We start from the raw sequence: 144179 nt of genomic DNA on the forward strand, positions 1-144179 counted from the left end.
TTTGTTAGCACTTTTTTTTACAGAGCATCTTTTATCACAAACTGAGTACATTAATGTTTTTTCTTCAGTGTGCATTATTTTGGTCATCAAGTTTTTTCACAAAGACTATTTTATTACAAACTGAGCACAATAATGTTTTTACTTCTGTGTGTATTTTTTAAATCTGTTATCAATAGATTATTCGCAGAGAATCCTTGTTTACAAACTGAGCTTTTGAATGTTTATTCTCCAATCCGCATACTTTTGTTTATCAAGTTTTTCACAGAAAATATTTTATTACAAACCGAGCACATTAATTGTTTTTCTTCATTGTGCATTATTTTGTTCGAGTTTTTCACAGAACATCTTTAAAGGCCTACTGAAAGCCACTACTACCGACCACACAGTCTGATAGTTTATATATCAATGATGAAATATTAACATTGCAACACATGCCAATACGGCCTTTTTAGTTTACTAAATTGCAATTTTAAATTTCCCGCGGAGTTAAAACGTGGCGGAATGATGACGTTTATGATTACGCGTGCGCGTGACGTCACAAATTGTTGGGGACATCTTGGCTCACGTCCACACACGGCTAATAGTCGTCTCTGTTCAACGCGTAATTACAGAGTATTTTGGACATCTGTGTTGCTGAATCTTTTGCAACTTGTTCAATTAATAATGGAGACTACGAAGAAGAAAGTTGTTGGTGGAAAGCAGTGGATTGAAAGATAATAATTAGTATGTGATCCTAGTTCAAATTTAACAGATTATATAAAACAACTTGTGTTTTATTTTATTGCTAGGACAGCAGGTGACCCCAGAGATCCTCGAGAGGGTTAGAGCTGGGCCAGCCAGGGTTAGTGAAGTCCCATCGTCAAGTGCAGCAGCCCCGAGATGCAGCCCAACATAGCATCTCCAGGTGTGTCTGGAATGCAAGCCAAGCTACGACCACCTCCTGCATTGTTTGATGAAGGACCAGCATCAAGTCCTTCTGATAGTGGTTCTTCCGATGTCAGCTACGTGCCGAGTGGGTCATCGACGTCGGATCCGTGTCAATCTGACGGGCCGCCAGATCCCACACGTACTCCCAAGATGCGGGAAGAGGGCGCCCACAAGGTACCGAAGTACATCATCTTTGAGTCGTGCCTCCAGAGTCTCGTCAAGTGGTGTCACTGTCCAGCCTGTGGCAGCCAGGACATAAGCCCTTCTTGGGATTGGAACGGTACACAGCTGATCATGACCATACAATGTACATCATGTGACCGGAGGAGTAGGTGGAGCAGCCAGCCAAACATTGGCCCTTATGCCGCGGGCAACATCCTGCTATCTGCTGGCATTCTCTTGGCTGGCGGATCTTCTGGCAAGGTATTGCAAGTGCTGAACAGCATGGGAGTGCAGCGTCTACACCGCCTGGAGAGGGGGAACTTCTGGTTGCCTAGTGGAAGTCACATTCAGAACATCCACAAGGACCATGGCCACCTCTTCCCAATTTGTGCTCTTGGACAACTGCACGGTAGAAGTATGCAAAAGAAATGTCTCAAACCAAGTAAGTAGGCAAATAAGTTGCCCGAAAGCAGTGAGGGAATAGCAATATTTTACTGCACATCTTTTGAAAGTGCCCTGCGTTGAGGTGGCGACTTGTACAGGCTGTACGCCGCCTTCCGCCCGATTGTAGCTGAGGTAGGCACCAGCTCCCCCCGCAAACCCAAAGGGAATAAGCGGTAGCAAAATGGATGGATGGATCTTTTGAAAGTCAAAAAATTCAGATAAACTTGTGAATAGATAACCAGTTTTCAAGTTGACTGGAACATTTTGTATAAACATTGTTCTATTTTAAATGTATGTTTAGTCTCACGCTCAGCAGTGAAACTGGAGGAGGTTGTCAACAACAAGTCCCTGCTGAAAGATATCGCCATGCTGTCGAGTAAACACCAGACTTCCAAGGTAGAGGCGTTCCATAGCCTTATCATACAGGTAAGAATTAGGCTGATTGCCTGTCGGTGGTTAGCACCTGCCACTAGGACTTTGGGGGCCAGGGAGCAAATTACTACAACAGTGGTTCTCAACCTTTTTTCAGTGATGTACCCCCTGGGAACATTTTTTTAATTCAAGTAAATCAGAGCAAAGCATTTTTGGTTGAAAAAAAGATAAAGAAGTAAAATACAGCGCTATGTCATCAGTTTCTGATTTATTCAATTGTACAGTATAACATGTACAATAATATGTTTTGGACACTCGGGTGAAGAGAGGGGCGGAGCTTTCTACCGATCACCACCTGGTGGTGAGTTGGCTGCGATGGTGGGGGAGGATGCCGGACAGACCTGGGAGGCCCAAACGCATTGTGAGGGTCTGCTGGGAACGTCTGGCAGAGTCTCCTGTCAGACAAAGTTTCAATCCCCACCTCCGGAAGAACTTTGAACATGTCACGAGGGAGGTGCTGGACATTGAGTCCGAGTGGACCATGTTCCGCACCTCTATTGTCGAGGCGGCAGATCAGAGCTGTGGCTGCAAGGTTGTTGGTGCCTGTCGGGGCGGTAATCCTAAAACCCCTTGGTGGACACCAGCGGTGAGGGATGCCCTCAAGCTGAAGAAGGAGTCCTATCGGGTTTTTTTGGCTCATAGGACTCCGGAGGCAGTGGACAAGTACCGACAGGCCAAGCGGTGTGCAGCTTCAGCGGAAGCGGAGGCAAAAACTCGGACATGGGAGGAGTTCGGGGAAGCCATGGAAAACGACTTCCGGACGGCTTCGAAGCGATTCTGGACCACCGTCCGCCGCCTCAGGAAGGGGAAGCAGTGCACTATCAACACCGGGTATGGTGCGGATGGTGTTCTGCTGACCTCGACTGCGGATGTTGTGGATAGGTGGAAGGAATACTTCGAAGACCTCCTCAATCCCACCAACACGTCTTCCTATGAGGAAGCAGTGCCTGGGGAATCTGTGGTGGACTCTCATATTTCTGGGGCTGAGGTAGTTAAAAAGCTCCTTGGTGGCAAGGCCCCAGGGGTGGACGAGATCCGCCCGGAGTTCCTTAAGGCTCTGGATGCTGTGGGGCTGTCTTGGTTGACAAGACTCTGCAGTATCACGTCGACATCGGGGGCGGTACCTCTGGATTGGCAGACCGGGGTGGTGGTCCCTCTCTTTAAGAAAGGGGACCGGAGGGTGTGTTCCAACTATCGTGGGATCACACTCCTCAGCCTTCCCGGTAAGGTTTATTCTGGTGTACTGGAGAGGAGGCTTCGCCGGATAGTCGAACCTCGGATTCAGGAGGAACAGTGTGGTTTTTGTCCTGGTCGTGGAACTGTGGACCAGCTCTATACTCTCGGCAGGGTTCTTGAGGGTGCATGGGAGTTTACCCAACCAGTCTACATGTGCTTTGTGGACTTGGAGAAGGCATTGGACCGTGTCCCTCGGGAAGTCCTGTGGGGAGTGCTCAGAGAGTATGGGGTATCGGACTGTCTGATTGTGGCGGTCCGTTCCCTGTGCGATCAGTGTCAGAGCTTGGTCCGCATTGCCGGCAGTAAGTCGAACACATTTCCAGTGAGGGTTGGACTCCGCCAAGGCTGTCCTTTGTCACCGATTCTGTTCATTCATAACTTTTATGGACATAATTTGTAGGTGCAGTCAAGGCGCTGAGGGGTTCCTGTTTGGTGAACACAGGATTAGGTCTCTGCTTTTTGCAGATGATGTGGTCCTGATGGCTTCATCTGACCGGGATCTTCAGCTCTCACTGGATCGGTTTGCAGCCGAGTGTGAAGTGACCGGAATGAGAATCAGCACCTCCAAGTCCGAGTCCATGGTCCTCGCCCGGAAAAGGGTGGAGTTCCATCTCCGGGTTGGGGAGGAGACCCTGCCCCAAGTGGAGGAGTTCAAGTACCTAGGAGTCTTGTTCACGAGTGAGGGAAGAGTGGATCGTGAGATCGACAGGCGGATCGGTGCGGCGTCTTCAGTAATGCGGACGTTGTATCGATCCGTTGTGGTGAAGAAGGAGCTGAGCCGGAAGGCAAAGCTCTCAATTTACCGGTCGATCTACATTCCCATCCTCACCTATGGTCATGAGCTTTGGGTCATGACCAAAAGGATAAGATCACGGGTACAAGCGGCCGAAAGGAGTTTCCTCCGCCGTGTGGCGGGTCTCTCCCTTAGAGATAGGGTGAGAAGATCTGCCATCTGGGAGGAACTCAAAGTAAAGCCGCTGCTCCTCCACATGGAGAGGAGCCAGATGAGGTGGTTCGGGCATCTGGTCAGGATGCCACCCGAACGCCTCCCTAGGGATGTGTTTAGGGCACGTCCAACCGGTAGGAGGCCAAGGGGAAGACCCAGGACACGTTGGGAAGACTATGTCTCTCGGCTGGCCTGGGAACGCCTCGGGATCCCCCGGGAAGAGCTAGACGAAGTGGCTGGGGAAAGGGAAGTCTGGGTTTCCCTGCTTAGGCTGTTGCCCCCGCGACCCGACCTCGGATAAGCGGAAGAAGATGGATGGATGGATGGATGGTGATGTTTTTTTTTATATTGCTGTGTAAAATATTGATAAAACATTGACTCATTGTCACACCTATGGATCATGTTTTGTTTTGTCATGTTATGTTTTTGATTTTGGACAATCAGTCACGTTTTGCACTTCCTGGTTTTGTTTGTTTCCATGCCAACCTCATGAGTTTTCACCTGTCACATCCCTGTTCTCAGCCTCACACCTGTTTTCACTAATAGTCACAGCTATTTAAGTCACTCTTTTTCTTGTCTTCGTCCTGGGATCTTCACACTCACACGCACCCTACCCATGCTGTCCAAACCTTTACGCCCTGTCCACAGTTCCATGCCGAGTAAGTTTATATATTTATGCCACAGTGCACTCTTTTGTTTCATGTCTTTAGTCTTGCCATCGTGCTGTTTAAGTTTATAGTTACATTTTCTTTCATGCCCTTGAGCAGGTGTTTTTGTTTCACGTTTGTACTGTTTAGCCAAGTTTCTTCCTCTTTGTGAGCGCCCTTAGTTTGATTATTTTTGATTAGAGTGTTTAAATAAAAACATGTACCTGAATTCACGCCTGGCTCGTCCTGTAATCCCGCTGCGTCGAAGGAGCACACTCAATCCATGTCAAGGCCTGACACTCATATTGTATTGAAAGTACCTTAATGTGTCTAAACATTGTTTATGTGTGTTGAATTGTTCAATAAGAAAATAAAATAAATACTCAGAAGTAGAACTGGTTAGCAAATAAACTCATATGTTAACATAAGAAGTGTTGAATTCATATTACATGACATTATATAAATATGTATATTAAATATAATTTGAATAGTTGGCAAGTAAACAAAATGCATTTGCCATACCTAATTGTATTATATCAATTATAACTCAACCCCACACTTTATAACATGTATTCACACTTTGCTGTGTGAAAATATTTTAATCAGTGCATACATGTGCACATATATGTCCTTTAATAGAGTAAACATCAAAAATAATTGTTTGTATCTGAATGCACTTTGTATTTAACGCCACCATTCTTAAATATGTTGTTTGTAAGAATGTGGGTGTTGTTGAGAAGATGATGCAGGTGTTCTGTCCAATTTAGCTTCCTGTAAAAATGTGTTATTTATTCTAGTTTATTTGTAAAAATAAATTGTTTTCCTATATTATAGTCTCCTCACTTTATCCAGACAGTCATTAGGACAAAAGACCCTGCAAGGACTTTGCCCTTTCACAGGGAAACCTATTCACTGTGGCAGGACAGCATCTAGATGAATTGATCACATTTGTATAATCGGCTATGAGGCATTTTATTCTCATTGTACAGCACTTATCTTTGGGCTGATACTGATACTGATACTGATACTGTGTTGACCAGTTTGATGATTGAATGTCCAGTACTGTAGAAATGTGTTTGGATATGACAATCCCTTTATTCCAAGCTATCAAAATGAAATGAAAAGTAGGTTCTAGAACATTATGTATGCTGACCTTGAATGGCACATTGTCACAGCAGTGAGACCTGACCACACACCACACCACACGCTCCAAAACTGTTTGTCCTCCATGCAATCACCCCCCAGTGTTCCCAGCTGAACACAATTAAAGGAGGCTACCATGGCAACCACACCATAGCAACAGTCCCAACCCTGTCAACACTTCCTGGTTCTCAACAGGAAGTGGGCGGAGCAATCTGCAGAAAGGGAAATTCAGCATGAACTGAAGCCAGCTATCAATCAGAGAAAGCAAAATAAAAACAATACAAGCAAATAAGGAAATTTGGCTCCAACAGTCAGTTTTCGTCTTTTGGTGCAGTTGACCTTGTTCTTACATTTCTCCTTCCTCCTAGAGTTCCTGTGTTGCCTTTGTGGGCGGAGTTGTGGGACGTGCACAGCTGCTTCCAATTGACCCTGGTGCTACTTAAGCAGCACCTTGACAGCTGGATGGCACTCGGCGATTCCACTACACGCCAGTTGATTCCATGCTTTGAGTATTTTGCTACCTTGGCCATTCCCAGTGCCATCCATCTTGGTGTTGTTTTGTAGTGTGCACGTCTTGTAACTCCAAACCAAGTTGACTTTATTTGTGTATAGAAGTAGCTTTTGTTATTTTTTCCAAAATGCACATTTAGTCTTCTCTTTTTCGCACCATCGTTTTTTGTTTCCTACTGTTTGGATTGTTTTTGTGAGTAGATTTCCGCAGTAAAAGAAGTGTGAACAGCACTCTGACAGAAGGAGTTCCTCCAAAACGCAACACCCTTTGGCGGACAAGTATGTGATTAAATGCTATACATACGAAATGAAAGAGACAAGTGGTAGAACAAATGGATGGATGTACAGTAAAGCTCTGTGGGATGATGTACATAATTAACTTTTCCCAAACATTCCAAACGTTCCCATGTTTTCTGAAATTGATAATGTTTGAGGAATTCTAAAAAAGGGGGATAAATCATGAACAACTTTAAAAAACACTTGTCATGTGTAGTACTTGACTGAAAAAAGGCAATAATCTAAAATACCTCATCTATAAATCTTAGAAACTATGTGCTGATGTTTTTAGAAGGTCAAAGTTAAAGTCTTGACAGTTTATTTCAAATCCTGCAGTTTCATTTGCTGCTGCTGTTCTCACCAGCACACTTGTGTTTCTTACACTGGTACTTAGAAGACAATCTTTCACCACACACACTGCAACTCAACACTTTCTCTCCTGGGTGTCTTCTCATGTGTCTTTTCAAATGCTGACTTTGTAAAAAACTTTTACAACATACTGAACATGTAAAAGGTTTTTCTCCAGTGTGTGTTCTCACGTGTACTTTCAAATGTGGCCTCTGAGTAAAATCTTTACCACTGATAGAACATGAAAAAGGTTTTTCTCCAGTGTGTGTTCTCATGTGTACTTTTAAATCTGGCCTCTGAGTAAAATGTTTACCGCAGTTTGAACATGAAAAAAGTTTTTCTCCAGTGTGTATTCTCATGTGTGTTTTCAGACGACAATGGTATTTAAAAGTTTTGTGAGAGTGAGAAGATGTGAAGTGAGTGTTGTCAGTGTGACATGTCTTATCATCTTTAGAGTCTTCATCATCAGTGTCAGGAGAGTGTGACGTTGTGTCCTCACTATCTGATAGTGGAGCTAAGAGCTTGTCTGCTTGTGATCCTCCACAGTGGTCTCCATCAGCTTCTGTTGTCATGTGTTGTGTTGAGCTGCTGCTTGGAGGCTCCCCCCCTCCCCTCTCCTCACTTTCACCTTTCACCTCATCATCTTCACTCTTCACAGGGACACCAGTCACTGGGAACTCCTCCAACCATTTAGGCTCACTGATGCCCTCTTCCTCCTCTTCCTCTCTAATGTGAGGGCTCAGTGGATCCACCGCTTCCTTTTTAAAATGGGGTGTCAGTGGGTCCCCCTCTTCCTCTTTAAAATGGGTTATTAGTGGCTTCTCCTCTTCCTTTTTAAAATTGGGGGTCAATGAGTCCTCCTCTTCCTCTTTGATGTGAGTGGTCAGTGGGTCATCCTCTTCCGCTTTAAAATGGGGGATCAGTGGGTGTTTCTTTTCCTTTTTAATGTGGGAGGGCTGTGGCTCCATCCTGAAGCTCCACTTCTGTTGCTCAGGGAGAAGATGTTCTTCACAGACGTCTGCAGGCCACAAGAAGACAAACACGTTTTAGAAACATCCATCTGTGCTCAGTCACACAATGCATTCAGTACTTTTACATGCACTTAGGAAAAACAAGTTATCGTATGAACTGTCTTGAAATCTCAGTGACGCACAAACACGCTGCTCTTTACAACATTATTCACAGGAAGGAAAAACAAACCAGCACAACAGGACTTTCTACAATGGATAGACGGTTGATGGTTTAAAATTGATTCTGTCATATATTATTTCTTATAGAATTATTAATAGAACCGTTTTAAAACAGGCTACACAGGCTCCTAATTTAGTTGATGAAATATGCAGTAAAATATTTCATCATTTCCAGTATTATTTTCTCAAATAAAGCAACCAGATATTAACAGTAAATAAACAAGTACATTAATAATAATTGTTTCGCCAAATTAATACAATTAGAAATGACACAATATGTTACTGCATATGTCAGCTGCCAAATTAGGAGCCTTTGTAACCCATTTTGAAATTCTTCTATTAGCAATCATATACCAAATGATATATCGTGACATATATTGTTATTAAGATATAGATTTTAAGTCATATGGCCCATACCAAACATTGTTTCCCCGAGTCATTTTGTTTGGCCCACCAAATATATTTATTTTTATATTCTTTAGATGTGTGTGTATGTTTAAAATGTGGTACTACTGTTCTACATCACGTGGAAGTGTACATTTAAACCAATGTGGGTGGCACTGGAAGCAGGTGGGTAAAGTGTCTTGCCCAAGGACACAATGGCTCAGATGGCAGAAGCTGGGATTGAACCTGGAACCCTCAAGTTGCTGGCATGGCCGCTCTACCAACCGAGCTATACTGCCAGGCCACCTTAACAACATCAACACATTACCCACCGCCTAAACTAAAGTTTTAAAAAAAAAAAAACATTTTTTGTTTTTTTGTCCTGTCTGGCTTCTCAGGCAAATCATATAGTCGATGTAGATGCCCGTATCGCATGTTCACATTTACTTTACAAAAGAGAAGTGTAGGATACTTCTCTTGTTGCCTTATTTGTATTTGACTTCATTAGACGTATTGATATTATCATTTTGTGCTAAACTAAAGTCTTAACAAGCTGGTACGCTTCGTACTGCCTCTGTCTCTGTCACTATGTCTCTGCAGCCCCCAGCATTGTCCCACCCACACAACCATCTGATTGGTTACAGGCAAAGCGGTAAGAGCCAATCAGCAGTGCGTATTCAGAGTGCATGGAATCAGGGCTCACGGCAGAGGCAGGCAGAGAGGAGAGACGGTGCATGTTAGCAGAAAGGTGTTCAGCAGGTGAGCATAATGCAGCGGACGATCCCCATATCATAATAAACACCTCCCAGTCAACTACTTGTAACATCACTATGAGCCCGTTGACGATCTGGAGGTATAGGCGGTAGCTCAGCTCGCTCACAGTCCTTGAGGTGAAGGCTGATTAGCTTTTAGCGTAACGTTAGCTCATTTTGCGATGTGTGCGTGCGTGTGTGCGTGCGTGTGTGTGTTACGGACAGTAAAGCCCTGTCTGTCTGAGAGAAAGACAAGCATTATTGACCGATAGTTAACATCTAAGTTATTTCACTTAACCTTTTTCTGTGTTGACGCAGCAAAAAGTCAGTGAGTCCTACTCTTCCTCTTTATTGTGAGTAGAGCTGTGACTCCTCTTTCTCTGTAAGGTAAGGGAGGGCTGTGATTCATTTGTCTCCTTAATGTGAGAGCTATCTGGCTCCTCCTTCCCTTTAATGTGGGGTTGCTTTGAATCCTCTTCCTCTTTAATCTTGGGGTACTGCAGAACCTCCATTTCCTTTTTAATACAAGGGGTTGTGACTGATTCTGCTCCATCCTTGAGGTCCGCTCTTGCTGCTCAGGGAAATGTTCTTCAATACACAAGTTAGACGAACAAATGCTTTAGAAAAGTCCAGATTTACCAGTCACATGACACTTTGTCCTGCATATATTCTGATAATGTCTCTGAGGATCTCATCAGTCCCCACGTTGACATTCAAGATGTCAAAACCATACGGTACATCAGGGAAGCAATACAAAAACTCATGAAAAAAATAAACACAGCAGTAAAACACTTACATACAAACAAGACAGCTGCTTGTACACCCGAAAGAGAACAAAGAACAGTGTCTAAGAGGAGCATCAACATTTGCATTTAAACTGTAAAATCCTGTTTATGATTTATTTACTCTACTTATTTAAATATGAACATTTTCCTTTAGGAAACTTTTACGATTTCTGTGTTGTTGTAGCTTGTATGCTGCAATTCCCCCCCCAAGATGGCGACCCTGTAGTGGCTGCTGTTGGCAGGAGCTCTGTGCTCTTGTGTCATCCTTTAGTGTTTCCATCTTCTTTTCATGTGTTTATATACATATGCATATGCATATATATATATATATACATATACATATATATATATATATATATACATATACATATACATATATATATATATATACATATACATATATATATATATATATATACATATACATATACATATATATATATATATACATATATATATATATATATATATATATATAAAAATATATATATATATACATATATATATACATATATATATATATACATATATATATACATATATATATATATATACATATATATATACATATATATATATATATATATATATATATATATATATATATATATATATATATATATATATATATATATATATATATATATATATATATTCATGCCTTTTGGTCCGGACCCTTTGGGACTGTGTGACAAGGGGTGGTACTTTCGTGACTTCTGCGGTGCTTTTTTTGGACTTCTGGATCTGCCTCCCGAGAGCCTTGTGGCCATGGAGACCGGCTGCTGGGTCTCTGCCACACCAGAATCCGTTTGGAGAGACTGGAGGAGATGCAGATGAAGAGACAGGACTGCGGAGCTAGCACTGAGCGCCGGGACGGAAAAGCTTCACAGTGTCTTGGCTGAATGAGCAGGTATCGGACACCTCGGTCTCCTTGGACGTATCCTCACTCATCCATGCGGACTGGACACTGGCCGAGACTTGGTCGGCGGCCGAGGGTGGAGTCGGCTCTCTTGGTTGCTTTGTTGGGTCTGCTCCCGTCTCTGGCCAAGCTCCCTTCACCCCAACAGACAATGGCGTGGAACACCGCAAAAGCCACCACAGTGTATTTGTTTCTTTTACTTTTTATTCATGTATGTATGTAGAAGTGTCTGGTTGCATCAGCTCTGCTCTTTTAATGTCCTTTGTCTTCTTTGATGTTTCCCTCTTACACATGAAAGAGGGATGTATGCTAGGGCTATAAGTTGTTTTTTTCCCTTGGCCTCAGTCTGGACCCCCTCTCCAAGGGCCCAGGCTGAGACCGATTTTAAATTTTTTCTCACATTCCCCCCACTTGTTTACCTGTATGTATCTCACCTTTTTTGCAAGGGGCGCCGCAAGTTGGCAGACCCGTCAGCGATCCTGTTCTGTCTCCCTGGAATGTTTGTCTGACCTTGAATGGGATTCTGCTGAAAATGTTTATTTCCCCTCAGGGATTAATAAAGTATGTTTGATTCTGATGTTTGATATCAACAAAACATAGCTAATTAGTAGAAATGAACTAGATTAAATCATCTCTCAAAGGTGTTGAGACATTGATGGACAGCGGAGAAGTAACTAAATCCAAATAAAAAAATGATTTTATTTTTTATAAGATATTTAGACTTAGACTTCCTTTTTATTGTCATTCAAAGTTGAACTTTACAGTACAAATAAGAACGCAATTTCGTTGCATTATCTCTTGGTAGTGCAGGATAAAAAGAAAACAATAAGGTGCAGATATACAGTTGTGATCCAAATTATTAAACCGCCACACAATTTTGGTGTTTTAGCAAGTTGGACATTTATTCCGTATTTTGTTTATACTCATATCAAATAAAGATGTTTCAAATTGACAAATGCAACTCAAATCGTAACACTGTATTTTACAAAATACCAAAAAAGGACATTTTTCTTAATATCTCATTGACAAAATTATTCAACCTCTTGCAGATCATAACTCTTAAGAACAGAATTTGAATAAGGTCTTTTCAATCAGGTGTTGAACACACCTGTAGATGTGATTAGAACCATAACGAGCAACAATTAAAGTGATTGAAAAAGACTGACGCTCAGCTTCTTGTAGATAGTCAATGGTGTATTTGCAACATGGTGAAGTCCAGGGAGTGGTCAAAGAAGTCAAGAGAGGAGGTAATTTCTCTTCATAAGAAAGGATATGGATATAAGAAAATAGCAAAGACATTACACATTCCAAGAGACACAGTTGGGAGCATAATTGGCAAGTTTAAAGCTAAAGGCACAGTGGAAACACTACCTGGGCGTGGTAGAAAGAGGATGCTGTGTGTGTACAGTGGTGAAAAACCCCCGGGTAACAACTGAGGAACTACAACAGGACATTGCAGAGGGGGGAACGCAGGTTTCGTCCCAGACAATAAGGTGCGCACTACGAGATGAAGGCCTCCATGCCAAAACTCCCAGGCGCACCCCACTTCTGACTACCAGGCACAAGGAAAATAGACTCCAGTATGCCAAAAAATCATCTGGACAAACCCCAAATGTTTTGGGAAACTGTTCTATGGAGTGATGAGACAAAACTGGAACTCTTTGGGCCTATGAATCAACGTTATGTCTGGAGGAGAAAAAAATGAAGCTTACAAAGAGAAGAACACCATCCCTACTGTTAAGCATGGTGGGGGGTCAATCATGCTCTGGGGCTGTTGCTCTGCCTCAGGTACCTGATAATCTTTTCCGTCGTCCTCACCACTCTCTGGAGAGACTTCCAGTCTGAGCCATTGCAGGCTCCAGTCCAGACAGAGATGCTGTTGGTCAGCAGGCTCTCTATAGTTCCTCTGTAGAATGTGGTGAGAATGGGGGGAGGGAGCTGTGCTCTTTACATCCGACGCAAAAAGTGCATGCGCTGCTGAGCTCTTTTTACAAGATCTCCGGTGTGTAGGGACAAGGTTATATTGTCAGTAATCTGCACCCCCAGGAACTTGGTGCTGCTTACCATCTCCACCGCTGTGCCGTTGATGAAGAGTGAAGTGTGGCTGGACCGGTGCTTCCTGAAGTCAACGATGACCTCCTTGGTCTTGTCGACGTTCAGGACCAGGTTGTTGGTTCTGCACCAGTCAACCAGATGTTTCACCACCTCCCTGCGAGATGTTGAAGATGTCTGTGAGAACCCCCGCCAACTGGTCTGCACATCCCTGAAGCACCTGGCCCGGAATGTCATCAGGTCCGGGGGTTCACTTTCCTCAGGGTTTTCAGGACATCCGCTGTGTCCAAGTTGAGCGGCTGCTCATCAGAGCGAGGGGTGTTTTTTCTCGCCGGAGTGATGGATGTTCTCGCCGGAGGGGTGTTAAGTGCCTCAAACCTTTCAAAGTAGTTGTTTAGGTCATTTAGGAAGCTGATACTGTTGTCACAGGGACGGGGGGCAGCTTTATAGTCCGTGATGACCTGTATGCCCTGCCACATTTGTCGAGTGTTCGTGGGGTTCTGGAAGAAGTCCTGCACTTTCTGACTGTGAGCACCTTTGCAACCTTAATGGCACGGTTCAGGTTAGCTCTGGCTGTTTTTACTGCTACCATGTCGCTAGACTTAAACGCCTTGTTCCGAGCCTTCAGCATTGCACGCAGTACCTCACTGTTCATCCATCCAGAGTTTCTCGTTGGCCCGTGTGGGGATGTTCTTGATAATAATAATAATAATAATGGATTCGATTTATATCGCGCTTTTCTATTGTTAGATACTCAAAGCGCTCACAGAGAAGTGGGAAGCCATCATTCATTCACACCTGGTGGTGGTAAGCTACATCTGTAGCTGCCCTGGGGTAGACCAACGGAAGCGTGGCTGCCAATTTGCGCCTACGGCCCCTCCTACCACCACCAATCATTCATTCATCATTCATTCACCAGTGTGAGCGGCACCACGGGCAAGGGTGAAGTGTCCTGCCCAAGGACACAACGGCAGCGATTTGGATGTTAATAGGTGGGAAGCGAACCTGCAACCCCCCGGTTTCTGGCACGGCCGCTCTACCCACTACGCCATGCCGCCCCTAATCTGATCACACTGACATCCTCCATGCACTTCTGAATGTATGCGGACACAGACTTTGCATACTCCTCCACACATGTGTTATGATTATCGGTGACGGCTGCCTTGAACATGTCCCAGTCTGTGGTTCCGAAGCAGTCTTGTAATGCTTCCATTGCTCCCTCTGGCCAGGTCCTCACCTGCTTCACTGTAGCTTGCTTTCTGATCAGCAGGGGCTTGTATGCAGGAATTAGCATCACATATAGATGGTCTGAGGAGCCCAGGTGGGGGCGTGGTGCAGCTTTATACGCCTGTTTAATATTACTATAAACCAAGTCCAGCTTGCTTCCATCCCTGGTTGCAAAATTCACATATTGATGGAAATGAGGGAAAACTGTTTTCATGTAAGCTTGATTAAAATCCCCTGCAACGATGAAAACTTCCTCTGGATGTGTAGTTTGCAGTTCATTGATGGAGCAGCACAAAGCATTCAAAGCTTCTTTGGTGTGAGCACTGGGGGGAATGTACACTGTTGTGAAGATCATAGCACTGAATTCCCGAGGTAAATAAAATGGCCTGCATTTTATAGTTAATATTTCTACATCGGGAGAGCAGTGACATGAGACGTTCTTCCCGTTGTTGCACCAGTTGTTATTGATGTATATACAAACACCACCGCCTCGGGATTTACCAGTGAGAGTGCTGCTCCTATCCGACCCAAACATAGTTAGCTCCTCGATGCTAACTGCCTCGCCCGGGACGAATGGTTTCAGCCACGTTTCTGTGAGAAATATGGCGCAGCAGTCTCTCATCTAGATAGATAAATAGATAGATAGATAGTACTTTATTGATTCCTACAATTCCAGCAGCAGTGTATTGCATATGAATCCAGCTTCAGGTAGTCCAGTTTGTTCTCCAGTGAGCGGACATTTGAGAGCAGGATGGAAGGAAGCGGCGTTCTGTGAGGATTAGCCTTTAGCTTTGTTGTTAGCCCCGCTCGGCATCTCCGTTTCTGTTTCTGATCACACCGCTTATGTCTCCTCTGTCTGCGGTCCCCTCTGGTACTAGGCTCCGCTGCCTCACAGGCCGCTGGATGTAGCCGGCGTAGTATTCCCAGGATAGCGAGGAGGTCCAACGTATACGCATCTTTCGGTCTAATACTGCCCGATCCATCCACATCCAAAATTGTCTGGCGGTCCTACGTTACTACGGAGTGTCCACGCTGGAAGCCAGCCATGAAATTCACAGAAATTACTGGTAGAATTGCCAAAATGTTCTATTACTACCAAGAGCCTCTGCAGCCGCAGCCGAGCAGGGCGCCGCCATCTTGAGACCAATATCTGGCTTGTATCTTCAGTAGGGATGTACATTTATAGATTTATGGATATGATACCCTAATCAATATTCCTTATCGATACCAGTATTTATCGGTACTCTTGTCGGTACTACATGTCATTTGTGGAAATAAAAAAGTGGAAAAGAGGCATTTTAAATAGCATTCCTATTTGCAGAAGAGGTTGAAGTCTTAAAGAAGTCAACTATGTGTGCAGTGCAAGGTGAAATGCAGTTATGTCATCTTCTTCTCAATAACACACACATCACACTTTTGTTGCTTCCTTATTTGTCATTATTCAAAGCTGATTGTAATGTGTAGCAGCGGCAGCTGAACTCAATGTGACAACGTGTCATAGTTACCTCAGTCAGCTGGAATTAAAAATACAAATAGTTGTATCGTTAGTCCAGAATCTTCACGGTCCTCATGGACCACATAATTAAAGGCCTACTGAAATGAGATGTTCTTATTTAAACGGGGATAGCAGGTCCATTCTATGTGTCATACTTCATCATTTCGCGATATTGCCATATTTTTGCTGAAAGGATTTAGTAGAGAACATCCACGATAAAGTTTGCAACTTTCGGTGCTAAGAGAAAAGCCCTGACTCTACCGGAAGTCGCAGACAATGACGTCACAAGTGTGGGGGCTCCTCACATATTCACATTGATTTTAATGGGAGCCTCCAACAAAAAGTGCTATTCGGACAGGAGAAAACGACAATTTCCCCTTTAATTTGAGTGAGGATGAAAGATTTGTGGTTGAAGATATTGATAGCGACGGACTAGAAAAAAAAAAAAACGCGATTGCATTGGGACGGATTCTGATGTTTTTAGACACATTTACTAGGATAATTCTGGGAAATCCCTTATCTTTCTATTGTGTTGCTATTGTTTTAGTGAGTTAAATAGTACCTGATAGTCGGAGGTGTGTCTCCACGGGTGTCTTGACGCCAGTGTCTCAGAGGAGTTGACGGCAGCTTTATGGATGGCACAAGCTCAGCTTTTCTCCGGTAAGAAGCGACGTTTTAACCACAATTATCTCACCGAAACCTGCTGGTTGACGTGTGGTCGTGATTCATGTTCTCGTGACCGCGCTCTGATCCATAGGAAAGTTTCACCTCCGGGAATTTTAAACAAGGAATCACCGTGTGTTTGTGTGGCTAAAGGCTAAAGTTTCCCAACTCCATCTTTCTACTGTGACTTCTCCAATATTAATTGAACAAATTGCAAAAGATTCAGCAACACAGATCTCCAAAATACTGTGTAATTATGCCGTTAAAGCAGACGACTTTTAGCTGTGTGTGTGTGCAGCGCTCATACTTCCTAAAAACCCGTGACGTCTTGCGTACACGTCATCGTAACACAACGTTTTCAAGACGAAACTCCCTGGAAATGTAAAATTTCAATTTAGTAAACTAAAAAGGCCGTATTGGCATGTGTTGCAATGTTAATATTTCATCATTGATATATAAACTATCAGACTGCGTGGTGGCTAGTAGTGGCTTTCAGTAGGCCTTTAGGAACCAGTACTAAAAAAAAATGGTACTTGGTATACAGCTCTTATCTTCACCACTAAACCTTTGAAATATGCTGACATATGTGCTGCTAAAGGTAAATAAACAGAAGCCATATTGAATGTTTGCCTTCATTTGACCACGTGAGGTAAGGAGGACGGCCTCTAGGTCACATGGTTACACCCCAGCAATTACACTGTTGATGATTGATGAGCATTCATTTTTAAATGGTGGTGTTAAAAAGCAAATATATCTCCATCTTTAGTGATAAATGTGTCCCCCGGATGAACATGTGTCACAAACATTGTATTAGATGATATGTGGATGTTGTGCTTACTTGGACTGTGATGAAGCTGTGAGGACTCAGGTGGTTTGTCTTCATGCTCTTCAGTCTTCACAGAGACAACAGTCAGTGGAAACTTGCTGACATCAGCCTCCTCCTGCCCTACAGGACACTCTCCCTCCTGACTGATCCACACTTCCTCCTCTTCCTCTTTAATGTGGGGGGGCTGTGGATCCTCCTGCTGCTGAAGGGGACGTTCTTCTTGACGAGCGTTCATCTGTTGGACGTCCGCAAGACAACACAAACAAACTTCAGCTCAGATGTGTCAAATATTTTTTAGTCTATCAAATATAATATTTTCCAAGTGGACTGACACCACTTTGTAGTGATGTTCTTCTACACATGGAATAATCATCAGTTATTGATTATTATGAATTGTGTTATTGATCCTGTTTTCTGCATTTACATTAATTATTGATTAAAAAGTAACAACTTATAGAAAACCTCCTGCTGGGATTTTAATACCGTCATGACTGCATGAAGTCAGTCTGCACGTATAAAAGTGTCATTGTGCTGCAGCATCAAGTGACGCCAACTGGCTCCTCCCACTACCAACCTACCAGCCAACCTTGACGTGCACCTCCAAAATAGTCCCACCTCACGTCAACGGTGACCAGGACTACAGAGCTGTGGTCGGTTGGCTTTACTTTTACGCACAATATCCTCTCCTTGTTTTTCCTTCTGCAAAAGCAACATTTTTTGCCCAACAGACAAGAAACAGAAGTACAGCGAAGCACGTGGAACAAGTGCCAGCGAGTGTGGCCGTGTGATAGTATGTTGCTTGAACCTCACTCACACCATGCCAAGAAATGTGCTGGCGTGAGAATATATATATATATATATATATATATATATATATATATATATATATATATATATATATATATATATATATATATATTTATTAGGAGTGGGCAAATTAATGCGTTAATTACGAGTTAATTCATCACTCTATTAATGCCGACAATTATTTGATCGCACATTTGCGTATGTTGTTTACATGCTTTTATTTTGTTAACGCCTTTTCTTAACAAGATGGCGACGCCCGGACGGGCTTCGGCGTGGAGGAGCTCTTGCTAAAGATGGAACATTTGGCAAAAATACCGGACAATTCTGCAAATTTCATGGCTGGCTTACAGCGTGGTCACTCCGGGATCACTTACGACCGCCAGACAATTCTGAATGTGGATAGATCGGGCCGTTTTGGACTGAATGAGGCGTGCTTGCTAGACCGGCTAGCTAGCATGGGAATACTTTGCCGGCTACATCCAGCGGCCTGTGAAGCAGCGGAGTATATGTGTTGTCTGTCTATTTATGAATAATGCAGACCAGGAGTGTTGGCTGAGTTCTTAACGTTTGCTTTCAGAGTCTGCATATCACAACATACAAGATGCTGTCATGGCGACACACAACCTATACCGGGCTACCGCGCATGCTCGTCAGTCCTGTTGCATGCTGGGTAGGGTAGTTCTTTTTTTCCCTGGCTCATAACATCACAATATAGTACCATGTATATGATGCGTTCAGTTAATTAAAGTACCAAGCAAACAATCGGAAAATTCGCATCATATCAATTCCTAGATAAATGATAAATAAATAAATAAATGGGTTGTACTTGTATAGCGCTTTTCTACCTTCAAGGTACTCAAAGCGCTTTGACACTACTTCCACATTTACCCATTCACACACACATTCACACACTGATGGAGGGAGCTGCCATGCAAGGCGCCAACCAGCAACCATCAGGAGCAAGGGTGAAGTGCCTTGCTCAGGACACAACGGACGTGACGAGGTTGGTTCTAGGTGGGATTTGAACTAGTGACCCTCGGGTTGCGCACGGCCACTCTGCCACTGCGCCACGCCGTCCTATGGTCATAATTATTTTAAGTGCACTACGCAGAATAAACACAACATTATTAATATTGCTACTACGGATAATTTGATCAAACATTCCCTAAAAGAGCCCACTACCTATAATATAGTTTTTTAAACATAAGATCCCTGATTAAAAAAATGTTTCTGCTGTTACCTCAGAAATTGCCTGTTCAGATGTTATGATTGTGGCTCAGAGATTTGTATGTAGATTATATTTATTTTCCATAACAAACAGGATAACTTAAATACCCTGGCAGTGGCAATTACCTTAAATGTTTGTATTTACATTTTTTGAGTTGATTTTCATAAAATATGCTATTTAACTGCTACTGTTTAACAAGGACTGATTTAAATTGTTTGCACAACAAATGTTTTGGCGCTTTTGTTCATGTGAGAGAATATTCCAATAAAGGTGCACTACACACTACTTTTGAATTCATTATTGGGCTTTGTGTATACAATGCAGTTAATCGCGATTAATCGGAGAAATAGTGCGATTAACTTCGATTACAATGTTTAATCGTTGCCCAGCCCTAATATATATATATATATATATATATATATATATATATATATATATATATATATTAGAATATTTGGGTACCTCATGATTTGATTACAAACAAAATATTGATGCATATTCAATTTGTGGCCAGTATATTAAAGCCATTTTTCATATTTAACATTTATTTCATTAAATATTTATTTTAGTCTGACTGAATAAGCATTAATCACTTACAATTGTGCAAATAGTGTTTTCGTAATAACAAACACCAGCTGATTTAATTTCCATGATATGTCCACCCAATGCAGCTGAGATAGGCTCCAACACCCCCTGTCCCCCCTCGCAACCCCAAATAGGGACAAGCGGTAGAAAATGGATGGATGTTATCAAAGGAATAGAAGTGCATGCAAACATCATTTATATCTATTGTTAATAAAGTTGACACCAACACAAAATAGACCACTGCAATAATATTCTACTGTCATTATAATAATAATATTTGTAATTATTTTTTCATCCTGTAAAGCATCTTTGAGTACACTGAAAAGCGCTATACCAAATAAAATGTATTATTATTATTATACCATGTGACTTATTCCAGACTTAAATTACAAGACGTTCGTTTCTTTCTAGTAACAAATATTTAATGATGTTAAGCGTGACTGTAATATACAACAAAAAACAGTTAAAGTATTAAATAAGTCAATATAATTCTCATAGAGAACATATAAAATACACTCAAGAAAAACGCTCGCATTTGCTACAAAGGCCTGCTAGCGGGCTAAAGCTAGCACGTTAGCTTCGAACAACATATGAGGTAAATAAGATAAATAATATGAAAATATATCATGTATATTACCTCATAAGCCGCGTGTACAAGAGAGGAGTGGAATATATTCTTCCTATTGTTACACCAGCAACTCTTTTTTGTCTTCTGTGGCCGGGCGAAGGAAGTGTGCACCACTCACTATTGTCCCAGTGAAACACGTGTTTGAAGGAAGTGTGCACCACTCACTATTGTCCCAGTGAAACACGTATTTGGCCAACATTTGTTCTGCGGTTGAGAACACCTCGATGACGTCACACAGGAGGTAGAACAAAACAAGACGTTGTTTTGGTTATTATGGTTTCTAGGTCTTAATTACAACGTACATGTGCACATGTGTGTCGTTTAACAGAGTAAACGTCGTTATTAATTGTTTGTATGCGGATACATTAGTCTGAGTGCACTTTGACGTGCTAGCCTAGCCTGCTGGTTAGCTTAGCTTGTTAGCTGCTAACAAAGAGAGGCGGAAGTGATCGACACATCAAAGCAGAGATCCAATGTAAGTGTAAAGTGTTTTTATTGTGTGAACATGTCTACATTACAAATGATGTGAGTGTTGCTGAATCAGCGACTAACTGCTGCTGTTGAAGAAAAATGTGTGATGTTAGAAAAAAAACGATAGCAGAGTACAAGGAGGAACTTTGTTCAACAAAAGAGGAGAAGGAGCGACAACATCAACTACTGGACGCTGTTTTCAGGAAACATCAAGTTGTGTTACACATCCTTCCATCCATCCAACCATCCGTCCATCTTCTTCTGCTTATCTGAGGTCGGATTGCGGGGGCAGCAGCCTAAGAAGAGATGCCCAGCCTTTCTTTTCCCCAGCCGCTTCGTACAGCTCTTCCCGGGGGATCCCAAAGCGTTCCCAGGCCAGCCAGTTTCTAACATAATAGTGAGAGTCCAATCCATAGTGGGGCCAGCCGGAGACCATCCCGAGCAGGGACAGGTCAGCAACGCAGAGATGCCCCCAACCGATGCACAGACCACCCTGGGTCCCGACTCTAGGCAGATATATATATATATATATATATATATATATATATATATATATATATATATATATATATATATATATATATATATATATACACACACAATAAAAACTAAATAAGATAAGGCTCAGAATTGGTTTCTTAACCAAACCTTTTGTTGTGTACCAGAGAAGGGAAGGAGGCAACAACCAGGGCAGGACTGCGGTTTACAAGGTTTATTTAAAACCTTTGATGAATGCGTGGCGTGTGTATGCTACTCAAAGTGAATGAGTACCCACCTGCTCCCAGTGCCACCCACACTGGTTTAACTGTAACTTAAATATTGGGTTTCACTATGTTAAGCGCTTTGAGTCACTAGAGAAAAGCGCTATATAAATATAATTCACTTCACTTCACTATGTGTAATATTAAATATGTAAATGTTACCAAGGGTTGTTGTCTGTAAATGTTGGTTGTATCTTTCGTCGTAATCCAAGAGGGCAAGGCGAAGAGGCAGGTCGTGGACATGCAAGAGGTCATGGGCAAGAGCAGGGCAGCGTGGTCTGGGTCCGAGCAGGGAGGTCGTGGATCGAGGAGAGCAGTCAGGAATCCGGATGCGAGTTGAGTGACAAGGCACAAATAAGGAAGGATAGCGTAGTCACTGAGGAAATACAAAAGGACATGAACCAGGGGAAAACAGAGAGAGAGAGCAAAACAAGGGCAAGAAATTCACTGGGAAAACAGGGAATGTCAGACGTGATGCTTACTGGAAGGTTAGCGACGTTCTGGCAAAGGGTCCTCGGGTCTGCTGGTCTTTATGCTGCTCCCTCTCATCAAGTCCAGGTGTGTTGATTATTGATAGCGTGTAGGCTCGTTGCTGCGTGGGCGTGGTGCCCTCAGCACGAGCGAGGGCGCTTCTTGGTGCGCTGTCAGCAGAGGCGCCTCTTGGCTCACTGTCAGCAGAGGCACACGCAGCTCCAGCCGCTGAGGTAACGCGGGTTCGACTCCGCGTCATGACACCTTTCTACATATAAAGTGCAACATTCTCACATATAAAGTGCAACATTAAACTGCTTCAAGTTGTTGCTCAGATTAAATAAAATGACAAAACTTTTCTTCTACATACAAAAAGTGCAGCATTAAACAATTTCAAGTCAACTCAGCCTCATATTAACTTTTCTTTTTCCCACCCTCCAGCCTTTAACCCTGGTGACTTTCAATCAATTTTCATGTTTTCTGCCAGAAAAATCAGTTTATCCACCTTGTCTGCAGAAAGAGCAGACCTGCTTGCAGTTACAATATCCCCAGCTGTGAAAAATACCCTTTCGCTGGACACAGAGGTAGCAGGTATGGTGAGGTAGTGCCTGGCTAACTTGGCAGTAAGAGGATATGTGGGCTCATTGTTCTTCCACCATAGAAGTGGGTCAAAATCGAGTTTTTAATGCACTATGGTCTTAAATCTGCTGTTGTAAAAACACCAACAGCATTTGTTATTGCTTTAGCCCTGCCTGAGTCGCAGAGTAGAAGCTGCTTGAATGCGATCGGAGCTGTGTTTGTTCGTCTTTCTCTTTGTTGAAGCCATGTTACCCATTGTTGTATCGCACTGCAAAGCCGAAGTGTTCCCAAACGGGAGATCTTAACGATGCAGGAGGGTCTTCCAGCTCTGGCTTTTACACTTTGTAGTAGCCCGGTCGTTGTTAGCATGCTGTGTGTTGTGCCTCAGTGTACATTGTTGACACAACGTGTGGTGCTCTACTTAATATGTCCGTGTGGAAACTTGTTCGATACACCTCCGAACCAGAACCCCCGTACCGAAACGGTTCAATACAAATACACGTACCGTTACACCCTTAATACACACACATCTGAAGATTATAAAAAAATAAATATATTTGGTGGGCCAAACAAAATGACTCGGCAAACCAATGTTTGGTATGAGTGATATGACCTCAAATCTATATCCTAATAACAATATATGTCACGATACATCATTTGATATATGATTGATGATAGAAAAAATTCAAAGCGGGTTACAAAAGCTCCTAATTTGGCAGTTGACATATGCAGTAACATATTGTGTCTTTTCTAATTGTATTATTTTGTCGAAACGATTATTATTAATGTACTTGTTTATTTACTATTAATATCTGGTTTATTTATTTGACAAAATAATTCTGGAAATTATGTAATATTTGACTGCATATTTCAGCAACTAAATTAGGAGCCTGTGTAGTGTCAGAATAATTGTTTCTAAGTTATCACAAAAACTTTGTGTTGCATTGAGTGACTGGTGAGAAGCAAAAGCTGTCTTTGAAACCTACCAAGAGTAAGGCTCGTAAAACTCCACTGTGTTGGGGAAAGCAAGATGAAGGTGTTCCTGTTTTCTTTCATGTATTATAATCAAACATAAAGATATTGTCTGACCCAAGTACTACAAAAGCAAAGAGGAAGCAGAACCAGTGTCCCCTCCAGGGGACCTCTTTTTGAACCTCCTTTTTCAACTGTTTTACGAACCTCTTTTTGAACTGTTTTACGAACCTCTTTTTGAACTCATTTACGACCTTTTCTTTTGAACTGTTCCGTAACCAAAGGCAACGCTGTTTACGACACACTTCCCTCTCGAAGTAGCTGTGGTCATGTGGTCGAAGAAAGTAAAATAAAGAAGGGGGAGTACAATCTTTCGCCAGAGCGTGGGTGACACTGTAAAAAGTTAGAGGTCGACACGTTTCTCCTCAATTGAATCCAAATTGAATTATGTCTCTGTTTGATTCTTTGCATCTTGTCTTGTTTAATTGATGTCATCAGTGTTTGAACCTGACATGTAGCCTGTTTTAAAATGGTTTTATTACTAATTGTATATGAAATAATGTATCGTAAAATACATTTTAAACCATATCGTCTATCCATAGTAGAAAGTCCTGTCGTCCTGGTTTGTTTTTCTATTCCTGTAAATAATGTTGTAAAGAGCAGCGTGTTTGTGCGTCACTGAGATTTCAAGACACTTCATACGATAACTTGTTTTTCCTAAGTGCATGTAAAAGTACTGAATGCATTGTGTGACTGAGCAGACATGGTGTGTGTTTGTCTTGCAGACATCTGTGAAGAACATCTTCACCCTGAGCAACAGAAGTGGAGCTTCAGGATGCGGACGGAGGAGCCACAGCCCTCCCACATTAAGAAGGAAGAGAAATACCTACTGATGCCCCATTTTAAAAAGGAAGAGGAGGACCCACTGACACCCCGATTTAAAGAGGAAGAGGTGGATCCACTGACCCCTCACATTCAAGAGGAAGAGGAAGAGCACAGCATCAGTCAGCAGAGAGAGCATCTTGAAGGACTGGAGGAGGTTGATGTCACCAAGATGCCAGTGACTGGTGTCCCTGTGAAGAGTGAAGATGATGAGGTGAAAGGTGAAAGTGAGGAGAGGGGAGGGGGGGAGCCTCCAAGCAGCAGCTCAACACAACACATGACAACAGAAGCTGATGGAGACCACTGTGGAGGATCACAAGCAGACAAGCTCTTAGCTCCACTATCAGATAGTGAGGACACAACGTCACACTCTCCTGACACTGATGATGAAGACTCTAAAGATGATAAGACATGTCACACTGACAACACTCACTTCACATCTTCTCACTCTCACAAAACTTTTAAATACCAAAGTCGTCTGAAAAGACACATGAGAACACACACTGGAGAAAAACCTTTTCATGTTTTATCTGTAGTAAAGATTTTACTAAAAGACAAAATTTGAAAAGACACATGAGAACACACACTGGAGAAAAACCTTTTTCATGTTCAATCTGCAGTAAAGATTTTACGCATTGGCACAATTTGAAAACACACATGAGAATACATACTGGTGAAAAACCTTTTTCCTGCTCAGAATGTGGCAAAAGTTTTGTAATAAATCAAAGGTTAAAAGTACACATGAGAATACACACTAGAGAAAAAACTTTTTCCTGCTCAGAATGTGGTAAAAGTTTTGTAACAAATCAAACCTTAAAAGCACACATGAGAACACACACTGGTGAAAAACCTTTTCCGGGTTCAATCTGCGGTAAAGATTTTACTCTAAAGACCCTTTTAAAAACACACATGAGAACACACTCTGGTGAAAAACCCTACTCCTGTTCAAGATGCAACAAAAGCTTTCGTCACTGACAATCTTTCACAGTACACATGAGAAGACACCCAGGAGACAAAGTGTTGAGTTGCAGTGTGTGTGGTGAAAGATTGTCTTCTAAGTAGCAGTGTAAGAAACACAAGTGTGCTGGTGAGAACAGCAGCAGCAAATGAAACTGCAGGATTTGAAATAAACTGTCCAGACTTTCATTTTGACTTTCTAACAACATCAGCACATATAACATGTGTGACATCATTGTTGTGTGTGTACAATAATGTTATTATGAATCTAACATTTATAGATTAGACATTTCAGATTAGTGCTTTTATTTCAGTCAAGTACATGAGTTATTATACACATTTGTGTACTTTAAAATGAACAGATTTTTGACTGAAAAGGTGAGAATAAACAGTATATAAAATATGTTACTTACAGTAAACATTTTAAGTGTAGATATCCATAATTTACTTTTATACTTATTCATAATATTGTTTCATATGTTTTATGTAATAATGAAGAGTTGCATTTTTTTTTCAAATTGTAGATGATTGCATAGATGAACTCCTTTATATGATGTACATATTTGTTTTACATGTGTTCATACCTTTGCTTTTGAGTACACATAAATCCCTCTTAGTTCATATTTACTGGTTCACATCTGAAACATCTTCTGGACCACTTCTGGAAGCATATTATTATTTACTTTATACATCATTTGAACAATTGTTTTTATACAAGATCATTTACTTTTAAAATGTGTGACTTTATGAATTATTTCTTGGGTCTCTATAATCCATTTTATTAATTATCTTTTTTACTCTCTTGCGTAATATGATGATTGTTTTGTGATTGTTTTATATGTATGTCCCCAGACTTTTATGCAATGAACAATGTATGCTTCAACTAAAGTTGGGTACAATAATTATAGTTAATATTCATAAGTATTTATTTTATTCTCTTTAGTATTGCACACCATTGTTTTATTGTTTTCTTTATATGACTTACATGTAGTGTCCAGCTTACTTCATCATCTATATTAACTCATAAAAATGTGATGACCTTTATTCCTTTCATTTCAATATTATCCATCATAATTTGTGTTTTACATTTTTACAATCTCCAAATATGATGTATTTAGTTTTATTGAAGTTTAGTGACGGTTTATTGATGTGCAGCCATTTTTTTATGGTCAAGTTCTCTATGGATAAAATAAGATGAGAGTTAAATCAAGCGGTAATGAAGGTGAAGAATGGAAGATTATTATATACATAATTATATATAGATAGTAGTGACAATTAAAGACACTTTCATCCTGTTCATTTGAGCAAAAAAAGAGAGTTAAGTGTAATATTGTAAACAGTAGAAGAATATTAATATCAGCAGTCAATATTCCAGCATTGTGAAGCTGAGCTATGGTAAAAAATATATTCAGCTTTAAATGCTTTTTGAGAGTGATTTAATTATCAGAATCAGAAATACTTTAATAATCCCTGAGTGGAAATACACATTTTCATTAACATGTGAATATTAAATGTAATAATGTATGATATTAATAAAATAGTAAAATGTTACTTTTGGGGATGTGTAACATCCTGAATGTTTTCATGCTGGAATAGTTTTAATTAGTAGAGAGTGAAACAAATGAGGAAGTAATGATAATGATGGTTTGTTTTTAGTCTGTTTATGAATAATTAAAGATAATTAAAATAGCAAAATGTAGCTTACATCCTCAGTGAGCTGATCTCCAGCAGTAAAGATGAGAGAAATAATGTGGAAAGGTCAGAAGTCAAAATGTTTCTTCAGGTAATACATGGAGCCTCTGCTGCCAACTATTTAGTAAAAAAAAACTATATATATATATATATATATATATATATATATATATATATATATATATATATATATATGTATGTGTATATATATATATATGTATATATATATATATATAGAGAGAGAGAGAGAGAGCGAGAGAGGGAGAGAGAGAGAGAGAGAGAGAGGTAGATATATAGATATATAGATTGATGGATATAATATAAATAACGACAAAGGAAATTTTAAAAGAACATGAAAACCTCCCACATTCTAAAATACATTATAAAAACGATTACCATCAAAAACAAAAATAATATGAGTGTAATATTAATTTTGTTTCTTGTTTTTCTTTCCTTATGCTACTTTTGTTTCAAAACATTTTTAAATATTTGAATATTTTCACGGAAATAAGTATTATGTGTTCTGTTTTTTGGGGGGAAAATTTGAAATGGACGAGTTTACTTTTATTTTCACAAGAAGTAAATAGTATATAATAAAATAGTTTTACCGGGGGTGGAAAGCTGGTTGTACTTATTCCTCTCGCGAGATTTGGAAAAGAGCTGGTTACTTGTTTCTCTCGCGAGATCTGACAACACCGAGCGCGAACCAAACACGGCGAGGATAAAGCAAGATGGCGTCTGACGGTGAAGACGTTATTGCAGTCGTCACAGTTCAGTGTTCTTAATCTGTGCCTCCATGTACACATATATGTCCTTTATTACACTCTAGTAAATAGAGTAAACATCGTTAATAACTGTTTGCATCCGGTTATATTAGTCTGAGCGCACTTTGATGCTTCTCGAGCTAGCTTAGCCTGCTAGTTAGCTTAGCTTGTTAGCTGCTAACAAAGAGAGGCGGAAGTGATCAAAACACATCACTAAGTAGAGATCAAGTGTGAGTGTAAAGTGTTGTGATTGTGTGAAAATGTGCCAAAGAACCACAGCAGAGTACGAGGAGGAACTTTGTCCAACAAAAGAGGAGAAGGAGCGACAACATGAAAAACATCAAGTTGTGTTACACAGAACAGGTTTGTTTACTTCTTACTCTCACATCTTTACTAACTTTATATTTATTAATAACACTGTTCTTCAATAAGTTGTCTGTAGGAAGATGAATTGTCATGTGAGGATGATGCACTGATTGTTTTACATTGTTGATAAGAAGGAGACTGTTTCAGACACACAATATTTATGAGAGGTTGATGTTTGTAACAATGTGTATCAACATGTTTACACAAAACTCACACAGTCACCGGGGGAATATTCCAGAGAGCGGGTTAAGTGCAAAGTCCTGAGTATGGAAAGCTCGAGAGTTTTACCTCCAAAAATAAGAGAGGTAAGACAAATTCAGAGTCAGTTACCATGGTTACTGATGCTGTAAACCTAGCCTGCTAGCTGGCAGGTTTGACAAGTTATATATGTGTGTCAAAGCTATACTGACCTGCTATTTCCTTCATGTCGGTGTTCGTTGATGCAGCCATTAATGTTGCATTGATTATTGAAAAAACAGCCTGCTCTAAAGATGACATCTTGATCTCATACCATCTCAAACCAATTGACTGTTCATTATTAAGTGAAGTGTCTTATAGTCGCTTAAGTTCGTCTTTTACCAAGCAACACTATGTTTTATCCAGTTACTCAATTAATCGGAAACATTTCCCGTAGAACACTTGATTAATAACATTTTCAATAGCTAGAGCCCATTATTTCATGTACGATTTAATACTTAGCATGTATGAGCTAAAATGTGTTTTGTTTGTGTCCTGTAGACATCCATCAGCCGATTGAACACCAAGAAGAATGTCTCCCTCATCTGCAGGGGGACAGTTTCACTTTAGAATATCCACAGCCCTCACATTTTAAAGGGGACAAGGGGGATTCACAGCCCTTTTATTTTAAAGAGGAAGAGGAGGGAGAGTGTCCTGTAGGGCAGGAGGAGGCTGATGTCAGCAAGTTTCCACTGACTGTTGTCTCTGTGAAGACTGAAGAGCATGAAGACAAACCACCTGAGTCCTCACAGCTTCATCACAGTCCAAGTAAGCACAACATCCACATATCATCTAATACAATGTTTGTGACACATGTTCATCCGGGGGACACATTTATCACTAAAGATGGAGATATATTTGCTTTTTAACACCACCATTTAAAAATGATTGCTCATCAATCATCAACAGTGTAATTGCTGGGGTGTAACCATGTGACCTAGAGGCCGTCCTCCTTACCTCACGTGGTCAAATGAAGGCAAACATTCAATATGGCTACTGTTTATTTACCTTAGCAGCACATATGTCAGCATATTTCAAAGGTTTAGTGATGAAGATTAGGGATGTATTTGTGTATACGTGTATTTGTATTGAACCGTTTCGGTACGGGGGTTTCGGTTTGGTTCGGAGGTGTACCGAATGAGTTTCCACACGAACATATTAACCTAAAGCCTTAACAAGCTGCTCCGCTTCGTTATGCCTGTCCCTGTCAGTACTCTACACAGCACCCAGCATTGTCCCACCCACAAAACCATCTGATTGGTTACAGAAAGAGCGGTAACAGCCAATCAGCAGTGCATATTCAGAGCAGTAACAGCCAATCAGCAGTGTGTATTCAGAGCGCAAGGAGTCAGTGGTCCACCGTCGTCATAAGCAGGTAGGTGTTTAGCAGGTAAGCATCAGGCAGCGGACTCTCCCCAAATTATAATAAACACCTCCCAGTCAACTACAAACCATGTTTCCATATGAGTTGGGAAATTGTGTTAGATGTAAATATAAACAGAATACAATGATTTGCAAATCCTTTTCAACCCATATTCAGTTGAATATGCTACAAAGACAACATATTTGATGTTCAAACTGATAAACTTTTTTTTCCCGCAAATAATCATTAACTTTAGAATTTAATGCCAGCAACACGTGACAAAGAAGTTGAGAAAGGTGGCAATACCTACTGATAAAGTTGAGGAATGCTCATCAAACACTTATATGGAACATCCCACAGGTGTGCAGGCTCATTGGGAACAGGTGGGTGCCATGATTGGGTATAAAAGCAGATTCCATGAAATGCTAAGTAATTCACAAACAAGGATGAGGGTCACCACTTTGTAAGCAAATTGTCGAACAGTTTTAGAACAACATTTCTCAACAAGCTATTGCAAGTAATTTAGGGATTTTACCATCTACGGTCCGTAAAATCATCAAAAGTTCAGAGAATCTGGAGAAATCACTGCACGTAAGCAATGATATTACGGACCTTTGAGCCCTCAGGCAGTACCGCATCAAAAACCGACATCAGTGTGTAAATGATATCACCACATGGGCTCAGGAACACTTCATAAAACCACTGTCAGTAACTATAGTTGGGCGCTACATGTGTAAGTGCAAGTTAAAACTCTACTATGCAAAGCCAAACCCATTTATCAACAATATCCTGAAACGCCGCCGGCTTGGCTGGGCCCGAGCTCACCTAAGATGGACTGATGCAAAGTGGAAAGGTGTTCTGTGGTCTGGAAACAGACGACGTGGTGTCCTCCAGAACAAAGAGGAAAATAACCATCCGGATTGTTGTAGGCGCAAAGTTCAAAAGGCAGCATCTGTGATGGTATGGGGGTGTATTAGTGCCCAAGGCATGGGTAACTTACACATGTGTGATGGTATGGGGGTGTATTAGTGCCCAAGACATGGGTAACTTACACATGTGTGATGGTATGGGGGTGTATTAGTGCCCAAGGCATAGGTAACTTACACATCTGTGAAGGCACCATTAATGCTGAATGGTCCATACAGGTTTTGGAGCACCATATGTTGCCATCCAAGCAACGTTATCAGGGACGCCCCCTGCTTATTTCAGCAAGACAAGTGTTACAACAGCGTGGCTTCGTTGTAAAAGAGTGCGGGTACTTTCCTGGCCCGCCTGCAGTCCATACCTGTCTCCCATTGAAAATGTGTGACACATTATGAAGCATAAAATACAACAGCGGAGACCCCGGACTGTTGAAGGACTGAAGCTCTACATAAAACAAGAATGGGAAAGAATTCCACTTTCAAAGCTTCAACAATTAGTTTCCTCAGTTCCCAAACGTTTATTGAGTGTTGTTAAAAGAAAAGGTGATGTAACACAGTGGTGAACATGCCCTTTCCCAACTACTTTGGCATGGGTTGCAGCCACGAAATTTTAAGTTAATTATTATTTGCAAAAAAAATAAAGTTTATGAGTTTGAACATCAAATATGTTGTCTTTGTAGTGCATTCAATTGAATATGGGTTGAAAAGGATTTGCAAATCATTTTATTCCGTTTATGTTTACATCTAACACAATTTCCCAACTCATATGGAAACAAGGTTTGTACTAGTAACATCACTATGAGCCCGTTGACGTTCTAGAAACAAACAGCAGCTCAGCTCGCTTGCAGTCCTGGCTTGAGGTGAAGGCTAATTAGCTTTTAACATTAGCGCATTTTGCTGTGTGTGTGTGTGTGTTACAAACAGCAAAGCCCTGTCCGTCTGTTATTTCACTTTTCCTTTTTATGTGTTAATTGAGCTGTTTTGAAGCATCAAACAAGGACATTATGTTAAATGAAGAGTTTCTGTCTCTGATCGTTGATATAATAATGAGTTTTAGGTATTTCAAAGATGGCGCTAGTATGTGCTTTGGCCTGCTGTGTCTCGCTGTCAGCTCTGTTCGTTTTTGTGTTGTTTGCGTCTATTTTCGTCTCTGTCAGCTCACTGCTTGTGTATGACGAAGAAGGCCCAACAAAGGATGTACTTCCTGCGGCAGCTGAGGTAACTTAAGGTGCCGACCAAGATGCTGGTGCAGTTTTATTCAGCCATCATCGAGTCCATCCTCACCTCCTCCATCACTGTGTGGTTCCCCGGCACCACAGTCCAGGACAAGCATCGACTGTGTAATTGCTGGGGTCCAAGTCAGCTTTTTCACCTGCATGGATTCCTGCCTTCCTTTCCCGCCCCCTGGTTCCTCTCCCCCAGCGGCAGTGTCTCCGGCGCCGTGGTAAACGTGGCGGCCAGCTGGTGAAATTTAGGGCACTCCTGGCCCGGCTTCCAATGGCTTCCCGAAGGAGGAATGGTCTACTCCTGCACGCTCGCTGGATCCCATCGGTTCCTGGCTTGTTCCTATATCGTTGGTTTGGAGGATGAGACTTGCCGCCGTTGCTCCTGCTGTCCCCGCCCCCGGAGGCGCGGGGTGGATTCCCGCCACCTGCGGGCTGTCTGTCGGGCCCCACCTGGAATAGCTGCGGCCTTGGACGTGGTGGCCCCTGCCAGGTTCAGTCTTGTGAACGCAAAATCTTTGACAAACAAAACGATTATCCTGAACTTCCCGCAGACTTGACCAATTCTGTGTGACGGAAACATGGCTGAGAGCCGGTGAGTCCGCCCCTCTTAATGAACTTCTGCTTCCAGAGTGTTCCTACGTTTATTCTCCGCGGTCGTCTGGTCGAAAAGGAGGAGGATTAGCAGTGGTTTTTAAAAATGAATTTAAATGCCGTCTGATACGCCTGCAATCCTCCTTTTCAAGCTTGGAACTGTGCATGTTTGAACTGGGTCTTTCTGATGTCGTCCTGTGTGCCGTCGTCCATCAACCACCCAAGTACCACAAAGACTTTATAACTGACTTTTCTGAAATTTGGGCTGAAATCCTGCCTAAATATAATCTTGTCCTTATTGCTGGTGATTTTAATATTCACACCTAAGCCCAGACGAGTCGCTTTCCAGGAGCTTCCTGACTCATTTAACTTTGTACAGTCTGTGTGTGGTTCCACACATGAACGCAGGCATAAACTCCATTTAGTGCTCTCGTATGGTTTGCGACGCTGTGTTCTCTGATCATATGCCGATCCTGTTTGATATTCCCACTCAGTGTCCGTTACATTGTGCGCTCCGCCTCAACGCTCTCGCATGTTTAATTCTTGGTCTCCTGCTCTGTTTTCTCTTCCATTTTTTAGAATCTTTGTGATGATAATTCTGCAGCCTCTGTGTGTCTGAATACTGAAGAGTTGGTTTCTGGGTTCAACTCTATTTGTTTACAAACACTGGATACTATCCCTCCTTTCAAGTTCCGCCGCGCCAAACCCACACCTGAGCCCTGGTTGAATGACATCACTCGTGCGGCCAGGCGCGAATGTAGGAGAGCAGAGAGAACAATGGAAAAAAGACAGGCTGCATGTGTCTTTTGCCATTTTTAAAGAGAGCATGTTGTCCTCCAGCAAAGATGAATAAATATCTATCTGAGATTATAGCTTCTAACTGTAACAACCCCAGAGTTCTGTTCAAGACCATTAGCATTGTCATTGACGCTCCCAAATCTGTTGGTTTTGATGCTTCTTCAGAATTCTGTGAAAATTCTGTCCACTTTTTCACTGACTAAATTGTATCAACTAGAGCCAGTTTATCTCAGCTTTCCTAGGACCTTTCTATTCCTCTGCACTTTTCTTCTGTTTTCCATCAGTTTGAGCCGGTGTCCTTTTCCTTTCTAAAGGACACGGTTAGTCATTTGAAGCCCTCTGGTTCTCCTGCAGATGCCCTCCCACCTTACCTGTTTAAGGAGGTACTTGCTACTATTGGATCAAGCGTCCTTAACATTATCAATAGTAGCCTCTCTTCTGGAATAGTACCAGCAGAGTTTACAGGATGGAAGAGGGGTTAGTGCGTCTGCCTCACAATATGAAGGCCCTGAGTAGTCAGGGTTCAATCCCGGGCTCGGGATCTTTCTGTGTGGAGTGTGCATGTCCTCCCCGTGAATGTGTGGGTTCCCTCCGGGTACTCCGGCTTCCTCCCACTTCCAAAGAAATGCACCTGGGGATAGGTTGATTGGCAACACTAAATTGGCCCTAGTGTGTGAATGTGAGTGTGAATGTTGTCTGTTTATCAGTGTTGGCCCTGTGATTTTATGTTGTTTAGTCCAAGTCGCTCTCCCTCCCCTCGGCACTTATAACTACTGTACGTAGGGATTTATCTCGACTCGTCTTGACGACTGCAACGCTCTGTATGTAGGCATTAGCCGGGCCTCCCTCGCCTGCCTGCAGCTCGTGCAGAACTCTGCTGCTCGTCTGCTAACACAGACCCACAGGCGTGAGCACATCACCCCCATACTAGCGTCCCTTCACTGGCTCCCTGGGCTCTACCGAATCAATTAGTAGAACTACTATTTGTTTTCAAATGTCTAAACAACATCGCTCCAACATACATCTCCGACCTCCTTCGGCCTTGCTGAACACGCCCCCCACCCCCACCTGATCCCTTAGATAATGGGGGGGGGGGCAGTAACGTCAGCTGCTGTTGACGGTCTCTTACACAAGGCTGAAGCTAAGCGGTGACAGAGCTTTCGCCGCTGCTACTCGCAAGCTCTGGAACAACTTAACTTTGAGTGTTAGACAGGCCTCCTCTCTTCCTGTTTTTAAATCACTCTTAAAAACACACTTTTATTCCATGGCCTTTAACATTCTGTGATCTCCATTTTGCTATGGCAGCCCATTATGCACCTGCTGTGAACCTGTTTCTATGTTTTATTTATTATCTATCGGGCTTTGTTTGTGTTGTGGTGTGTTTGCTAGTTTCCCTTGTGTTATCTTTTAACCTGTCTATTGTACAGCACTTTGTGGTAAATATTAAATGTGCTTTATAAGTAAAGTTGATTTGGTTTGATTTGAGCAAAGCTGGACTTTTCTAAAGAATGTTTGTTTTCTCCTGTCCCGCAGACGTTGAAGAAGAACCTCTACCCCATGAGCAGGAGAAGGAACCACAGTCCCCCAACATACGCGAGAAAAAAGAGGTACCACATTCCCAGCACAGCAAAGAGGGAGGAGAGGAGCCACATCCCCCCCACATTAAAGAGGAAGGCGAGACGCCACAGACCCATAATGTTAAACTGACCCTTCACATTAAAGGGCAAGCGGAGGACCCACTGATCTTACACATCAAAAGGAAGAGGAGGACCCACTGACCCCTCACTTTAAGGAGCAAGAGAACCTGCTGACCCCTCACATTAAAAAGGAAGAGGAGGACCCACTGACACCCTACTTTAAAGAGGAAGAGGAGGACCAAGAGCCGCCGCACATTAAAGAGGAAGAGGAGGAAGAGGGCATCAGTCAGCCTAAATGGTTGGAGGAGTTCCCAGTGACTGGTGTCCCTGTGAAGAGTGAAGATGATGAGGTGAAAGGTGAAAGTGAGGAGAGGGGAGGGGGGGAGCCTCCAAGCAGCAGCTCAACACAACACATGACAACAGAAGCTGATGGAGACCACTGTGGAGGATCACAAGCAGACAAGCTCTTAGCTCCACTATCAGATAGTGAGGACACAACGTCACACTCTCCTGACACTGATGATGAAGACTCTAAAGATGATAAGACATGTCACACTGACAACACTCACTTCACATCTTCTCACTGTCACAAAACCCTTAAATACCATTGTAGTCTGAAAACACACATGAGAACACACACTGGAGAAAAACCTTTTTCTTGTTCACTCTGCAGTAAAGGTTTTAGACAAAGTATCAATTTGAAAGTACACATGAGAACACACACTGGTGAAAAACCTTTTTCCTGTTCAACCTGTGGTAAAGGTTTTGCACAAAGTCAGGATGTGAAAAGACACATGAGAACACACACTGGTGAAAAAGCTTTTTCCTGTTCAATCTGTGGTAAAGGTTTTACAAGAAGTACAGATGTGAAAAGACACATGAGAACACACACTGGGAAAAAATCGCATTCCTGTTCAATCTGCAACAGAAGCTTTTGTGACCGATCAAACTTTGTAGCACACATGAGAAGACACCCAGGAGAGAAAGTGTTGAGTTGCAGTGTGTGTGGTGAAAGATTGTCTTCTAAGTAGCAGTGTAAGAAACACAAGTGTGCTGGTGAGAACAGCAGCAGCAAATGAAACTGCAGGATTTGAAATAAACTGTCCAGACTTTCATTTTGACTTTCTAACAACATCAGCACATATAACATGTGTGACATTGTTGTTTGTCTAACAATCTGTTTAATATGATCTTTACATTTATAGATTACATAGTTTGAAATATAAAATTATTACTTATTTGTACTTCTAATTGTTAATAATCCCATAGATTATCACCTTTATATGATATACATATGTACTGGTTCACATCTGAAACATCTTCTGGACCACTTCAGGAAGCATATTATTATTTACTTTATACATCATTTAAACAGTTGTCTTTTATACAATTTTAAAATGTGTGATTTTATGAATCATTTGTTGGGAATCTGTAATCCATTTTATTATTATCTTTATTACTCTCTTTTGTATTATGATAATTGTGTTGTGATTATTTTAAATGTATGTCCCCAGACCTCTATGCAATAAAAAGTGAGAGAAAATGTCTGAATTGTTTGTGGAAGGATGGTTTTGTTTTTCAAACATACATTTGTGAATTAAAAACATCCATCCATCCATTTTCTACCACTTTTCCCTTTGGGGTCACGGGGGGCGCTGGTGCCTATCTCAGCTACAATCAGGCGGAAGGCAGTGTACAACCTGGATAAGTCGCCACCTCATCGCAGGGCCAACACAGATAGACAAACAACATTCACACTCACATTCACACATTAGGGACCATTTAGTGTTGCCAATCAACCTATCCCCAGGTGTATGTCTTTGGGGGTGGGAGGGGCCTATCCCCAGGTGCATGTCTTTGGAGGTGGGAGGGGCCTATCCCCAGGTGCATGTCTTTGGAGGTGGGAGGAAGCCGGAGTACCCGGAGGGAACCCACGCAGTCACGGGGAGAACATGCAAACTCCACACAGAAAGATCCCTTATTGTGTTTTAGACATTTTTTTTTTTTCTTTTTCAACATCCCCAAAACAATATTAATATCAATCAAAGTTTGGAATGTCAGGGAAAAGCCGATATTGTACATCGTCTCACAGGGATTTCATTCATTCATTTCATTCATAAAATATAGTGTTTATTTTGTTTCCCTATCGCAGAACGAACAAGTGTTGTCTTCAATTGCAAAACAACATCTTAAAAATTATTTAAAGTTATCAATCCGGGGCTTTTTTTCTTAAATTAACCCTTTGGCGTTTGGAAGAATGGAAACTTTCAAATTATGGGTATTTTCTTTTTTTTTTGTTCCAGAGAAAATACAGTAAAGAAGAAATAGTAAAGAAGTAAAAAAAAAAAAGATTTACAGGAATCACAATATTTTGAACAAAAGCCTTTATAATTGCTTAAAATATTTTGTCTGTTTGCAGGTCGTACTTAATGAAACATTCAAGTAATAAAATATTTTATCAGTCAATAAGTGCATCAGCGACCAAATGCCTTTTTCAAACCATTGCTGTACAAAGATGGATTTGTTTCTCATTTTAATATAAGAACAATTCCACAGTGGAGTATTGTGTGTGATGAAGTTGTGTTTGTAAATTAGTTTCCAGTACAACAACACTTGCTGGTAGGGATGGGTACTGTTCACTTCTAATTCCATGTTTTATGTGTTATATATGTCAATATATTGTGTGTTTGTATTTTGCCAACATGGTAGAATCACATGATAGGCAGGTTGTATCATGTTTTTCTGTCAGAAGAGCAAGGTTTTGTTTGGACGAGCAATATGTAGCTGTATTGACAAGTATGGCAAGTTCCTGTAAGCGTTGTAAGAAAAGCAAAAGGGTGCATTGCCAAAGGCGTAAAGCACATGGTATTCCCGCTCACTCTCCCATCCAAATACTAACCAGGCCTGACCGGGCTTACATTCTCAGAGCTGACCAGATCCGGCATGCTCAGTGTAGTCTGGCCGTAAACTGAGCAAATAACCTCAACATCAGATTGTTAAATGTGACAAGCTGCTTGACAGGACCTTTCTGCAATGAGCAAGGTGCTCTTTTTCTCAGCCTCTCCAACTCTTTGGACGTTTACGCCACTGCTAGCACTGAAGTGCCTTGATGGCACGTGGGTCACTGTTGGTGATACTGCAAACCTTGCAATCAATCTCAAAGCCGGTCCAAAGTAAACAAACATGTATGAGTTGAAAGTGAGAGTAGTAAAGCTGGGCTCAGTGTGACGTGAGGGTGCATCCAACACACTTACAGTCCAAAGTAAACAAACATGTATGAGTTGAAAGTGAGAGTAGTAAAGCTGGGCTCAGTGTGACGTGAGGGTGCATCCAACACACTTACAGTCCAAAGTAAACAAACATGTATGAGTTGAAAGTGAGAGTAGTAAAGCGGGGCTCAGTGTGACGTGAGGGTGCATCCAACACACTTACAGTCCAAAGTAAACAAACATGTATGAGTTGAAAGTGAGAGTAGTAAAGCGGGGCTCAGTGTGACGTGAGGGTGCATCCAACACACTTACAGTCCAAAGTAAACAAACATGTATGAGTTGAAAGTGAGAGTAGTAAAGCGGGGCTCAGTGTGACATGAGGGTGCATCCAACACACTTACAGTCCAAAGTAAACAAACATGTATGAGTTGAAAGTGAGAGTAGTAAAGCGGGGCTCAGTGTGACGTGAGGGTGCATCCAACACACTTACAGTCCAAAGTAAACAAACATGTATGAATTGAAAGTGAGAGTAGTAAAGCTGGGCTCAGTGTGACGTGAGGGTGCATCCAACACACTTACAGTCCAAAGTAAACAAACATGTATGAGTTGAAAGTGAGAGTAGTAAAGCGGGGCTCAGTGTGACGTGAGGGTGCATCCAACACACTTACAGTCCAAAGTAAACAAACATGTATGAGTTGAAAGTGAGAGTAATAAAGCGGGGCTCAGTGTGACGTGAGGGTGCATCCAACACACTTACAGTCCAAAGTAAACAAACATGTATGAGTTGAAAGTGAGAGTAGTAAAGCGGGGCTCAGTGTGACGTGAGGGTGCATCCAACACACTTACAGTCCAAAGTAAACAAACATGTATGAGTTGAAAGTGAGAGTAGTAAAGCGGGGCTCAGTGTGACGTGAGGGTGCATCCAACACACTTACAGTCCAAAGTAAACAAACATGTATGAGTTGAAAGTGAGAGTAGTAAAGCGGGGCTCAGTGTGACGTGAGGGTGCATCCAACACACTTACAGTCCAAAGTAAACAAACATGTATGAGTTGAAAGTGAGAGTAGTAAAGCGGGGCTCAGTGTGACGTGAGGGTGCATCCAACACACTTACAGTCCAAAGTAAACAAACATGTATGAGTTGAAAGTGAGAGTAGTAAAGCGGGGCTCAGTGTGACGTGAGGGTGCATCCAACACACTTACAGTCCAAAGTAAACAAACATGTATGAGTTGAAAGTGAGAGTAATAAAGCGGGGCTCAGTGTGACGTGAGGGTGCATCCAACACACTTACAGTCCAAAGTAAACAAACATGTATGAGTTGAAAGTGAGAGTAGTAAAGCGGGGCTCAGTGTGACGTGAGGGTGCATCCAACACACTTACAGTCCAAAGTAAACAAACATGTATGAGTTGAAAGTGAGAGTAGTAAAGCGGGGCTCAGTGTGACGTGAGGGTGCATCCAACACACTTACAGTCCAAAGTAAACAAACATGTATGAGTTGAAAGTGAGAGTAATAAAGCGGGGCTCAGTGTGACGTGAGGGTGCATCCAACACACTTACAGTCCAAAGTAAACAAACATGTATGAGTTGAAAGGGAGAGTAGTAAAGCGGGGCTCAGTGTGACGTGAGGGTGCATCCAACACACTTACAGTCCAAAGTAAACAAACATGTATGAGTTGAAAGTGAGAGTAGTAAAGCGGGGCTCAGTGTGACGTGAGGGTGCATCCAACACACTTACAGTCCAAAGTAAACAAACATGTATGAGTTGAAAGTGAGAGTAGTAAAGCGGGGCTCAGTGTGACGTGAGGGTGCATCCAACACACTTACAGTCCAAAGTAAACAAACATGTATGAATTGAAAGTGAGAGTAGTAAAGCTGGGCTCAGTGTGACGTGAGGGTGCATCCAACACACTTACAGTCCAAAGTAAACAAACATGTATGAGTTGAAAGTGAGAGTAGTAAAGCGGGGCTCAGTGTGACGTGAGGGTGCATCCAACACACTTACAGTCCAAAGTAAACAAACATGTATGAGTTGAAAGTGAGAGTAGTAAAGCGGGGCTCAGTGTGACGTGAGGGTGCATCCAACACACTTACAGTCCAAAGTAAACAAACATGTATGAGTTGAAAGTGAGAGTAATAAAGCGGGGCTCAGTGTGACGTGAGGGTGCATCCAACACACTTACAGTCCAAAGTAAACAAACATGTATGAGTTGAAAGTGAGAGTAGTAAAGCGGGGCTCAGTGTGACGTGAGGGTGCATCCAACACACTTACAGTCCAAAGTAAACAAACATGTATGAGTTGAAAGTGAGAGTAGTAAAGCTGGGCTCAGTGTGACGTGAGGGTGCATCCAACACACTTACAGTCCAAAGTAAACAAACATGTATGAGTTGAAAGTGAGAGTAGTAAAGCGGGGCTCAGTGTGACGTGAGGGTGCATCCAACACACTTACAGTCCAAAGTAAACAAACATGTAAGAGTTGAAAGTGAGAGTAGTAAAGCGGGGCTCAGTGTGACGTGAGGGTGCATCCAACACACTTACAGTCCAAAGTAAACAAACATGTATGAGTTGAAAGTGAGAGTAGTAAAGCGGGGCTCAGTGTGACGTGAGGGTGCATCCAACACACTTACAGTCCAAAGTAAACAAACATGTATGAGTTGAAAGTGAGAGTAATAAAGCGGGGCTCAGTGTGACGTGAGGGTGCATCCAACACACTTACAGTCCAAAGTAAACAAACATGTATGAGTTGAAAGTGAGAGTAGTAAAGCGGGGCTCAGTGTGACGTGAGGGTGCATCCAACACACTTACAGTCCAAAGTAAACAAACATGTATGAGTTGAAAGTGAGAGTAATAAAGCGGGGCTCAGTGTGACGTGAGGGTGCATCCAACACACTTACAGTCCAAAGTAAACAAACATGTATGAGTTGAAAGTGAGAGTAATAAAGCGGGGCTCAGTGTGACGTGAGGGTGCATCCAACACACTTACAGTCCAAAGTAAACAAACATGTATGAGTTGAAAGTGAGAGTAGTAAAGCGGGGCTCAGTGTGACGTGAGGGTGCATCCAACACACTTACAGTCCAAAGTAAACAAACATGTATGAGTTGAAAGTGAGAGTAGTAAAGCGGGGCTCAGTGTGACGTGAGGGTGCATCCAACACACTTACAGTCCAAAGTAAACAAACATGTATGAGTTGAAAGTGAGAGTAGTAAAGCGGGGCTCAGTGTGACGTGAGGGTGCATCCAACACACTTACAGTCCAAAGTAAACAAACATGTATGAGTTGAAAGTGAGAGTAGTAAAGCGGGGCTCAGTGTGACGTGAGGGTGCATCCAACACACTTACAGTCCAAAGTAAACAAACATGTATGAGTTGAAAGTGAGAGTAGTAAAGCGGGGCTCAGTGTGACGTGAGGGTGCATCCAACACACTTACAGTCCAAAGTAAACAAACATGTATGAGTTGAAAGTGAGAGTAGTAAAGCGGGGCTCAGTGTGACGTGAGGGTGCATCCAACACACTTACAGTCCAAAGTAAACAAACATGTATGAGTTGAAAGTGAGAGTAGTAAAGCTGGGCTCAGTGTGACGTGAGGGTGCATCCAACACACTTACAGTCCAAAGTAAACAAACATGTATGAGTTGAAAGTGAGAGTAGTAAAGCGGGGCTCAGTGTGACGTGAGGGTGCATCCAACACACTTACAGTCCAAAGTAAACAAACATGTATGAGTTGAAAGTGAGAGTAGTAAAGCGGGGCTCAGTGTGACGTGAGGGTGCATCCAACACACTTACAGTCCAAAGTAAACAAACATGTATGAGTTGAAAGTGAGAGTAGTAAAGCGGGGCTCAGTGTGACGTGAGGGTGCATCCAACACACTTACAGTCCAAAGTAAACAAACATGTATGAGTTGAAAGTGAGAGTAGTAAAGCGGGGCTCAGTGTGACGTGAGGGTGCATCCAACACACTTACAGTCCAAAGTAAACAAACATGTATGAGTTGAAAGTGAGAGTAGTAAAGCGGGGCTCAGTGTGACGTGAGGGTGCATCCAACACACTTACAGTCCAAAGTAAACAAACATGTATGAGTTGAAAGTGAGAGTAGTAAAGCGGGGCTCAGTGTGACGTGAGGGTGCATCCAACACACTTACAGTCCAAAGTAAACAAACATGTATGAGTTGAAAGTGAGAGTAGTAAAGCGGGGCTCAGTGTGACGTGAGGGTGCATCCAACACACTTACAGTCCAAAGTAAACAAACATGTATGAGTTGAAAGTGAGAGTAGTAAAGCGGGGCTCAGTGTGACGTGAGGGTGCATCCAACACACTTACAGTCCAAAGTAAACAAACATGTATGAGTTGAAAGTGAGAGTAATAAAGCGGGGCTCAGTGTGACGTGAGGGTGCATCCAACACACTTACAGTCCAAAGTAAACAAACATGTATGAGTTGAAAGGGAGAGTAGTAAAGCGGGGCTCAGTGTGACGTGAGGGTGCATCCAACACACTTACAGTCCAAAGTAAACAAACATGTATGAGTTGAAAGTGAGAGTAATAAAGCGGGGCTCAGTGTGACGTGAGGGTGCATCCAACACACTTACAGTCCAAAGTAAACAAACATGTATGAGTTGAAAGTGAGAGTAGTAAAGCGGGGCTCAGTGTGACGTGAGGGTGTATCCAACACACTTACAGTCCAAAGTAAACAAACATGTATGAGTTGAAAGTGAGAGTAGTAAAGCGGGGCTCAGTGTGACGTGAGGGTGCATCCAACACACTTACAGTCCAAAGTAAACAAACATGTATGAGTTGAAAGTGAGAGTAGTAAAGCTGGGCTCAGTGTGACGTGAGGGTGCATCCAACACACTTACAGTCCAAAGTAAACAAACATGTATGAGTTGAAAGTGAGAGTAGTAAAGCGGGGCTCAGTGTGACGTGAGGGTGCATCCAACACACTTACAGTCCAAAGTAAACAAACATGTATGAGTTGAAAGTGAGAGTAGTAAAGCGGGGCTCAGTGTGACGTGAGGGTGCATCCAACACACTTACAGTCCAAAGTAAACAAACATGTATGAGTTGAAAGTGAGAGTAGTAAAGCGGGGCTCAGTGTGACGTGAGGGTGCATCCAACACACTTACAGTCCAAAGTAAACAAACATGTATGAGTTGAAAGTGAGAGTAATAAAGCGGGGCTCAGTGTGACGTGAGGGTGCATCCAACACACTTACAGTCCAAAGTAAACAAACATGTATGAGTTGAAAGGGAGAGTAGTAAAGCGGGGCTCAGTGTGACGTGAGGGTGCATCCAACACACTTACAGTCCAAAGTAAACAAACATGTATGAGTTGAAAGTGAGAGTAATAAAGCGGGGCTCAGTGTGACGTGAGGGTGCATCCAACACACTTACAGTCCAAAGTAAACAAACATGTATGAGTTGAAAGTGAGAGTAGTAAAGCGGGGCTCAGTGTGACGTGAGGGTGCATCCAACACACTTACAGTCCAAAGTAAACAAACATGTATGAGTTGAAAGTGAGAGTAATAAAGCGGGGCTCAGTGTGACGTGAGGGTGCATCCAACACACTTACAGTCCAAAGTAAACAAACATGTATGAGTTGAAAGGGAGAGTAGTAAAGCGGGGCTCAGTGTGACGTGAGGGTGCATCCAACACACTTACAGTCCAAAGTAAACAAACATGTATGAGTTGAAAGTGAGAGTAATAAAGCGGGGCTCAGTGTGACGTGAGGGTGCATCCAACACACTTACAGTCCAAAGTAAACAAACATGTATGAGTTGAAAGTGAGAGTAGTAAAGCGGGGCTCAGTGTGACGTGAGGGTGCATCCAACACACTTACAGTCCAAAGTAAACAAACATGTATGAGTTGAAAGTGAGAGTAGTAAAGCGGGGCTCAGTGTGACGTGAGGGTGCATCCAACACACTTACAGTCCAAAGTAAACAAACATGTATGAGTTGAAAGTGAGAGTAGTAAAGCTGGGCTCAGTGTGACGTGAGGGTGCATCCAACACACTTACAGTCCAAAGTAAACAAACATGTATGAGTTGAAAGTGAGAGTAGTAAAGCGGGGCTCAGTGTGACGTGAGGGTGCATCCAACACACTTACAGTCCAAAGTAAACAAACATGTATGAGTTGAAAGTGAGAGTAGTAAAGCGGGGCTCAGTGTGACGTGAGGGTGCATCCAACACACTTACAGTCCAAAGTAAACAAACATGTATGAGTTGAAAGTGAGAGTAGTAAAGCGGGGCTCAGTGTGACGTGAGGGTGCATCCAACACACTTACAGTCCAAAGTAAACAAACATGTATGAGTTGAAAGTGAGAGTAATAAAGCGGGGCTCAGTGTGACGTGAGGGTGCATCCAACACACTTACAGTCCAAAGTAAACAAACATGTATGAGTTGAAAGTGAGAGTAGTAAAGCTGGGCTCAGTGTGACGTGAGGGTGCATCCAACACACTTACAGTCCAAAGTAAACAAACATGTATGAGTTGAAAGTGAGAGTAGTAAAGCGGGGCTCAGTGTGACGTGAGGGTGTATCCAACACACTTACAGTCCAAAGTAAACAAACATGTATGAGTTGAAAGTGAGAGTAGTAAAGCGGGGCTCAGTGTGACGTGAGGGTGCATCCAACACACTTACAGTCCAAAGTAAACAAACATGTATGAGTTGAAAGTGAGAGTAGTAAAGCGGGGCTCAGTGTGACGTGAGGGTGCATCCAACACACTTACAGTCCAAAGTAAACAAACATGTATGAGTTGAAAGTGAGAGTAGTAAAGCGGGGCTCAGTGTGACGTGAGGGTGCATCCAACACACTTACAGTCCAAAGTAAACAAACATGTATGAGTTGAAAGTGAGAGTAGTAAAGCGGGGCTCAGTGTGACGTGAGGGTGCATCCAACACACTTACAGTCCAAAGTAAACAAACATGTATGAGTTGAAAGTGAGAGTAGTAAAGCGGGGCTCAGTGTGACGTGAGGGTGCATCCAACACACTTACAGCAAGAGATGAAGCACAACTTTCATACAGTCTAACAACTTCACTTTAACACTTTGCGTCTTAACCTTCAGATGATCAGTTTAATGCTCTGCCACCTGAGCTAAAGTGGTTGTAAGGCCTCTTGTTGGCTGCTTTTGAAAACTACTCAAACTAAATACAGGTTACAGGACTGCTAAGTGAAGTTTTTGCAGAAATGTAAAGAGGCTAGCATCAGTTGCTGGAACAAGGACTTGAACCCTGGACCCTCAGATTAAAAGTGTGATGCTCTGCTGTCTGAGCTACCCAGTCCCTCTTCAAACCTGATTTGCCCAACATCTAAGAGAACAGCCATATTGGCAACCTCAGGTGGACATGAATTAGTTAGGATGTTCAGTGACAAGCTGGGAACTGTCAAAGCTCAACTCACCAATTGCTTGAACACAAACCTCATTAATGACAATTAAGACACTTTTACATCCTCATCAAGTAAGAAGGTTTTGACCAAAAAAGAAGCTACTCTCCCGAAGTTGGAGCCAAATGCCTTGGGGACACAAGTTTAATGGTCAGTTGAGACAAATCTATGGCGTCACATTAGTGCCAAAAATCCAAGCGCATAAAAACTGTTATCGCGCGCTGATTCTCCACTTCGTACACGCGCGCGACACCCATTTGCGCGCGTCTGGTGCCTTTGTGCGCGTGCGTGGCGTCCTTTTTGCTTGCGCCCGGTGTCTTTGTGCGCCGTCTTGGTTTTGGCACTTTGGGGGCGATTATGTTTAGACCGCCCCTCCTTTCTGATTGGTCAGGCGAAAATAGCTGCAGGCCAATCAGACGTATAGCAGGGCGGGTCATGGTCAATATGTATCAAGATGATACAGCTCCTGTTGACAAACACATTAGAAAAGTCCAAATTAGTGGAGTTGTGGAAAATGCCAATTGAATTTGATCCAAAAGTCTTTAAAGAAGGTAATGTCTCATCTGTTGAGAGAACATCACATAGTTAATGAAGAGTCAAGATCAATATCTCTCTTTTCATACAATCAGTCCACACATGTCAGTCAATGATGGAAATTATATTTTCAAATGTGTTTTCTTTCCTCACTTGTCTGTTTAAAAAAATATTGTTATTCATTTAATATTTGTATATGTAAATATTGAATGTATGCCACAATGGGGGACTATTAATTTTCTTTCCTCTATCTACTTTAAGTTTACACCAGAGTCTACCTGAAGCCACTTATCTATGCCTACTTCATATCAGGACCACATGATTAGCATATGGGCCTAATTATTGATGTTATGATTGCAATGACTATTTTAGTAGAATAATGAATGACAGGTTATCACTACAACCAAGTAATATGGTTTTAATATTACTATAAAAAGTATTTACGTTTCTGCAAACAACTCAAACTATGGAAAATGAGATATCAGCTTAGATCAGTATAGATGGCAGAGTTAAAAATATGTATTTAAAAAAACAACAAAAAAAGCTAGCTCCATACATTAGGCAAATTCAATCTGAGAGATAATAGTATTAAAGACTTACTTGTTCAGCCATGAAAACCTGATTTCCTTTCTTTTTAATCCCAGGGAACTGCCATGGACCTTTCATCATAGATATGAATAAACACTCCATGTTTCTCCATCTTACCTCGGACTGCTGGCCCCCATCATTTTATTGATGTCAAAGATACATGTACTATTTCAATATACATATACATACAATACTCAGACATTTATAACAAATCGAACCGTTTGGAAATTAGTTGAAAATTGAGAAAGTTATGGTTATTTAAATAGTACATGTATGGCGTCACATTAGTGCCAAAAATCCAAGCACATAAAAACTGTTGTCCCGCGCTGATTCTCCACTTCAACTCATTTCCAAACAGTTCGATTTGTTATAAATGTCAGAGTATTGTATATTTAAATAGTACATGTACCATTGACACCAATAAAATGATGGGGACCAGCTGTCCGAGGTAAAATGAAGAAACATGGAGTGTTTATTCATATCATATCATTCATTAATTTGCCTAATGTAGGGAGCTAGCTTTTTTGGTTGTTTTTTAAATACATATTTTAAACTCTGCCATCTGTACTGATCTGGGCTGATATCTCATGTTCCATAATTTGAGTTGTTTGCAGAAACGTAAATACTTTTTATAGTAATATTAAAACCATATTCATTAATTGTAGTGATAGCCTGTCATTCATTATTCTACTAAAATAGTCATTGCAATCATAACATGAATAATTAGGCCCATATCAATCAATGTTTATTTATATAGCCCTAAATCACAAATGTCTCAAAGGACTGTACAAACCACTACGACTACGACATCCTCGGAAGAACCCACAGAATGCTAATCATGTGGTCCTGATATGAAGTAGGCATAGATAAGTGGGTTCGGGTAGACTCTGGTGTAAACTTCAAGTAGATAGAGGAAAGAAAATTAATAAATTAATCACATTAACTATGTGATGTTCTCTCAACAGATGAGACATTACCTTCGTCAAAGACTTTTAGATCAAATTCAATTGACATTTTCCACAACTCCACTAAATTTGGATGATTTAGAATGTGTTTGTCGACAGGAGCTGTATTATCTTGATACATATTGACCATGACCCGCCCTGCTATACTTCAGATTGACGCTCAGCTTTTTTGGCCTGACCAATCAGAAAGGAGGGGCCGTCTAAGCATACCCGCGCCCAAAGTGCCAAAACGAAAATGCACCACGCGCACGAAGTGGAGAATCAGCACGCGATAACAGTTTTTATGCGCTTGGATTTTTGGCACTAATGTGACGCCATAAAAATAGTCAGCTACTTTTGTTGAAGTCCAATTGACAGCGAAATGAACAAGGTACACAACAGGGTATTTAAACAGGATGGTTTCAAAGGGTTTCAGGCAGGTTAAATGAAGTTTAATTGTATGCAATATTCCTAACATTCATGGTAGTAAAACATTCTTCAATGACGTGGCCTCATTTTGGTATATTTTTAATTACATCTGCGGTCCCCTCCAAGGTTTCTCATTGTCATCCCATTGGGTTGAGTTTTTTCTTGCCCTGATTTGGGATCTGAGCCAAAGACGTTGTTGGGGCTTGTGCAGCCCTTTGAGACACTTGTGATTTAGGTCAACTAAGTCAACTTAGGTCAACTAAGTCAACTTTGATACTAAAGTGACTCAAACATCAGAGTAAGTATGTGGTGATACTAACCTTCGATAGCTCAGTTGGTAGAGTGGAGGACTGTAGTTGCTCATGCTGGAATCCTTAGGTCGCTGGTTCAAATCCGGCTCGAAGGATTACTCTTTTTTTTAAAATGATTAAATCAAGATAAACAACACAAGATACACTTACAATTAGTGCACCAACCCAAAAACTGTCCCTCCCTCATTCTCACTCATTCATACATTACATTTCTGTGTGATGTGGTTCAAATAAGAATCCAAATAATGTCTTACATCCTGAGGATGTAAACTGTGTGTTGTTTTGGCGTAAGATATTTACGAAACACAACCTGTCCTACAGTAAGATGTTTCTTTCTGTAGGGATAGTGATGCAATGGATTATGTGTCTCACTACGGACTAGAAGATTCTAGGTTCAACTCCTGGCCAGCGTGCTGTTGTTTGTTAACTCAACTGAAACAGTATTCTGTACAATTTTAGGGGGAGTTTATTTTGCTTTTTTTTTTTTTTTTTTTTAAATCTACTAACTGAAACATGTGTTTATTTTCTCTTTATTATTGCGAATGTATAACTGGTAGTTGTATCTGTTCTTATACCATTTAAACTATCTTTCTTCTAAGCAAGGTTCATCTACACTTGAAGAATTAATTATTAGCCTGCTAAGAACTTTTGAACATTTCTGAAAAATCTGCCAAATGTTTGCAATAATCATAACATTCTCGGTAATAAAACATTCTTCAGAAGCATTTTGGTACATTTTTTAGAGAGCCTGACATGCTCAGTCATGGAGCGTAAGACATTCTTTTTGAGCTTCCGGGATTCAAGTACCTGTTCTGCTGACCAATACTAGACTTTGAGACCCCTTGGAAAGACCTCCTTCCACCCCTCAAAAGTCACCAATAGGGCAGACCTTGGTTACATTTGAACATGTAAACCCAAGAAAATGTTTCGTAGCTGAAATAGCTCAGTTGGGAGAGCGTCAGACTGAAGTTCTGAAGGTCCCTGGTTCAATCCTGGGTTTCAGCACAACTCGCTGAGTTTCCAAATCAATTCATTTTACTAATAAGCCTTCTGTGGCTCTTACAATACTGAAATGGTCTCCCTGGCCTGCCAGCCTTGCTGGTGGAATCCTAGTATCAGTTGTTACACACCTTTCCTCTCTTTTTAATTTGGACAACTGTTACGTGGTTTAACAGTGTATCGTTCCTTAAGCCAATGTTTGGTCTTTAACTGAGCCTTACATCGGGCTGTTTCAAACACAAATTTGTTGTCTTGAGGGTTTGTCTTGGACTGTATAACTTGAAACTGAGAGTAATAAAGCTGAGCTCAGTGTGAGGTGAAGGTGCATCTAACACACCTACAGCAAAATATTAACCACAACTTTTTCCATACAGTTACACTGTCTAACAATTTGACTTTAAAGTATTGCGTTTAATCCTTCAGATAATCACATTAACGCTCTCCCACCTGAACTAAAGTGGATGTGAGGGATGTTTTTGAATTTCAGTTTTTCAAATGAAATAGAGAAAAAACAATCATTTTTGAAAACTATTTAAATCAAAAATAGATTCGAAAGACTGCTGCAGGGGGGCAAAGGGACATTTTTTGAGAAATGTATGGAGGTCAGCATCAGCCACTTGAACCCTCAGATTAAAAGTCTGATGCTCTGCCGACTGAGCTACCCAGGACCTTTGATGTGCTGATATGTCCAACATCTGAGATAACATCCATATTGGCAATCTCAGGTGAAAGTGAATTAGTAAGGATGTTCAGTGACAAGCTGGGAACTGTCAAAGTTCAAGCTCCCCAAGTGCTTGAACCCAAAGCTCATTTTTGACAGATAGGCCAGTTTTACATCGTCATCAACAAAGAAGGTTTTGACCAAAAAAGAAGCTCCTCTCCCGAAGTTGCAAACTCTGAGCTGCATTTAACTTGGATGCTCCCCAAAATATTGCCAGAAGCATTTTGTTTTAATTTTTAGTGGAGGTTAGCTGCAACAGGTAGAGCTGGTGAAGGCCCAGGCTGCAACAAATAGAAGGTCACTAGATTTTAAAGTCCAACATAAGCAGTCAGTAAAGCCCTGTTTTGGTAGTAAGCCTCATGTAAACTGTGTGTTCCTTTGGCCTAAGATGTTTACAATATACAACTTGTAAAAAATTACAGGGCACGGAGCTAGTGGTGCAATGGATAACATGTCTGACTACGGATCAGAAGATTCTAGGTTCAACTCCTGACTAGCTCGTTGTTTTTTGTTAATTGAACTGAAACAAAATTCAGTGCTGTTTCTTTGAGAGTGTTTTTTTGCATTTAAAATAAATATCTACTAACTGGAACATGCATTTTTTTTGTCTTGTTATCATTGTGAATAGATAACTGGAAGTTGTATCTGTTGTTATACTCGGGACATTCATTTAGAATAAAGTGGGTGAGGAAAAAGGTGAAACAAAACAAATCTTACCTGAGCACGCCTTCCTCTTGTTAGAGTAAAAATTGTTGGGGCTTGGTCACTAGCATTCAAACTAGATGTGACTATTCTGTCTATGAACATGAACAGGGAAGCAAACACATTATCATTCAGGATGGTTTATTACAGCTGTGATGGTATAGTGGTTAGTACTCTGTGTTGTGGCTGCAGCAACCCTGGTTTGACTCCGGCTCATGGCACCATACCCTTCCTGTACTTTTTTGATGATTTTTGAAAAAAGAGGTATCTTTTTCCCTCTGGTAAGTGGTTGAACAAGATGTGAAACCAACCAGGTACCCTGGTCAAATAAAAAATATCTATTTGATGTCATTACAGTATTGTCCTTGATGCATCATTTAATATGACTGATGTGTGCTTTGTGCTGTTACTTTATCACTTGGTAAAATTGCATTATAAACTCAGTCAATCGATCAAAACTTTCTTTCTTTTATTTCTTTCTTGTGTTTATTCCGAACATGAACATACTTACAACATAATACATCAGACACTTTAATACCATTTCACATTACATCATGTCCGAAAAGGAGTAGGAAGAAGCAAAGCTTATTTAATCCTACACCTTTCCCACTTCAGACCGTTTACAAATATATACATTCATTTACTGACCTTTTTTGTAGTAAAATAGTGAAATGACATCCGTGAATGAGTAATACAACAGTTTTGTAATATGTAATTCATTAATTCAGTCATTATTAGCATACTGAGATGAAGAATATCTTATTTTCAATAAGGTTGAAGTTTTTCCTCTTCTTTGTACTTTATAAGCACTATTAATCTGAACAACATCTTAAACTGGATCATATCAGTACAATGTTTAACTTCATTACTTAATCCATCAATCCACCCATCTTCTTCCACTTAACCGAGGTCAGGTCACGGGGGCAGCAGCCTAAGCAGGGAAACCCAGACTTCCCTCTCCCCAGTCACTTTGTCCAGCTCTTCCCGGGGGAACCCAAGGCGTTCCCAGGCCAGCCGGGAAACATAGTCTTCCCAACGTGTCCTGGGTCTTCCCCGTGGCCTCCTATCGGTTAGGTGTGCCCTAAATCCTGACCAGATGCCCGAACCACCTCATCTGGCTCCTCTCCATGTGGAGTAGCAGCGGCTTTACTTTGAGGTCCCCTCGGATGACAGAGCTTCTCACCCTATCTCTAAGGGAGAGACCCACCACCCAGGCGGAGGAAACTCATTTGTGCCGCTTGTACTCGTGATCTTGTCCTTTCGGTCATAACCCAAAGCTCATGACCATAGGTGAGGATGGGAACGTAGATCGACCGGTAAATTGAGAGCTTTGCCTCTCGGCTCAGCTCCTTCTTCACCACAACGGATCGATACAGCGTCCACATTACGATCCGCCTGTCGATCTCACCATCCACTCTTCCCTCACTCGTGAACAAGACTCCGAGGTACTTGAACTCCTCCACTTGGGGCAGGGTCTCCTCCCCAACGCGCAGATGGCACTCCACCCTTTTCCGGGCAAGAACCATGGACTCACACTTGGAGGTGCTGATTCTCATCCCAGTCGCTTCACATTCGGCTGCGAACCGATCCAGTGAGAACTGAAGATCCTGGCCAGATGAAGCCATCAGGACCACATCATCTGCAAAAAGCAGGAACCTAATCCTGCAGTCACCAAACCCGATCCCCTTAACGCCTTGACTGCGCCTCGAAATTCTGTCCATAAAAGTTATGGACTTGAATCCTGGAAGTCAGAATGAAAGTCTGATGTTCTTATAACAGAGCACTTCAGGGTTTCTTCACAACACGTAACAATAAATAAAAATGAAGCAAGATGCTTCTGGCAACATTTTACTTGCATATTTGACCCCGTTCTTGGAAATACTGGTAGATTTGATTGACATGTGTTGCTTTCTTGACACAGAGCCAGTTCAAAGCAATGTTCTCAAATGTTTAGCAGGGTTAAGGTCCAGTCTCTGGAACGGACATTCCAGAAACCTGCCTGAAACCCTTTGAAAACAGTTTTTATGTGTGTTTAATATTGTTGTCTTGTTGGAAAAGCTGCTTGTGTACAAAGATCAGCCTTTTCACTCTTGATTGGAGGTGAGGCAAAGTCTCATCTGACCTGTAAACTTTTCTCCCAAAACTGCTTTGGGTTCAAGCATTTGGTGGGCTTGAGGTTTGACAGTTTCCACTCTGTCACTAAACATCCATCCATCCATTTTCTACTGTTTATCCCTTAAAACCGGACAATTCAAGGCATGCGCCGACTACAGCAGTGATGAACAAACAATATGAAAGTAGGTTTGAGGTTCTAGGTCACATGACTAAAGCTACTGACAATTGAAATGTTCTTAGTGAGCCAATGACAAGTACTTTATTGACGGTCCCTTAAACTAAAGCACTTGTCAGCAGGGACTGACAGACGTGGCATGAGTTTTCAAACAGTCAGCCTGGCTGGATGTTGAATGTCTGTTGAATATCCAACTTGGAACTCATTTGACCTCTGGTTGGCATTTGGCCATCACTCCAGCAGCACTGAGAGCAGTCTGAGTCAAACTACCTTGAGATAAAGGTTGCAATTGTCAATGCCAACAAAGAAATGGACTCAAAAAACGCTATAGAAGTCATGGTAGCTTGATGCTAATATACATTGGCTTTGCTATTGACATGCTACTGATTAGCATTAGCAATTTCTCATGACGTTAACACCCACCAAATGAGTTAATTAAAACTATAACTAAGATGAATGTTAGAATCAGACAGCTGGTGCATAATAAATCCAATATATTCAGTATTAACACTTTTTTGGGCGCAACAAAAAACCTTATGAATTTACACTACAGCCATCTAGCGTACTGGACTTGCAAATGTAAACAAAGCTACATGTAACTGATGATATGAAAACAAAAAAACAAAAAACAAAGGGTAACGAAAGGACTGCAGTTATCAATAATAATCTTATTTTTAAATTTTGCAATACAAATTTATCACAAACAATCAATATTATTAACACACACAAAAGTACCAAAAAGTCGTACTGTTGAGGACTGGTATTGATTTGGAGGTAGTGGAATGTGTTCCGAATCAGTTGAAATGTGAACAGTACCCATCCCTACCAGCAAGTGTTGTTGTACTGGAAACTAATTTACAAACACAACTTCATCACACACAATACTCCACTATGGAATTGTTCTTATATTAAAATGAGAAACAAATCCATCTTTGAACAGCAATGGTTTGAAAAAGGCATTTGGTCACTGATGCACTTATTGACTGATAAAAATAGTTTATTATTTGAAGATTTCATGAAGTACAACCTGGAACAAGAAAAATACTCATAACTTAAAAGTTTCCATTCTTTCTAAGGCAAAAGAGTTAATGAAAGAAAAAAAGTCGGAATTGACCACTTAAAGTAATATTTTGGATGTTGTTTTGCAATTGAAGACAACACTTGTTCGATCTGTGATAGGAAAACACAATAAACAGTTTATTTTAAGAATGTATGCAAAGTAAATCTCTGTGGGATGATGTACAATATTGGCTTTTGTCTGACACTCCAAACTTTGACTGATATTGATGTTGTTGTGGGCATGTTAAAAAAGAAAAAAAAAACATAAAAAAAATGTTTCAAACACAATACTGGATTTATTTAATATATCGACAAATGTAAGTTTGTAAAAACAAAACCATCCCTTCACAAAAATAATCTGCCATTTTCTCTCACGTTTAGATTACGTAAAGGTCTGGGGACATACATATAAAATAATCACAACACAATCATCATAATACAGAGTAATAACGATAATTAAAGAGACCCAACAAATGATTCATAAGGTCAGACATTTTAAAATTGTATAAAAGACAACTGTTTAAATGATGTATAAAGTAAATAATAATATGCTTCCTGAAGTGGTCCAGAAGATGTTCCAGATGTGAACCAGTACATATGTATATCATATAAAGGTGATAATCTATGGGGTTATCAACAATTACAAATACAAATATGTAATACTTTCATATTTCAAACTATCTTAATCTATAAATGCAGAAGCATATTAACCAGATTGTTAGACAAACAACAATGTCACACATGTTATATGTGCTGATGTTGTTAGAAAGTCAAAATGAAAGTCTGGACAGTTTATTTCAAATCCTGCAGTTTCATTTGCTGCTGCTGTTCTCACCAGCACACTTGTGTTTCTTACACTGGTACTTAGAAGACAATCTTTCACCACACACACTGCAACTCAACACGTTCTCTCCTTGGTGTCTTCTCATGTGTGCTACAAGGCTTGATTTTTCACAAAAGCTTCTGTTGCAGATTGAACAGGAATGTGATTTTTCTCCAGTGTGTGTTCTAGTGTGTCTTTTCAAATGTTGACTTTGTGTAAAACCTTTACCACAGATTGAACAAGAAAAAGGTTTTTCACTAGCGTGTCTTCTCATGTGTACTTTCAAATGTTGACTTTGTGTAAAACCTTTACCACAGAGTGAACAAGAAAAAGGTTTTTCTCCAGTGTGTATTCTCATGTGTCTTTTCAGACTACAATGGTATTTAAAAGTTTTGTGACAGTGAGAAGATGTGAAGTGAGTGTTGTCAGTGTGACATGTCTTATCATCTTTAGAGTCTTCATCATCAGTGTCAGGAGAGTGTGACGTTGTGTCCTCACTATCTGATAGTGGAGCTAAGAGCTTGTCTGCTTGTGATCCTCCACAGTGGTCTCCATCAGCTTCTGTTGTCATGTGTTGTGTTGAGCTGCTGCTTGGAGGCTCCCCCCCTCCCCTCTCCTCACTTTCACCTTTCACCTCATCACCTTCACTCTTCACAGGGACACCAGTCACTGGCATCTTGGTGACATCAACCTCCTCCAGTCCTTCAAGATGCTCTCCCTGCTGATTGATGCTGTGTTCTTCCTCTTCCTCTTTAATGTGAGGGCTCAGTGGATCCACCACTTCCTTTTTAAAATGGGGTGTCTGTGGGTCCTCCTCTTCCTCTTTAAAAATGGGGGTCAGTAGGTATTCCTCTTCCTTCTTAATGTGGAAGGGCTGTGGCTCCTCCGTTCGCATCCTGAAGCTCCACTTCTGTTGCTCAGGGTGAAGATGTTCTTCACAGACGTCTGCAAGACAAACACAGCATCTCTGCTCAGTCACACAACGCATTCAGTACTTTTACATGCACTTAGGAAAAACAAGTTATTGTAAGAACTGTCTTGAAATCTCAGTGACGCACAAACACGCTGCTCTTAACAACATTATTCACAGGAAAAGAAAAACAAACCAGGACAACAGGACTTTTTACTGTGGATAGACGATATGGTTTAAATTAGATTTTGCGATTAAATTATTTCATATAGAATTACTAATAGAACGATCTTAAAACAGGTTACACAGGCTCCTAATTTAGTTGCTGAAATATGCAGTGAAATAATACATAATTTCCAGTATTTTTTTTCCTCGAATAAAGTAACCAGATATGTCTCCCGGCTGGCCTGGGAACGCCTCGGGATCCCCCGGGAAGAGCTAGACGAAGTGGCTGGAGATAGGGAAGTCTGGGCTTCCCTGCTTAGGCTGCTGCCCCCGCGACCCGACCTCGGATAAGCGGAAGATGATGGATAGATGGATGGATGGATGGATGGGTTCGATAAAATAATACAATTAGAAATTACACAATATGTTACTGCATATGTCAGCTGCCAAATTAGGAGCATTTTTTAACCCGCTTTGAAATTATTCTATTATCGATCATATAAAAAAATTATATATTGTGACATATATTGTAATTAGGATATAGATTTGAGGTCATATCGCCCATACCAAACATTGGCTCCCCGAGTCATTTTGTTTGGCCCACCAAATATATGTATTTTTTATATTCTTCAGATGTGTGTGTATGTTTAAAATGTTGTACTCCTGTTCTACATCACGTGGAAGTGTCATGTCATGGGGATGGTGTGCTTTTAACTAAGGGTGTGACGATGAACATGATTCTTACACATATGTGTACATTATGTGTATATGAATGTACTTTCCCTTGTGTGCTTAGTTTGACTGTAACTTCATAGTGGATAATATCTATAAACAACCTCAATTGTTTTACATCTTTAATTTGAAGGACTGTTTACTTATCTGACAAATTCAAAGGAAACTGCACTTTTTTAAAATGTCGCCTGTCATTCATAATCCTTATGTGAGACATATTTTTTAAATATTTATGAATTCTAATTAGTAAATAAACATGAGCAGAAATCAGCTAATATTGGAGTCAATGGGAGCTCCTCTATTAGACCCACAAAGTCCTCCAAAAAACATCCAAAAACTGCCAACTATACTCATTTTACATTTTGTGACCTGAATATTAACCAAGTATTAGTGATATTTTTATTATAAGCGCTAACCCTAAAGACCTACTGAAAGCCACTACTAGCGACCACACAGTCTGATAGTTTATATATCAATGATGAAATATTAACATTGCAACACATGCCAATACGGCCGCTTTAGTTTACTAAATTGCAATTTTAAATTTCCCGCGGAGTTTCCTGTTGAAAACGTCGCGGAATGATGACGCGTGCGCAAGACATCACGGACTGTCAGGAAATATTAGCTTAGCATAACACACAGCTAAAAGTCGTCTCTTTTCATCGCATACTTACACAGTAATTTGGACATCTGTTCTGCTGAATCTTTTGCAATTTGTTCAATTAATAATGGAGACTATAAAGAACAGTGCTGTTGGTGGAAAACAGTGTATTGCACCTTTGTTTTTAACACAGAGCGGTCAAGCGAACATGTTTCTCTACGTCAACCAGCATGTTTTTGGATGGGAAAATTGTGATATATATCTTACCGGAGACATCATTATTCGTCCTCCTGCAGTAGCTGTTTAAAAGGCAGCTGTGAGCTTGGCTCCTCGGCTTTTCTTTAAGACACTGGGTGTTCACCGCAGCCATCCGACCTCAAGGTATGTCTTTACAATCTCACTAAAACACTATTAAAAAATAAGCAGATAAGGGATCTTCCAGAATTATCCTAGTAAATGTGTGTAATTACATCTGAAACGCTCACAATGCCGGAGCCGTCGCTTTTTATTTTATTTTATTTAAAAAAAAAAATTATAGTCTTTCGCTATCAATATCATCATCCACAAATCTTTCATCCTCGCTCAAATTAATGGGGAAATTGTCGTTTTCTAGGTCCGAATAGCTCTTGCCGCTGGAGGTTCCCATTATAAACAATGTGAGGACGTGAGGAGCCCTCACCCTTGTGACGTCATCGTCTGCGACTTCCGGTAAAGACAAGGCTTTTTTATCAGCACCAAAAGTTGCGAACTTTATCGTGGATGTTCTCTACTAAATCCTTTCAGCGAAAATATGGCAATATTGCGAAATGATCAAGTATGACACATAGAATGGACCTACTATCCCCGTTTAAATAACAAAATCTAATTTCAGTAGGCCTTTGAGGACCTACTTTTAGCGGCGCATAGATCACAGAAGTAACTAGCTTATGCTGCTATATTGACATATTGAGCTGCTTTCTCGCCTCTAAGAGGGTGAAAGCTAATTCTAGATTATAAAGCATGCTTCTCACTTATGAAGTAGAAGGTTGTGGACATAAACCGAGAACTTGGTCAACTCTGACATCCAACTTAGACCTGGAGATGGCAAGAAAGATTCAAAAATACGCTATTTTGCACCCACCCTTTTTTAACCATTTGTGAGGATTAATTCTTCATCTAAACGGGAAGATATGAACATACCATCAGTCGGCATCCCACTGAGAGCAGACATTGTATGCTTAAAATGAGAAAGATATGTAAATATGACATGTTATTAAGAATGTGACTACATTACATATATACCTACAGTGTGTATTTAAAGGGGAACATTATCACAATTTCAGAAGGGTTAAAACCAATAAAAATCAGTTCCCAGTGGCTTATTTTATTTTTGGAAGTTTTTTCAAAATTTTACCTATCACGCAATATCCCAAAAAACGGCTTTAAAGTGCCTGATTTTAACCGTCGTTATATCCGCCTGTCCATTTTCCTGTGACGTCACTGCGTGAAGCCAATACAAACAAACATGGCGGATAGAACAGAAAGCGACATTAGCTCGGATTCAGACTCAGATTTCAGCGGTTTAAGCGATTCAACAGATTACGCATGTATTGAAACGGATGGTTGGAGTGTGGAGGCAGATAGCGAAAACGAAATAGAAGAAGAAACTGAAGCTATTGGGCCATATCACGACAGACATCGGCAACGAGGACGAATTCGGCGATTGCCTTCTAACCAACGATTGCATCTTTTGAACACTGAGAAACTTGAATCCGTCAATTGGTATGTATTTGTTTGGCATTAAATGTGGGTGGAGCGAAAGGCTAGATACAAATATAGCTACAAATGAGGCATAATGATGCAATATGTACATACAGCTAGCCTAAATAGCATGTTAGCATCGATTAACTTCCAGTCATACTGTGAGCAAATATTTCTGATTAGCACATAAGTCAATAACATCAACAAAACTCAGCTTTGTGATTTCGTTGACTTTATCATTGTAAATGCATCTGCTTTGAGTGTCGCAGGATATCCACACATCTCTGTGCCATCTCTGTCGTAGCATCGCTATCGTCGGTAAGGTGTGCAGAACAAACGAGGGACTTTCGCATCTTTTGACCACTGGTACAACTTGAATCCGTCCATTGGTATGTGTTTGTTTGGCATTAAATGTGGGTGGAGGGAAAGGCTGGATGCAAATAAAGCTACAAATAAGGCATAATGATGCAATATGTACATACAGCTAGCCTAAAGAGCATGTTAGCATCGATTAGCTTCCAGTAATAGGTCTGATTAGCACACTCCACGTAAGTCAGCTGGTGTTGTTACACCCTCCGACAACACACCGACGAGGCATAATGTCTCCAAGGTACGGAAAACAGTCGCAAAAACGGAAAATAACAGAACTGATTTGACTTGGTGTGTGTAATGTGTTTGAGAAAATGGCTGATTGCTTCCCATTGTGACGTCACAGGTGAAAGGTCATTGCTCCGACAGCGTTTAAATCGCCAAATCCACCCTTTTAGAGTTCGGAAATCGGTTAAAAAAACATATGGTCTTTTTTCTGAAACATCCAGGTATATATTGACGCTTACATAGGTCTGCTGATAATGTTCCCCTTTAAAATGTTAAAAGTGGATTTAAAGGCCTACTGAAAGCCACTACTAGCGACCACACAGTCTGATAGTTTATATATCAATGATGAAATATTAACATTGCAACACATGACAATACGGCCGCTTTAGTTTACTAAATTACAATTTTAAATTTTCCGCGGAGTTTCTTGTTGAAAACGTCGTGGAATGATGACGCGTGCGCGTGACGCCCCGGGTTGGAGGGGACATATTAGCGCAGCACCATTTGCGGGCTGAAAGTTGTCTCTTTTCATCACGCAATTAAACAGTATTGTGGACATCTGTGTTGCTGAATCTTTTGCAATTTGTTCAATTAATAATGGAGAAGTCACAGTAGAAAGATGGAGGTGGGAAGCTTTAGCCTTTAGCCACACAAACACACGGCTTTACTATGGATCAGAACGGTCAAGCGAACATGGTTCCCGACCACTTGTCAACCGGCAGGTTTCGCTGAGAAAATTGTGGTAAAAACTCTCCTCTTACTGTAGATCAGCCGAGCTTGCGCCGTCCATGCAGCTGCCGTCAACTTCCCTCAGAGACTGACGTCAAGACACCCGTGGACACACCCCTCCGACTATCAGGTACTATTAAACTCACTAAAACACTAGCAACATAATAGAAAGATAAGGGATTTCCCAGAATTATCCTAGTAAATGTGTCTAAAAACATCTGAATCGATCCCAATGCAATCGCCTTTTATTTTAAATTATTATTATTTTTTTTTTTCTAGTCCTTCGCTATCAATATCATCATTCACGAATCTTTCATCCTCGCTCAAATTAACAGGGAAATAGTCGTTTTCTCGGTCCGAACTGCTCTTGCTGCTGGAGGCTCCCATTAAAAACAATGTAAGGACGCGAGGAGCCCTCACACTTGTGACATCATCGTCTGCGACTTCCGGTAAAGGCAAGGCTTTTTTGTCAGCACCAAAAGTTGCAAACTTTATCGTGGATGTTCTCTACTAAATCCTTTCAGCAAAAATATGGCAATATCGCGAAATGATCAAGTATGAAACATAGAATGGACCTGCTATCCCCGTTTAAATAAGAACATTTCATTTCAGTAGGCCTTTAAGATGTTATTTAGAGCACTTTGAAAGCAGAATAGAGCGGCTACCAATGACTCAATTGCTCAAGGTTTATTTTCTATTCAGGATGCATTAACCATCGACCTGCTCAGTGGCCTTTTGGTTAGAGTGTCTGCCCTGAGACTGGAAAGTCATGAGTTGAAACCCTGGCCGAGTCATACCAAAGACTATAAAAATGGGACTCATTGCCTCCTTGCTTGGCACTCAGCATCAAGGGTTGGGGGTTAAATCACCAAATGTTTCCTGAGCGCGGCCAACGAGGAGCTTTTAACTACCTCGGCGACCTCGGCCCAAGAAATAGGAGAGCCCACCACAGATTTTCCAGGAACTGCTTCCTCATACGAAGATGTGTTGGTGGGATTGAAGAGGTCTTCTAAGTATTCCCTCCACTGATTAACAACAGCCGCAGTAGAGGTCAGCAGCAAACCATCCTCACCATACAGTGACAGTGTACTGCTTCCCACCCTGAAGCGGCGGATGGTGGACCAGAATTGCTTCGAAGCCGCCCGGAACTCGTTTTCCATGGCTTCCCCAAACTCCTCCCATGTCCGAGTTTTTGCCTCCGCGACCGCTGAAGCCGCACTTCGCTTGGCCAGTCGGTACCTGTCCACTGCTTCTGGAGTCCCATGAACCAAAAGGACCCGATAGGACTCTTTATTCAGCTTGATGGAATCCCTCACTGCTGGTGTACACCAGCGGGTCCTAGGATTACCGCCACGACAGGAACCAACCACCTTGCGGCCACAGCTCCAATCAGCCGCCTCGACAATAGAGGCACGGAATATGGTCCACTCGGACTCAATATCCACTGCCTCCCTCGTGACATGTTCAAAGTTCTTCCAGAGGTGGGAATTGAAACTCTCTCTGACAGGAAACTCTTCTAGGCGTTCCCAGCAGACCCTCACAAGCTCACCACAAGGTGGTGATTGGTAGAAAGCTCTGCCCCTTTCTTCACCAGAGTGTCCAAAACATGAGGCCGCAAATCCGATGACACAACTACAAAGTCAATCATGGAACTGCGGCCTATGGTGTCCTGGTGCCAAGTGCACATATGGACACCCTTATGTTTGAAAATGGTGTTTGTCATGGACAATCCGTGACAATCCGATAACAAAGCACCACTTGGGTTCAGAGCCGGGCGGCCATTTTTCCCAAGCACGCCTCTCCAGGTTTCACTGTCGTTGCCAACATGAGCATTGAAGTTCCCCAGCAGAACAAGGGAATCAGCGAGGGAGCACTCTCCAGTATTCCCTCAAGGGAATCCAAAAAGAGTGGGTACTCTGAGCTGCTGTTTGGTGGCTAAGCACAAACAACAGTCAGGACCCGTCCCCCCACCCGAAGCCATGATGTTGTGTGCCAGGCTTCACTAATATAAGAGTAGCTATCAGCTGGCAACAACCCTTGACTAGATAAGGTGAGTGCATTATCATCACAAAACTGTATTAGGTGTCTTGCATTATCAGAGCTGCCATCAGAAATATCAGCATTCCAGTCACCGACCACATAAATACACGTACAGTGATTATCCTGTATAAAAGAATTAATAAAAGCAAGTTTAAACATGGATTCATCCTCATTGTCTTTACATTCATACGGAGTGTACACATTGAGAACAATAAACTCCCTATTGTCGGACTTATACTGAACAGCAATACACTTCGAGCCTAATAACACTAATAACTGCATCGTGCTTTTTGTGCCAGAGCACAGCAACACCTCCCGCTATCCTCCCTCATACAATTCCCATCATTAAAATAATTCAACAGCCCCAGGTCTAGCTTTGGGAGGAATGTCTCTTGTAAGCCTAACATGTCAAAGTGGAGCAGCAGGTTGTCAACAACTACACGCCGAGCCCGGTCCCCGGCGCTGGATATTAGATTTTTGTTTTCTCTTTGGCCTCAGTCTGGATCCCCTCTCCAGGGTCCCAGGCTTAGACTGATTTTTTTTTCTCACCTCTCCTCCTTTTTACCAGTTTCTCACCTTTTTTTTAAGGGGCGGCGGAAGTTGGCAGACCTGTTCTGTCTCCCTGTAATGTTTGTCTGCTCTTGAATGGGATTGTGCTGAAAATCTTAAATTCTCCTCTGAAATTATTAAAGTGTTTCTGATTCTGATTGTGTTTCTATCAGCCATTTTCAAATATAATTAACTTGCCGGTACAATTTCTTAAATTTTGATTCGCCGAAAGTTTTATCAGTCACAAATACTGCCTCAGTTTGCAATCGGACAACTTTACCGCTAGGAGGCTATTGGAAGAAAGACTTTAGAAAGACAAGACAACTTTGCTAATTAGTACTAATAAACTAGATTGATTGAGACATTGCTGGACAGCAGAGAAGTAACTAAATCCAAACAAACGTTGAAATTATTTTTTTAAGATATCTGGCTTGTATTTTAAGTAGGGATATAAATCGTTAGAAATGTATCGATATGATACCCTAATCGATACCAGTATTTGTCGGTACTTTTTTTGGTACTAAATGTCATTTGTGGAAATAAAAAAGTGGAAAAAGGCATTTTAAATAGCATTCCTACTAGCACAAGAGGTTGAACACCTCCAACATGATGTTCTGTAACATCTCAGAGCAGGGAAGTCTTTTATCAGCAGCTGTTTATTTGAAGTCTTAAAGAAGTCAACTATGTGTGCAGTGCAAGGTGAAATGCAGTTATGTCATCTTCTTCTCAATAACACACACATCAAACTTTGGTTGCTTCCTTATTTGTCATCATTCAAAGCTGATTGTAATGTGTAGCAGCGGCAGCTGAACTCAATGTGACTCAGTCAGCTGGAATTAAAAATACAAATAGTTGTGTCTTTAATCCAAAATTTTCACGGTCCTCATGGACGACATAATTAGGAACCAGTATTAATTAAAAAAATGGTACTTGGTGTACATCCATAATCTTTACCACTAAACCTTTGAAATATGCTGACATATGTGCTGTTAAAGGTAAATAAACAGTAGCCATATTGAATGTTTGCCTTCATTTGACCACGTGAGGTAAGGAGGACGGCCTCTAGGTCACATGGTTACACCCCAGCAATTACACTGTTGATGATTGATGAGCATTCATATTTAAATGGTGGTGTTAAAAAGCAAACATATCTTCATCTTTAGTGATAAATGTGTCCCCCGGATGAACATGTGTCACAAACATTGTATTAGATGATATGTGGATGTTGTGCTTACTTGGACTGTGATGAAGCTGTGAGGACTCAGGTGGTTTGTCTTCATGCTCTTCAGTCTTCACAGAGACAACAGTCAGTGGAAACTTGCTGACATCAGCCTCCTCCTGCCCTACAGGACACTCTCCCTCCTCTTCTTCTTTAAAATAAGAGGGCTGTGGCTCATCTTTGTCCCCTTTAAAATGTGAGGGCTGTGGATACTCTAAAGTGAAACTGTCCCCCTGCAGATGAGGGAGACATTCTTCTTGGTGTCCAATCAGCTGATGGATGTCTACAGGACACAAACAAAACACATTTTAACTCCTACATGCTAAATATTAAATTGTACATGAAATATAGGGCTGTGGCTATTGAAAATGTTATTAATCAAGTGTTCTACTGGAAATGTTTCCGATTAGTTGAGTAACTGAATAAAACAGTGTTGCTTGGTTAAAGACAAATTTAAGCGACTATAAAACATTTCACTTAATAATGAACGGCCAATTGGTTTGAGATGGTATGAGATCAAGATGTCATCTTTAGATCAGGCTTTGTTTTTTTTACAATCACAGCCACGTTAAAAAGTTAAAGTACCAATGATTGTCATACACACACTAGGTGTGGGGAGATTATTTCCTGCATTTGGCCCATCACCCTTGATCACACCCTGGGAGGTGAGGGGAGCAGTGAGCAGCAGCGGTGGCCATGCCTGGGAATAACTTTTATGGTGGTTAAACCCCGATTACAACCCTTGATGCTGAGTGCAAGGCAGAGAAGTAATGGGTCCCATTTGTATAGTATTTGGTATGACTGGGTTGGGGTTTGAACTCACAACCTACCGATCTCAGGGAGGGTGCACCGACATGAAGGAAATAATAGGTCAGTATGCTTTGACGCACATATATAACTTGTCAAACCTGCCAGCTAGCAGGCTAGGTTTACAGCATCAGTAACCATGGTAACTGACTCTGACTTTGTCTTACCTCTCTTATTTTTGGAGGTAAAACTCTCGAGCTTTACATACTCAGGACTTTGCACTTAACCTGCTCTCTGGAATATTCCCCCGGTGACTGTGTGAGTTTTGTGTAAACATGTTGATACACATTGTTACAAACATCAACCTCTCATAAATATTGTGTGTCTGGCACTGTCTCGTTTTTATGAACAATGTAAAACAATCAGTGCATCATCCTCACATGACAATTCATCTTCCTATAGACAATCTATTTAAGAATAGTGTTAATAATGAAATATAAAGTTAGTAAAGATGTGAGAGTAAGAAGTAAACAAACCTGTTCTGTGTAACACAACTTGATGTTTTTCATGTTGTCGCTCCTTCTCCTCTTTTGTTGGACAAAGTTCCTCCTCGTACTCTGCTGTGGTTCTTTGGCACATTTTCACACAATCACAACACTTTACACTCACACTTGATCTTTACTTAGTGATGTGTTTTGATCACTTCCGCCTCTCTTTGTTAGCAGCTAACAAGCTAAACTAACTAGCAGGCTAAGCTAGCTCGAGAAGCATCAAAGTGCGCTCAGACTAATATAACCGGATGCAAACAGTTATTAACGATGTTTACTCTATTTACTAGAGTGTAATAAAGGACATATATGTGTACATGGAGGAACAGATTAAGAACATTGAACTGTGACGACTGCAATAACGTCTTCACCGTCAGACGCCATCTTGCTTTATCCTCGCCGTGTTTGGTTCGCGCGCAGTGTTGTCAGATCTCGCGAGAGAAACAAGTAACCAGCTCTTTTCCAAATCTCGCGAGAGAAATAAGTACAACCAGTTTCCCACAACGGTAAAACTATTTTATTATATACTATTTACTTATTGTGAAAATAAAAGTAAACCTGTCAATTTCAAAATTTCTAAACAAAGACATACAACTTATTTTCGTAAAAATATTCAAATATTTAACAATGTATTGGAATCTAATTTTCCTAGTAGACATAACAGTTTGACAGCATTCTCGAATGGAACATTCTGGAGAACCATCCTGGATTTATTTGGATAGAAATGAATTACAAAGGTAAACTTTTGAATGATTTAACTTCATTTGTGATGATTTATCTCTTATGCTCAGTCCATTTTTTCCCAAATTTAATTTGAGGGAAGTTGTCACCACCTGCTGCCACCTAGTGGTTTGTATTGTCAGTTTTCCTCTTTTAGTGCAGTTGATCTTGTTCTTACATTTCTCCTTCCTCCTAGAGTTCCTGTGTTGCCTTTGTGGGCGGAGTTGTGGGACGTGCACAGCTGCTTCCAATTGACCCTGGTGCTACTTAAGCAGCACCTTGACAGCTGGATGGCACTCAGCGATTCCACATCATGCCAGTTGATTCTATGCTTTGAGTATTTTGCTACCTTGGCCATTCCCAGTGCCATCCATCTTGGTGTTGTTTTGTAGTGTGCACGTCTTGTAACTTCAAACCAAGTTGACTTTATTTGTGTATAGAAGTAGCTTTTGTTATTTTGTCCACAATACACATTTTGTCTTCTCTGTTTCGCACCGTCGCTTTTTGTTTCCTACTGTTTGGATTGTTTTTGTGAGTAGATTTCCGCAGTAAAAAATGTGTTTTACTCAGCGTCCTGCACATCCTTGGGTTCCTCTTTGCAGTGTTGAACAGCACTCTGACAGAAGGAGTTTCTCCAAAACACAACACCCTTTGGCGGACAAGTTTGTGATTAAATGCTATACATAAAAAATGAAAGGGACAAGCGGTAGAAACAATGGATGGATTGACTTTTATTGACTTTTCCCTAACAATCCAAACTTCCCCATGTTTTCTGAAATTGATAATGTTTGAGGGATTCTAAAAAAGGGGGAACAAAATCATAAACAACTTTTTTTTTTAAATTGTCGTGTAGTTTTTAAAAAAAATAAGAAATGTAGATTATTAAAAACAAAAATATCCTTCATAACCTTCCACATATAATGTTGCCATTTTCTGTAATCTACATATTGCATAAAGGGGACATACATATAAAACAATATTCATATTACAAAGGAGAGTAATAAAGATAATTAAAAGAATGGATTATTGAGAGCCAACAAATGATTCATGAAGTCACAGATTTTAAAAGTAAATGATATTGTATAAAAGACAACTGTTTAAATGATGTATAAAGTAAATAATAATATGCTTCCAGAAGTGGTCCAGAAGATGTTTCAAGTGTGAACCACTAAATTTGAATTAAGAGGGATTTATGTGTATTCAAAAGCAAAGGTATGAACACATGTAAAACAAATATGTACATCATTTAAAGGAGTTACTCTACAACATCATTAAAAATCAAACATGATTTCTGAATATCTCTATACACATAAAAAGTATTCGTAACATGTTTTGTCCTGTTTATTCTCACCATTACAGTCAAAGTGTTGTGTTCATTTTTAAATAAAAGTACACAATGTTGTATATTAAAACATGTACTTGACTGAAAAAAGCAATAATCTGAAATATCTAATCTATAAATGTTAGAATCTATGTGCTGATGTTGTTACAAAGTCGAAGTTAAGATTTGACAGTTTATTTCAAATCCTGCAGTTTCATTTGCTGCTGCTGTTCTCACCAGCACACTTGTGTTTCTTACACTGCTACTTAGAAGACAATCTTTCACCACACACACTGCAACTCAACACTTTCTCTCCTGGGTGTCTTCTCATGAGTCTATTCAAAATACGGACTTTGTATACAACTTTTACAACACACTGAACATGTTTAAGGTTTGTCTGCAGTGTGTCTTGTCATGTGTGCTTTGAAATGGTGCATTTGAGTAAAATCTTTACTGCAGATTGAACATGAAAAAGGTTTTTCTCCAGTGTGTATTCTCATGTGTCTTTTCAAATGCATACTTTGTATAAAACTTCTACAACATACTGAACAAGTATAAGGTTTTTCACCAGTGTGTGTACTCATGTGTATTTTCAAGTAGTTCTTTCGAGCAAAATATTTACCGCAGATTGAACATGAAAAAGGTTGTTCTCCAGTGTGTATTCTCATGTGTTTTTTGAAATGGTCCCTTCGAGTAAAATATTTACCGCAGATTGAACATGAAAAAGGTTTTTCTCCAGTGTGTGATCTCATGTGTACATTTAAATGTTCATTTCTTACAAAACTTTTACCACATTCTGAGCAGGAAAACGGTTTTTCTCCTGTGTGTGTTCTCATGTGTACTTTTAAACTTTGATTTTTTCCAAAACTTTTACCACATTCTGAGCAGGAAAAAGGTTTTTCTCCAGTGTGTATTCTCATGTGTATTTTCAAAATGTATCTTTGAGTAAAATCTTTACCGCAGATTGAACACAAAAAATGTCTTTCTCCAGTGTGTCTTCTCATGTGTTCTTTCAGACGACTTTGGTATTTAAAAGTTTTGTGAGAGTGAGAAGATGTGAAGTGAGTGTTGTCAGTGTGACATGTCTTATCATCTTTAGAGTCTTCATCATCAGTGTCAGGAGAGTGTGACGTTGTGTCCTCACTATCTGATAGTGGAGCTAAGAGCTTGTCTGCTTGTGATCCTCCACAGTGGTCTCCATCAGCTTCTGTTGTCATGTGTTGTGTTGAGCTGCTGCTTGGAGGCTCCCCCCCTCCCCTCTCCTCACTTTCACCTTTCACCTCATCATCTTCACTCTTCACAGGGACACCAGTCACTGGCATCTTGGTGACATCAACCTCCTCCAGTCCTTCAAGATGCTCTCCCTGCTGACTGATGCTGTGTTCCTCCTCTTCCTCTTTAATGTGAGGGGTCAGTGGGTCCTCCTCTTCCGCCTTAATGTGAGGGCTCAGTGGATCCACCGCTTCCTTTTTAAAATGTGGTGTCAGTGGTTCCTCCATCTCCTCTTTAAAAAAGGGTAGCCATTGGTGTTCCTCTTCATTTTTGAAATGGGGGATCAGTAGGTATTCCTCTTCCGCCTTAATGTGAGGGGTCTGTGGATCCACTGCTTCCTTTTTAAAATGGGGTGTCAGTGGGTCCTCCTCTTCCTCTTTAAAATGGGGGATTAGTGGGTGTTCCTCTTCATTTTTAAAATGGGGGATCAGTGGGTATTCCTTTTCCTGCTTAATGAGGTTGTGCTGTGGCTCCTCCGTCTGCATCCTGAAGCTCCACTTCTGTTGCTCAGGGTGAAGATGTTCTTCACAGACGTCTGCAAGACAAACACAAGTTTGAGAAACATCCATATCTGCTCAGTCACATAATGCATTAAGTACTTTGACATGCACTTAGGAAAAACAAGTTATTGTATCAACTGTCTTGAAATCTCAGTGATGCACAAACACGTTACTCTTTACAACATTTTTCACAGGAAAATAAAAACCAACTAGAACAACAGGACTTTTTACTATGGATAAACGATTTGGTTTAAAATTGATTTTACGATATATTATTTCATATTGAATTACTAACAGAACCATTTTAAAACAGGCTACACAGGCTCCTAATTTAGTTGTTGAAATATGCAGTAAAATATTACATCATTTCCAGTATTATTTTCTCAAATAAAGTAACCAGATATTAACAGTAAATAAACAAGTACATTAAAAATATTTTTTTCAACAAAATAATACAATTATAAATGATACAATATGTTACTGCATATGTCAGCTGCCAAATTAGGAGCTTTTGTAACCCGCTTTAAAATTCTTCTAGTATCAATTATACACCAAATTATATATCGTGACATATATTGTTATTAGGATATAGATTTGAGGTCATATCGCCCATACCAAACATTAGTTCGTCGAATCATTTTGTTTGGCCCACCAAATATATTTTTTAATATTCTTCAGATGTGTGTGTATGTTTAAAATGTGGGACTACTGTTCTACATCTCGTGGAAGTGTCATGTCATGGGGATGGTGTGTTTTCAACTAAGGGTGTGACGATACGGTCAGCTCACCAAAGGATACTCGATATTGGCTTTAGGAGAACAAGACAATATTTTGGTGGTTAACATGATTCTTACACATGTGTGTACTTCATGTGTATATGAATGTACTTTCCCTTGTGTGCTTAGTTTTACTGTAACTTCATAGTGGATAATATCTATAAACAACCTCAATTGTTTTACATATTTAATTTGAACGACTGTTTACTTATCTGACAAATTCAAAGGAAACTGCACTTTTTTAAATGTTGCCTATCATTCACAATCCTTATGTAAGACATATGTTTTAAACTTTTATAAATTTAATTATTAAATAAACGTGAGCAAAAATCAGCTAACATTGGAGTCAATGGGAGCTCCTCTATTTGACCCACAAAGTCCTCCAAAAAAATTGCCAACAATACACCATTTACATTTTGTGACCTGAATATTAACCAAGTATTAGTGATATTGTTATTATAAGCGCTAACACTAAGGACCTACTTTTAGCGGCGCATTGATCACAGAAGTAACTAGCTTATGCTGCTATATTGACATACTGAGCTGCTTCCTCACCTCTAAGATGGTGAAAGCTAATTCTAGAATATAAATCATGCTTCTCACTTATGTAGTAGAAGGTTGTGGACATAAACCGAGAACTTGGTCAACACTGACATCCAACTTAGACCTGGAGATGGCTAGAAAGATTAAGTAATATGCTCTTTTGCACCCACCCTTTTTAACCGTTTGCGATGATTAATTCTTCATCTAAACGGGAAGATATGAACATCCCATCAGTCGGCATCCCAGTGAAAGCAGACATTGTATGTGTGGAGGGACACAGCCGACGGGCCGACAATGGGCGGAAAGCAGCAGCGCGGGCCCACCTGGAGGCCAGGAGGCGGGGCATGCGGCGGCGAGGAGAGGCATGACACACGCGAAGCGACACTGCAGCGGCAATCTGAGCCAGGTGCGTATATTACACACCTGCTTACAATCTGTCTATCTGCTGCTAGAGTACAAAAAGGGCGAGGGAGGAACGAGCGGGGGAGCAGCACGGAGGAGGAAACAACGGCCAGCAGACAAAGAGCACAACGACCCACACCGAGAGAGCGATGACGCACCCCCGCAGTGGACGCAAGCCCCGGACGCTGTTTAATATAGATTAGAATAGGCCGTGCAACTAATCATATGTCCTGAGTTCCAGTTGAAAGTGGGTGCAAGTTCATGCCCACGCACACACACTCTTATCGCCCACATTCTTCACACTGTTTACGTGGCTTCTTGGCCGAGGTCTGAAGGACAACACCAGATATGAAGTCAGAGTCCAGGGAGAAAAAAAGCACCAGTCAATATCGCAGAGAAGGAACCTTCCTGGTGTTACCTGACGGCACGACCACTGAGCTGCGACACCACTACAAAGGCTCCTCTGTGCTCGTGCTCGTACCACCTGGCTTGGTAGCCTCGTACCCGCCTACCTAGCCAAAGACTTAGGTCCAATGATGAAATAGGGCGTAACTGCCGCTGATTGGACCGACACGCAAATACCACATTTTCAAAACTCCCCGTTGTCAATTAAAAACATAGTTATGGGCTGCACTTTGGACACACCTGCTGTAAGCTACAAGGAGCGAGCAGCTACACAACAGCTAAGCTAAAACAGCACTTTTAAGCATATCAAATAATTATAGTTGCTTAATACGTACACAAAGTCTCCAAAACAGAAGTCTGATAGAAAGTATCCAGTAACAAACAAGTCTGCGTTAGCCAACATTCTGTGCCATGAGCTTGACTTCATGAATTATTGTGGCCACCAGGTGTTGGGAAAGATCAAATAGAACAATTGCAAAAGCATCCGTCACAAGGTTAGTGTTTTTTATATATTTGTGTCAATATGTAGAAGCATCCTCAGCCTTCCCGGGAAGGTCCATTCAGAAGTACTGGAGAGGAGCCTAAGTCAGACAGTCGAACCTCAGATTTAGGAGGAACAGTGTGGTTTTCATCCTGGCCGTGGAACTGTGGACCAGGTCTATACTCTGGGCAGGGTTCTTGAGGGTGCATGGGAGTTTGCCCAACCAGTCTACATGTGTTTTGTGGGCTTGGAGAAGGCATTCAACCGTGTCCCTCGGCAAGTCCTGTGGGGAGTGCTCAGGGAGTATGGGGTATCGGACTGTCTGATTGTGGCGGTCCGCTCCCTGTACAATCAGTGTCAGAACTTGGTCCGCATTGCCGGCAGTAAGTCGGACACTTTTCCAGTGAGGGTTGGACTCCGCCAAAGCGCCGATTCTGTTCATAACTTTTATGGACAGAATTTCTAGGCGCAGTCAAGGCGTTGAGGGGATCCGGTTTGGTGGCTGCACGATTAGGTCTCTTCATCTGGCCAGGAACTTTAGCTCTAACTGGATTGGTTTGCAACAGAGTGTGAAGCGACTGGGATGAGAATCAGCACCTCCAAATCCGAGTTCAAGGTTCTCGTACAGAAAAGGGTGGGGTGTCATCTCCGGGTTGGGGAGGAGACCCTGCCCCAAGTGGAGGAGTTCAAGTACCTTGGAGTCTTGTTCACAAGCGAGGGAAGAGTGGATCGTGAGATCGACAGGCGGATCGGTGCGGCGTCTTCAGTAATGTGGACGCTGTATCGATCCGTTGTGGTGAAGAAGGAGCTGAGCCGGAAGGCAAAGCTCTCAATTTACCGGTCGATCTACGTTCCCATCCTCACCTATGGTCATGAGCTTTGGGTCATGACCGAAAGGATAAGATCACTAGTACAAGTGTCCGAAGCGGTCTGTTTATTTCAAGTGTTAGTTTTCCCTTATTAGCTCTTGTGTTATTTATTTGACCCTATATTTGTTCCCACTACCGCACCTTTAGTTGGAGTCTTTGATCTTGTTATACGCAAATATAATGACAATCAAGTCTATTCTATTTTAAATGAGTTTCCTCTGCCGTGTGGCGGGTCTCTCCCTTAGAGATAGGGTGAGAAGCTCTGTCATCTGGGAGGAACTCAAAGTAAAGCCGCTGCTCCTCCACATCGAGAACAGCCAGATAAGGTGGTTCAGGCATCTGGTCAGGATGCCACCCGAACGCCTCCCTAGGGAGGTGTTTAGGGCACGTCCGACCGGTAGGAGGCAACGGGGAAGACCCAGGACACGTTGAATAGACTATGTCTCCTGGCTGGCCTGGGAACGCCTTGGGATCCCCCGGGAAGAGCTGGATGAAGTGGCTGGGGAGAGGAAAGTCTGGGGTTCCCTGCTTAGGCTGCTGCCCCCGCGACCCGACCTCAGATAAGCAGAAGAAGATGGATGGAAGGCTGGATGTGTAACACAACTTGATGTTTCTTGAAAACAGCGTCCAGTAGTTGATGTTGTCGCTCCTTCTCCTCTTTTGTTGGACAAAATTCCTCCTTGTCCTCTGCTATCGTTTTTTTGTTTTTTTTCTAACATCACAAACATTTCTTCAACAGCAGCATTAGTCGCTGATTCAGCAACACTCACATCATTTGTAATGTAGACATGTTCACACAATAAAAACACTTTACACTTACATTGGATCTCTGCTTTGATGTTTCGATCACTTCCGCCTCTCTTTGTTAGCAGCTAACAAGCTAAGCTAACCAGCAGGCTAGGCTAGCACGTCAAAGTGCACTCAGACTAATGTATCCGCATACAAATAATTAATAAGGACGTTTACTCTGTTAAACGACACACATGTGCACATGTACGTTGTAATTAAGACCTAGAAACCATAATAACCAAAACAACGTATTCTCCGCCAGACGCCATCTTGTTTTGTTCTTCCTCCTGTGTGACGTCATCAAGGGGTTGTCAACGGCGGAACGATTGTTGGCCAAACACGTGTTTCACTGGGACAATAGTGAGTGGTGCACACTTCCTTCAAACACGTGTTTCACTGGGACAATAGTGAGTGGTGCACACTTCCTTCAAACACGTGTTTCACTGGGACAATAGTGAGTGGTGCACACTTCCTTCAAACACGTGTTTCACTGGGACAATAGTGAGTGGTGCACACTTCCTTCAAACACGTGTTTCACTGGGACAATAGTGAGTGGTGCACACTTCCTTCAAACACGTGTTTCACTGGGACAATAGTGAGTGGTGCACACTTCCTTCAAACACGTGTTTCACTGGGACAATAGTGAGTGGTACACACTTCCTTCAAACACGTGTTTCACTGGGACAATAGTGAGTGGTGCACACTTCCTTCAAACACGTGTTTCACTGGGACAATAGTGAGTGGTGCACACTTCCTTCAAACACGTGTTTCACTGGGACACTAGTGAGTGGTGCACACTTCCTTCAAACACGTGTTTCACTGGGACAATAGTGAGTGGTGCACACTTCCTTCAAACACGTGTTTCACTGGGACAATAGTGAGTGGTGCACACTTCCTTCAAACACGTGTTTCACTGGGACAATAGTGAGTGGTGCACACTTCCTTCAAACACGTGTTTCACTGGGACAATAGTGAGTGGTGCACACTTCCTTCAAACACGTGTTTCACTGGGACAATAGTGAGTGGTGCACACTTCCTTCGCCCGGCCACAGAAGACAAAAAAGAGTTGCTGGTGTAACAATAGGAAGAATATATTCCACTCCTCTCTTGTACACGCGGCTTATGAGGTAATATACATGATATATTTTCTTATTATTTATCTTATTTACCTCATATGTTGTTCGAAGCTAACGTGCTAGCTTTAGCCCGCTAGCAGGCCTTTGTAGCAAATGCGAGCGTTTTTTTTTTGAGGAGTGTATTTTATATGTTCTATGTAAGAATTATATTGACTTATTTAATACTTTTAACAGTATTTTTGTTGTATATTACAGTCACGCTTAACATCATTGAATATTTGTTACTAGAAAGAAACGAACGTCTCGAAATTTAAGTCTGGAATAAGTCACATGGTATAATAATAATAATAATACATTTTTTTGGTATAGCGCTTTTCAGTGTACTCAAAGATGCTTTACAGGATGAAAAAAAATATTATTGTTATTGTAATGACAGCGTAATATAATGTATTATTGCAGTGGTCTGCTTTATGTTGGTGTCAACTTTATTAGCAATAAATACAAATGATGTTTGCACGCACTTCTATTACCTTGATAACATCCATCCATCCATTTTTCTACCGCTTGTCCCTATTTGGTGTTGCGGGGGGGTGTTGGAGCCTATCTCAGCTGCATTTGGTGGACATATCATGGAAATTAAATCAACTGATGTTTGTTATTACGAATACACTATTTGCACAATTGTAAGTGATTAATGCTTATTCAGTCAGACTAAAACAAATATTTATTAAATACATGTTAAATATTAAAAAATAGCTTTAATATACTGCACACAAAATGAATTTGCATCAATATTTTGTTTGTAATCGGAACATGAGGTACCCAAATATTCTAAATATTTGTTTATATTTATAAATGTATATATATATATATATACTCGCTGCCACTTGTTCCACGTGCTTCGCTGCACTTCTGTTTGTTTTCTGTTGGGTTAAAAATGTTGCTTTCGCAGAAGAAAGTTAAAGTAGCAATGATTTTCACACACACACTAGGTGTGGTGAAATGTGTCCTCTGCATTTGACCCATCCCCTTGATCACCCCCCGGGAGGTGAGGGGAGCAGTGAGCAGCAGCAGTGCTGCGCCCGGGAATCATTTTTGGTGATTTAACCCCCAATTCCAACCCTTGATGCTGAGTGCCAAGCAGGGAGGTAATGGAGAACAAGGAGAGGATATTGCGTGTAAAAGTAAAGCCAACCGACCACAGCTCTGTAGACCTGGTCACCGTTGACGTGAGGTGGGACTATTTTGGAGGTGCACGTCAAGGTTGGCTGGTAGGTTGGTAGTGGGAGGAGCCAGTTGGCGTCACTTGATGCTGCAGCACAATGAAACTTTTGTACGTGCAGACTGACTCCATGCAGTCATGACGGTATTAAAATCCCAGCAGGAGGTTTTCTTTAAGTTGTTACTTTTTAATCAGTAATTAATGTAAATGCAGAAAATAGGATCAATGACACAATTCATAATAATCAATAACTGATGATTATTCCATGTGTAGAAGAACATCACCACAAAGTGGTGTCAGTCCACTTGGAAAATATTATCTTTGATAGACTAAAAAATATTTGACACATCTGAGCTGAAGTTTGTTTGTGTTGTCTTGCGGACGTCCAACAGATGAACGCTCGTCAAGAAGAACGTCCCCTTCAGCAGCAGGAGGATCCACAGCCCCCCCACATTAAAGAGGAAGAGGAGGAAGTGTGGATCAGTCAGGAGGGAGAGTGTCCTGTAGGGCAGGAGGAGGCTGATGTCAGCAAGTTTCCACTGACTGTTGTCTCTGTGAAGACTGAAGAGCATGAAGACAAACCACCTGAGTCCTCACAGCTTCATCACAGTCCAAGTAAGCACAACATCCACATATCATCTAATACAATGTTTGTGACACATGTTCATCCGGGGGACACATTTATCACTAAAGATGAAGATATATTTGCTTTTTAACACCACCATTTAAAAATGAATGCTCATCAATCATCAACAGTGTAATTGCTGGGGTGTAACCATGTGACCTAGAGGCCGTCCTCCTTACCTCACGTGGTCAAATGAAGGCAAACATTCAATATGGCTACTGTTTATTTACCTTTGGCAGCACATATGTCAGCATATTTCAAAGGTTTAGTGATGAAGATAAGAGCTGTATACCAAGTACCATTTTTTTTTTTTTAGTACTGGTTCCTAAAGGCCTACTGAAAGCCACTACTAGCGACCACGCAGTCTGATAGTTTATATATCAATGATGAAATATTAACATTGCAACACATGCCAATACGGCCGCTTTAGTTTACTAAATTGAAATTTTAAATTTCCAGGGAGTTTCGTCTTGAAAAGGTGGTGTAATGATGACGTGTACGCAAGACGTCACAGGTTTATAGGAAGTATGAGCGCTGCACACACACACAGCTAAAAGTCGTCTGCTTTAACGGCATAATTACACAGTATTTTGGAGATCTGTGTTGCTGAATCTTTTGTAATTTGTTCAATTAATATTGGAGAAGTCAAAGTAGAAAGATGGAGTTGGGAAGCTTTAGCCTTTAGCCACACAAACACACGGTGATTCCTTGTTTAAAATTCCCGGAGGTGAAACTTTCCTATGGATCAGAGCGCGGTCAAGAGAACATGAATCACGACAGAATGTCAACCAGCAGGTTTCGGTGAGATAATTGTGGTTAAAACGTCGCTTCTTACCGGAGAAAAGCTGAGCTTGTGCCGTCCATAAAGCTGCAGTCAACTCCCCTGAGACACTGGCGTCAAGACACCCGTGGAGACACACCTCCGACTATCAGGTACTATTTAACTCACTAAAACAATAGCAACACAATAGAAAGATAAGGGATTTCCCAGAATTATCCTAGTAAATGTGTCTAAAAACATCAGAATCCGTCCCAATGCAATCGCGTTTTTTTTTTTCTAGTCCGTCGCTTTCAATATCTTCAACCACAAATCTTTCATCCGCGCTCAAATTAATGGGGAAATTGTCGTTTTCTCCTGTCCGAATAGCACTTTTTGTTGGAGGCTCCCATTAAAATCAATGTGAATATGTGAGGAGCCCCCACACTTGTGACGTCATCGTCTGCGACTTCCGGTAGAGGCAGGGCTTTTCTCTTAGCACCGAAAGTTGCAAACTTTATCGTGGATGTTCTCTACTAAATCCTTTCAGCAAAAATATGGCAATATCGCGAAATGATCAAGTATGACACATAGAATGGACCTGCTATCGCCGTTTAAATAAGAAAATCTCATTTCAGTAGGCCTTTAAATATGTGGTCCATGAAGACCGTGAAGATTCTGGACTAACGACACAACTATTTGTATTTTTAATTCCAGCTGACTGAGGTAACTATGACACGTTGTCACATTGAGTTCAGCTGCCGCTGCTACACATTACAATCAGCTTTGAATAATGACAAATAAGGAAGCAACCAAAGTTTGATGTGTGTGTTATTGAGAAGAAGATGACATAACTGCATTTCACCTTGCACTGCACACATAGTTGACTTCTTTAAGACTTCAACCTCTTCTGCAAATAGGAATGCTATTTAAAATGCCTCTTTTCCACTTTTTTATTTCCACAAATTACATGTAGTACCGAAAAGAGTACCGATAAATACTGGTATCGATAAGGAATATTGATTAGGGTATCATATCCATAAATCTATAAATGTACATCCCTACTGAAGATACAAGCCAGATATTGGTCTCAAGATGGCGGCGCCCTGCTCGGCTGCGGCTGCAGAGGCTCTTGGTAGTAATAGAACATTTTGGCAAATCTACCAGTAATTTCTGTGAATTTCATGGCTGGCTTCCAGCGTGGACACTCCGTAGTAACGTACGACCGCCGGACAATTTTGGATGTGGATGGATCGGGCAGTATTAGACCGAAAGATGCGTATACGTTGGACCTCCTCGCTATCCTGGGAATACTACGCCGGCTACATCCAGCGGCCTGTGAGGCAGCGGAGCCTAGTACCAGAGGGGACCGCAGACAGAGGAGACATAAGCGGTGGGATCAGAAACAGAAACGGAGATGCCGAGCGGGGCTAACAACAAAGCTAAAGGCTAATCCTCACAGAACGCCGCTTCCTTCCATCCTGCTCTCAAATGTCCGCTCACTGGAGAACAAACTGGACTACCTGAAGCTGGATTCATATGCAATACACTGCTGCTGGAATTTTAATTTTCCTGAAGGAACTCTCCTGAAGGAATCAATAAAGTACTATCTATTTATCTATCTAGATGAGAGACTGCTGCGCCATATTTCTCACAGAAACGTGGCTGAAACCATTCGTCCCGGGCGAGGCAGTTAGCATCGAGGAGCTAACTATGTTTCGGTCGGATAGGAGCAGCACTCTCACTGGTAAATCCCGAGGCGGTGGTGTTTGTATATACATCAATAACAACTGGTGCAACAACGGGAAGAACGTCTCATGTCACTGCTCTCCCGATGTAGAAATATTAACTATAAAATGCAGGCCATTTTATTTACCTCGGGAATTCAGTGCTATGATCTTCACAACAGTGTACATTCCCCCCAGTGCTCACACCAAAGAAGCTTTGAATGCTTTGTGCTGCTCCATCAATGAACTGCAAACTACACATCCAGAGGAAGTTTTCATCGTTGCAGGGGATTTTAATCAAGCTTACATGAAAACAGTTTTCCCTCATTTCCATCAATATGTGAATTTTGCAACCAGGGATGGAAGCAAGCTGGACTTGGTTTATAGTAATATTAAACAGGCGTATAAAGCTGCACCACGCCCCCACCTGGGCTCCTCAGACCATCTATATGTGATGCTAATTCCTGCATACAAGCCCCTGCTGATCAGAAAGCAAGCTACAGTGAAGCAGGTGAGGACCTGGCCAGAGGGAGCAATGGAAGCATTACAAGACTGCTTCGGAACCACAGACTGGGACATGTTCAAGGCAGCCGTCACCGATAATCATAACACATGTGTGGAGGAGTATGCAAAGTCTGTGTCCGCATACATTCAGAAGTGCATGGAGGATGTCAGTGTGATCAGATTAGGGGCGGCATGGCGTAGTGGGTAGAGCGGCCGTGCCAGAAACCGGGGGGTTGCAGGTTCGCTTCCCACCTATTAACATCCAAATCGCTGCCGTTGTGTCCTTGGGCAGGACACTTCACCCTTGCCCGTGGTGCCGCTCACACTGGTGAATGAATGATGAATGAATGATTGGTGGTGGTAGGAGGGGCCGTAGGCGCAAACTGGCAGCCACGCTTCCGTTGGTCTACCCCAGGGCAGCTACAGATGTAGCTTACCACCACCAGGTGTGAATGAATGATGGCTTCCCACTTCTCTGTGAGCGCTTTGAGTATCTAACAATAGAAAAGCGCGATATAAATCGAATCCATTATTATTATTATTATTATTATTATCAAGAACATCCCCACACGGGCCAACGAGAAACTCTGGATGGATGAACAGTGAGGTACTGCGTGCAATGCTGAAGGCTCGGAACAAGGCGTTTAAGTCTAGCGACATGGTAGCAGTAAAAACAGCCAGAGCTAACCTGAACCGTGCCATTAAGGTTGCAAAGGTGCTCACAGTCAGAAAGTGCAGGACTTCTTCCAGAACCCCACGAACACTCGACAAATGTGGCAGGGCATACAGGTCATCACGGACTATAAAGCTGCCCCCCATCCCTGTGACAACAGTATCAGCTTCCTAAATGACCTAAACAACTACTTTGAAAGGTTTGAGGCACTTAACACCCCTCCGGCGAGAAAATCCATCACTCCGGCGAGAAAAAACACCCCTCGCTCTGATGAGCAGCCGCTCAACTTGGACACAGCGGATGTCCTGAATACCCTGAGGAAAGTGAACCCCCGGACCTGATGACATCAAGGGCCAGGTGCTTCAGGGATGTGCAGACCAGTTGGCGGGGGTTCTCACAGACATCTTCAACATCTCGCAGGGAGGTGGTGAAACATCTGGTTGACTGGTGCAGAACCAACAACCTGGTCCTGAACGTCGACAAGACCAAGGAGGTCATCGTTGACTTCAGGAAGCACCGGTCCAGCCACACTTCACTCTTCATCAACGGCACAGCGGTGGAGATGGTAAGCAGCACCAAGTTCCTGGGGGTGCAGATTACTGACAATATAACCTTGTCCCTACACACCGGAGATCTCGTAAAAAGAGCTCAGCAGCGCATGCACTTTTTGCGTCGGATGTAAAGAGCACAGCTCCCTCCCCCCATTCTCAGCACATTCTACAGAGGAACTATAGAGAGCCTGCTGACCAACAGCATCTCTGTCTGGACTGGAGCCTGCAATGGCTCAGACTGGAAGTCTCTCCAGAGAGTGGTGAGGACGACGGAAAAGATTATCAGGTACCTGAGGCAGAGCAACAGTCCCAGAGCATGATTGACCCCCCACCATGCTTAACAGTAGGAATGGTGTTCTTCTCTTTGTAAGCTTCATTTTTTTCTCCTCCAGACATAACGTTGATTCATAGGCCCAAAGATTTCCAGTTTTGTCTCATCACTCCATAGAACAGTTTCCCAAAACATTTGGGGTTTGTCCAGATGATTTTTTGGCATACTGGAGTCTATTTTCCTTGTGCCTGGTAGTCAGAAGTGGGGTGCGCCTGGGAGTTTTGGCATGGAGGCCTTCATCTCGTAGTGCGCGCCTTATTGTCTGGGACGAAACCTGCGTTCCCCCCTCTGCAATGTCCTGTTGTAGTTCCTCAGTTGTTACCCGGGGGTTTTTCATCACTGTACACACACAGCATCCTCTTTCTACCACGCCCAGGTAGTGTTTCCACTGTGCCTTTAGCTTTAAACTTGCCAATTATGCTCCCAACTGTGTCTCTTGGAATGTGTAATGTCTTTGCTATTTTCTTATATCCATATCCTTTCTTATGAAGAGAAATTACCTCCTCTCTTGACTTCTTTGACCACTCCTTGGACTTCACCATGTTGCAAATACACCATTGACCATCTACAAGAAGCTGAGCGTCAGTCTTTTTCAATCACTTTAATTGTTGCTCGTTATGGTTCTAATCACATCTACAGGTGTGTTCAACACCTGATTGAAAAGACCTTATTCAAATTCTGTTCTTAAGAGTTATGATCTGCAAGGGGTTGAATAATTTTGTCAATGAGATATTAAGAAAAATGTCCTTTTTTGGTATTTTGTAAAATACAGTGTTAAGATTTGAGTTGCATTTGTCTATTTGAAACATCTTTATTTGATATGACTATAAACAAAATACGGAATAAATGTCCAACTTGCTAAAACACCAAAATTGTGTGGCGGTTTAATAATTTGGATCACAACTGTATATCTGCACCTTATTGTTTTTTTTTTATCCTGCACTACCAAGAGATAATGCAACGAAATTGCGTTCTTATTTGTACTGTAAAGTTCAACTTTGAATGACAATAAAAAGGAAGTCTAAGTCTAAATATCTTATAAAAAATAAAATCATTTTTTAATTTGGATTTAGTTACTTCTCCGCTGTCCATCAATGTCTCAACACCTTTGAGAGATGATTTAATCTAGTTCATTTCTACTAATTAGCTATGTTTTGTTGATATCAAACATCAGAATCAGACATACTTTATTAATCCCTGAGGGGAAATAAACATTTTCAGCACAATCCCATTCAAGGTCAGACAAACATTCCAGGGAGACAGAACAGGATCGCTGACGGGTCTGCCAACTTGCGGCGCCCCTTGCAAAAAAGGTGAGATACATACAGGTAAACAAGTGGGGGGAATGTGAGAAAAAATTTAAAATCGGTCTCAGCCTGGGCCCTTGGAGAGGGGGTCCAGACTGAGGCCAAGGGAAAAAAACAACTTATAGCCCTAGCATACATCCCTCTTTCATGTGTAAGAGGGAAACTTCAAAGAAGACAAAGGACATTAAAAGAGCAGAGCTGATGCAACCAGACACTTCTACATACATACATGAATAAAAAGTAAAAGAAACAAATACACTGTGGTGGCTTTTGTGGTGTTCCACACCATTGTCTGTTGGGGTGAAGGGAGCTTGGCCAGAGACGGGAGCAGACCCAACAAAGCAACCAAGAGAGCCGACTCCACCCTCGGCCGCCGACCAAGTCTCGGCCAGTGTCCAGTCCGCATGGATGAGTGAGGATATGTCCAAAGAGACCGAGGTGTCCGATACCTGCTCATTCAGCCAAGACACTGTGAAGCTTTTCCGTCCCGGCGCTCAGTGCTAGCTCCGCAGTCCTGTCTCTTCATCTGCATCTCCTCCAGTCTCTCCAAACGGATTCTGGTGTGGCAGAGACCCAGCAGCCGGTCTCCATGGCCAAAAGGCTCTCGGGAGGCAGATCCAGAAGTCCAAAAAAAGCACCGCAGAAGTCACGAAAGTACCACCCCTTGTCACACAGTCCCAAAAGGTCCGGACCAAAAGGCAAAAAAAAAATATATATATATATATATATGTATATATATATATATATATATATATATATATATATATATATATATATATATATATATATATATATATATATGTATATAAACACATGAAAAGAAGATGGAAACACAAAAGGATGACACAAGAGCACAGAGCTCCTGCCAACAGCAGCCACTACAGGGTCACCATCTTGGGGGAAAAAAAAAAAATTGCAGCATACCAGCTACAACAACACAGAAATCGTAAAAGTTTCCTAAAGGAAAATGTTCATATTTAAATAAGTAGAGTAAATAAATCATAAACAGGATTTTACAATTTAAATGCAAATGTTGATGCTCCTCTTAGACACTGTTCTTTGTTCTCTTTCGGGTGTACAAGCAGCTGTCTTGTTTGTATGTAAGTGTTTTACTGCTGTGTTTATTTTTTTCATGAGTTTTTGTATTGCTTCCCTGATGTACCGTATGGTTTTGACATCTTGAATGTCAACGTGGGGACTGATAAAATCCTCAGAGACATTATCAGAATATATACCCGTGCAGGACAAAATGTCATGTGACTGGGTAAATCTGGACTTTTCTAAAGCATTTGTTCGTCTAACTTGTGTATTGAAGAACATTTCCCTGAGCAGCAAGAGCGGACCTCAAGGATGGAGCAGAATCAGTCACAACCCCTTATATTAAAAAGGAAATGGAGGTTCTGCAGTACCCCAAGATTAAAGAGGAAGAGGATTCAAAGCAACCCCACATTAAAGGGAAGGAGGAGCCAGATAGCTCTCACATTAAGGAGACAAATGAATCACAGCCCTCCCTTACCTTACAGAGAAAGAGGAGTCACAGCTCCACTCACAATAAAGAGGAAGAGTAGGACTCACTGACTTTTTGCTGCGTCAACACAGAAAAAGGTTAAGTGAAATAACTTAGATGTTAACTATCGGTCAATAATGCTTGTCTTTCTCTCAGACAGACAGGGCTTTACTGTCCGTAACACACACACACACACACACACGCACGCACACACACACACACACACGCACGCACGCACGCACGCACACACACACACACACACACACACACACGCACGCACACACGCACGCACACATCGCAAAATGAGCTAACGTTACGCTAAAAGCTAATCAGCCTTCACCTCGAGGACTGTGAGCGAGCTGAGCTACTGCCTATACCTCCAGATCGTCAACGGGCTCATAGTGATGTTACAAGTAGTTGACTGGGAGGTGTTTATTATGATATGGGGATCGTCCGCTGCATTATGCTCACCTGCTGAACACCTTTCTGCTAACATGCACCGTCTCTCCTCTCTGCCTGCCTCTGCCGTGAGCCCTGATTCCATGCACTCTGAATACGCACTGCTGATTGGCTCTTACCGCTTTGCCTGTAACCAATCAGATGGTTGTGTGGGTGGGACAATGCTGGGGGCTGCAGAGACATAGTGACAGAGACAGAGGCAGTACGAAGCGTACCAGCTTGTTAAGACTTTAGTTTAGCACAAAATGATAATATCAATACGTCTAATGAAGTCAAATACAAATAAGGCAACCAGAGAAGTATCCTACACTTCTCTTTTGTAAAGTAAATGTGAACATGCGATATGGGCATCTACATCGACTATATGATTTGCCTGAGAAGCCGGACAGGACAAAAAAAAACCAAAAATGTTTTGGTTTTTTTAAGACTTTAGTTTAGGCGGTGGGTAATGTGTTGATGTTGTTAAGGTGGCCTGGCAGTATAGCTCGGTTGGTAGCGCGGCCATGCCAGCAACTTGAGGGTTCCAGGTTCAATCCCAGCTTCTGCCATCTGAGCCATTGTGTCCTTGGGCAAGACACTTTACCCACCTGCTCCCAGTGCCACCCACATTGGTTTAAATGTACACTTCCACGTGATGTAGAACAGTAGTACCACATTTTAAACATACACACACATCTAAAGAATATAAAAATAAATATATTTGGTGGGCCAAACAAAATGACTCGGGGAAACAATGTTTGGTATGGGCCATATGACTTAAAATCTATATCTTAATAACAATATATGTTACGATATATCATTTGGTATATGATTGCTAATAGAAGAATTTCAAAATGGGTTACAAAAGCTCCTAATTTGGCAGCTGACATATGCAGTAACATATTGTGTCATTTATAATTGTATTAATTTGGCGAAACAATTATTATTAATGTACTTGTTTATTTACTGTTAATATCTGGTTGCTTTATTTGAGAAAATAATACTGGAAATGATGAAATATTTTACTGCATATTTCATCAACTAAATTAGGAGCCTGTGTAGCCTGTTTTAAAACGGTTCTATTAATAATTCTATAAGAAATAATATATGACAGAATCAATTTTAAACCATCAACCGTCAATCCATTGTAGAAAGTCCTGTTGTGCTGGTTTGTTTTTCCTTTCCTGTGAATAATGTTGTAAAGAGCAGCGTGTTTGTGCGTCACTGAGATTTCAAGACAGTTCATACGATAACTTGTTTTTCCTAAGTGCATGTAAAAGTACTGAATGCATTGTGTGACTGAGCACAGATGGATGTTTCTAAAACGTGTTTGTCTTCTTGTGGCCTGCAGATGTCTGTGAAGAACATCTTCTCCCTGAGCAACAGAAGTGGAGCTTCAGGATGGAGCCACAGCCCTCCCACATTAAAAAGGAAAAGAAACACCCACTGATCCCCCATTTTAAAGCGGAAGAGGATGACCCACTGACCACTCACATCAAAGAGGAAGAGGAGGACTCATTGACCCCCAATTTTAAAAAGGAAGAGGAGAAGCCACTAATAACCCATTTTAAAGAGGAAGAGGAGGACCTACTGACCCCTTACTTTAAAGAGGAAGAGGAGGACCAAGAGCCGCCGCACATCAAAGAGGAAGAGGAGGAAGAGGGCATCAGTCAGCCTAAATGGTTGGAGGAGTTCCCAGTGACTGGTGTCCCTGTGAAGAGTGAAGATGATGAGGTGAAAGGTGAAAGTGAGGAGAGGGGAGGGGGGGAGCCTCCAAGCAGCAGCTCAACACAACACATGACAACAGAAGCTGATGGAGACCACTGTGGAGGATCACAAGCAGACAAGCTCTTAGCTCCACTATCAGATAGTGAGGACACAACGTCACACTCTCCTGACACTGATGATGAAGACTCTAAAGATGATAAGACATGTCACACTGACAACACTCACTTCACTTGTTCTCACTGTCACAAAACCTTTAAATACCATTGTCGTCTAAAATCACACATGAGAACACACACTGGAGAAAAACCTTTCTCTTGTTCAATCTGTGGTAAAGGTTTTACAGTAGGTCATAGTTTGAAAGTACACATGAGAACACACACTTGTGAAAAACGTTTTTCCTGTTCAACCTGTGGTAAAGGTTTTACACAAAGTCAGAGTTTGAAAATACATATTAGAACACACACTAGAGAAAAACCTTTTTCTTGTTCACTCTGTAGTAAAGGTTTTACACAAAGTATCAATTTGAAGGTACACATGAGAACACACACCAGTGAAAAACCTTTTTCCTGTTCAATCTGTGGTAAAGGTTTTAGAGAAAGTCAACATTTGAAAGTACACATGAGAACACACACTGGTGAAAAACCTTTTTCATGTTCAAACTGCGGTAAACATTTTACTCAGAGGCCAGATTTAAAAGTACACATGAGAACACACACTGGAGAAAAACCTTTTTCATGTTCTATCTGTGGTAAAGATTTTACTCAGAGGCCACATTTGAAAGTACACATGAGAACACACACTGGAGAAAAACCTTTTTCATGTTCAATCTGCGGTAAAGATTTTACTCGAAGGGAAAATTTCAAAAAGCACATGAGAATACACACTGGAGAAAAACCTTTTCCTGTTCAATCTGCAGTAAATATTTTGCGCAACGGCACTATTTGAAAGAACACGTGAGAACACACACTCGAGAAAAACCTTTTACATGTTCAGTATGTTGTAAAAGTTTTTTACAAAGTCAGCATTTGAAAAGACACATGAGAAGACACCCAGGAGAGAAAGTGTTGAGTTGCAGTGTGTGTGGTGAAAGATTGTCTTCTAAGTACCAGTGTAAGAAACACAAGTGTGCTGGTGAGAACAGCAGCAGCAAATGAAACTGCAGGATTTGAAATAAACTGTCCAGACTTTAACTTTGACCTTCTAAAAACATCAGCACATAGTTTCTAAGATTTATAGATGAGATATTTTAGATTATTACCTTTTTTCAGTCAAGTACTACACATGACAAGTGTTTTTTAAAGTTGTTCATGATTTATCCCCCTTTTTTAGAATTCCTCAAACATTATCAATTTCAGAAAACATGGGAACGTTTGGAATGTTTGGGAAAAGTTAATTATGTACATCATCCCACAGAGCTTTACTGTACATCCATCCATTTGTTCTACCACTTGTCTCTTTCATTTTATATGTATAGCATTTAATCACATACTTGTCCGCCAAAGGGTGTTGCGTTTTGGAGGAACTCCTTCTGTCAGAGTGCTGTTCACACTTCTTTTACTGCGGAAATCTACTCACAAAAACAATCCAAACAGTAGGAAACAAAAAACAATGGTGCGAAAAAGAGAAGACTAAATGTGCATTTTGGAAAAAATAACAAAAGCTACTTCTATACAAAAATGAACTAAACTTGGTTTGGAGTTACAAGACGTGCACAATACACAACAACACCAAGATGGATGGCACTGGGAATGGCCAAGGTAGCAAAATACTCAAAGCATGGAATCAACTGGCGTGGAGTAGAATCGCCGAGTGCCATCCAGCTGTCAAGGTGCTGCTTAAGTAGCACCAGGGTCAATTGGAAGCAGCTGTGCACGTCCCACAACTCCGCCCACAAAGGCAACACAGGAACTCTAGGAGGAAGGAGAAATGTAAGAACAAGGTCAACTGCACCAAAAGACGAAAACTGACTGTTGGAGCCAAATTTCCTTATTTGCTTATATTGTTTTTATTTAGTTTTCTCTGATTGATTGCTGGCTTCAGTTCATGCTGAATTTCCCTTTCTGCAGATTGCTCCGCCCACTTCCTGTTGAGAACCAGGAAGTGTCGACAGGGATGGGACTGTTGCTATGGTGCGGTTGCCATGGTAGCCTCCTTTAATTGTGTTCAGCTGGGAACACTGGGGGGTGATTGCATGGAGGACAAACAGTTTTGGAGCGTGTGGTGTGGTGTGTGGTCAGGTCTCACTGCTGTGACAATGTGCCATTCAAGCCAAGGTCAGCATACATAATGTTCTAGAACCTACTTTTCATTTCATTTTGATAGCTTGGAATAAAGGGATTGTCATATCCAAACACATTTCTACAGTACTGGACATTCAATCATCAAAATGGTCAACACAGTATCAGTATCAGTATCAGCCCAAAGATAAGTGCTGTACAATGACAATAAAATGCCTCGTAGCCGATTATACAAATGTGATCAATTCATCTTGATATTTTCCTGCCACAGTGAATAGGTTTCCCTTTTTAAAGGGCAAATTCCTCCCAGGGTATTTTGTCCTAATGACTGTCTGGATAAAGGGAGGAGAATATAATTCAGGAAAACAATTTATTTTACTAATAAACTAGATTAAGTAACACATTTTTACAGTTAGCTAAATTGGACAGAACACCTGCATCATCTTCTCAACAACACCCACATTCTTACAAACAACATATTTAAGAATGGTGGTGTTAAATACAAAGTGCATTCAGATACAAACAATTATTTTTGATGTTTACTCCATTAAAGGACATAAATGTGCACATGTATGCACTGATTAAAAATACAGAACAATAATGCCCACGTTTAGACTTTCTCCATCAAACGCCATCTTGCTTTCTCCTCCTTTCTATTTCCAGCAGACTAGTAGAACATCTTAGGTGTATTGCTGCCCTCCACAGTCTATTAACAAAATGTCTTCCTTCTGTCCTATGGCCCACACTACAGACTTGGACACAAACAGGACAGAAAGTAAAAAGCAGCTTTAAGGAGGTCAAAACAAAATGTATGCATTCTTTCCAACGGCCGCTGGGTGGCAGCAGAGGCTCCATGTATCACCTGAAGAAACATTTGACTTCTGACCTTTCCACATTATTTCTCTCATCTTTACTGCTGGAGTTCAGCTCACTGAGGATGTAAGCTACATTTTGGTATTTTAATTATCTTTAATTATTCATAAACAGGCTTAAAACAAACCATTATTATCATTACTGCCTCATTTCCCCCCACTCTCTACTAATTAAAACTATTCTAGCACAAAAACATTCAGGATGTTCATACAAAAAATATTACACATCCCCCAAACGTACCATTTTATTATGGTATTCATATAATATTACATTTAATATACACATGGTCATAACAGTGCTGACAATTTAAATTCCCTGTGGGGATTAATAAAGTATTTCTGATTCTGATCATTACATCACTCTCATAAAGCCTTCAATGCTGAATATGTTTTTTACCATAGCTCAGCTTCACAATGTTGGAATATTGACTGCTGATATTAACATTCTTCTATTGTTTACAATATTACAGTCTACTCTTTTTCTTTGCTCAAATGAACAGGATGGAAGTGTCTTTAATTGTCACTACTGAGTGTAATTATGTATATAATAATCTTCATTACCGCTTGATTTAACTCTCATTTTATTTTATCCATAGAGAACTTAACCATAAAAAGATGTCTGCACATCAATAAACCGTCACTAAACTTCAATAAAACTAAATACATCATATTTGAAGATTGTAAAAATGTAAACCACAAATTATGATGGATAATATTGAAATTAAAGGAATTAAGGTAATCGCATTTTTCTGAGTTAATATAGATGATGAAGTAAACTGGACACTACATGTAAGTCATATAAAGAAAACAATAAAACAATGGAGTGCAATACTAAAGAGAATAAAATACGTACAAATATTAACTAGAATTATTGTACCCAACTTCAGTTGAAGCATACATTGTTTATTGCATAAAAGTCTGGGGACATACATATAAAACAATCACAAAACAATCATCATATTACAAAAGAGAGTAATAAAGATAAGTCATAGAATGGATTATAGAGACCCAACAAATTATTCATAAAGTCACACATTTTAAAAGTAAAAGATCTTGTATAAAAGACAACTGTTCAAATGATGTATAAAGTAAATAATAATATGCTTCCAGAAGTGGTCCAGAAGATGTTTCAGATGTGAACCAGTAAATATGAACTAAGAGGGATTTATGTGTACTCAAAAGCAAAGGTATGAACACATGTAAAACAAATATGTACATCATATAAAGGAGTTCATCTATGGAATTATCTACAATTACAAAATAAAATATGTAACACGTCATTTTTCAAAAAACATATAAAACACTATTATGAATAAGTATAGAGGTAAATTATGGATATTTACACATACAATGTTTATTGCATGTAACATAATTGTATGTACTGTTTATTCTCACCTTTTCAGTCAAATTGTTGTGTTCATTTCAAAGTACACAAATGTGTATATTAATGCATGTACATGACTGTAATAAACACACTAATCTGAAGTCTCTAATCTATAAATGTTAGAATCATATTAACAAGATTGTGTTAGACAAACAACAATGTCACACATGTTATATGTGCTGATGTTGTTAGAAAGTCAAAATGAAAGTCTGGACAGTTTATTTCAAATCCTGCAGTTTCATTTGCTGCTGCTGTTCTCACCAGCACACTTGTGTTTCTTACACTGGTACTTAGAAGACAATCTTTCACCACACACACTGCAACTCAACACTTTCTCTCCTGGGTGTCTTTTTCATATGCACTGTAAGAGTGTTTAGGTGACCAAAGCTTTTATCGCAGCTTGAACAGGAGTATGGTTTTTCACCAGACTGCTATATCATGTGTAATTTTAAGTGTCGTCCTTCTATATAACTTTTACAACATACTGAACATATGAAAGGTTTTTCACCAGCGTGTGTTCTCATTTTTACTTTTAAACTTTGTCTTATGACAAAACTTTTACCACATTATGAGAAGGAACAAGGTTTTTCTCCAGTGTGTATTCTCATGTGTGTTTTTAAATGTTGCCTTCGAATAGATTTTTTACCAAAGATTGAACATGAAAAAGGTTTTTCTCCAGTGTGTAGTGTCATGTGTGCTTTGAAATGCTTCTTTTGAGTAAAATCTTTACCGCAGATTGAACATGAAAAAGGTTTTTCTCCAGTGTGTGTTCTCAAATGTACTTATAAACCTTGATTTATTACAAAACTTTTACCACATTCTGAGCAGGAAATTTTATTTTCTCCAGTGGTAATCTCATATGTACTTTCAAAGATTGCCTTTGAGTAAAATTTTTAACACAAATTGAACATGAAAAAGGTTTTTTCTCCAGTGTGTATTGTCATGTGTGTTTTAAAATGTTGCCTTCGAGTAAAATTTTTACCACAGATTGAACATGAAAAACGTTTTACTCCAGTGTGTGTTCTCATATGTACTTTTAAACTTTGATTTAGTACGATACTTTTACCACAGTCTGAGCAGGAAACATTTTTTTTCTCCATTGTGTAATCTCATATGTACTTTCAAAGATTGCCTTTGAGTAAAATTTTTGACACAAATTGAACATGAAAAAGGTTTTTCTCCAGTGTGTATTGTCATGTGTGTTTTAAAATTTTGCCTTCGAGTAAAATTTTTACCACAGATTGAACATGAAAAAGGTTTTTCTCCAGTGTCTATTCTCATGTGTGTTTTCAAATTATGGCTTTGAGTATAATTTTTACCACATTCTGAGCAGGAACAATGTTTTCCTCCAGTGTGTGTACTCATGTGTGATTTTAAATAGTACCTTCGAATAAAAACTTTACCACAGATTGAACATAAAAAAGGTCTTTCTCCAGTGTGTGTTCTCATGTGTACTTTCAAATAGCTACTTTTTACAAAACCTTTACTACAGATTGAACAAGTAAAAGGTTTTTCTCCAGTGTGTGTTCTCATGTGTGATTTCAGACGACAATGGTATTTAAAAGTTTTGTGACAGAGAGAAGATGTGAAGTGAGTGTTGTCAGTGTGACATGTCTTATCATCTTTAGAGTCTTCATCATCAGTGTCAGGAGAGTGTGACGTTGTGTCCTCACTATCTGATAGTGGAGCTAAGAGCTTGTCTGCTTGTGATCCTCCACAGTGGTCTCCATCAGCTTCTGTTGTCATGTGTTGTGTTGAGCTGCTGCTTGGAGGCTCCCCCCCTCCCCTCTCCTCACTTTCACCTTTCACCTCATCATCTTCACTCTTCACAGGGACACCAGTCACTGGGAACTCCTCCAACCATTTAGGCTGACTGATGCCCTCTTCCTCCTCTTCCTCTCTAATGTAAGGGGTCACTGGGTCCTCCTCTTCCTCCTTGGAGTGAGGGGTCAGTGGATCCACCACTTCCTTTTTAAAATGGGGTGTCAGTGGGTCCTCCTCTTCCTTTTTAAAATGGGGTATCAGTGGGTATTCCTCTTCCTTCTTAATGTGGGAGGGCTGTGGCTCCTCTGTCCGCATCCTGAAGCTCCACTTCTGTTGCTCAGGGTGAAGATGTTCTTCACAGACGTCTGCAAGACAAACACAGCATCTCTGCTCAGTCACACAATGCATTCACTACTTTTACATGCACTTAGGAAAAACAAGTTATCGTATGAACTGTCTTGAAATCTCAGTGACGCACAAACACGCTGCTCTTAACAACATTATTCACAGGAAAAGAAACAAAAACCAGGACGACAGGACTTTTTACTATGGATGAACGATATGGTTTAAAATTGATTTTGCGATACAGTATTTCATTTAGAATTACTGATAGAACCATTTTAAAACAGGCTACACAGGCTCCTAATTTAGTGGCTGAAATATGCAGTAAAATATTACATTTCCAGTATTATTTTCTCAAAAAAAGTAACCAGATATAACAGTAAATAAACAAGTACATTATTAATAACTGTTTTGACAAAATAATACTATTAGAAACGAACAATATGTTACTGCATATGTCAGCTGCCAAATTAGGAGCTTGTGTACCTATTTTGAAATTATTCTATTCTCAATCATATATCAAATTATATATTGTGACATATTGTTATTAGGATATAGATTTGAGGTCATATCGCCCATACCAAACATTGGTTCGTCGAGTCATTTTGTTTGGCCCACCAAATATATTTAATTTTAATATTCTTCAGATGTGTGTGTATGTCTAAAATGTGGGACTACTGTTCTACATCATGTGGAAGTGTCATGTCATGGGGATGGTGTGCTTTTAACTAAGGGTGTGACGATGAACATGATTCTTACACATGTGTGTACTTCATGTGTATATGAATGTACTTTCCCTTGTGTGCTTAGTTTGACTGTAACTTCATAGTGGATAATATCTATAAACAACCTCAATTGTTTTACATCTTTAATTTGAAGGACTGTTTACTTATCTGACAAATTCAAAGGAAACTGCACTTTTTTAAAAATGTTACCTATCATTCACAATCCTTATGTAAGACATTTGTTTCAAACTATTATGAATTTGAATTATTAAATAATCATGAGCAAAAAATCAGCTAACATTGGAGTCAATGGGAGCTCCTCTGTTAGACCCACAAAGTCCTCCCAAAAAACATCCAAAAATTGCCAACAATACTCATTTTACATTTTGTGACCTGAATATTAACCAAGTATTAATGATATTGTTATTATAAGCGCTAACGTTAAGGACCTACTTTTAGCGGCGCGTTGATCACAGAAGTAACTAGCTTATGCTGCTATATTGACATACTGAACTGTTTTCTCACCTCTAAGATGGTGAAAGCTAATTCTACAAACCCTGTCTCCATATGAGTTGGGAAATTGTGTTAGATGTAAATATAAACGGAATACAATGATTTGCAAATTATTTTCAACCGATATTCAGTTGAATATGCTACAAAGACAACATATTTGATGTTCAAACTGATAAACATTTTTTTTTTTTTTTGCAAATAATCATTAACTTTAGAATTTGATGCAAGCAACACGTAACAAAGTAGTTGGGAAAGGTGGTAATAAATACTGATAAAGTTGAGGAATGCTCATCAAACACTTATTTGGAACATCCCACGGGTGTGCAGGCTAATTGGGAACAGGTGGGTGCCATGATTGGGTATAAAAGCAGCTTCCATGAAATGCTAAGTAATTCACTAACAAGGATGGGGCGAGGGTCGCCAATTTGTAAGCAAATTGTCGAACAACATTTCTTAACGAGCTATTGAAAGGAATTCAGGGATTTTCCCATCTACGGTCCGTAAAATCGTCAAAAGGTTCAGAGAATCTGGAGAAATCACTGCACGTAAGCGATGACATCACAGACCTTTGATCCCTCAGGTGGTACTGCATCAAAAACCGACATCAGTGTGTGAAGGATATCACCAGATGGGCTCAGGAACGCTTCATAAAACCACTGTCAGTAACTACAGTTGGTCGCTACATCTGTATGTGCAAGTTAAAACTCTACTATGCAGAGCAAAAGCCATTTATCAACACACAGGAACGCCGCCGGCTTGGCTGGGCCCGAGCTCATCTAAGTTGGACTGATGCAAAGTGGAAAAGTGTTCTGTGGTCTGACGAGTCCACATTTTACATTATATTTGGAAACTGTGGATATGGTGTCCTCCGGAACAAAGAGGAAAATAATCATCCGGATTGTTATAGGCGCACAGTTCAAAAGCTAGCATGTGTGATGGTATGGGGGTGTATTAGTGCCCAAGGCATGGGTAACTTACACATGTGTGATGGTATGGGGGTGTATTAGTGTCCAAGGCATAGGTAACTTACACATGTGTGATGGTATGGGGGTGTATTAGTGCCCAAGGCATGGGTAACTTACACATGTGTGATGGTATGGGGGTGTATTAGTGTCCAAGGCATGGGTAACTTACACATGTGTGATGGTATGAGGGTGTATTAGTGTCCAAGGCATGGGTAACTTACACATGTGTGATGGTATGAGGGTGTATTAGTGTCCAAGGCATGGGTAACTTACACATGTGTGATGGTATGAGGGTGTATTAGTGTCCAAGGCATAGGTAACTTACACATGTGTGATGGTATGGGGGTGTATTAGTGCCCAAGGCATGGGTAACTTACACATGTGTGATGGTATGGGGGTGTATTAGTGTCCAAGGCATGGGTAACTTACACATGTGTGATGGTATGAGGGTGTATTAGTGTCCAAGGCATGGGTAACTTACACATGTGTGATGGTATGAGGGTGTATTAGTGTCCAAGGCATGGGTAACTTACACATGTGTGATGGTATGGGGGTGTATTAGTGCCCAAGGCATGGGTAACTTACACATGTGTGATGGTATGGGGGTGTATTAGTGCCCAAGGCATGGGTAACTTACACATGTGTGATGGTATGGGGGTGTATTAGTGTCCAAGGCATAGGTAACTTACACATGTGTGATGGTATGGGGGTGTATTAGTGCCCAAGGCATGGGTAACTTACACATGTGTGATGGTATGAGGGTGTATTAGTGCCCAAGGCATGGGTAACTTACACATGTGTGATGGTATGGGGGTGTATTAGTGTCCAAGGCATGGGTAACTTACACATGTGTGATGGTATGAGGGTGTATTAGTGTCCAAGGCATGGGTAACTTACACATGTGTGATGGTATGGGGGTGTATTAGTGCCCAAGGCATGGGTAACTTACACATGTGTGATGGTATGGGGGTGTATTAGTGCCCAAGGCATGGGTAACTTACACATGTGTGATGGTATGGGGGTGTATTAGTGTCCAAGGCATGGGTAACTTACACATGTGTGATGGTATGGGGGTGTATTAGTGCCCAAGGCATGGGTAACTTACACATGTGTGATGGTATGGGGGTGTATTAGTGCCCAAGACATGGGTAACTTACACATGTGTGATGGTATGAGGGTGTATTAGTGTCCAAGGCATGGGTAACTTACACATGTGTGATGGTATGAGGGTGTATTAGTGTCCAAGGCATGGGTAACTTACACATGTGTGATGGTATGAGGGTGTATTAGTGTCCAAGGCATGGGTAACTTACACATGTGTGATGGTATGGGGGTGTATTAGTGCCCAAGGCATGGGTAACTTACACATGTGTGATGGTATGGGGGTGTATTAGTGCCCAAGGCATGGGTAACTTACACATGTGTGATGGTATGGGGGTGTATTAGTGCCCAAGGCATGGGTAACTTACACATGTGTGATGGTATGGGGGTGTATTAGTGCCCAAGGCATGGGTAACTTACACATGTGTGATGGTATGAGGGTGTATTAGTGCCCAAGGCATGGGTAACTTACACATGTGTGATGGTATGAGGGTGTATTTGTGCCCAAGACATGGGTAACTTACACATGTGTGATGGTATGGGGGTGTATTAGTGCCCAACACATGGGTAACTTACACATGTGTGATGGTATGGGGGTGTATTAGTGCCCAAGGCATGGGTAACTTACACATCTGTGAAGGCACCATTAATGCTGAATGGTCCATTCAGGTTTTGGAGCAACATATGTTGTCATCCAAGCAACGTTATCATGGACGCCTCTGCTTATTTCAGCAAAACAATGCCAAGCCACGTGTTACAACAGCGTGGCTTCGTAGTAGAAGAGTGCGGGTACTTTCCTGGCCCGGCTGCAGTCCAGACATGTCTCCCATCGAAAATGTGTGACGCATTATGAAGCGTAAAATACGACAACAAGACCCCGGACTGTTGATTATTTCTGCCCCTATATATGCCTGTCTTTGTTTGCCTTTTGTTCTCGGACTTTAGTTTGCTACACACAACAGATGACGTCGCATTTCCCGATTGTGGTAAAAGACTTTTTGTTATACGATTAGCTTCCATGCTATTTTGTTTGTTTGCTTGTCCCTAGTTTATATACTAGCGCTTTTTGTTCCTTTTATCTTCCACGTTAGTTCTGTTTGTTTTGTCTTTAGTGCCTAATGCAAGTGTTTTTTGTTCAAAAATTGTTTTTGTAGTGTATAACAAATCATTATCCTTATCCTCACGCTGTGTTCCATCCTCCACTGCACCCACGAGAGAACAACTTTTCACCACGATGCCAGCAAGATGTCACAGTAAAGTCCGAGTTAATGAAGCTTCTCTCGCAGCGGAAGTCGAAGAATTCGACAGGATAACGTGGAGGTTAGCCTAAGCAATGCAGGCTGGGACATTCCGCGGCGCGCCGTATGTCGAGATGATCTTGGGGCTTGGAGGTCTCCAAGTCCCGCTTGACTTCACTGGGTCCAGCAACACCCCGTCTCACCCCCTCGCACGCGTCGGCAGAGGCGGAAGCCGCGGCGAAGGGCGTCGCCTAGCTAACTCCACCATCACCCCTTCACAGACACAGCCACTTTCAACTCGTCCAGGACTCACCATACACGCCTGGTAATCCTTTTTGTTTTTCTTCTATTGACTCCCCCGGAGTCAATAGAAGAAATCTGATCTGGTGACGTCAGCCCTCTTACGTCCGCAGAACATAGTGGGGATTAAGAATTTTTTTTAGAGCAGGCACTTCCTCAGTCGTCCACAGGGGACATACATGACAATCTTACACTCCTTAAATACATTTGTTTTCAATCACAGTATAAGTCTTTATTTTCTGAATTTGATTGCTTGATTGATTTATACTTGTATTAGTAGATTGCACAGTTCAGTACATATTCCGTACAATTGACCACTAAATGGTAACATCACCATTAAGTTTTTCAACTTGTTTAGTCGGGGTCCACGTTAATCAATTCATGGTACAAATATATACTATCAGCATAATACAGTCATCACACAGGTTAATCATCATAGTATATACATTGAATTATTTACATTATTTACAATCCGGGGGTGGGATGAGGAGCTATGGTTGATATCAGTACTTCAGTCATCAACAATTGCATCAACAGAGAAATGTGGACATTGAAACAGTGTAGGTCTTACTTGGTAGGATATGTACAGCCAGCAGAGAACATAGTGAGTTCACATAGCATAAGAACAAGTATATACATTAGAAGAACATTTGATTATTTACATTAGGTTATTTATAATCCGGGGAGATGGGATGTGAATGGAGGAGGGTATTAGGAAAGGGTTGAAGTTGCCTGGAGGTGTTGTGTTAGAGCGGTTTTGAAGGAGGATAGAGATGCACTTACTTTTATACCTGTTGGGAGTGCATTCCACACTGATGTGGCATAGAAGGATAATGAGTTAAGACCTTTGTTAGATCGGAATCTGGGTTTAACGTGGTTTGTGGAGCTGCCCCTGGTGTTGTGGTTATGGCGGTCAGGAAGTAGTTGGAGATGTACTTCGGTATCAGGGAGGTGTCGCGGATTTTATAGACTAGGCTCAGTGCAAGTTGTTTTACTCTGTCCTCCACCCTGAGCCAGCCCACTTTGGAGAAGTGGGTTGGAGTGAGGTGTGATCTGGGGTGGAGGTCTAAAAGTAACCGGACTAGCTTATTCTGGGATGTTTGGAGTCTAGATTTGAGGGTTTTGGAGGTGCTGGAGTACCAGGAGGTGCAAGCATAATCGAAAAAGGGTTGAATGAGAGTTCCCGCTAGAATCTTCAAGGTGCTTTTGTTGACCAGAGAGGAGATTCTGTAGAGGAATCTCGTTCTTTGGTTGACCTTTTTGATTACCTTGGTTGCCATTTTATCACAGGAAAGATTAGCTTCTAGAATGGAACCTAGGTAGGTGATCTCATCTTTCCTGGTGATAACAATGTCACCCACTTTTATAGTGAAATCACTGACTTTCTTAAAGGGGAACATTATCACAATTTCAGAAGGGTTAAAACCAATAAAAAACAGTTCCCAGTGGCTTATTTTATTTTTCGAAGTTTTTTTCAAAATTTTACCCGTCCTGGAATATCCCTAAAAAAAAGCTTTAAAGTGCTTGATTTTGGCTATGTGCGAAGCCACTGTTCATTTTCCTGTGACGTCAGATAGCGATGCCAATACAAACAACATGGCGGTTACCATAGCAAGATATAGCGACATTAGCTCGGATTCAGCCTCGGATTTCAGCGGTTTAAGCGATTCAACAGATTACGCATGTATTGAAAGGGATGGTTGGAGTATGGAGGCAGATAGCGAAAACGAAATTGAAAAAGAACTTTTCTTTTTATTTATTAACTTTTATTTTTTATTATTGTAAAACTGAAATACACATAATGACAATGTATAAGCTATATGATTCAATTAACATACTGAAATGTTATACACAATATCTAAACATTAGCTTCACACAAATATACAGCATTATCGCCAAACAAATACTGCTGAGTGTTGAAACTATTTCGATGGTGGAAATATGCGACCAGCAGCCATTTTAAATCCTCAAACATTCATTAAATTAGTGCCCAAAAATCGTTTTTCAATACACATCTTACTATCAAACTTAGCAACTTTCCACCTTAGTATTGAGTTACATAAACAAGTTAAACAGTTTACTTACAGACTTATCTTTTCCAAGGCTTGTAAGAGTTAACACAACTCGACTACTTCTTATTGTTTATGAACTAGACGAACATCGTAAACCGGAAGTGCCCAAAGTAAACCGGAAGTGCCCAAACTAATGACGCGCAGCATTTCCCATCGCCACAAGGTGTCAGTAATAGTCCACAATCAAACGGGCATAACACTCCCCGCTTGGTATAATGTTTTATACCACTATACAGTCTCTTTACGAAGGAGCAACACAACCTCTGAAACAGGTCTAGTGTAGATTATTGGAGTACCTTGTCGGATGATCTTAACATCTACTTTTCTTACTTTGTTGTCATGGCTGTTGATGGACTTGACGATGAGTCCAGTGGGACATTCATTTCTTCTCACCTGGCCGTCTTTCAGTAGTACTAGGTCTCCAATTTGCAGGTTAGGCCTTTCTGCATACCATTTTCTCCTAGTTTGTATGGTTGACAGGTATTCTTGTTTCCATCGCTTCCCGAATCTATCAGAGAGAGATTGGACTTGCCGCCATTGTTGTGAGTGGATGTCTTTCACGTTGAAGTCTCCTGGTGGTGCAGATATGACGTCTCTCTTCAGTGTCAGCAAGGTTGCAGGTGTTAGTATTGCTGGCATCTCTGGGTCAGTTGAAACTGGAATGAGAGGTCTTGCGTTTATAATTGCCATGACCTCAGCCATGAGAGTGGTGAGCACCTCATGAGAAAGGTGAGAGCCTCCCTCCTTAAGGAGCAATGCATCCAGGATACGGCGAGTGATGCCAATTAGTCTTTCCCACACTCCTCCCATGTGGGAAGAGTTTGGCGGATTGAAGATCCAAGTGCACACTTAGTCCTGCAGGTAAGTTTTCAACTCTTTTTCCAACGACTCTTCCTCTTTTTCCGACCACTTGTCCCTCGCCGTCACCTTCTCTTCCTCGCCATGCTTCTCGTCGTCTGTGCTGGAGTCCATGACGATGGCCTTGGACTTGCTCCCCGCTCTGGACTTCTTGGGGCTGGACGAGGAGCGTCCTGCTTGGGCGTCGCTCTTCTTGCCCTTGGCGGCAGACTTGGCGGCCGACACTTTTTTCTTGGACCTCTTCTTTTTCTTGGCGGGAAGCTGTTTGCCGCTGTTCTGTCTCTGAGGATCTCATCAGTCCCCACGTTGACTTTCAAGATGTCAAAACCATACGGTACATCAGCGAAGCAATACAAAAACTCATGAAAAAAATAAACACAGCTGTAAAACACTTACATACAAACAAGACAGCTGCTTGTACACCCGAAAGAGAACAAAGAACAGTGTCTAAGAGGAGCATCAACATTTGCATTTAAATTGTAAAATCCTGTTTATGATTTATTTACTCTACTTATTTAAATATGAACATTTTCCTTTAGGAAACTTTTATGATTTGTGTGTTGTTGTAGCTGGTATGCTGCAATTTTTTTTATTTTTTTCCCCCAAGATGGTGACCCTGTAGTGGCTGCTGTTGGCAGGAACTCTGTGCTCTTGTGTCATCCTTTTGTGTTTCCCTCTTCTTTTCATGTTTATATATATACATATATATATATATATATATTTTTTTTTTTTGCCTTTTGGTCCGGACCTTTTGGGACTGTGTGACAAGGGGTGGCACTTTCGTGACTTCTGCGGTGCTTTTTTGTGAACTTCTGGATCTGCCTCCTGAGAGCCTTTTGGCCATGGAGACCAGCTGCTGGGTTTCTGCCACACCAGAGTCCGTTTGGAGAGACTGGAGGAGATGCAGATGAAGAGACAGGACTGCGGAGCTAGCACTGAGCGCCGGGACGGAAAAGCTTCACAGTGTCTTGGCTGAATGAGCAGGTATCGGACACCTCGGTCTCTTTGGACATATCCTCACTCATCCATGCGGACTGGACACTGGCCGAGACTTGGTTTGGCGGCCGAGAGTGGAGTCGGCTCTCTTGGTTGCTTTGTTGGGTCTGCTCCCGTCTCTGGCCAAGCTCCCTTCACCCCAGCAGAAGATGGCGTGGGACACCGCAAAAGCCACCACAGTGTATATGTTTCTTTTACTTTTTATTCATGTATGTATGTAGAAGTGGCTGGTTGCATCAGCTCTGCTCTTTTAATGTCCTTTGTCCTCTTTGATGTTTCCCTCTTCCACACATGAAAGAGGAATGTGTGCTATGGCAATAAGTTGTTTTCTTCCCTTGGCCTCAGTCTGGACCCCCTCTCCAGGGGCCCAGGCTTAGACCGATTTTTTTTTTCTCTCTCATTGCCCCCACTTGTTTACCTGTATGTATCTCACCTTTTTTGCAAGGGGCGCCGCAAGTTGGCAGACCCGTCAGCGATCCTGTTCTGTCTCCCTAGAATGTTTGTCTGACCTTGAATGGGATTCTGCTGAACATTTTAATTTCCCCTCGGGGGTTAATAAAATGTGTCTGATTCTGATGTTTAACATCAACAAAACATAGCTAATTAGTAAAAATAAACTACATTAATTCATCTCTCAACGGTGTTGAGACATTGCTGGACAGCGGAGTAGTAACTAAATCCAAATAAAAAATGATTTTATTTTTTTAAGATATCTGGCTTGTATCTTCAGTAGGGATGTAAATTTATAGATTCATGGATATGATACCCTAATAAATATTCCTTATCGATACCAGTATTTATCAGTACTCTTGTCGGTACTACATGTCATTTGTGGAAATAAAAACCTGGAAAAAAGGCATTTTAAATAGCATTTCTATTAGCACCAGAGTTTGAACACCTCCAACATGATGTTCTGTAACATTTTAAAGCAGGGAAGTCTTTTATCAGCAGCTGTTTATTTGAAGTCTTAAATAGATAGATAGATAGTACTTCATTGATTCCTTCAGGAAAATTAAAAGAAGTCAACTATGTGTGCAGTGCAAGGTGAAATGCAGTAATGTCATCTTCTTCTCAATAACACACACATCAAACTTTTGCGCGTAGTTGCTTCCTTATTTGTCATCATTCAAAGCTGATTGTAATGTGTAGCAGCGGCAGCTGAACTCAGTGTGAAAATGTATCATAGTTATGTCAGTCAGCTGGAATTAAAACTACAAATAGTTGTGCCGTTAGTCCAGAATCTTCACGGTCCTCATGGACAACATAATTAGGAACCATCCATCCATCCATCCATCATCTTCCGTTTATCCGAGGTCGGGTCGCGGGGGCAGCAGCCTAAGCAGGGAAGCCCAGATTTCCCTATCCCCAGCCACTTCGTCTAGCTCTTCCCGGGGGATCCCGAGGCGTTCCCAGGCCAGCCGGGAGACATAGTCTTCCCAACGTGTCCTGGGTCTTCCCCGTGGCATCCTACCAGCTGGACGTGCCCTAAACACATCCCTAGGGAGGCGTTCGGGTGGCATCCTGACCAGATGCCCGAACCACCTCATCTGGCTCCCCTCGATGTGGAGGAGCAGCGGCTTTACTTTGAGCTCCTCCCGGATGACAGAGCTTCTCACCCTATCTCTAAGGGAGAGCCCCGCCACACGGCGGAGGAAACTCATTTCGGCCGCTTGTACCCGTGATCTTATCCTTTCGGTCATGACCCAAAGCTCATGACCATAGGTGAGGATGGGAACGTAGATCGACCGGTAAATTGAGAGCTTTACCTTCCGGCTCAGCTCCTTCTTCACCACAACGGACCGGTACAACGTCCGCATTACTGAAGACGCCGCACCGATCCGCCTGTCGATCTCACGATCCACTCTTCCCTCACTCGTGAACAAGACTCCTAGGTATTTGAACTCCTCCACTTGGGGCAGGGTCTCCTCCCCAACCCGGAGATGGCACTCCACCCTTTTCCGGGCGAGAACCATGGACTCGGACTTGGAGGTGCTGATTCTCATTCCGGTCGCTTCACACTCGGCTGCGAACCGATCCAGTGAGAGCTGAAGATCCCGGTCAGATGGAGCCATCAGGACCACATCATCTGCAAAAAGCAAAGACCTAATCCCGTGGCCACCAAACCGGAACCCCTCAACGCCTTGACTGCGCCTAGAAATTCTGTCCATAAAAGTTATGAACAGAATCGGTGACGGAGTCCAGCCCTCACTGGAAACGTGTCCGACTTACTGCCAGCAATGCGGACCAAGCTCTGACACTGATCATACAGGGAGCGGACTGCCACAATAAGACATTCCGATACCCCATACTCTCTGAGCACTCCCCACAGGACTTCCCGAGGGACACGGTCGAATGCCTTATCCAAGTCCACAAAGCACATGTAGACTGGTTGGGCAAACTCCCATGCACCCTCAAGAACCCTTCCGAGAGTATAGAGCTGGTCCACAGTTCCACGACCAGGACGAAAACCACACTGTTCCTCCTGAATCCGAGGTTCGACTATCCGGCGAAGCCTCCTCTCCAGTACACCTGAATAAACCTTACCGGGAAGGCTGAGGAGTGTGATCCCACGATAGTTGGAACACACCCTCCGGTCCCCCTTCTTAAAGAGAGGGACCACCACCCCGGTCTGCCAATCCAGAGGTACCGCCCCCGATGTCCACGCGATGCTGCAGAGTCTTGTCAACCAAGACAGCCCCACAGCATCCAGAGCCTTAAGGAACTCCGGACGGATCTCATCCACCCCTGGGGCCTTGCCACCGAGGAGCTTTTTAACTACCTCAGGGACCTCAGCCCCAGAAATACGAGAGCCCACCACAGAATCCCCAGGAACCGCTTCCTCAAAGGAAGACGTGTTGGTGGGATTGAGGAGGTCTTCGAAGTATTCCCTCCACCGATCCACAACATCCGCAGTCGAAGTCAGCAGTCATACACGGTGTTGACAGTGCACTGCTTCCCCTTACTGAGGCGGCGTATGGTGGTTCAGAATCGCTTCGAAGCCGTCCGGAAGTCGTTTTACATGGCTTCCCCGAACTCTTCCCATGTCCGAGTTTTTGCCTCCTCGACCGCTAAAGCTGCACACCGCTTAGCCCGTCGGTACCTGTCCACTGCCTCCGGAGTCCTATGAGCCAAAAGAACCCGATAGGACTCCTTCTTCAGCTTGACAGCATCCCTCACTGCTGGTGTCCACCAACGGGTTCTGGGATTACCGCCACGACAGGCACCAACAACCTTGCGGCCACAGCTCCAATCAGCCGCCTCGACAATAGAGGTTCGGAACATGGTCCACTCGGACTCAATGTCCCGCACCTCCCTCGTGACATGTTCAAAGTTCTCCCGGAGGTGTGAATTGAAACTCTCTCTGACAGGAGACTCTGCCAGACGTTCCCAGCAGACCCTCACAATGCGCTTGGGTCTGCCAGGTCTGTCCGGCATCCTCCCCCACCATCGCAGCCAACTCACCACCAGGTGGTGATCGGTAGAAAGCTCCGCCCCTCTCTTCACCCGAGTGTCCAAAACATGAGGCCGCAAATCCGATGACACAACTACAAAGTCGATCATGGAACTGCGGCCTAGGGTGTCCTGGTGCCAAGTGCACATATGGACACCCTTATGTTTGAACATGGTGTTTGTTATGGACAATCCGTGACGAGCACAAAAGTCCAATAACAAAACACCACTCGGGTCAGATCCGGGTGACCATTCTTCCCGATTACGCCTCTCCAGGTTTCACTGTCGTTGCCAACGTGAGCGTTGAAGTCCCCCAGTAGGACAAGGGAATCACCCGGGGGAGCACTTTCCAGTACTCCCTCGAGTGCTCCCAAAAAGGGTGGGTACTCTGAACTGCCGTTTGGTGCGTAAGCACAAACAGTCAGGACCCGTCCCCCCACCCGAAGGCGGAGGGAGGCTACCCTTTCGTCCACCGGGTTGAACTCAAACGTGCAGGCTTTGAACCGGGGGGCAACGAGAATTGCCACCCCAGCCCGTCGCCTCTCACTGCCGGCAACGTCAGAGTGGAAGAGGGTCCAGTCCCTCTCGAGAGAACTGTTTCCAGAGCCCTTGCTGTGCGTCGAGGTGAGTCCGACTATGTCCAGCCGGAACTTCTCTACCTCGCGGACTAGCTCAGGCTCTTTCCCCCCCAGTGAGGTGACATTCCACGTCCCAAGAGCTAGCTTCTGTAGCCGAGGATCGGACCGCCAAGTGCCCTGCCTTCGGCTGTCGCCCAGCTCACAATGCACCCGACCTCTATGGCCCCTCCTATGAGTGGTGAGCCCATTGGAGGGATGACCCACGTTGCCTCTTCGGGCTGTGCCCGGCCGGGCCCCATGGGGAGAGGCCCAGCCACCAGACGCTCGCAATCGTGCCCCAACTCCGAGCCTGGCTCCAGAGCGGGGCCCCGGTGGCCCGCGTCCGGGCGAGGGAAATCTGAGTTCATTTTGTTGTAATTCCATAGAAGTCTTTGAGCTGCTCTTTGTCTGATCACTCACCTAGGACCTGTTTGTCTTGGGAGACCCTACCAGGGGGCATGAAAACCCCCAGACAACATAGCTCCTAGGATCATTGGGACACGCAAACTCCTCTACCACGGTAAGGTAGCAGCTCAGAGAGGAGCAAGGTTTGTGTTTGAGGATATCGATAGCGACGGACAAGAAAAAAAAAAAAAAAAAAGTTTAAAAAAAAAAACGCGATTGCATTGGGACAGATTAGACAATTCTGGGAAATCCCTTATCTTTCTATTGTGTTGCTAGTGTTTTAGTGAGTCTAACAGTACCTGATAGTCAGATGTGTGTGTTCACGGGTGTGTGGACGCCAGTGTCTCAGGGAAGTCGACGGCTGCTTTATGGGCGGCACAAGCTGACCTAAGAAGAGACTTTTTACCACAATTTTCTCACCGAAACCTGCTGGTTGACATTGGGTCGGGATCCATGTTCGCTGTGATCCATAGTAAAGTTTCACCTCTGTGAATTTTAAACAAGGAATCACCGTGTGTTTGTGTGGCTAAAGGCTAAAGTTTCCCAACTCCATTTTTCTACTTTGACTTCACCAATATTAATTGAACAAATTGCAAAAGATTCAGCAACACAGATCTCCAAAATATTGTGTAATTATGCCGTTAAAGCAGACGACTTTTAGCTGTGTGTGTGTGTGTGTGTGTGTGTGTGTGTGTGTGTGTGTGTGTGTGTGTGTGTGTGTGTGTGTGTGTGTGTTTGCAGCGCTCATATTTCCTAACAGCCTGTGACGTCAAGCGTACACGTCATCATTACGTGGCGTTTTCAGGAAAAAACTCCCGGGAAATTTTAAATTGCAATTTAGTAAACTAAAGCGGCCGTATTGGCATGTGTTGCAATGTTAATATTTCATCATTGATATATAAACTATCAGACTGCGTGGTGGCTAGTAGTGGCTTTCAGTAGGCCTTTAGGTCGGGGTCTGATCATCCAGTCATTGATATCGACACCAACATCGCCCCCTTGTGGTGGAAAATTATAACAGTCATAACTTCCTTCCACATGCTCCAATCTTCCTGATTTGTTTATTTATAGTGGGTCGAGATCATCGTCATTCTACATCCTGTACGCATATTCAAAATGACTTTTTTCATACTCAGCACATTTTCTAACAGAATCTTGTTAATATGCTCAATAAGGTTCTATTCAAATGTAATACAAGTAATACGTAAGACTTTATTTGCACACTTAAGGAGATAAGTTTCCAGGTAAAAAAGATTAATTGTTTATCTATTTATTTTCCATGCATTAATTTAGATCCAGAACACACATTGTTATATATCTTATTATATTATAATGATTACTATAATTGAATGTAAGTTTGTGTAAAATATTTTCACACAACAAAGTGTGAATACATGTTATAAAGTGTGGGGTTGAGTTATAATTGATATAATACAATTAGGTATGGCAAATGCATTTTGTTTACTTGCCAACTATTCAAATTATATTTAATATACATATTTGTATAATGTCATGTAATATGAATTCAACATGTCTTATGTTAACATAAGAGTTTATTTGCTAACCAGTTCTACTTCTGAGTATTTATTTTATTTTCTTATTGAACAATTAAACATACATAAACAATGTTTGGACACATTAAGCTACTTTCAATACAATATGAGTCAATGTTTTTTCAATATTTTACTCAGCAATATAAAAAAAAACCATCACATTAAATCCAATCCTCTTACAAACAAAACCCGTTAAAGAAAGTAAAAGTAAATATGAGAGACCATTCGAATAAGATTAAAATAAAATATATATAAATAAATGATAAACTTAAACTATTTCAGTAAATATAATAAGGGCTTTTTCTATTTTGTACAATCTTCCAAGATTGGATTAATAAATTCAAATCATTAACACAATGATAGAATTTGGATTTCACTTTAAGAAAGACACTTTTGTGTATGAGAGCAAATATTTCACACTTTTTAAAAATTGATATAAATTCACGACACGATCGGTCCACGCATGCTCGAAGATTACGTCACTTCCTGGACTTACAATTTGTTTTATGTCAGAGTTCGTGCGAAATCACGTTCTGTGATATTTGAATGTTTTATTAATGTTTTGTAGGAAAATATATTATCTTGGAGAAAAAGGGAACAACAATAAAAACATGTGGAATCTGGCAGTAATATCGCTACAATTTCTAGCACTTTCACTCTTGTCATTGCAATGAATGTCGCAGGGGGGCGCCACTGAACCCCAACATTAAAGCTTTGTTTGATATACTTTGAATTTATTTTTGAAAAACAAGACACTCGTTTATATCACATTGTATTTCAAACAAATATTACAGGTTATAAAAGCATGGTAACAGTGACAGCAGGCAATATCTTATATAGAGCTACCTCTTCCACCGCTCAGCTGTGACGTCATTCCCAGCTTCCGGGGAAAACGGAAAGCAGCAGAAGAGAGCAGTACTGCCTTGTAACGTCAAGTGTGCCAAGTGAGCAGGACGCTAATAAGTCAGTCTTATTATTTGTTATCCAGTTTATAATATTTACGGCGCATAAAATACATATTTGATTCATTATTTAAGGATAAAGTGGTCTCGATGCGCTAGAAGCACTGTGCCGCTTCTCGTGCTATCTTTGCTTGTTAGTTAGCTTAGCTCGCTAGTTAGCTTAGCTTGTTAGCTGCTAACAGAAGACACAGAAGTTATCAACACATCGCTAAGTAGAGATCAAGTGTGAGAGTAAAGTGTTGTGATTGTGTGAAAATGTGCCACAGAAGGATAGCAAAGTATGAGGAGGAACTTTGTCCAACAAAAGAGGAGAAGGAGCGACAACATCAACTACTGGACGCTGTTTTCAAGAAACATCAAGTTGTGTTACACAGAACGGGTTTGTTGACTTCTTACTCTTACATCTTCACTAACTTTATATTTGATGAATAACACTATGCTTAATATATTGTGTATAAGAAGTTGTGTTGTCTTGTGAGGATGATGCATTCCGTCTGCTACTTGCAACGTGGTCTTGCAACCACGTGGTTGTCGGTGTTCTGTGGAATGTAACTACTAAAGATGAGTTACATATCCCAGTCCATTTGTACTACAAACTGTCAGTGGTGGAACAAGTCAGAGTTGGGCTGTGGACGAGCTCCATAACATGGCCCCTAAACCCAAATAATAAAGCTAATTCTACCATCATTTTACAACACACACATGCCTCTCTGGGTTTACCACCAACAATCTCTAAGCAGGTTTTAAAACGTTTGCCAGCTATTTTTGCTGAAATTTGCATTTTCCCGACATGCATTTATTTTCTCACTTTCACCACAGCATCAGCCCGTTCGCAGGATGTAGAACAATTATCAAAGGGGATCTGATTTTTTTTTTCTCCTATCATTCACAATCCATATGTAAGACAATAACATGTTTTTATATTGTATGCATTCTAAGTCCTAAACAAACATTAGCACAATCTTGACTATCCTAATTCTAACAATGGAGTCAATGAGAGCGCCTCTATTCCGCTCACTAATAAGAATTAGTTGATCAATATAATATAGCCAGAAGTCATTTTTTTAAATGCTATCTCTTTAGAACATGCTCTAAAAATGCATATCCTCTTGAAATATGTCTTTTAATAGCCACAAACTGGAGGATACATTTTAATTAGGACACATTTTAAATAAATAGTGTAAAGGTTTTATGGAATTTTCCAGCGTGTACCCCGCCTTCCGCCCACCTGTGAGTCCAAAAGGGACAAGTGGTAGAACATTGATGGATGGATGGGACATTATAGACAGGGCTCAAATTTTTACTTTTTAAGGTCAAGACAAGTGTTGCGTAAAAGGAGGGTTCATATTTTAGGGCACCAAGGCAAATGCTATTTTCTTTCCAGTTTGTTTATTAAATGCAGAATCGCTCACATTTTTTTTGTGCAATAAATCTTTGGACAATTTAGACCCGTACTTTGGGTCAAAGCATAATAATTGTGTAAATGCATCAATAAGTTCATTACGCTTGTTTAAGGTGCTTTTTTTTTTAAACACTTTATTTTGTTAGCGCAGTCAGACCTATTATTGTGAAGGGGGAAGTGTGTTGCTGTTCTCAAAACGATGTGTGGAGGCGACAGTTGCGAGTACTGTCCTGTTTGTACATTATTCCAACATTGATGATGTCGTTCACAACAACACAAGCAGATGAGATGTGTTGTGCGTTTATGGATTTTCCCTGCTAGCTTTAGCTTCGTAGTTTAGTCGCTATTTTGAATGACAGCGTGTTTAAAGGATGAATGAGTGGTCCAGAACACATTATTTTCCGGGGGCAGCAACCTAAGCAGTGAAGCCCAGACTTCCCTCTTCCCAGCCACTTCATCCAACTCCTTCCGGGGGATCCGGAGGCATTCCCAGGCCAGCCGGGAGACATAGTCTTTCCAAAGTGTCCTGGGTCTTCCTCGTGACATCCTACCGAGTGAGGCGTTTGGGTGGCATCCTGACCAGATGGCCAAACCACCTCATCTGGCTCCTCTCCATGTGGAGGAGCAGCGGCTTTACTTTGAGTTATAAATGATAGATGGGTTGTACTTGTATAGCGCTTTTCTACCTTCAAGGTACTCAAAGCGCTTTGACACTACTTCCACATTTACACATTCACACACACATTCACACACTGATGGAGGGAGCTGCCATGCAAGACGATAACCAGCACCCATCAGGAGCAAGGGTGAAGTGTCTTGCTCGGGACACAACGGACGTGACGAGGTTGGTACTATGTGGGGATTGAACCAGGGACCTTGGGTTGCGCACGGCCACTCTCCCCACTGCGCCACCCCGTCCCTCCTAGGTGACAGAGCTTCTCGCCCTATCTCTAAGGGAGAGCCCCGGCACCCGGCGAAAGAAGCTAATTTGGGCCGCTTGTACCCGTGATCTTGTCTTTTCGGTCATAACCCAAAGCTCATGACCATAAGTGAGGATGGACCGTAGGTAGAGTTTTGCCTTCCGGCTCAGCTCCTTCTTCATCACAACGGATCGATACAGCGTCCGCATTACTGAAAACGCCGCACCGATCCGCCTGTCGATCTCACGATGCACTCTTCCCTCACTCGTGGACAAGTCTCCTAGGTACTTGAACTCCTCCACTTGGGGGAAGATCTCCTCCCCAACCCAGAGATGGCACTCCACCCTTTTCCGGACGAGAACCATGGACTTGGACTTAGAGGTGCTGATTCCCATCCCAGTCGCTTCACACTCTGCTGCAAACCGATCCAGTGAGAGCTGAAGATCTTGGCCAGATGAAGCCATCAGGACCACATCATCTGCAAAAAGCAGAGACCTAATCCTGCTGCCACCAAACCAGATCCCCTCAACGCCCTGACTGCGCCTACAAATTCTATCCATAAAAGTTACGAACAGAATTGGTAACAAAGGGCAGCCTTGGCGGAGTCCAACCCTCACTGGAAACGGGTCCGACTTGCTGCCGGCAATGCGGACCAAGCTCTGACACTGATCGTAGTGGTAGCGGACCGCCACAATCAGACTCTCTGAGCACTCCCCACAGGACTTCCCGAGGGACACGGTCGAATGCCTTCTCCAAGCCCACAAAACACAGACTGGTTGGGCAAACTCCCTTGCACCCTCAAGGACCCTGCCCAGAGTATAAAGCTGGTCCACAGTTCCATGACCAGGACTAAAACCACACTGTTCCTCCTGAATCCGAGGTCCGACTATCTGGCCTAGGGTCCTCTCCAGTACACCTGAATAGACCTTACCGGCAAGGCATTATTTTCCCTGACAAATGTTGCTTCTCCTTAGAATGACAACATTGCTCTTACATTGATGTCAATTTCCCTGATATTGTGCAATGAAAAGCAGATTTTGTTTTATTAGCCAGTTCTGTGACACCGGAAGTCATTGTTGAAATAATATGCCTTATTTTTTTGTTGAGTTCAGTGATTATTGACTGGATTATTACTTTGGGAAGGTCAGAGAAGAAGAGTTGCGGTCTTGTGAGAATTTTCTCGTAGGTCACCTGCTAATGTTAGCCAAGTTAGCTGCTCATATGTGTTGGAGTGGAGACGGCTGAGGGGAGTCGTGTATGAAACAAGCTCAGCTTCCTCATGAACATGACATGATGATGTCACATAAGGACTACACGCCTACACTCACAAAAGAATGGCACCGTTTGGGCCCCCAGACCCGCTTTATTTTTGTCCTATTGAGGCAGCGCTTTTTTACGCTTTCAGACCAAACGAACAAAAGAAGACCTTTTGTATGCAGTTTGAGAGCCGCAACCGGAGAAAATAAACACACAGTGTATCCATGACTGCAAAGTTCATTGACCGTTTGTTTGATTGACTGACTAATGTTTTAATACCTCCGTTTTAATACCTCTCACACAAACATGCTTGTGGGGGAGTTTTCTGTGTCTACGTACCTTCCACACATGCGTACACCCACCTGAGTAACATTTGTCCAAGTTGCACCATCCCCACATTTTTTAACCTATTCAAACCATTCCAACATCAACACATTCCACTCACATATATTATATATTAAGGTTTATTTGAAATAGGGACGGATCCAAAAAACCTAGACATCTGAAACAGTTATCCAATGTATGCATCACAGTGTTTGTAGCCAAAGCTAATTTACAACACTTGTCCCCAACAACAACAACAACAACAACACAGATCCAACATCATTAAAACAAGAAAATGAAAATAAGACAAAAATGAGTCGATAATAATGATAATAGAAATAATACAAAGTGCAAACTAGATAAAAGCCAATGATAATAATAACAACACAAAGTGCAGGCTAGATAAAAAACAATTAGTAAAAAATAGAAAAAACTAAACATGGGAACACGATTGCTGCTCAACTAGCCATAATTTTGTTTGTTTTTTGAAAGTGACAAGTGCAGTTATACTTTTCAAAGTGTCAGGTAAAGAGTTCCATAGTTGTGGTCTTTTTATTGAAAAGGCAGTCTGGGCAAAAGATGTTCTACAGAATGGAACACAACAGTTGCCTTTTGACATTGCTCTGGTGGTAGATCTGGTACCACTTTGCAGTCTTGTAATGGCCTTGCAGAGCAATTGGGGAGCAGAGTTATCCAAACATTTAAAAACCAGTTTGACTGTATGTAACAAAATACAATTGGTAAAACTTAAAATATTGTATTTGGTTAAAATTTGGCAAGGTTTTCATCCATCTGGGAATTGCCCAGTTTTAATGGAAATATTAAAATGTGGTTAAAATTTGGCAATGATGATATCGTATTCTCTTGTCTAGGACTTTCAAGGCCCGGTAATAAAGACACTCAATGGTCTTGACTGCTGACTGGGACCATGTAGTTAAGCTATAATATATGTGTGAAAGAATCATTGAATTCATAAAAGTAAAAGCACAGCTGAGAGTTAAGCAGTTTCTTATAATCTTAAAACAGCCTAGGTTGGCCTTCAGGGTTTTACACATTTTCTTAATGTGACTTTTAAAATTCAGCTGATAGTCTATGATTATGCCCAAATATTTGACTTCAGGTACTTGTTCAATGACCTACCTCATCATTAATTTTTATATTCAGGTTTGTTTGAGGTTGCTTTTTTATGGAGAAGCAGACAGTTAGTCTTTTTAGTGTTTAGGGTTAAACAGGATGATGCCAGCCAAGATGCTATTTTGTCTAATTTAGCTTTTAGCTTTTCAGCAACTAGAGTACAGGTCTTACCAGATGTATATATGACTGTGTCATCCGCATACATCTGTAAATCTATATCTGTGCATACATCTGGTAGGTCATTGATGTATAGACTAAATAGTATCGGTCCCAAGACACTACCCTGAGGTATCCCTGTTTCAATTTTGCGGAAGGAAGATCTCACATTATTAATGGTGACACATTGTTCACGGCCCTTTAGATATGACTCAAGCCAGGACAATGACTGTTTGAATTAGTTGAATTTACAGTAGTTAGTTTTGAAGTTAAAATGTTATGATTGACTGTATCAAATGCTTTTTTTAAGTCTGAAAATTCTGTCCTTTGTCAAGGGAATGTTTGATCTTTTCAGTTAAAAAACAAGTGTCAGATTCTGTAGAATGGTTACGTCTGAGTCCGAATTGCAAGGGATTCAAATAGTGATTTGTCTCAAGGTGGTGCATTAGTTGTTCCGAAACAATCTTCTCCAGGACTTTAGATGAAACTGGAAGAAGGCTGATGGGTCTATAGTTAGATGTCAATCCAGCATCACCAGATTTTAAAAGTGGTATTACCTGTGCAGTTTTCCATCCATCTGGGAATTGCCCAGTTTTAATGGAAATAGTAATAAGACGGGTAAGAGGCTGTATAAGGATGCTGCTATTTTTAAAAAAAAAAAGCTGTGTCTAGGTTATAAATATCCTTTGAGTATGTGGTGTTTAGGTCATGTATGGCATTTAAGACAGTTGTCTGACTAACCTCCTTGAGCTGAAATGAGCTGTCTTGTTTATCAGGTATGTCTGTTGTTTGATCATCATTAGTCAGACAGGAAAAACCCGAGGAAAGGTTTTTGACAGATTCTATAAAGAATTATTTGAACTCATTTGAGACTTGAGTACAATCAGTAATGATTTTGTCTCCTACTTTAGTTTATATTGGGTTTGGGTGGTGTTACCCTCTGGGTTTAATAGGTTGTGTAGTAGTTTCCAGATCATTTTACCATTTCCTTTGGCCTCTAAAATCATGTGGATGTAATAGTTTGATTGGGACATTCTGAGATGTTTAACTACTTGATTACGTAAGTCTTTAAATATTTTCGAATCTGTCACTACGAGTTTTGATAAAAGTTTTTGAGGCATAATCTCTTATTTTCATTAATTTCCGGATATCATAATTTTTTCGCTTTCTAATATATTGATCAATAATGCGTCCGATAGTAGACATTAGCTGATTACAACAGGCGTGTACTTGGTCATGTTGTTGGAGCTCGTCTCAAGTAAGACCCTTTAATTCGTTTTCAAATGCAGTTGTTGATTGGTGAGGGATCTCAAGTTTAAAAGTTTTCTGATCTTGACTTTTAAACCTCGTCAGACGTTTCTTCGTGGGTTTTCTTGCAGCTAATGTCAGATTATCATCTAACAAGCCGGTAACTAGATTTTATGATTCTGTCAGGCTTGTTTGTGAAGATTACTCAAGATACTCAATTAGTGTCTGAGTGTTTTTAGTGATACATGTGGGGTTCTATCTTCTGACTAAAGTCATGTTTGGATGTGAGGTCTTTTATTTTTTTTCTGCAGTGTTTGTCTAGCCAGTTTAAGTTGAATCCTCCGAAGACAGGTACTTCACTGTTATTCTTAAAATTCTCAAACAGTACATCTAAGTCTTCGCATAGCATTGCAGCGCACGCAGATGGAGGGCTGTATACCACCAATACATTGAATTGCATGTTTTGTGATAGTGTGACATTGATACATAAACATTCAGTAGATATATCAGCAGTCAGGGAAATTTCCCTTGCATTAAGTAAGTCTTTGACATATATCAGTACCCCCCCTCCCCTTCCCACAGTTCGGTCCCTTCTAAAACATTTATATCCCGGAACACTGATTAAGCTGGTTAAAATGTTATCATGCAGCCACGTTTCACTTATGCATAGAAAATCAAGATTAGACTCGGACAGTAATAATCTGATTTCATCACACCTGCGAACTAGGCTTCGGATGTTTATGTGACCTCCCAAAATACCCTTGGGTTTCACTTCAGGATCCCAAATCACTTTAGCAGGATTAACAGTACGAAAAAGCAGTCTGTTTCTGCTTCGTCTGTGCTTGTGTTTGGATTGTTCTTTTTTCACCTTTTATAGAAGCCAGGCGGTGGAAACTGACAGATTGACTCTGAAACAAAAAACGGATCGAGTCTGTTGCCGTGGCCCTACCGTTCCACATCCAGTGGAAATCCTGGTTACACTTACAAACGTTGCTTGGCGAGATCAATGAAGAAACCTTACTTCGGGTTCAAGGCACGAAGGAAAAGGAAATACACTTTCAAACCAGAGCACTCGCAGTGAGCAAACTCGACCACAAGATGGCGTCATAACAGCGACAACAATGCAGAATACAGATTTACACTGTAAACGACTTAATCTTTTCTCCAAGTTTATACATCAGTAACTGACATCAAAATCCCAGAGGGCGCTAGAGCCTATCCCAGCTGCACTCAGGTTAAAGGGAATTTATTGCAATATAGATTTTAGGCCATATTGCCCAGCCCTCGTAAAAAGTTGTCTTATTTTCCTCTTAATAATGTTGTGAAGAGCAGTGTGCTGGTTTTCAGGCCAATTCATATAATATCTTGTTTTTTTTAAGTTCATGTGAACTTACTGACTGAATCTGGACATTTCACAAGCATGTTTGTCATTTTGTGTCCTGCAGATGTCTGTGAAGAACAAGTTCTGCCTGAAAAACAGGAGTGTGGCTTCAGGATGGTGAAGGAGGATCCATCGAAGAGGAAGACCAGGCTCCACGGACCCTCTGGCGTCTCCTTTTCCTCTTTGACACAGACACCTCCCTGTAAAAAGGAAGAGGAAGACTCACTGACGCCCCACATTAAAGAGGAAGAGGAGGAACACAACATCAGTCCGGAGGGAGATCATCTTGAAGGACTGGAGGAGTTCCCAGTGACTGGTGTCCCTGTGAAGAGTGAAGATGATGAGGTGAAAGGTGAAAGTGAGGAGAGGGGAGGGGGGGAGCCTCCAAGCAGCAGCTCAACACAACACATGACAACAGAAGCTGATGGAGACCACTGTGGAGGATCACAAGCAGACAAGCTCTTAGCTCCACTATCAGATAGTGAGGACACAACGTCACACTCTCCTGACACTGATGATGAAGACTCTAAAGATGATAAGACATGTCACACTGACAACACTCACTTCACATCTTCTCTCTGTCACAAAACCTTTAAATACCATAGTCATCTGAAAAGACACATGAGAATACACACTGGAGAAAAACCTTATGTCTGTTCAATCTGTGGTAAAGGTTTTGTTGAAAAGCAGAGTTTGAAAAAACACACAATATTACACACTGGTGAAAACCCTTTTTCCTGTTCAATCTGTGGTAAAGGTTTTGTCGAAACTCACAAATTGAAAGAACACATGAGAACACACACCGGTGAAAAACCTTTTTCTTGTTCAATCTGTGGCTTATCTTTTTCAAGGAAGCAACATTTGAAAGTACACATGAGAACGCACACTGGCAAAAAACATTTTTCCTGTTCAGTCTGTGGTAAGGGTTTTACAAATGGTCACAATTTGAAAGTACACATGACAACGCACACTGGAGAAAAATCTTTTATCTGTTCAATCTGTAGTAGAGGTTTTGTTCTAAGTAAGTATTTGAAAGTACACATGAGAATGCACAGTGGAGAAAAACCTTTTTCTTGTTCAATCTGTAGCTTATCTTTTTCAAGGAAGGAACATTTGAAAGTACACATGAGAACACACACTGGCAAAAAACCTTTTTCCTGTTCAACTTGTGGTAAAGGTTTTACACAAAGTCAGAATTTTAAAATACACAAGAGAACACACATTGGAGAAAAACCTTTTTCTTGTTCAATCTGCGGTAAAGGTTTTACACAAAGTCAGAGTTTGAAAGAACACATGAAAATACACAGTGTAGAAAAACCTTTTTCTTGTTCAATTTGTTGTAAAGATTTTTTAAATCGACAGTCTGTGAAAGTACACAAGAGAACACACACTGGTGAAAAGCCTTTTCCTGTTCAACCTGTGGTAAAGGTTTCACACAAAGTCAGGATGTGAAAAAAACAAGAGAACACACACTGGCAAAAAATCACATTCCTGTTCAATCTGCAACAGAAGCTTTTGTTGACGATCAAAGCTTGTAGCACACATGAGAAGACACCCAGGAGAGAAAGTGTTGAGTTGCAGTGTGTGTGGTGAAAGATTGTCTTCTAAGTAGCAGTGTAAGAAACACAAGTGTGCTGGTGAGAACAGCAGCAGCAAATGAAACTGCAGGATTTGAAATAAACTGTCCAGACTTTTATTTTGACTTTCTAACAACATCAGCACATCAATCAAGTACATGCATTAATGTACTTTTATTAAATATTGAACAAAATAATTTGACCGAAAATGTGAGTGTAAACAGTACAAGACATATTTTATATACAAAAAACATTTTATTTGTATATATATGCATAATACAATTTTAGACTTATTCATAATAGTTTTTTATAGGCGTTTGAAATATTGAAGAATTACATATTTGTATTTGTAATTGTTGATAACCCCATAGATTATCACCTTTATATGATATACATATGTACTGGTTCACATCTGAAACATCTTCTGGACCACTTCAGGAAGCATATTATTATTTACTTTATACATCATTTCAACTGTTGTCTTTTATACAATTTTAAAATGTGTGACTTTATGAATCATTTGTTGGGTCTCTATAATCCATTTTATTAATTATCTTTTTTACTCTCTTTTGTAATATGATGATTGTGTTGTGATTGTTTTATATGTATGTCCCCAGACCTTTATGTAATATAAACGTGAGAGAAAATGGCAGATTATTTTTGTGAAGGGATTTTTTTTTTTTACAAACTTACATTTGTGGAAATATCAAATAAATCCAGTATTGTGTTTGAAACATTTTTATGGTTGTTTTTCTTTTTAACATCCCCAAAACAATATCAATATCAATCAAAGTTTGTCGTTTTGGCAAAAGCCAATATTATACATAGATTTACTTTGCATACATTCCCTATCACAGAACGAACAAGTGTTGTCTTCAATTGCAATTCAATATCCTAAAAATGATTTTAAGTGGTCAATTCCGGGGTTGTTTTTTTTCCAAAATGAACCCCTTTGCCTTTGGAAGATTGGAAACTTTCAAGTTCTATTTTTTTTTAATATACTATTGAAGAAATAGTAAATAATTACAAAAGATGGTATGCTGTATTTAGAATGTTTTTTAAAAAAGCCTTTTATTTTTAGTAATTATTTTTATTTGCAGGATGTAGTTAATGAAATCTTCAATTCATAAAATACTTTTCTCACTCAATAAGTGCATAAGCGACCAAATGCCTTTTTCAAACCATTGCTGTACAAAGATGGATTTGTTTCTCATTTTAATATAAGAACAATTCCATAGTGGAGTATTGTGTGTGATGAAGTTGTGTTTGTAAATTAGTTTCCAGTACAACAACACTACTCTAGCCTTGACTGGAGGGCAAAGCAGGTCTAAATAGCAACCGGCCTATTGAAAGTCCAGGTGTGGCCAGGTGCCAATCAGCCGCATCTGAGGGGAAACAGCTCTCAGAGAGACAAGCAGGAAACTGAACCAAAATAAGAGCGCTTACAGGAAATAAAAACAAACACAGAGGAAAAAACCTAACTAAACTGTCAGTGACAAATTTGACACATTTATTAAAAAAACAAAACTTCTATCGATATTTGCAGTTGCGGCATTTTGTTAATATGAAGGTGAAAAATGTAACAAAGACCAGCATATGTTTAAATGAACTGTTTACAAAAGTTTACAATTCAGAAACTATTGATAGAAGTGTTTCATGCTTGTATAAGAAATCATATTCAACTTTATATATTAAAACAAAATGGGAGAAGAAAGGAGGGATAACTACATCTGAGGAAGAATGGACAATAAAAAGGAGATATCAATGGACTTGTAGCAGCTCACCCAAGTGGAGAGTTTGGCTGGGAAAGTTTTATTCCACCTTCTCAGAAGTCTCAGTATGATAACAACTCCCCTGCCTGTTGGACAAATTGTGGGAATCTAAAGGCAAACCACTAGCATGTTTTCTGGGACTGCTCTGCCATAAAGGACTATTGGAAAGAGATACACCAAGCTCTACAGGATATTTTCAAATCACCCCTTGAAAGTAACATTCTGTTTTTCACACATCGCACCTCAGGATTGGCTGAAAAAAGAGAAATACTTCATGAATATCCTACTAGTGGTTTGTAAAAAGAGCATTACCAGGAAATGGATATTACAGGAGAGCCCGACTTTGAAGAAATGGATGGAAATCACAATGGACATTTATAAAACACAGAAGATAACAGCTTTTATTATTTATAAACTAGAGATATTTACTTCATACTGGGAATACTGGGTTGATTATGTCACGCCACATAAGCCTGATATTATTTTTTCCAATTCGTGATTAAACAGTTTTTTTTTTTTTAAAGATGACTCCCTATATGTACATAGTTTTTTTCTATTTATTTATTTACTAACTGTTCATATTCTTTCATTTTTTTTTTAATTATCGTTATTATTGTTAATATTACTTTGGTTAGATTTTTTTTTTTTTTGCTGATTTTCTGTGAGTGTTTTGCTGGATTTCAGCAGTTTGTTTTGTTTTCTTCATAGAAAAGTTGCTCTGGGTTTTTGTTCTTTTATCAATAAATATCCCTTTTTTCACTGCACGGTGACACCTCGTTCTTCTGCATCTTAAAAATAACGAAATGATTGTAACTAGCATTCCCAATTTCCAGTTTTTGGTGAACTCTTGTGAAAAATCCGCTGTCAAGTTACTCTTTATAGTTAATTCATTTTTAAATTAATAAAATACTAACTGAGTCCTGCTGCTAGTTCACTTTTTGTGGTGTCATTTTGCTACCTGTTTAGGAAATGATATCTTCTTAAATATATAAATAATCTTCCATATTGGCAGCTATAGTGATTCATTTATTCAGCAGAGCAATACTGTTAGGAGCTGAATTAGATGGAACCCAAGGATGCAGAGACATATTGTTTGTAGACAAAATGTATTCTTTTATTCTGGGCGCAAGGAGGATGTAGCCACAAAAACATAAAGCGATGGTGGAGCACAAAAACACACCATAAAAACTACTAAGATAAATACCAAAACTAAACCAAAAGCGCTAGTAAAGACTGGGAATAATACTGACAGATAAGATAAAAAATAAAAGAGCAAAGTACAAAAATAAATCTCTAGACGAAGCTAGGAAACATACTTCAAGAATGAAGTAAAACAGAAACACAAAATTATAAACTGAAAGTGTTAGTCGGAGCTGGATAAACAGGCAAACCTGTAAGATGCACGAGCAAAAACAGGAGGGTTTAGCAAGTGAGACGAAAAGGACAGTCATGCGTGAGGAACAGCAGTAACCACAAAGTACCGGCGCTAACGGGCCGTAAGCAGCCAGTTAATAAAGGCACGCTAATCTTTGATTGATTGATTGATACTTTTATTAGTAGATTGCACAGTTCAGTACATATTCCGTACAATTGACCACTAAATGGTAACACCCCAATAAGTTTTTCAACTTGTTTAAGTCGGGGTCCACGTTAATCAATTCATGGTACAAATATATACTATCAGCATAATACAGTCATCACACAAGTTAATCATCATAGTATATACATTGAATTATTTACATTATTTACAATCCGGGGGGTGGGATGAGGAGCTTTGGTTGATATCAGTACTTCAGTCATCAACAATTGCATCAACAGAGAAATGTGGACATTGAAACAGTGTAGGTCTTACAGTAGGATATGTACAGCCAGCAGAGAACATAGTGAGTTCACATAGCATAAGAACAAGTATATACATTAGAAGTACATTTGATTATTTACATTAGGTTATTTATAATCCGGGGAGATGGGATGTGAATGGAGGAGGGTATTAGGAAAGGGTTGAAGTTGCCTGGAGGTGTTGTTTTAGAGCGCTTTTGAAGGAATATAGAGATGCACTTACTTTTACACCTGTTGGGAGTGCATTCCACATTTATGTGGCATAGAAAGAGAATGAGTTAAGACCTTTGTTAGATCGGAATCTGGGTTTAACGTGGTTTGTGGAGCTCCCCCTGGTGTTGTGGTTATGGCCGTCATTTACGTTAAGGAAGAAGTTGGACATGTACTTCTGTATCAGGGAGGTGTCGCGGATTTTATAGACTAGGCTCAGTGCAAGTTGTTTTACTCTGTCCTCCACCCTGAGCCAGCCCACTTTGGAAAAGTGGGTTGGATTGAGGTGTGATCTGGGGTGGAGGTCTAAAAGTAACCAGATTAGCTTATTCTGGGATGTTTGGAGTCTAGATTTGAGGGTTTTGGAGGTGCTGGAGTACCAGGAGGTGCAAGCGTAATCGAAAAAGGGTTGAATGAGAGTTTCCGCTAGAATCCTCAAGGTGTTTTTGTTGACCAGAGAGGAGATTCTGTAGAGGAATCTCGTTCTTTGGTTGACCTTTTTGATCACCTTGGTTGCCATTTTATCACAGGAAAGATTAGCTTCTAGAATGGAACCTAGGTAGGTGATCTCATCCTTCCTGGTGATAACAATGTCACCCACTTTTATAGTGAAATCAATGACCTTCTTAAGTTTGATATGGGACCCAAATAGGATGGATTCCGTTTGACCTAAGTGTATGGATAGCTTGTTGTCAGCGAGCCAGGTGCAAATATTGAGGAGTTCATCACTGAGGATTTGTTCCACCTGTGACTTGTCCTTGCCGGATACCAGCAGGGCCGAGTCATCCGCAAACAGGAACAATTCACAGTGGCATGCTGAGGGCATGTCATTTACGTATATTAGGAACAGTAAAGGTCCTAGTATACTGCCTTGGGGGACTCCACAGCTTACTGAGAGGGGAGGGGCACCTCTACCACCTGTTTCTTCCCCTCCAAGTAAGATTGCATCCAGCTTGATGAGGTTTCATCGAATCCGATTGCTCTGAGCTTATCCAACAGTATAGCGTGGTTAACGGTGTCAAAGGCCTTCTGAATGTCCAGCATGACCATGCCGCAGTATTTGCCCGCGTCCACCTCATGTTTGATGTGCTCGCTCAGATAGAGAAGGCATGTGTCAGTGGAGTGGTTAGTTCTGAAGCCGGATTGGAATTTGTACATTAGTTTATTAGTAGCAAGGTATCTATCAACCTGTTCATAAACTATTTTCTCCATTACTTTGGAAATGGAAGTGAGAATAGAAACAGGTCGGTAGTTACCAGGTTCTAATTTGCTTCCTTTTTTATAAAGGGGGGTTACTCTTGCTATCTTGAAATCCTTGGGTACTTGGCCTTGTTTAATTGAGAGGTTTATTATATGAGTGATTATTGGGGCAATGGTGCTGGCAGAGTCCATGAGGAATCTGGAGGGGATATTGTCAAGGCCGGTGGTCTTGTTTGGGTGGAGCGCGCTCAATTTATTAAGCACCTCGTTAGCTGAGACCATTTCTAATTTGAAATTGTTGTTGACTACTCCTAGCTTTCTGTAGAAGGCTTTAATGTGTTCTACACCAAAGCGACCAGAATGTTGGGATAGCTTGTTTACGAGAGTTGTGGCTATGCTGGTGAAAAAGATGTTAAGTCTGCTTGCTATCTCTATTTTGTCATTGATATAATTTTTTTTTAAGGATTTAGTCAGGTTGTTTGTTTTATTTCTTAATTTATTGCATTGCTTTTTGAGCGTTGAAAGGAGTGATTTGAGGTTATTATTATTGGGTTGTTTATTTACTTCGGTTTTACACTTTTGGTATTCGAAATATTTTCTGTCCCTATCTTTTATGGCAGCTAATAGGTCTGGATTGATCCACGGTTCATAGCGGGCTTTGATCCTGACTGTTCTCATGGGAGCTATATAATTTAGTATCGCTAGGAACGCAGTTTTGAAGCCATCCCAAGCATCTTCAACCAGGTTGCTCGTGAGCACAGGGGACCAGTCCCACTCATCTAATTTGAGGTTGAAATTATCACTGTTGTATTTTTTAAGGGATCTGGATTGAGCTGTTATGTGGCCATTGGCTTTAGGTTTACTTATTTTGCGCGTGCAGAAGGTTATATAGTGGTCGCTAAAACCACAGATCATGACCCCACTATTTTTAATATTATGCCGGTCCGATGTGAGGATGAGATCTATGGTTGACTGGGTGGAAACACACACCCGTGTGGGGAGTGTTATTAGCTGGGAAAGAGCATGCAGATTACAGAATTTGCTGTAAGATTTGAAGACAGGCGCATCTCTGCGTTGAATATCTGTGTTCAGATCTGCAGTTATAATAATCTCCATGTTTTCTACACCAGCTAAGCACTCCTCCAGGGCACCATAGAAATCACTCTGATTAGGGGGTCTGTATACAGTCCCTATTAGTACCGGCTTAGCGTTAGTGAATTTGATTTCTGCCCACACAGATTCAAGGGTATTGTGCTTGAGATCAGAGCGAGTTATGTATTTAATATCCTGGTGAATATACATACAAACACCACCACCATGTTTATTCCTGTCCTTTCTGATGACCGAGAAGTTTTCTATCTCTATCTCTGAATCAGAAACACTCTCATCTAATTTAGTTTCGGAGAAACACAGGATATTTACCTTATTTTTGTGGAACATTTCTCTGATTTGGTCGAGTTTATTTCCAGAGAGGCTGTTCACATTAAGGTGGATGATGTGTAGCCCACCGGAACCAAAGACAACATCAGAGTCCGTTGGAGAGAAGTACTGTCCAGAAGATGGAGGGGTGTTGGTTGTTATTGAGGTTTCTGTGGCAAGACTTGGGGGAGGAAGAGAGGGAGAGTGGCCTATTGTTCGTCGTCCAGGTGATGGGGGAGCGGTGTGGTTGAAGAGGGGGAGGGGGGGCCAGGTAGGAGTGGTGGGGGTAGATGTGCTTTTCGCGGGTTTTGGTGAGGTTGAGAACAAAGACCATGGATCCACGAAGAGACCCCCGAAACCTGTGTAGGCTGTGGGGGGTCCAGGTGACGCGGTGATGACCCTCAAGGTTTCAGGAGAAGTTAGGAGGACCTCCGCGCTGCCGACTTTAATGGTGGCCAGGGAGTCGTCAGAAGCCGTTACGCCGTCCGCCGCTGAGCCGCTGTCCTCACCGCTGTCTGAGCAGTCTTCCTCCATCTCTGGGCCGCCAACCGCACCGATGTTCGGGGTGAAGTCCTCCGTCGTGCCGCCGACCGCTGGATCGCAGGTGAGCTCGTGTGATGGTGAACAAGTAGGAGCTGGCGTAGGTGGACAGCTAATGTTTTTAGCATAGCTCCGACGAGGTCCCGCAGCTACGCTAGCTTCCTCGGCGTCGTTAGCAACAACATTGCTAGGCTTCGCCTTCGACTGTGGATGAGAGAGAGAGTCAATCTGATGTGCAAACAAGATCATGAAACTTCAGTATACCACAAATACAACTTGCTTCCGACAAAAAAGTATACACAATTGCTGTCTTCCTCGCTGATGAAACATGATAGCAACATGCATCTGCTAGCTCAGGATCGCCCCCACTTCTCAGTGTGGTGAGTTGGAGTATCAATCAATCAATCAATGTTTACTTATATAGCCCTAAATCACTAGTGTCTCAAAGGGCTGCACAAACCACTACCACATCCTCGGTAGGCCCACATAAGGGCAAGGAAAACTCACACCCAGTGGGACGTCGGTGACAATGATGACCCAGTGGGACGTCGGTGACAATAATGACTATGAGAACCTTGGAGAGGAGGAAAGCAATGGATGTCGAGCGGGTCTAACATGATACTGTGAAAGTTCAATCCATAATGGATCCAACACAGTCGCGAGAGTCCAGTCCAAAGCGGATCCAACACAGCAATACAGTGCTGAAATCTGTATTTTCAAGGCCTACTGAAAGCCACTACTACCCACCACACAGTCTGATAGTTTATATATCAATGATGAAATATTAACATTGCAACACATGCCAATACGGCCTTTTTAGTTTACTAAATTGCATTTTTAAATTTCCCGGGAGTTTCTTCTTGAAAATGTCACGGAATGATGACGTGTACACAAGACGTCACAGGTTTATAGGAAGTATGAGCGCTGCACACACACACAGCTAAAAGTTGTCTGCTTTAACGGCATAATTACACAGTATTTTGGACATCTGTGTTGCTGAATCTTTTGCGATTTGTTCAATTAATATTGGAGAAGTCAAAGTAGAAAGATAGAGGAGGGAAGCTTTAGCCTTTAGCCACACAAACACACAGTGATTCCTTGTTTGAAATTCCCGGAGGCGAAGCTTTCCTATGGATCAGAGCGGTCAAGCGAACATGGATCCCGACCAAATGTCAACCAGCAGTTTTGGGTGAGAAAATTGTGGTAAAAAGTCGCCACTTACCGGAGATCAGTTGAGCTTGTGCCATCCATACAGCTGCCGTCGACTTCCTTCAAACACTGGCCTCAAGACACCCGTGGACACACCCCTCTGACTATCAGGTAATATTAAACTCACTAAAACACTAGCAACACAATAGAAAGATAAGGGATTTCCCAGGTTTATCCTGATAAATGTGTCTAAAAACATCAGAATCCGTCCCAATGCAATCGCCTTTTTTTTAAAACTTGATTTATTTATTTTTTTTCTAGTCCGTCGCTATCAATATCCTCAAACACAAATCTTTCATCCTCGCTCAAATTAATGGGGACATTGTCGTTTTCTCGGTCCAAATAGCTGTTTTTATTGGAGGCTCCGATTAAAAACAATGTGAGGATTTGAGGAGCCATCACACGGGTGACGTCATCGTCTGCGACTTCCGGTAAAGGCAAGGCTTTTCTATTAGCGACCAAAAGTTGCGAACTTTATCGTGGATGTTCTCTACTAAATCCTTTCAGCAAAAATATGGCAATATCGCGAAATGATGAAGTATGACACATAGAATGGACCTGCTAACCCCGTTTAAATAAGAACATCTCATTTCAGTAGGCCTTTAGGTCTTATGATCAAGGAATAATGAGGTCACACTGATATTAGAACATTAATGCTAAGGTTTCATCCAGTAGTGGACCGGTTATGTCTGATGATGATGATGATGATGAAGATGTATCTGTGCAAGTGAACAATTGGATCCACAAGGGACAACAACCCTTTCCACAGACTACACACACATCATAAACATCGATCTTCAAAACCTTCAACAATATATTTGAAGAAGACTTTAGAGTTGAAAGTGAAGATGTGAGGTGAAATAAGTACAAATGCAGCAATAAAAACAAGCAACTCCACTCACGATGGCTCTAAAGTTCAGTGATGTGTTGCTAACTTCAGACTTTTTCTTCTTTGTTGATGTTTTGCAGGAGTTAACATTCATGATGTAATAATGCTGCTCAGTCCACATTTTGTTAACAATTTTATTCATTCATTCTTTTAATTGGATAATAACATCAATAAAAATGCAATGGAAGAAAATGTGTGAACAAAAAACAACTGTAAATAATAAGAAAGAAGTTCTCTCTTTAACAATGAGAAAATAAAATAAAATAGTACATGATATTCAATAAATGCACACAACTTAAAAAGTAATTCCAGAACAACATAGAATAACAGTAGAAGATGAGAGGCACTACATACAACATAAAATATACATTCATATTAAACATGCTGTGTTTTTAAAGTACATTTAGCACAATCACTGTTTAAGTGTTTTTAAATCCCTGCAGCTTCCATGACTGTTACACACTTGTGTTTACTGACCTTATTCTTAACCCTGAATGTTTTATCGCACACAGTGCAACTAAACGGTTTCTCTCCAGTGTGTGTTCTCATGTTTCTGGTCATGACAAGCTTTGTGGAGAAACTCTTCTTACAAACAGGGCAAGTAAAAGGTTTCTCTCCAGTATGTGTTCTCATGTGCGTGGACATGTTAAGCTTTCTGGAAAACCTCTTCTTACAAAGAGAGCAAGTAAAAGGTTTCTCTCCAGTGTGTGTTCTCATGTGTCTTTTCATTTGCTCATTTATGGAGAATCTTTTGGGACACACTGAGCATGGAAAAGGTTTCTCTCCAGTGTGTCTTCTCATGTGTGTGGTCATGTGTTGCTTTCTAGAGAAACTCTTCTTACAAACAGAGCAAGGAAAAGGTTTCTCTCCAGTGTGTGTTCTCATGTGTCTGGTCATGGCAGACTTAATGGAGAAACTCTTCTTACAAACAGAGCAAGTAAAATGTTTCTCTCCAGTGTGTGTTCTCATGTGTGTGGTCATGTGTTGCTTTGTGGAGAAACTTTTTTTACAAACAGAGCAAGTAAAAGGTTTCTCTCCAGTATGTATTCTCTTGTGTCTTATAAAATCAGTCTTCAGTCTAAATGATTTCCCACATTGAGAGCAGTCAAAGTGTTTGTTGTTAGTGTGATGTCTTGTATCACCTTTACAGTCATTTTTACTCTCCAAAGGTTTTTGGATGTGGTCACTGTGATCAGAAGAGTCTGACATCGTCTGGTCCATGTCTGACAGAGGAGCAAAGATGCTGTCTGGTTCTGACTTTATATCTTCACAATGCTCTCCATCAGCTTCTGTGATGTGTTGACTTACAAGCTCCGCCCCTCTGTTCTCCTCACTTTGACTGTGATGAAGCTGTAAGGACTGAGCTTCATCTTCATCATTAACCTCCTCCAACCTTTGAAGCTGCTTCCACAGTTCCTCCTCTTCTTCTTTAATGTGGGAGGGGGCCTGTAGCTCCTTCTGTCCCACACTGGAGCTCCACTCCTGCTGCTTGGAGGGAATCTCTTCATGACTCTCTGCTGACACCTGCTGGACGTCTGCAGAACATAGAACACAAATGAGGTGTTACTCTATTGAAGTTTGCAGTATTCAAACTATTCACATGTGAGCTAGGCCAAACAGACAGAGATGGGCAAGCGACCTGGAAAATGTAGTAAGCTAAGCTACAAGTTACTCTCCATTAAATGTAGCTAAACTATCCTCAGAGAATTGTAGCAAGCTACACTACATGCTACACTGCAAAAGTAGCTTGCCACATCAAAGCTACATTTAACAGCATTTCTATCTATTGGCCCACATGTATAATATCAGTGTTAATGTAACTGAGAGTGTACACATGGACCCAGTGAGAGAACTACATGTCTTCAACTCATCACTGAGCTTGTTCCACCACTTAACTCCTAAAACTGTGATACATTTGCATTTTATATCCCTTCTTACTTTACCTATTTCAAAAATCAATATCCCCCGTAAATGATAGTTTTCTCCTCTTAATTGAAATAACCTAAGAATACAAGCTGGAAGACTGTTGCTGTAAACATTTCCACAAACTTCAACACAATATGTTAAATATGGAAAAATAAAAGAATAATATAACTGTGGAGAGGGGCGTGGCCTACGCGTTCCCTGCGGGCGGGGCGTGTGCAGGGGCCGGCCAGGAAGCAGCATACAGGTGAGCAGATACCTCAGCTGGAGCGAGTGATCCAATCACCTGTTCCCTTTATCAGCAGCGTTGGAAATCTTGAGGGGAAAGATGATGAGAGTGACGGAGAGAGAAAGACACACACGGCGAGATACAGTGAACAAACTAGAGAGCACTGGACTGATGCAGTTGCATGTACTGCCATCAATAAAAGTGTAAATCACTGAGACCGAGTGTGGTGATTCCAGCCAAACAACGGGGGATCTGGGACAGAGACCTTCCACAGTGGCGCCCAACTAAGGACGAATCCAGGAAAGAATTCGGCACCAAACCCCTTGGAAGCGCTTGGACAAGTGCTGGCGCAAGTATCAGCAGCAAGTCAGCAACAATCGCGACATGAAACGCATGGTAGAGGGGGAGGATCCTCAAACATTCCTGGACGTGTTCGTGGCGTCAAACAGGTGGCCGGAAGAAGAGTGGGGAGCCAAACTGCTGCCGCTCCTGGTGGGGGAGGCGCAGCGGGCGGTGTTGAGTCTCTCGGCATCTGCCCACCTGCAATACACCAACCTCTGTTAAGCCATCCTGGACCGGATCGGCAGCAGCTGACGCTGATTTAGAGCGATGACGCTGGAGCCAGAAGACCGAGCGTTCGTGTTCGCCTACCGGCTGAGGGACGCAGCGACCCGCTGGCTCCGGCCCAATGGACAGGATCCAGGTGTGCTGGAAAGCATCGTTTTGGAGCGGTTCCTGGACGCCATCCCGGCTAGGACATGAGCGTGGGTGAGATACCACAGCCCCCCGAGCGTAAAAGCAGCGGTGAGGTTGGCGGAGGAACACCTAGCAGTGCAGAGGGAGGCAACCCCGAGGACGGCCGCAGGATCCACCCCAGCACCCCGGCGTCAACTCGCCCCGCGATGGGGGGGTATGGAGCGGGCAAGATCGCCCGGGCATAAAGACCAGGTTTTCCTGGTGGCCACACAAACACTTACACACACACACGCAGGCACGCACACACGCACACACACACCACTAACGTTGGGACACGGGTTAACAATAAATCTGATGTGTGCATGTTCCAGGTTCCCAGTGCTGCGGCGAGAGGGCTTCCCTTGCAGAGGGCACCTCAACTTCCAGGGCTGGTGTGCTGGGGGTGCAGACAACCCGGTCACGTGCGCAGGGATTGCTCCATGATGGAGGTGGGGCGGGCAATGCGGGTTGTTGAGCCGCCAGCACCCGCCCCCGATCCAGGAGAGACATACTACGTCCCGGTAAGAGTACAAGGGGGTACATATCGGGCGATGGTGGACTCGGGCTGTAAGCAGTCCCTGATCCACCAAAACCTGGTTCGACCCGATGGCTTAACATTTGGGGTATGACGAGACACTTAATCGAGTCATGGTCCAATTCTATTGGCCAGGCCTCCGGGCGGATGTGCGCCGGTGGTGCGCAGCCTGGCCAGACTGCCAGCTGGTGAATCCAGCGGCCACTCCACGGGCACCGTTACGCCCATTATCGCTCATAGAGGTTCCATTCAAGAGAATTAGCCCGAGTACACGGGGACATCGTTTTGTTTTAGTCCTGGTGGATTACGCATCGCGGTATCCCGAAGCAAAGCCTTTGCGCTCTATCTCCGCCAAAAGTGTCGCGCAAGCACTGTTTCAGGTCATCTCCCAAGATGGAATCCCAAAAGAGATTCTGACTGACCGGGGCACGTCCTTTATGTCACGCATTATATAAAAGAACTGTACGGATTATTGGGGATAAAAGCGATCCGCACCAGCGTGTACCTGCCACAAACGGATGGACTGGTGGGGAGATTGAATAAAACGCTGAAAACAATGAGCCGTAAATGTATGCACAAGAACAAACATAATTGGGTAAATGGTTGGATCCCCTCATGTTTGCGATGCAGGAGGTACCCCAGGCCTCACTTGGTTTTGCACCGTGTGAGTTATTGTACGGCCGGAGGCCTCGCGGAGTCTTGGACGTCATTAAAGAAAGCTGGGAGGAGGGTCCAAGCTCCAGCAAAAATTAGTTACAGTACGTCCTTGACATGCGAGCAAAACTCCACCAGGTGGGGCGCTTGTCACGTGAGAATTTTCTCCGTGCCCAAGAGCGTCAGCGGCGCAAGTATAACCGGGGAACCCAACTGCATAAATTCACACCGGGAGAGAAAGTGCTTGTATTGCACCGCTCGGCCTGAATCGGGCGGTGGAGGCATGTGGAGAGGGGCGTGGCCTACGCCTTCCCTGCGGGCGGGGCATGTGCAGGGATTGGCCACGAAGCAGCAGACAGGTGAGCGGATACCTCAGCTGGAGCGAGTGATCCAATCACCTGTTCCCTTTATCAGCAGCGTTGGAGATCTTAAGGGGAAAGATGATGAAAGTGACGGAGAGAGAAAGACACAGACGGCGAGATACAGTGAACAAACTGGAGAGCACTGGACTGATGCAGTTGCATGTACTGCCATCAATAAAAGTGTAAATCACTGAGACCGAGTGTGGTGATTCCAGCCAAGCAAAGGAGGATCTGGGACAGAGACCTTCCACAATAACATTCGCAGACATGTCTTATTCGGCATGTTTTACTTTATAAAGAGAAGCAATAGATTTGGATATTTTTCCCTTTACTGTATTTTTCGGATTATAAATCGCTCCGGAGAATAAGTCGCACCGGACGAAAATGCATAATTAGAGAAGGCATTGATTGATTGATTGATTGATACTTTTATTATTAGATTGCACAGTACAGTACATATTCCCTACAATTGACCACTAAATGGTAACACCCCAATAAGTTTTTCAACTTGTTTAAGTCGGGGTCCACGTTAATCAATTCATGGCAAAAAAACACATATAAGCCGCACTAAAGTATAAGTTGTATTTTTGGGGGGAAATGTATTTAAATAAAATCCAACACCAAGAATAGAAATTAGATAGGCAATTTAAAATAAATAAAGAATAGTGAACAACAGACTGAATAAGTGTAGGTTATATGAGGCATAAATAACCAACTGAGAAGGTGCCTGCTGTGTTAACCTAACATATTATGCTAAGAGTCATTCAAATAACTATAACTTATAGATCATGCTATACCTTTACCAAACTATCTGTCACTCCTAATCGCTAAATCTCATGAAATCTTCTTCCTCGGTGTCGCTTCTAAACAACTCTGCCAAGTCCAAAGTAGACAATGTGCGGCTTCCTCTTCTATCGGTACGTCTAGGCACTTATGTGAATAAGATAAATAATATTTTTTGATATTTTACAGTAATGTGTGAATAAGTTTCACACATAAGTCCCTCCAGAGTATAAATCGCACCCCTGGCCAAACTATGAAAAAGAAATGTGATTTTTTAATCCGAAAAATACGGTATATATTCAACATAATTTATTATCAATTATTCTTCCCAATAATTTAGTTTCGTATACTCTATCAATTTCCAATTGATTTAGTTTTGCTTCACAATTTGTCCTTGCACCACTTAACACGACAAATTAAGTTTTCTTATCATTTAAATGATAACTTATAAATATCAAAACATTTTTTTAGCTGAATCAACTCAACCTCTATTAACCTCAACACTTCAAGTATTCTCCTGAACAATATACATGTGTATCATCTGCAAACATAATACATTTTAATCTATTAGATACTGAACAAATATCATTTAAATAACGAGCCTTGTGGAACCACACACACACACACACACACACACGCATGTATAAATATATTATATATATACAAACCCCGTTTCCATTTGAGTTGGGGAATTGTGTTCGATGTAAATATAAACGGAATACAATGATTTGCACATTCTTTTCAAGCCATATTCAGTTGAATATGCGACAAAGACAACATATTTGATGTTCAAACTGATAAACATTTTTTTTTTTGCAAATAATCATTAACTTTAGAATTTGATGCCAGCAACACGTGACAAAGAAGTTGGGAAAGGTGGCAATAAATACTGATAAAGTTGAGGAATGCTCATCAAATACTTATTTGGAACATCCCACAGGTGTGCAGGCTAATTGGGAACAGGTGGGTGCCATGATTGGCTATAAAAGCAGCTTCCATGAAATGCTAAGTAATTCACAAACAAGGATGGGGCGAGGGTCACCACTTTTTAAGCAATTTGTCGAAAAGCTTTAGAACAACATTTCTCAACGAGCTATTGCAAGGAATTTAGGGATTTTACCATCTACGGTCCGTAAAATCATCAAAAGGTTCAGAGAATCTGGAGAAACAGTCCTGTCGCATGTGTTACATTTGTCCGATATTTAAATGTTTTTTAGTAAAATAAAGCCACACTTTCGACCGTCGACGCCCGATATCCATGCTTGACTGACTCGCTCGGCTACATAGGCTCGGCTATGCTAACACTTCCGGCGGTGGGCGCTTCTTCGTTGGTGTTCAGCGGCTTCTTCTTCCGGGTCGGCGGACATATCATTTGTTTCCGGTCGGCGGACTGGGTATCGAAACTAGGAATCGAAATTTAAACTTTTTAACAATTCCGGGAGAATCTGAAAGTTAGTCCCGGTTCCAATCGATACTCGATACCCAACCCTAGTCACGGGGGCAGCAGCCTAAGCAGGGAAGCCCAGACTTCCCTCTCCCCAGCCACTTCGTCCAGCTCTTCAAAGGGAATCCCGAGCCGTTCCCAGGCCAGCCGGGAGACATAGTATTCCCAACGTGTCCTGGGTCTTCCCCGTGGCCTCCTACCGGTTGGACGTGCCCTAAATCCTGACCAGATGCCCGAACCACCTCATCTGGCTCCTCTCCATGTGAAGAAGCAGCAGCTTTACTTTGAGTTCCTCCCGGATGACAGAGCTTCTCACCCTATCTCTAAGGGAGAGCCCCGCCACACGGCGGAGGAAACTCATTTCAGCCGCTTGTACCCGTGATCTTATCCTTTTGGTCATGAGCCAAAGCTCATGACCATAGGTGAGGATGCGAACGTAGATCGACCGGTAAATTGAGAGCTTTGCCTTCCGGCTCAGCTCCTTCCTCACCACAATGGATCGGTACAACGTCCGCATTACTGAAGACGCCTCACCGATCCGCCTGTCGATTTCACGATCCCCTCTTCCCTCACTCGTGAACAAGACTCCTAGGTACTTGAACTCCTCCACTTGGGGCAGGGTCTGCCCCCCAACCCGGAGATGGCATTTCACCCTTTTCCGGGCAAGAACCATGGACTCAGACTTGGAAGTGCTGATTCTCATTCCGGTCGCTTCACACTCGGCTGCGAACCGATCCAGTGAAAGCTGAAGATCCTGGCCAGATCAAACCATCAGGACCACATCATCTGCAAAAAGGAGAGACCTAATCCTGTGGCCACCAAACCGAAACCCCTCAACGCCTTGACTGCGCCTAGAAATTATTTCCATAAAAGTTATGAACAGAATCGGTGACAAAGGACAGCCTTGGCGGAGTCCAACCCTCACTGGAAATGTGTTTGACTTACTGCCGGCAATGCAGACCATGTTCTGACACTGATCATACAGAGAGTGGACCGCCACAATAAGACAGTCCGATACCCCATACTCTTTGAGCACTCCCCACAGGACTTCCCGAAGGGACACGGTCGAATGCCTTCTCCAAGTCCACAAAGCACATGTAGACTGGTTGAGCAAACTCCCATGCACCCTCAAGGACCCTGCCGAGCGTATACAAAGCTGGTACACAGTTCCACGACCAGGATGAAAACCACAGTGTTCCTCCTGAATCCGAGGTTCGACTATCCGGCGTAGCCTCCTCTCCAGTACACCTGAATAAACCTTACCGGGAAGGCTGAGTAGTGTGATCCCACGTTAGTTGGAACACACCCTCCGGTCCCCCTTCTTAAAGAGAGGGACCACCACCCCGGTCTGCCAATCCAGAGGTACCGCCCCTGATCTGATCCGTACCATACACGGTGTTGACATTGCACTGCTTCCCCTTCCTGAGGCGGCTGAAGGTGGTCTAGAATCGCTTCAAAGCCGCCTGGAAGTCGTTTTCCATGGCTTCTTCTCCTATGTTTGAGTCTTTGCCTCCGCGACCGCTGAATAGGCACACCGCTTGGCCTGTCGGTACCTGTCCACTGCCTCCGGAGTCCTATGAGCCAAAATAACTCGATAGGTCTCCTTCTTCAGCTTGACGGCATCCCTCACTGCTGGTGTCCACCAACAGGTTCTGGGATTACCGCCGCGACAAGCACCAACTACCTTGTGGCCACAACTCCAATCAGCCGCCTCCGCAATAGAACATGTTCCACTCGGACTCAATGTCCAGCACCTCCGTCGTGACATGTTCAAATTTCTTCCGGAGGTGGGAATTGAAACTTTCTCTGACAGGAGACTGCCAGACGTTCCCAGCAGACCCTCACAATGCGTTTGGGCCTGCCAAGTCAGTCCGGCATCCTCCCCCACCATCGCAGCCAACTCCCCACCAGGTGGTGATCGGTAGAAAGCTCCGCCCCTCTCTTCACCCGAGTGTCCAAAACATAAGGCCGCAAATCCGATGACACAACTACAAAGTCGACCATGGAACTGCGGCCTAGGGTGTCCTGGTGCCAAGTGCACATATGGACACCCCTTATGTTTGAACATGGTGTTTTTTATGGACAAACTGTGACGAGCACAAAAGTCCAATAACAAAACACCACTCGGGTTCAGATCCGGGCGGCCATTCTTCCCAATCATGCCTCTCCAGGTTTCACTGTTGTTGCCAACATGAGCGTTGAAGTCCCCCAGTAGGACAAGGGAATCACCCGGGGGAGCACTTTCCAGTACTCCCTCGAGTGTACCCAAAAAGGGTGGGTACTCTGAACTGCTGTTTGGTGCGTAAGCACAAACAACAGTCAGGACCCTTCCCCCCCACCCGAAAGCGGAGGAAGGCTACCCTTTCGGCCACTGGGTTGAACTCCAACGTGCAGGCTTTGAGCCGGGGGGCAACAAGAATTGCCACCCCAGCCCGTCGCCTCTCACTGCCGGCAACGCCAGAGTGGAAGAGAGTCTATCCCCTCTCGAGAAAAGTGGTTCCAGAGCCCTTGCTGTGCGTCGAAGTGAGTCCGACTATATCCAGCCGGAACTTCTCCACTTCACGCACTAGCTCAGGCTCCTTCCCCCCAGTGAGGTGACGTTCCACGTCACAAGAGCTAGCTTCTGTAGCCGAGGATCGGACCGCCAAGTGCCCTGCCTTCGGCTGCCGCCCAGCTCACATCGCACTCGACCTCTATAGCCCCTGCTATGGGTGGTGAGCCCATTGGAGGGGTGACCCACATTGCCTCTTTGGGCTGTGCCCGGTCGGGGCCCATGGGAACAGGCCCGGCCACCAGGCGCTCGCCATCGTACCCCACCTCCGGGCCTGGCTCCAGAGCGGGGCCCCGGTGACCCGAGTCTGGGCGAGGGAAATCTGGGTCCATGATTTTTCTTCTTCACAGAGGTCTTCGAGCTGCTCTTTGTCTGATCTCTCAACTAGGACCTGCTTGCCTTGAGAGACCCTACCAGGGGGCATAAAGCCCCCGGACAACATAGCTCCTAGGATCTTTTGGACACTCAAACTCCTCTACCACGATAAGGTGGCAGCTCAGAGAGGAGGTCATACCAAAGACTATAAAAAATTAGAATATATATATTTTTTTTATTGTCATACCAAAGACTATAAAAAAATGTGACCCATTACCTCCCTTCTTGGCGCTCAGCATCAAAGGTTGTAATTGGGGGTTATATCACCATAAATGATTCGTGGGCGCGGCACCGCTGCTGCCCACCTCCACCTCACTTCCCAGGGGGTGATCAAGGGGATGGGTCAAATGCAGAGAACACATTTCAACACACCTAGTGTGTGTGTGACAATCATTGCTACTTTAACTTAAACTTAAACTTTTTTTAATGGATCGCCAGGAGGAAGGTTGATAAAATATGGCCGTGACTCGTCGTGAGAAAAGTGTGTTCACTTCAAAATGACACCTTGTGAGTGAATTTGAAAATAAAACATTGTTATGAAGCAAACTTTTGTGTGGTGTTGCTTCCTTATTTGTCATCATTTAGCGCTGATTTTAACGTGTAGTGGCAGCAGCTGAACTGAATGTCACACCGTGTCATAATTAAATTGGTCAGCCCGAACAACAGATAGCAGTATCATTAAGAAATAATAATAATGGGTTAGATTTATTTTGCACTTTTCTATATACTAGACCAGGGGTCGGCAACCCGCGGCTCCGGAGCCGCATGCAGCTCTTTGGCCACTCTGATGAGGCTCAGCTGCACATGGCTCAGCTGCATAATCACCGACCCCCTCCCCCCCGTCATTGTTTTGGGGGGTTTCCGGATTTTGGTGCCTCTCCCGGGGCTATCATTCTCGGACTTTCACTCGGACTACAATAGTGAGGGCGTGCCATGACAGCTTTACTTTTAACGTCCTCTACAATATGTCATCACCCGCCTTTACACCATGTTATCTGCGTGCCGGCTAGACGCATGCATCTCGCTGCTCCCATCGTCACACGTACGAGATTGCAAGGGATATAGTCAACAGTCATACAGGTTACACTGAAGGTTGTGATATAAACAACTTTAATACTCTTACTAATATGCGCCACACTGTGAACCCACACCAAACAAGAATGAAAAACACATTTCGGGAGAACATCCTCACAGTAACACAACATAAACGCAACATAACAATTACCCAGAAACTTTTGCATCCATGACTCTTTCAGGCTATATTATACACGTCCGCGCCCCCAACTCCGCCCACCTCAACAGACGCATGGAGGGGGGGGGGGCGGGGTTTGGTGCTAGCGGGGTGTAAAATATAGCCTGAAAGAGTCATGGAAGATTGGGATTCTGGGTATTTGTTATGTTGCGTTTATGTTGCCACAATAGAGTTTATGCCAATTTATTGTGGCATGTTTTGTAGGGTAAAATAATCCCACACAGCTGACATTTTTACCGTAACTTTTAATTCACACGGTTAGAACACAGACCTGTGAAGTTTTGAAGGTGTTCTGGAATATGCAGAACGGAGTTTAGGGAGCAGCAGAAGAGTGGAATGTATTATTTAAATCGGTGCGTTGGAAAACGTGGACCAGAGTTTTTTTAAAAACTGGATCTGGATCGGCATTTTCCCATGCCTTGCCGATATGCATTTTTTGGCAAATACTGGCGGCTGATCCGATCCAAATATTGGATCGGGACAACCCTAATGTGTACACAGCATTACCCTTCTCGCTTAGCTTCTACTCAAACAATTAGCCAGTCACTGTGGATTTCAGTTCAACAACTGAGGCGGCATAGCTCAGTTGGTAGAGCGGCCGTGCCAGCAACTTGGGGGTTGCAGGTTCGATTCCCGCTTCCCCCATCCTAGTCACTGCCGTTGTGTCCTTGGGCAAGACACTTTACCCACGTGCTCCCAGTGCCACCCACACTGGTTTAAATGTAACTTAGATATTGGGTTTCACTATGTAAAGCATGTTGAGTCAATAGAGAAAAGCGCTATATAAATATAATTCACTTCACTTCACAACTGAAAATACTTCAATAAAGTTATGTTTCCAATGCTCATGGTTGTGCTCATTCATGTCGATGGTGTCATGGTCCACGTCTTGGACCATGTCATACTCTGGTTTTGTTTCTGTTTTGTTATCATCCTGTGTTGTATTTGGCTCTCTTAGGTCCCGGTGGCACTTCCTGGTTTGTTTCTGTTGTCCTAGCAACGCATTTGTGTCACCTGCTTCCCGTGTGATCACGCACACCTGCCCCTGATTTATCTCCTTATTTAAGACCGCTTTTGTTGGACATTGGCTCTCGGACTGTAGTTTGCTATACGCAACAGATGAAGTCGCATTCCCGCATGTTGAGAAAATACTTTTGTTATTAGATTAGCGTCCATGCTATTTTGTTTGTCTGCTTGTCCCTAGTTTACATACCAGCGCTTTTTGTTCATTCTAGCTCCCACGCTAGTTCTGTTGGTTTTTGTTAGTGCCTTTGTGCCAGTGTCTTTGGTTCACCCTGTGTTCCATCCTCCGCTGCACCCACGACAGAACAACTCTTCACCACGATGCCAGTGAAACGTCACAGATGGGGTTTTAACTTTAAGGGGACCGCGTGCGGTAAAGAAATATAGTCCGTTGGCGAGCATGAAAAAATACTATGAATGTCTTTCTTCGTTGCTCAAACGACGCCTGCGCATACATGCTGCTTCTGGTGAGTCAAAATGCAGGGAAAGGGAACACAAAAATGCCACAAAAGAAAAAGATCAAATCTGTTATTGCTGCTCAGCAGAAATCTGCAGTTCATATTTTGTGCTTCCAATCAACGTTCTCTCTAATCCTGTGCAATTGCGCACTGCTAATGTGTCCTCTGCACACGGCAAATCTATGCCACTCCAAAATCTAACTAAAAAATAAGCGCATACCAATTTTCAATGTAACTGACGGCCACAACAGAGAAAAACGTTTTCATCATCACCGTTCAATTATTGGAACGTCTGTCGAAACGCTCGAAGGAGGACATGAATTCCGGCGATCCCTTTATTGAGCTAAATTTTTGTCGGCCACAAACACGTGACCAAAACATTGGTAAAAAAAGTTCCTATCTAGCAAAATTGGACATTTTCTGCCGCACAAACCAGACCAAAACCAAGTTTGTCATTTCAATAGCAGCCGCTCGCACTTTCCCACGTGCACCAACACATGCACTAATGGCACTTAGCCAGTCATGCCTTTACAGACACACAAAAAGCTATAACAATCAAATGTGTGCTTATTCTAGTGTCATTTATTAAGAATCCTAATTTATAAATATTAATCAAGAAATGCTGTTATTTTAAAGAAATACTTATACAAATATAAGATGAGATGCTACCTCAGTAGAAGCATTTAAGTCTCACCTTAAAACTCATCTGTATACTCTAGCCTTTAAATAGACCTCCTTTTTAGACCAGTTGATCTGCCGCTTCTTTTCTTTCTCCTATGTCCCCCCCCCTCCCTTGTGGAGGGGGTCCGGTCCGATGACCATGGATGAAGTACTGGCTGTCCAGAGTCGAGACCCAGGATGGACCGCTCGTCGGGACCCAGGATGGACCGCTCGCCTGTATCGGTTGGGGACATCTCTACGCTGCTGATCCGCCTCCGCTTGAGATGGTCTCCTGTGGACGGGACTCTCGCTGCTGTCTTGGATCCGCTTTGAACTGAACTCTTGCGGCTGTGTTGGAGCCACTATGGATTGAACTTTCACAGCATCATGTTAGACCCGCTCGACATCCATTGCTTTCGGTCCCCTAGAGGGGGGGGGGGGTTGCCCACATCTGAGGTCCTCTCCAAGGTTTCTCATAGTCAGCATTGTCACTGGCGTCCCACTGGATGTGAATTCTCCCTGCCCACTGGGTGTGAGTTTTCCTTGCCCTTTTGTGGGTTCTTCCGAGGATGTTGTAGTCGTAATGATTTGTGCAGTCCTTTGAGACATTTGTGATTTGGGGCTATATAAATAAACATTGATTGATTGATTGATTGATATATATTATACAATCACAAAGTTACAGGAATGTACAGTACACATGATCCCATGCTTACATCTCATTGTGCAACATGTGAATGTTTTAGCGGGAACTAAATGTCATACCTGAAAGGGTACAATTTGTTTCCAAAGCAGGACCCCTACCCAGACATACAATACTAGTACACAGCTCATGAAAAAACTATATTTTTTGTTACTGTCATTGTAAGTGGTCTAAAACACTATTAGTAGAAAACAATCTCATGGAAATTAATGCTGTCATTTGATTATGATAATAAGAAATGTCACTTATTCAAGCAGGTTAGAAATAAGAATAAGCGGTAGAAATGGATGGATGGATGGATAATCAAGAAATGCTGTTATTTTAAAGAAATACTTATACAAATATATATTATACAATCACAAAGTTACAGGAATGTACAGTACACATGATCCCATGCTTACATCTCATTGTGCAACATGTGAATGTTTTAGCGGGAACTAGATGCCAAACCTGAAAGGGTACAATTTGTTTCCAAAGCAGGACCCCTACCCAGACATACAATACTAGTACACAGCTCATGAAAAAAATATATTTTTTGTTACTGTCATTGTAAGTGGTCTAAAACACTATTAGTAGAAAACAATCTCATGGAAATTAATGCTGTCATGTGATTATAATAATAAGAAATGTCACTTATTCAGGCAGGTTAGAAATAAGTTCATAATTTTAAAAGAGACTCAACTGTTTGCAAATTGTGCTCTTACATTTTTCCAACAAAAAAATTAAGACCACCAAAGGACATGTTTTGTTACCATTAGTGGTTTAACAGAACATTTTAGTGTCTATATTCCCCACAAATTCTGATTATATTGAATCAATATTCAATGATAGCTAGCGTTAGATCAGGGGTCTTCAACCCGCGGCTCTGGAGCCACATGAGGTTCTTTCATGCCTCTGTCGTGGCTCCCTTTGGCTTTGAAACCGAATGTCAACAAATAATGGTTACTTGATCTATTATATTTCATGTTATTTAGTTAGTTCATTTGAATTCAACAATTGTTATTTTGGAGAGTTCTGGGATCTTGTCATAGGAAAATAAAACCCATGTGAATATATTGTGGATGTAAATGTATGTCACAGCCCTTATGCGACATCTCTTGCTGCCATGCAATTGTATTGTTTTTAGAGGTCAACCCCTAGCAATGGACGGATCAACAAAGATAGATATTTTATTTACTTACATTTTTATAAATTTGCTGTTTTTATTGATGACTAGGTAGTTGTTTTCAATTTTTAGTCAAATAAATATGCTGTAGTTGTATGCTTTCAGAATGTTGGAATGAGTTGATTTTTATTTTTGTATTCATTAATAAGGGAAAGAAGAGTGTATTTTGTTTCTAATGTTCAAAATAATTTGATGATTTGCTTTGTTATACCCAGAAATAAATCAAATACATGTTTGATGTCATAAGTGTAACAAAACTATAAGTGGTGTTATCGTCATTTTAGGAATCTAACAAGAGTTTGTGGCTCTAGGTGGGTTTTATTTGGGGGAAACAGGCTAAAATGGCTCTTTGTATGCTGAAGGTTGCCGACCCCTGCGTTAGATCAACACACAAAGCTAATGTGCGTGTACATGTTACGTATGTGTGGAGTTACATCATTTTGTGCTAAAAGCCATATTCTGCTTTCATGAATAAATGTTTGCCTTTTAGACATTGTGTTAACATTATCAGATTTTTTACCTAATTTAAACAAATCACCGTTCCTGGGGACTGACTCCATTGAAAACCTATCAGTGTCACTTCTCATTCTGGCATGTGTATGCGTGGCATTATGATCAGTAATGGACATGCATGTGCTGTCAGTCATGTTATGTTACTGATACATGCTACTGGACTATACTTTTATAGTATTACATGGCTATAAAAAGCTGAATGAGGTCTTATTAGTATGAGTGCACATGTGTGTTACTGTATATTGTTGTTTGAGTGCTGATATTATAATTGTTATATAGAACACTTCGTATTACTTTTAATTTTTTACTGTGCCACCAAATGTTTATAGTACTAAATGAAAACATTTGCTAGCAAAAAAGCAAGGCGTACATCCCATATCATTGAATGTATATTCTATCAGGACAACAACAACATGACTGCAAATTGTTAGTTGCTTCTCTCGGACTGTTTCTGTGTACGTGCACACGCTCCCAGTGTGTGTACAAGACAGCAGTAAGTGACAAGCATGAACGCCAAACTAATTCCTAACCAGTTTTATTCAATTTAATTATCCATCCATTTTGTACCACTTGTCCCCTTCGGGGTCGCTGGAACCTATCTCAGTTAGTAATTGTGGAAAAAAATGGACATTTAAAAATATGTATACGTTCTGTTAAACCACTAATGGTAACATAAGCAAGCTGGTGACGATCGAGTTATATTTTTTTGTAAGAAAAAAACTAACTTTAAGCAATTTGCAAACGGACACTTTAATTTTAGCTGTTGTATTGATTTGCTGACTACCTCTGCAACAAAACTTAGGAATGTTTTCTGTTGATTATCCATGTTCTTCTTTAGTTACAATACTCTGTTCCATGAATCTTCTTTCATCTGCATGCCAGATTGTTTACTTTCACTTGACAAGGCTACTCCATTCACTTCAATCATACCAAATGTCCATTTCTTGTTAACAATCAAATATAAAGTTAGTAAACATTTGAGAGTAGGAAGCAAACAAACCTGTTCTGTGTAACACAACTTGATGTTTCTTGAAAACAGCGTCCAGTATTTGATAGTTTTCCTCTTTTGTTCTAGAAAGTTCCGCCTCGTATTCTGCTATCGTTCTTTCTAACACTACAAATATTTCTTCAACGGCAGCAGTTAGTCGCTGATCCACCAACGCTCTCAACATTTGTAATGTAGACATTTTCACACAATCACAACCACTTGATCTCTATTTAGCGATGTGTTGATAACTTCTGTGTCTTCTGTTAGCAGCTAACAAGCTAAGCTAACTAGCGAGCTAAGCTAACTAACAAGCAAAGATAGCACGAGAAGCGGCACAGTGCTTCTAGCGCATCGAGACCACTTTATCCTTAACTAAAGAATCAAATTTGTATTTTATACGACGAAAATATTTCAAACTGTAGATCAAATAATAAGACTGACTTATTAGCGTCCTGCTCGGGGCTTTCTGTCAATGTGCTTTCACGACAGTTAGCACACTTGACGTTACAAGACAGTACTGCTCTGTTCTGCCGCCTTTCGTTTACGCCAGAAGCTGGGAATGACGTCACAGCCGAGTGGCGGAGGAGAAAACACAGAGACTATTG

General features: G+C 41.7%; 6 protein-coding genes, 2 long non-coding RNA genes and 2 other non-coding genes across 11 annotated transcripts; 7 read left to right on the forward strand and 3 right to left on the reverse strand.

Annotated features, from left to right (window-relative positions):
- The first annotated feature begins 20763 nt into the window (after nt 1-20763).
- LOC133546552 (uncharacterized) lies at nt 20764-26749 on the forward strand. Its single transcript, XR_009805236.1, has 2 exons — nt 20764-21087; nt 24652-26749. It is a non-coding gene; the product is annotated as an uncharacterized LOC133546552 (long non-coding RNA).
- Nucleotides 26750-28105: 1356 nt separating this feature from the next.
- Nucleotides 28106-36853, forward strand: LOC133546539 (uncharacterized). Its single transcript, XM_061892305.1, has 3 exons — nt 28106-28524; nt 29266-29532; nt 35199-36853. Exons 1-3 carry the CDS (start codon nt 28422-28424, stop codon nt 35441-35443), a joined length of 615 nt encoding a protein of 204 aa, XP_061748289.1. The 5' UTR covers nt 28106-28421; the 3' UTR covers nt 35444-36853.
- An 11850-nt stretch (nt 36854-48703) lies between these two features.
- Nucleotides 48704-48790, forward strand: trnay-gua (transfer RNA tyrosine (anticodon GUA)). The gene is given in 2 exon segments: nt 48704-48740; nt 48755-48790. It is a non-coding gene; the product is annotated as a tRNA-Tyr (tRNA).
- Nucleotides 48791-49627: 837 nt separating this feature from the next.
- Nucleotides 49628-49700, forward strand: trnaf-gaa (transfer RNA phenylalanine (anticodon GAA)). Its single transcript has one exon. It is a non-coding gene; the product is annotated as a tRNA-Phe (tRNA).
- A 4880-nt stretch (nt 49701-54580) lies between these two features.
- LOC133546542 (zinc finger protein 180-like) lies at nt 54581-66267 on the reverse strand. The gene is made up of 3 exons (XM_061892312.1): nt 65855-66267; nt 64588-64854; nt 54581-56234 (listed from the first exon to the last, which is right to left on the reverse strand). The coding sequence occupies exons 1-3, from the start codon at nt 65955-65957 to the stop codon at nt 55279-55281; spliced, it is 1326 nt and encodes a 441-aa protein (XP_061748296.1). The 5' UTR covers nt 65958-66267; the 3' UTR covers nt 54581-55278.
- A 1030-nt stretch (nt 66268-67297) lies between these two features.
- Nucleotides 67298-74212, reverse strand: LOC133546543 (gastrula zinc finger protein XlCGF57.1-like). The gene is made up of 2 exons (XM_061892313.1): nt 73976-74212; nt 67298-69714 (listed from the first exon to the last, which is right to left on the reverse strand). The coding sequence occupies exon 2, from the start codon at nt 69662-69664 to the stop codon at nt 68294-68296; it is 1371 nt and encodes a 456-aa protein (XP_061748297.1). The 5' UTR covers nt 69665-69714; nt 73976-74212; the 3' UTR covers nt 67298-68293.
- Nucleotides 74213-74939: 727 nt separating this feature from the next.
- Nucleotides 74940-87478, forward strand: LOC133546534 (oocyte zinc finger protein XlCOF22-like). The gene is made up of 3 exons (XM_061892302.1): nt 74940-75071; nt 76635-76857; nt 86014-87478. Exons 2-3 carry the CDS (start codon nt 76635-76637, stop codon nt 87333-87335), a joined length of 1545 nt encoding a protein of 514 aa, XP_061748286.1. The 5' UTR covers nt 74940-75071; the 3' UTR covers nt 87336-87478.
- Nucleotides 87479-108673: 21195 nt separating this feature from the next.
- On the forward strand, nt 108674-118881 carry LOC133546535 (gastrula zinc finger protein XlCGF57.1-like). Its single transcript, XM_061892303.1, has 2 exons — nt 108674-109123; nt 116631-118881. The coding sequence occupies exons 1-2, from the start codon at nt 109000-109002 to the stop codon at nt 118016-118018; spliced, it is 1512 nt and encodes a 503-aa protein (XP_061748287.1). The 5' UTR covers nt 108674-108999; the 3' UTR covers nt 118019-118881.
- Nucleotides 118882-127337: 8456 nt separating this feature from the next.
- Nucleotides 127338-144096, reverse strand: LOC133546544 (zinc finger protein OZF-like). 2 transcript variants are annotated; one of them, XR_009805233.1, is made up of 3 exons: nt 143587-144096; nt 129317-129459; nt 127338-128756 (listed from the first exon to the last, which is right to left on the reverse strand). XR_009805233.1 is itself a non-coding variant. In XM_061892314.1 (2 exons), exons 1-2 carry the CDS (start codon nt 143771-143773, stop codon nt 127651-127653), a joined length of 1293 nt encoding a protein of 430 aa, XP_061748298.1. In that variant the 5' UTR covers nt 143774-144092; the 3' UTR covers nt 127338-127650. The 2 variants fall into 2 exon arrangements, 1 of the variants encoding a protein (XP_061748298.1); XM_061892314.1 differs by lacking the exon at nt 129317-129459 and having other exon boundaries at nt 143587-144092.
- Nucleotides 128937-131850, forward strand: LOC133546545 (uncharacterized). Its single transcript, XR_009805234.1, has 2 exons — nt 128937-130629; nt 131712-131850. It is a non-coding gene; the product is annotated as an uncharacterized LOC133546545 (long non-coding RNA).
- Nucleotides 144097-144179: the final 83 nt, after the last annotated feature.

This window comes from Nerophis ophidion, unplaced genomic scaffold, assembly GCF_033978795.1.
Source record: "Nerophis ophidion isolate RoL-2023_Sa unplaced genomic scaffold, RoL_Noph_v1.0 HiC_scaffold_31, whole genome shotgun sequence".
NCBI classification, from domain to species: domain Eukaryota; kingdom Metazoa; phylum Chordata; class Actinopteri; order Syngnathiformes; family Syngnathidae; genus Nerophis; species Nerophis ophidion.

Excerpts from the sequence above, each read along its gene's own strand:
- LOC133546539 (XM_061892305.1), top strand. The coding sequence starts at position 28,422 with ATGTGCCAAAGAACCACAGCAGAGTACGAGGAGGAACTTTGTCCAACA. Across the intron at positions 28,525-29,265 it reads AGTTGTGTTACACAGAACAG|ACATCCATCAGCCGATTGAA; the intron begins GTTTGTTTACTT and ends TGTGTCCTGTAG. Across the intron at positions 29,533-35,198 it reads ACAGCTTCATCACAGTCCAA|ACGTTGAAGAAGAACCTCTA; the intron begins GTAAGCACAACA and ends CCTGTCCCGCAG.
- LOC133546542 (XM_061892312.1), bottom strand. The coding sequence starts at position 65,957 with ATGTGCCAAAGAACCACAGCAGAGTACGAGGAGGAACTTTGTCCAACA. Across the intron at positions 64,855-65,854 it reads AGTTGTGTTACACAGAACAG|ACATCCATCAGCTGATTGGA; the intron begins GTTTGTTTACTT and ends TGTGTCCTGTAG. Across the intron at positions 56,235-64,587 it reads ACAGCTTCATCACAGTCCAA|ACGTCTGTGAAGAACATCTT; the intron begins GTAAGCACAACA and ends TTTGTCTTGCAG.
- LOC133546543 (XM_061892313.1), bottom strand. The coding sequence starts at position 69,664 with ATGCAGACGGAGGAGCCACAGCACAACCTCATTAAGCAGGAAAAGGAA.
- LOC133546534 (XM_061892302.1), top strand. The coding sequence starts at position 76,635 with ATGAACGCTCGTCAAGAAGAACGTCCCCTTCAGCAGCAGGAGGATCCA. Across the intron at positions 76,858-86,013 it reads ACAGCTTCATCACAGTCCAA|ATGTCTGTGAAGAACATCTT; the intron begins GTAAGCACAACA and ends TGTGGCCTGCAG.
- LOC133546535 (XM_061892303.1), top strand. The coding sequence starts at position 109,000 with ATGTGCCACAGAAGGATAGCAAAGTATGAGGAGGAACTTTGTCCAACA. Across the intron at positions 109,124-116,630 it reads AGTTGTGTTACACAGAACGG|ATGTCTGTGAAGAACAAGTT; the intron begins GTTTGTTGACTT and ends TGTGTCCTGCAG.
- LOC133546544 (XM_061892314.1), bottom strand. The coding sequence starts at position 143,773 with ATGTCTACATTACAAATGTTGAGAGCGTTGGTGGATCAGCGACTAACT. Across the intron at positions 128,757-143,586 it reads AGTTGTGTTACACAGAACAG|ACGTCCAGCAGGTGTCAGCA; the intron begins GTTTGTTTGCTT and ends TATGTTCTGCAG.